Source organism: Nothobranchius furzeri, chromosome 15 (assembly GCF_043380555.1).
Source record: "Nothobranchius furzeri strain GRZ-AD chromosome 15, NfurGRZ-RIMD1, whole genome shotgun sequence".
Classification (NCBI taxonomy): Eukaryota; Metazoa; Chordata; class Actinopteri; order Cyprinodontiformes; family Nothobranchiidae; genus Nothobranchius; species Nothobranchius furzeri.
In genome coordinates this window covers 42,525,785-42,669,367 of record NC_091755.1, presented here as the reverse complement: position 1 = coordinate 42,669,367, position 143,583 = coordinate 42,525,785, and the positions used below count along the sequence as shown (strand labels likewise).

Below are 143,583 nucleotides of genomic sequence, written 5' to 3'. Positions count from 1 at the left end.
AAAAGTCTAGATCCACTTGGCCAAACTGGGATCAAATCCTAAAGTGTGCAAGGGTTTCCGTGCCAATATGTGTGGGTGGATCGTGTTAAAAGCTAATGAAAATCAATAAAAGCAAACCTAGCATGCGCTCTTTCCTTCCAGGTGTTTGAGTAGCAGGTTTAGCAGACACTGTAGCATCCTCAACCTCCTTGCACTCCTGATCTGCAAACTTCAGAGTGTCGATCCTATCACAAACCCTTTCAGCTATCATAGACCAAACCTGTCTCTCAAAACATTTCATAACAACTGGTGTTAAAGCAATCCGTCAGGTCAGTCATTTTTAGGGCTGAAACAGATCTTCAAATGGTTCGATTCATTTGATTTGAAGCTTCGTTGAGCGTGCGCACCATAGTCTGAACACAGTTTACTGGCGCACAGTGTGGTTTATCTAGGTGCTGTGGAGGAAACGGAGAAACTAACAAAGACACAAATCCTTGTAAAAAGGCAGAAACGGTTCTGGGTTTGGGATCACGAATGAAAAGCAGATTTACTAGTGCTAAGCTAGTGTGTAGCACGCTCACAATCAAGTGGGGTTCAGAAAAACATGATGGTTGTGAAAAACTGAACTCTACAAGCAGAAGAAAAATCCCCACCATCTTCATTTTATATAAACTCCTTCTCAACCTTCAAGTCTAAACTCAAAACTCACACGTTCCGCCTGGCTTACTCACTAACTGTCCTCCTTCCATCTACTCTTTTTAGTCTATTATCCATCGCACTGCTCCGACTCTACCTTTGGGAATTACTTTTAGCATTTATTTCTTGTTGTTTGTATTGCTTGCTCGTTATATTTTGTCCTGTACAGTGACCTTGAGAGCTTTGAAAGGCGCTTGAAATAAAATGTATTATTATTATTATTATTTTACTTGCAGTTATTCACTAGAGAAGAAAACATAACTTTCAAAAACCCATAAAACTCATTAAAGCAGGAGAAAATGTTGTTCCTGTTTTCAGTGGCGGCTGGTGAAAAATATTTTGGTGGGCAGGGTCCGAAATTAACACTCGCCACTCACCAAATGCGAGCAAATTGCTCCATTTGGCGAGTAAATTTTTGAGCTCTACCTGCCACCTGGCGAGTAAATGTTTGCACCAAATTAGTTATGTTTATCAGTCATCTTCCACGGATGTCTGATACTCCTCCCACCTGCATGCAACGTACACAAGCGTACGCGAAACGTGAACACCGCATCCAACGTCATTTCCACCTATCCCATTCAATCGGTTTATCAAGTTAGCGGTTAGCTTCATGTTAAAACTAGCTGTGAAATGTGGCGGTTTTTAACTGGAGTCAGCCAGCCTTCCAAAAGAAAACTCGTTGAACTGGAAGAAAAACCACCAGGACCAGTGGCAACCCGAAGATTTTGTGAAAAGTGGCGAACCGGAGACGGCGGTGTCGTGAGACAACGGCTACATTATGATGGCCACGTAGCGTTGCTGCCTTTCACAGACAACTGTCCCTCAGCATTCTTCAAATATCCACAAAATGCCCGTACTTCCCACTTTGTCTTCTTTGAGGGATAATAAATGTCCTCCTGAGTGCTGCCGTCTCCTCCTGCCATTATTTCAGCTTTAGCTTAAAGAAAGTTTTGGTCGTAAACAACAAAGCGTGCATGTGCCGCCGGCAACTTCCAGCAGATGATACGGTGGCTGGTAAGGGTCACCGCGCCTACACCGCAGCCACGGTAATCCACCGAGATAATATATATATATTTTAAAAACAAGACGGTTATTATTATTATTGTCAACTTTTTTACCGGGGTTTACTGCTACACCGGTTACCGTGACAACCCTAGCCCTGACACTTTCAGATATTCTCATGGTGCAGCTGTGTTCTCCAGAGATCAAGGACTAGGACCCAAATGAGGCTGTAATGCTTTGGCACAAAGACGGTGTCAGAAGCAGGAGGCCAGACTTCATGGACAGAGAAAACAAGGAGTCTGACTAGATTTCAATGAAAGAGTTCATAAAAACATCTCTAAAAATAAATAAATAGTAAAAATGACAAAAGAGTTGTTTTCCTTATTAACTGATGTTTTAATTATTTTGTCACTCTGTTTGGAATCAACATAATATAGAATTACATGCTTTAGGTAGATCTAAATCATTTAGAAATTTGGCTGGTAGATTTTCATCATCTACCAGCCAACTTGGCCGGTGAGTAAAAATTTTAATTTCGGACCCTGTTGGTGGGGCTGTGCTATTTTTTATTTTTAAACAAACTTGTGCTTTCTGAGCTTTGTGCACAACTTCACTATTTCCTGAATCAAGCACAGCTCTTTTATTTCCTGTCTTACATCATTGGACAAACTGATTAATCCAGGTGTGTCTGACTATTGGCACGCTGCCTTGCAGACCAAGGTTGAAAAATACTGCATTAAATTGCACATAAAATAACATGACCATATATGGTAAATAGGCAATGCAAGAGGCAAGTAACAAAAACATTTTGTTTAATTTCAACATTTGAGTGAACACCAAAAATTATGAGCAGGTCACTGTTACAGTAATGGTAGTAAACACCACTTAGACAAAATGCCAGAAATTTACACTGTTAAATATTTCTGGAGTGTTGTGCCAAGGTCAACTTTATACAAAGATCAAGTGTGTGTGTGTGTGTGTGTGTGTGTGTGTGTGTGTGTGTGTGTGTGTGTGTGTGTGTGATACCTCATTTGTACAGAAATGTTGCCCTTCTGTCCTTCTGAGTGGCAAAGCTCTCGATGAGTTTTATATTGAAGTCAGGAATGTTTGTGACAAGCTTTTTTCCATGGAGAGCATGGCAAGAGCATTCAGCCCATCCTGTGTCATGGTGTTCCTCAAGGAAAGTCTTAATCCTCTTTAAAGTAGATAAATAAAAAAAACAACAGATAAGTACATAGGAAACACTTTCATAGGAAATAACGTCATCAGTATCCTCTTACAAATGTCATATTTCCCAGTTTTTAGGACAATAAAACATTTCTGATTCTCAGATGTTTTTACATTTGAGGTTAAAACATCTAATTGAGAATCAGAAATGTTTAATTGTCCCAAAAGCTGGGAAATTTGTTTGCTGCAGCAGAAGTGTAACAAGTAAAATGGAATCAGATTGATGTATGTACAAATTTACATGAAATACACATTTACGTGATTGAATATGTATAATATGTATGCGTGTTGAAATTAGTTTTTACAGTTATTGCACATTAAACATGTAATTAAACAAATGTCCCGGTTTGTGGGACAACCAAGGATTTCTGATTCTGATCGTCTTGTTCACAGAAATGTAATGTACAGCTTACCTCTGCACCCAGCTGCTGTTCTCCCTGCATGGCAACGTTAGCTCTGCTGCCTAGCATGGCTAGCTTCACCATGTTGTTGTCCATGTGTGCCCGGGATGACTCGTGTTTCTTCACCTTCTCAGAAAAATGTTTCATGTCTGTAACTCCTGACTCATCCATGCCTTATCTGTCCCAGCCGTTTTGAATAACAAACACGGAAAGCAAAATAACGCATTAGCGTGATTGCATCCAGCTAGCCAAGCCTTCCTGGTGTACCAATTTCGGGAGAAGCCTAGTGTGTACAGTTTACCTCTCTCCTTCTCCTGCTGGCTTATCTTTACGTCGGGCTGATCTGGTCCAAGCTCTTTGACATTAAATTTTTCCACCATAGTTCTCCTCTGAACGGATACTGGAGATGAGACCGAACTGAATTCAGTGGCTGCTGAGATCCGGTATCCATGCTGGTTGTAGTCACCGGCAGCGTTCATGTTACATCTGCGTCAGGACCAAAAACGACTCTTCCGAGTTCTACCGAGTTCTACCGAACACCAACGAAAGCCTTTGGCGGTAGCTCCATCGCCCATCATGCTTCTGAATCAACGTCGACGCTGATTGGATACATTCCCATTCCTACCCTTTGATTTTCTTGTCAGCAATTGGTCGGCTGGTGCCGTGCAGTTTGGGTGATTCAAAAACAGCCAACAGCCTCACCGCTTGGCAGAGATCTATATATATATATATATATATATATATATATAAAACAAATTAAAAACACTGGGGAAAACTGGGAGGGCGGCGCCCTATCGCCCTCTACTGGCCTGCCGCCACTGCCTGTTTTATATCTTTTACTTCAGTTCAAACTATTCAGATTTTTGTGTTTTCATCACATTTAGCTTGAATATCTTCAGTTTTATTCATTTCATGAGAATTTTTGTGTTGCATGTTTGGAAACATAATCATAACTTATCAGTTACTTGAAAGGTTTTGTATTAAATGCCATTTAAAGAACATTAAATGCTCTTTAAATGGCATTCTGTAGTTTTTGGAAGTATTTGTTCGTTTATGACAAAAACGCTGAACACTATGAAAAACTGACATTGCTGCTTAGGTCCTGTGCAGGGCGCAGGGTCAGGGCCTGAACAGGAACAGGTTAGCTGCTCCTATGTGCTCAGAAAGTCATGTTACTGATCCATTCTAAAGAAATCGTCAAATCATTCACACAAAGAAGATTTATATTTCATTATCTGAAAGTATCTGATTAGTAAAAAACAAAAATGTTTGGTTTAGTTTGATTTTCTAATGTTACTATCTTCCTTGTACTTTTTATACTATTGATGTTTTGAATTACAGAGAAATCAACTAGTGAATAAAATACATGTTAATATAGTAAGTATACCATATTTAACATAGTAAGCATGTTCGCACATGCTGGAGGAGCAGTGGATCCATTCCGAGCCCTTCCTGGATGATCAACCCTCTCATTTTATCTCTGAAGCCCTGATCATATTGTGAGATTTTTGGCCATTGCATTATTTAGTCTGGCTTGCCAGGCTACAGGATTGTTCATGTCACTCTGTGAGAACTCCAGAAAGGTGTCACACTGTACACAATTTTTCAGTGAGTCAGACTGCACAAAGTCTCGCTCCAACAGGACATGCTGCGCCATGAGCGCACCTCCCGAAAGCATACGACCGCTAACCAAAAGACTGCTGAAGATAAAATAAAGCGCTGCTGTTAACACTTCTTTTTAGTGTCAGCTCATAACCCAGCTCCTCTTCTTCAAAGAGGAAGGATGATTTAAAAAAAACTTTGACCCTTGCCGAGACACTTGTGCCTGGTCTCAGCACCGATTCAGAAGGTGTCTGCTAGAGAAGATCTCAGCTCATGTTTATGCAACGTTGGAGAAATACAGATTGGAGAATGCTGTTTTCAGCAGCTCCATCACAGACGCTCCAGATGTTCTGACGGAGTGTTTCTGATTCTAACAGGTGATAGCAGCCATGTCTCTGTCATCAGACCTGAGCTTCCTGCAGAGAAGTCATGGAGCAGAACGAGAAGCTGAGCTCACAAAGCTGGAAAAACAGCTGATCTGTCCACTCTGTCAAGATATCTTCAACAAGCCTGTGGTCATCCTGCCATGCCAACACAACCTCTGCAGGAAGTGTGCTAACGAGCTGTACCAGGTGCACTCAGTTCACACCAGAACGGTTCACACATACAGACCTGTGTGTGTGTGTGTGTGTGTGTGTGTGTGTGTGTGTGTGTGTGTGTGTGTGTGTGTGTGTGTGTGTGTGTGTGTGTGGTAATCCAGTATTGTAACACAGTCACACATTTTAACAAGGATATACTGTTTATACATAAAACCAAGACTTAATGAAATGTCTAAACTTATTTGTTTGAATTTGATTTGTAAACTTTAGCCTTTAAAACCTCTACTCCAGCATCTCAGCGTGGATGAGAACCAGAAACGTAATGCAGCCGCCGGGCTGGTTCCTTCTTACAGATGGATGTAGGCTGGGTAACCTCTGAGAGAGAAACGTAGTCAGGACTCTACTTACTGTCAGCTCTTAACAGGCAAACTAAGTTAGAATTCAATTCAAGTTTATTTATAAAGCGCCAAATCTCGACGAGTCATCTCAAGGACCTTCACACAGTAAACACTCTAATACAGGTCAGGTCATTAAGCCAATCAGTAACAAGTTTCCTATATAAGGAACCCAGCAGGCTGCATCGAATCACTGACTAGTGTCAGAGTCTTTACAGCAATCCTCATACTAAGCAAGCATGCAGCGACAGTGGAGAGGAAAACTCCCTTTTAACAGGAAGAAACCTCCAGAGAATCCTGGTTCAGTATAAGCAGCCATCCTCCACGACTCACTGGGGATCGAGAAGACAGAGCGCGCGCACGCACGCACGCACGCACACACACACACACACACACCAAGTAGTGTTTCTATGGTTACATTGTGATTTCTTAGTAAATATTCTATTAGGTGAGAGATTAACTTTATTGTATTTATCCTAGTGAATCTATAATTAAACGGATAAACTAGTAGTAGCACATTCAACGTCAAAGAGAGTAAAATGTTATTATCAGGAGAGAGAGAATGTTTAAGTGGTTAGCAGCAGTGTGCTAGTCGATGGCCCCCTCCATGAGGCCACCACAGCTCAGCAGAACATCGTTATAGCTTCTTCTGGGGAGAAAAACACTTAGAGAGAAAATAAAGTTAACAGCTGAAATAGCAGGAAATAATACAGTTAAAGAGCAGACTGTAGAAGAAAGACCGACTGTACACTCCACCTCCCTCCACTCCCCCACTTGTCCCAATCTAGGCTAACATCAGATTTTAACCATAGGCCCTATCAAATAAAAATGTTTTAAGCCCATTCTTAAAAGTAGACAAAGTGTCTGCCTCACGGACTAAAGCTGGGAGCTGGTTCCACATGAGAGGAGCCTGATAACTTAAAGATCTGCCTCCCATCCTAATTTTAGATATTCTGGGAACCACCAGTAAACTCTTTGTCCTGCTCTTCCTCTTCCTCCTCCTCTTTCTCTTTCTTGCCCTCCTCCTCATCCCCCACCTCGCATACGCACCTGTCTTCTCACATGAGTTCTTCTATCCATTGTCACACTTTCTCATTCCCACCTTCAACAACCTGTTTGCTCTCTGAACTTGCTTACATTGGTTGTCACATCATTTGAAACAAGTGAAATCTATTTTGACTAATTGTGTTCAACCAATGACATTTGTGCTCTTGTGGGTAAATGTGCCGCTTGTGTTTACCGTTATGGACGACACGTACATTAGAGTGCAGAATGCGTTTAGAGTTCTACTAAACCGTGTGAACGGTTTAAGGTTTTGGCAACAGGCTCAACAGTTAGCTCAATGAGTTCAAGCAACTGAGAACTTTCTTCAGTCAACGGATTTTAGTGTTTTAGCATCTGAGAGAAACTGTAAGCATGTTAACCATCCATCATGGTAGCATCTTTGTATTCTCTTTTGAATGCAGCCATCTTTGTTTCATGCTCGAACCACCATGCTGGTGAACAGCGGGCACTTCCGATGTCCATCCTGCAGACGTGAAGTGCTGCTGGATCGCCATGGGGTCTATGGCCTGCAGAGGAACCTGCTGGTAGAGAGCATCATTGATGTCTACAAACAGGAAATCAACAATGCACCAAGGTGGAGGGAGACGACACACGTTGATATGTCTACCATTAAAAAAGAAGACTAATGCATCCTCGTGTCTTCCCTTCCAGCCTACTCCCCCCTCCGCCCCTCTCCCTGCCTCATGTCACATGTTCTCACCATGAAGGAGAAAAGCTGAACATCTACTGTCTGACCTGTCAGATTCCTACATGTTCTCTCTGCAAAGTGTTTGGTACTCATGAGTCGTGCCACGTGGCTCCTCTGGCAGAGGTCTACCAGCAGCAGAAGGTGTGAATGATGAGCACATGGTCACAGAATGATCTTACAGGGTTTTCTATGCTCTGGTGTCTAAAGTCCAGGAAGGTTCCAACTTCCAGTGGAACCAAAGCCGATCAGAAGACAAGCGGATGAAGCAGGGGTGGAAATGATCAGCATCATCAACCTAAACTCCAAAGAAACTCCTAAAACCAGTTTCTTTTTGTTTTTCAGGAGGTGCTCAGTGAAGGCGTCACGTCCTTGATGGGATTCAGTGACAGAGTCCAGATGCTCATCAGTGAGCTGGAGGAGAGCTGCAGAAACATCCAGGTGTTCTTTAGGTGGTCAGTCGGGAGGAGGAACCTGCTACCTGTGCTGTCGTCAGAATGAGTTTTAGTATCACGGAGTTGTTACAGATGGCTCTGATCCAGATCACAGACTTGGTTTTGGCCTCACAGGCTGGAAGTGTGGATCCCAGCTGGGTCAGGTGTTAGCTAACCCTAACCTGACCTCTGCCGGATCCTGGAATAACATGATGTGTCTTTATTCCATAAGGGAGCTGTGCTCAAGTCAGATTTCAGACAAACCATGTCTCTGAACACGGTGAGTCAGAGCTGTTGTTGGTCTTGGGTGCTGACCTTCCTTCTGCCCTCCACAGGAGAACTATAAGACTCAGAAACAGAAGGTGTGTGACACATTTGACCACATGGTCTCCATCCTGGAGGAAAAACAGAAGGTAGGAGTTTCATTCTGTATGACTTGTAGCTACAGAGCCAACAGGAAGCAGCAGCAGCAGCACTTCCTGTGACCTTATTACACTCTGATGTGAGGTCTACCTGAGCGGATGGGCGGGGCTTGCTCACGTGTTTGTATTTGATAGTTTTGTCTATGAAGTTCCACAGGAGCACTCCCGCTGATGTAAACATCAACCGTTTCTGTTTTCAGAGCTGAGGCGTGTGAAAACTGATGAATCAGAACTCACACCTGGTGCTTCTGATAGGCTGGATGATGCTCTTTAATAAAGAGTGACATCATGACCATGCTTAGACACCAGCTCTAATGCTCTTTTTACCTGAAGGTAATGACACAAAAAATCAGCTCTGAAGAGGAACAGAAAATAGGTCAAACACAGATGTTGGTCCGTTGCTATGGCAACAGCATGGAGGCAAACGGCAAGCTAGTGGAGAGTGCATTGAGCAGCATGGTGGAGCTGGACATGGCTGCGTTTGTTCAGGTGGGTTGATGCGAGCAAGTCACATGATGTTTCTGGCTTCATGTCGCTTTCTCACTTGTCTTTGCTCAACCTTCAGGATTCAGGAGCTCTGATCACAAAGTGAGTTTTTATTTTGAAACATACAAATTTGGAAGTCATCGCTCCTCTGGTTTGTTTACCTCTTCCTGTCCTCCATCTTCCCTCTCAGAATGACAGCGGCAACCTGCTCCTGTCCATCAGAGACACCCAAACCAACCCACGAGACTTTGAGCAGATACAGTTTTGATTTCAGCAACCAAGAGCGAGCTCTGAAGAGCCTCAGCTTCATCAAAGGCGAGTAAAGAAACCATGGTCTTGTTCTAGTTCATCCGTTTGTCTATCCAGCATCAGTCCAGAGTCCTCCCACAGCTGGAAGCAGCAGCTAGTCTACCTGTCCCTAGTCTTAACGGACAGGTAGACTAGCATCACTTTCATTACTGACACCGCTCAGTGTGAACAACACCCGCATCAGAACTCCATCCTAAAGAACAAGACCAGTGATAATAAAGTCTTAGTCGTGGTTGGACTGGACTCCAAATAAACCGTCCATTTGGACCTCTGACTTCAGAGACAATCAGGCATGAGTCAGGAGCCATCAGGTCTTTCATTTGGCTGTCGCAGGTTCTGGTAGTGCCTGCTTTAACTCCACTTAAACCTGGTGAGCTGTAAAGCAGAACCCTGTAGCTGTTGGTCCCAAGGTGCGAGAGGTCCAACTAAAACCAACCCTGAACCTGTGGTACCCATGAGCATGAGTTGCAGGTTCACGCCCCATCAGTCGCAGTGCTTGTGTCCTAAACCTGGACACCCTGCTGAGGCCTGTCAGTGAGCCTCAGGGCAGCTGTGGCTAGACGTGTAGCTCCTCATCACCAGTGTGTGAGTGACCAGTAGTAAAGCACCTTGGGGGGTTACAGAACCAAGCCATTTAGAACCCATTGGTGGTATTTCTTATTTTGGTCTTTCCTTTAGTTGTGGAGAAAAATCCTGAAGATCTAGAAGTTCATTCAGACCAGGAGGAACCCAAAGAACCTTTAAAGCAGAGCACAGAACTGGACCAGCAGCAGCAGGAACCTTCAGAGCACAACCTGTTGGCTGTTCTGGAACCAGCTCCAGAGAAAATTCCAGAACAAAGATCTCCCCCTGAGGAACCAGTAGAGCTGATGGATCAGGAAGAAGCTCCAGTCCTCCTGGATCCAGCACCGGACAGAGACTCTTGGGAACTGGACACTCCAGAGCCCGTCTCAAATGAGCTAGAACCAGATCCGATTAGAGCAGAAAGGAAGGAGAGAGAGAAGACACACCAGGAGCTGGAGGCACCTCCACCTGTAGAGGAGGAAACCATCAGGGAGCAGGAGGGACTGAGCACACAGCAGGTATGGATCCTCCCGTCTCAGACTGGGGACAAAACCAGTCCATTCAATGGTGAATGCAGACACATGGAGGTTAGACATGTCCACATGTGGATATGTGTTGTCTCACAGCTTTACTTAAAGAGAACCATCAAAATCGGTAGAACTTAAGCTTAAACACCAACGTAGAGAGAGACGTCTCCATTACTATGAGCTGGAGGAGGGGCCAGGTGCACCTCGTCTTAGTCCATCAGTAAGGGAGCATGTCCTCCACACAGCTGGAGGACAGTCCTCCTCTCAGAGACGAGCTCTGACAGGGAGGACGAAATGAAAGGAAAATGATATTTTAGGAATCAAAGACGCTTCAACTCTCAAAGACGTGTTTGTCTCTGTTGTCTCTTCTCATTTCTACCCTTGTCCTCTCCTTTCCATGAACGTCTCCGCCGTCCACCCAGGCTGTTACTCTGATATTCTACTTGTTGGCCTTCCTGATCATCCTGCAGCGGGTTTGGGCTCATGTCGGCTGCTTCATCTGCACATAAGTCACCAGGAAACACACGGTCGTGCCACACACACACGCACGCACACACACACACACACACTGGAAGCCCAGCTGAAGTCTTTCCTCCACAAACATGAAGACCCAAGAGACACTTGGGATATCAGAGTGGTTTATTATGAACTTAAACTTAAAACGTTGCATCAGTCACCTTCGGCACCTCCATCTTTGTAAAACGCTGCAGTTACTCATAAACCAGGAGTTACATCATCACACAGAATAAACTCGGATCTGATGACAGAAGAGTTTCATTTCTTTATGAACAGCGTTTAGTCAGATCTGTTTTTCTGTAACTGTGCTAAAACATCAGTGGTGCATATAAACTGTAACCAAACCCTAAATACTCCAAACAAGAACCCGGCTACCACGTCTTCACATGCTCCTTCAGCTCATGTTCTGTGGAGGAATCGGTTACAGCTGGCTGCACCCATGGGAGTTGTAGTCCTGGCTCCATCGTGGGTGTTTGTGGGTCTACATCTGGTGGTAAGTCTGGAATGGTTTCAATAATTCATGAAAACAAACCCATCATTTAAACAATGTTTTTATTCGTTTCCAACAAACGTAACAGAAACGAGCTGCGTTTTCCACATCAGAGAAAGTCTTTTGTTTGGGTTTGTGGACAAAAGAGAAAGATAAAACACAAACAATAAAAATGATGAAATAATCAGCTAAAGAAGGACAACTACACCGGATCAGGAAGCATCAGGACAGGAATATGATCTCGGTAGCTACATTCATTACCAAACCTTTTCCAGGAGAACCTTTCAGAATCAGAATCAGAACAGGTTTATTGCCATTGTCAGTGAACAAACAATTCACAAACTAGGAACTTGCTTCGGTACTAACGTGCTACATATAACATGAATAATACGATTAAAAATAGAATAAAATAGAATAAAATATAAAAAAAAAAACTAGAATAAAACTTTCAGCTATAAAAATGGCAGGTAGTGGTAACATGGCCGATAATGTGACATTGTGTCGAGTACAGAAGACCAGCATGGTTGTGTGTTTATAATCTGTTCACAAGTCTAACGGCAGATGGAAAGAAGCTGTTCTTATGGCGGGAGGTTCTGGTCCGGATGGACCGTAACCTCCTGCCTGAGGGAAGCAGCTCAAAAAGTCTGTGACCCGGGTGAGAAGGGTCAGCTGCTATCCGACCTGCATGCCCCCGAGTTCTGGAGACGTACAGGTCCTGGAGAGATGGAAGGCTGCAGCCAATCACCTTCTCAGCAGAGCGCACAATGCGCTGCAGTCTATGTTTGTCCCTCACTGTGGCTCCAGCGTACCACACAGCGATGAAGGAGGTGAGGATGGACTCAATGATGGCCGTGTAAAACTGCACCATCATCTGGGCCGGCAGCTTGGCCTTTTTCAACTGCTGCAGAAAGTACATCCTCTGCTGGGCCTTTCTGATCAGGGAGCTGATGGATGGCTCCCACCTAAGGTCCTGTGTGATGGTGGTTCTGAGGAAGCGGAAGGAGTCCACAGTGGTGACGGGGGTGTCCGTCAGGACGAGGGGGAGAGATGGGGCTGTGACTTTCCTGAAGTCCACAATCATCTCCACTGTCTTCTGAGCATTGAGCTCCAGGTTGTTGCTGCTGCATCAGTACACCAGCCGTTCCACCTCCCTCCTGTAGGCGGACTCATCACCGTCAGAGATGAGCCTGATGAGGGTGGTGTCGTCCGCAAACTTTATCAGTTTAACTGAGTCATGGCTCGAGGTGCAGCAGTTTGTATACAGGGAGAAGAGCAGAGGAGAAAGTACACAGCCCTGTGGAGATCCTGTGCTTATTGTCTTATTGGTGGAAACATTCTTCCCCAGCTGCACGCACTGCCTTCTGTCCGTCAGGAAGTCAGTGATCCACCTGCAGGTTGAATTGGGTACGTTAAGCATGGAGAGCTTGTCCTGGAGCAGAGCAGGGAGGATGGTATTGAACGCAGAACTGAAGTCCACAAACAGGATCCTAGCGTAGGTTCCCGGGGAGTCCAGGTGCTGCAGGATGAAGTGGAGGGCCAGGTTGATGGCATCGTCTACAGACCTGTTGGCTCTGTATGCGAACTGCAGAGGGTCCAGGAGGGGGGAGGTGAAGGACTTGAGATGAGGGAGGACCAGGCGCTCAAAAGGCTTCATGACTACAGACGTCAGCGCCACAGGCCTGTAATCATTCAGTCCAGTGATACGGGGTTTCTTAGGGACAGGGACAATGGTGGACAGCTTAAAGCAGGCTGGAACATGGCAGGTCTCCAAGGAGATGTTAAAGATGTCCGTGAAGATTGGGCACAGTACCTCTGTGCAGTGTCTCAGGGTAGCGGGGGAGACACCGTCCGGGCCTGGGGATTTCCGTGGGTTTTGCTTACGGAAAACCCTGAGCACACCCTCTTCTGTCACTGAGAAGGCAGTGGAGGGGGAGGGGTGGTCAGCGGGGGACTGTACTATTCACAGTGGTGAAGGTGGTGGGGGAGGCATGTGACACCAGAGTGGCTGAAGAAACCTGTGCAGTAGGGGGTGTGGGGGATGGGTGTTGCACTCCGGATCGAAAGGAGCCAGTTGAGGTGGTTTGGGCATCTGGTCAGGATGCCTCCTGGACGCCTCCCCGGGGAGGTGTTTCGGGCATGTCCTGCCGGCAGAAGGCCCCCGGGTCGACCCAGGACACGTTGGAGAGGTTACATCTCCAATCTGGTCCGGGAACGCCTTGGGGTCCTGCCGGAGGAGCTGGTGGAGGTGGCTGGGGAGAGGACGGCCTGGAGCTCCCTAATTGGGATGCTGCCCCCGCGACCCGGACCCGGATAAGCGGAGGAAGACGAAGACGAAGACTTCAAACCTTGCATAAAAGGAGTTGAGTTGTTCAGCCAGTTGTAGGTCGTCAGCAGCATGTTGGGCCCTAGGCTTGTAGTTGGTGATTTGCTTTAGCCCTCTCCAGACAGAGGTGGTGTCATTGTCAGAGAACTGCTCCTTTAGACGCTTATTGTACCAGGATCTCGCTTTCTTCAACTCTTTTGAGAACTGGTACTTAGCGTCCTTATAGCTTTCTCTGTCCTTGGCTCTGTGGGCTGCTTCTTTCTCCCTCCTCAGCTGTCTCAGTCTGGGTGTGAACCAGGGCTTATCGTTGTTAAAAGTGACCCTGGTTTTTGTTGGAATAATGCTGTCCTCACAGAATTTTATGTATGACGTCACAGTGTCTGTATAGTCATCCAAGTTGTCTGTGGCAGATCCAAACACGTTCCAGTCTGTTGTGTCCAGACACATGCGAAGCTCCTCCACAGCCTCGCAGGTCCACTTCTTAGAAGCTCTCACTGCAGGTTTGGAGAGCTTCAGCATCTGCCTATATGAGGGGATGAGGTGAATCATGGCGTAGTCTGAGAAGCCGAGAGCAGCTCGCTGCACGGCTCGATAAGCTCCACTGACTGTGGTGTAGCAGTGGTCCAGCGTGTTCTGCTCTCTTGTCGGGCATTTAACAAACGGTCTGTACTTAGGTAATTCCTGGCTCGAGCATCACAGCAGAATGCTTACATTTGTGGATTAAATATTCTGAGAACATCAGCAGTGTAACATGTAACATCAAACATCTGGATAACTAAAACACCCACAACTGGAATGACTTTGATAACAGAAATTCTTCATCATGTTCGTCTCCAAACAGCATTAAAAGGTGTGCTCTCCTTACAGTTTGACCACCATCATGTAATCAGGATGAGCGGGTCCTGCAGTTACGGACTCCAACAGAAGGGAACCCACCTCATAACAATGCTGTTTGCTCCTGTTTTAGACATTTGGTATTCCAACAGATGAACCTGGGTCAGAGAATCAGACGGTAGAAGACCCAGCACCCCAGGACAGCCCAGTGGCTTGCCCAGTTTAGTTCAGACCACCTCTGAATGGTGTGGATGGCTGCATAGCCCTTCAAACAAAAACAAGGGATACAGTCTTAGATCAACATGACGCATCTTTCTGCTAATTTGTAAATAAATGGACATTTACAACATTGGGAACAAAGATGATTAACTTTGAAACAGGTCCTGCATTTAGTTAAATATGTCAAATCTAGAAATATTTGTAACATCTGTTGGGTTGTAATCTCAAGTTCAACCTTTTGTCTGCTGTCATTTTGGTGTTTAAATATTGACTGATATCTGAGAATTGGGTCGAGCCTGGACGAGTTACTGAGAGGGGCTAGAGTGGCTCCAGGTAAGAGGTGTAGGGCGGGGGTGGGCTTCTGTATACTGGTGTACACCCTGCACCTACGAGTAGGGGAGTGGGTTATGACTGTTCTTCAGTTCATTATTTCAATTAGTTAAACGTTTCCTACTTAAGAAAACCCAGCAGGTTGCATCGAGTCACTGACTAGTGTCAGAGTCTTTACAGCAATCCTCACACTAAGCAAGCATGCAGTGACAGTGGAGCGGAAAACTCCCTTTTAACAGGAAAAAATCTCCAGAGGATCCTGGCTCTCTGGGGATTGAGAAAACAGAGCAGACGCACACACACACACACACACACACACACACCAACAACCACGCACACACCAACAACCACACACCCACACATCCCCCAACACTCCAACCCACCCACACACCCACACCCACACCCACACACACACACACACACACACACACACACACAACCCCCAACACTCCAACCCACCCACACACACACTTGTACACACACACACAAAATACAAGTTGACGGTTTGGATGAAGCTAATATTTTTGACAACTGAAAGCTCAACTGGATCAAAATGGTTCAAACACAGATGAGGTTCTACAGTTACCTCTGATGCTGCCTAACTTACTGAGGAAGAAGAAATCGCATTAGCTAATGATTTTGTCCATCCATCCATTCTCATCCGCATATCCGGAGTCGGGTCGCGGGGCAGTAGCCTAAAGCCGGGCGTACACTGTGCGACTTTTTCACCTTTTTGAGCCGATTTTCCACTCGTGCGAGAATCCACAAGATCGGGGCGAGTTTTGCGCTGAGCGTCGTGTAGTGTACAGGGGGTTACGAGAAGCGATTAACACTACGTGTCCAGCAATCGAGAGCTCGCACGGACTTCTGGAGTTTTTGATATTTTGCTCGTTCCTAGTGAGGGTTGAAGCGGTGCAGCGAGCGGCTGCGACCCAAAAAGTACCAGAACCACTCGCGGCGCATGTGCAATCATGCATCAACAACGCTTGCCTGCTATTTCCCTAATAACGCATGTTGTTCGTTTTTACTTCTGCACATCTTTTACACACAGTGACAAGGATTGTCAAGAAAGCGTGTTTGTCGTGTTCATGTCAAATTAAACTGATCAAAAAACACAGATTTACTTTCTTTATTTCGTTTTCCGCATCCAACCCCCATAAATCCCTGTGTGTCCTCCTGCAGCACTCCCGAAGGACAAACGGCAAGACAAAAAAGTCTGACGTGTTGTGTAAAAACTGCTATTTTAGCATATATTTTAGGTCCGACCTGTTGCTACCAGACGTACAGTGTGAGCAGTCAGGTCGCGTCCGAGAACTGGGTCGTACAGTGTGAGCACATGACTCGTGAGATCTGCTCTGCGAGGAAGTCGTACAGTTTGAGCTGAAGCTGAGTGCTACGTGTGAAAAAGTTGCACAGTGTCCGCCCAGCTTAAGGCAAGAGGCCCAGACTTCCCTCTCCCCAGCCACTTGGGCCAGCTCCTCCGCGGAAATCCCAAGGTGTTCCCTGGCCAGGTGAGAGACAAAGTCCCTCCACCGTGTCCTGGGTCTACCTTTAGGTCTCCTCCCGGTTGGACGTGCCGGAAAACCTCACCAGGGAGGCATCCAGACCAGATGCCCGAGCCACCTCAACTGGCTCCTCTCGATGTGGAAGTGCAGCGGGTCTACTCCGAGCCCCTCCCGAATGACCCGAGCTTCTCACCCTATCTCTAAGGGAGAGCCCAGCTACTCTTCGGAGAAAAATCTTTTCGGTCGCTTGTATCCGCGATCTCGTTCTTTCGGTCACTACCCAAAGCTCATGACCATAGGTGAGGGTAGGAACGTAGATCGACCGGTAAATCGAGAGCTTTGCCTTCTGACTCAGCTCTCTCTTCACCACGACAGACCTGTACAACGCCCGCATCACTGCAGATGCAGCATCAATCCCCCTACCGATCTCACACTCCAGTTTTCCCTCACTCGTGAACAAGACCCCGAGATACTTAAACTCCTCCACTTGGGGCAGGACCTCATCCCTGACCCGGAGAAGGCATTCTACCCTTTTCCGAATCAAGACCATGGTCTCAGGTTTAGAGGAGCTGATTCTCATCCCAGCTGCTTCACACTCGGCTGTGAACTGCTCCAGCGAAAGCTGAAGATCACGTTCTGATGAAGCCAACAGGACCACATCATCTGCAAAAAGCAGAGACCTGATCCTCAGGCCACCAAAACAGATGCCCCCCATACCTTGGCTGCGCCTGGAAATTCTGGTCATTAAGGTTATGAACAGAATCGGTGACAAAGGGCAGCCTTGGTGGAGTCCAACTCTCACTGGGAACGAGCCCGACTTTCTGCCAGCAATGCGGACCAAGCTCTGACACCGGTCATACAGGGACCTAACGGCCCGTATCAGAGGGCCTGGTACCCCATACTCCCGGAGTACCCCCCACAGGGCCCCCCGAGGGACGCGGTCAAACGCCTTCTCCAAATCCACAAAACACATGTAGACTGGTTGGGCAAATTCCCACGCACCCTCCAGTATCCCCCTAAGGGTATAGAGCTGGTCCAGTGTTCCACGGCCAGGACGAAAACACATTGCTCCTCCTGAATCTGAGGTTCAACAATCTGATGGACCCTCCTCTCCAGAACCCCTGAATAGACCTTACCTGGAAGGCTCAGGAGTGTGATCCCCCTGTAGTTGGAACACACCCTGCGGTCCCCCTTTTTAAATAAGGGGACCACCACCCCGGTCTGCCAGTCCAGTGGGACTGCCCCTGATGTCCACACGATATTGCAGAGCTGTGTCAGCCAACACAGTCCTACAGCATCCAGAGCCTTAAGGAACTCCGGGCGGATCTCATCCACCCCTGGAGCCTTGCCACAGAGGAGCTTTTAAACCACCTCAGTGACCTCAGCACCAGAGATTTGAGAGGTCAACCCAAAGTCCCCAGACTCTGCTTCCTCACTGGAAGACGTGTCGGTGGGATTGAGGAGGTCTTCGAAGTATTCTGCCCACCGATCCACAACGTCCTGAGTAGAGGTCAGCAGCACACCGTCCCCGCTATAGATAGTGTTGGTAGTGCACTGCTCACCCCCCACCCCCCCCACCCCCACCCCACCCCCGAATCTGCCAGGCTTAACTCATTTTCTGGGGAAACCCTGAGTCAGTGATAATAAAAATAAAATATATTAAGAGTAAATGACCAGGTTTTAAACAGGACAAATTCAAATGTTAAAAATCCTTAGTGATGACTGTTTATATATAACCATCACTAAAATACCATACCAAGCCTAAAACTGCACAAATTCTTCAATAAATACCAACATTTACCTCTTCTGCTTCCTGTTCATCGGCTCCAGGATCAAACATGGACCCCAAGTAGGTGAGATGAAAAATGACCAGAAAGCTGAAACTCAGGTTCAGCAACTTTACCCAAATGTTCTGCAGACCAAAGAAAAATCATAATTAGCTTTTGATACCTCCCAACCCTAACCCCGATGAAGTCTCGTTTATGCTGATATGATCAGAAACAAGTCCATACTGCAAACGTTCATGACAGAGAAAGCACCATTTGTACCTCTGAGGATATAATAAAAACTATCTGGTCTTTCCCAGGGTCTTGGGCTGTTTTAACTACATCTGCTGCTCCACTTTGCTTGTGCCTTAATATCCACATGGGTGCATAACAGATTCATCTGCATCCCTGGTGAAAACAAATATTACTGAGGAGCAAATAAGTTATAAAAATGTGACTTCCTGTATTTTGTTAGTTCCATCTCTCACAGTTGATGAAAACTATTTACCTCTAATCTCTGAAACTGCAATAGCAAATTTGGGAAAGAAAATAGGTTAAAAAGTTTTTTTCATGCCTCTTAACATTGTTCTAACATAACAAAGACATAAATACAGTACAGGCCAAAGGTTTGGGCACACCTTCTCATTCAATGTGTTGTATTTATCTTCATGACCACTTACATTGGTAGATTCTCACTGAAGGCATCACAGGTGAAATAACTGAAAACATGTTTTATTTTCTATTTCCTTCAAAAAAAAAAGCCACCTTTTGCTCTGATTACTGCTTTCCACACTCTTGGCATTCTCCTGATGAGCTTCAAGAGGTCATCACCTGGAATGGTTTTCCAACAGTCTTGAAGGAGTTCCCAGGGGTGTTTAGCACTTGGCCCCTTTGTAAATGGTCATGACAATAATGGAAACACATTGAATGAGAAGGTGCGTCCAAACCATTGGCCTGTACTGTGGCAGAAAAAAAATACAGTGGTTCTTTAGCATTTGCCTAAAAACCTCCACCAATAACACGTTTCGGTCTAAAAGCAACTATTGGACCATCAAGTTGTTGGTCTCGCTGAACCTCTGCATTCCCCTGGGTCCTCCACTCATTACACACTCACGTATTCAGCAACAGAAAACCACTGGTGGGAGAGGTTCTCCACTCAATAATATCAGAGAAGGGGAAACAGCCAGCTGCTACCACTTCAACTTTTGGACAAACTACCAGTCCTAAAAAGAAAGACACCATCTGAAGTCACTGACAACAAAAGACGTTTAGACCTAGAAAAAGGCGACTGGTGTTTAGCGCTATCTCGTATCTTCTGGCAATGAACGTTCAGGTATCGGGGGGCGTGGCCCAGGGGTGATAGCAGACAGGAGAGATGAGAGTCCCTAACAGTTTCCCAGGATGCCCTTGAATGTCTCCAAACAGACCAGTAACTAGAACAGTGCGTACGACAAACAGGAAGTTGGTTTGGGGAAAAGAAAATAAACACTGACTCCATTGTTGCTTTATCTGTCGTGGATATTGTGAAGAGGCAGCTAGAAGACTGGTTTGTATTTTGAGCAATAAGTGAAACAGGCACCAACCAAATGAAACACCTGACTTACAGTCGAGTTACTTCACTGAACCGAATGTCTTCAAAACTTAAGTGTGGTGTAATGGAGTAATACAAGGGGTGGCCGGGGGGGGCGGAGCTAGAGCAGGGAGGAGAACCAGGGGTGAGCATGTTGGAAGCTAATAAAAGGAGTTGAACTCGGCAACAAGGTGTTCTCATTCTGCACCCTACAACAACAACATACACGACACTTAGCTGCTTTCTTTGATGTCTGACAAACGTGAGAAAGGTGGAGACAGTACCTTCTTGTGTGGATGGCTGCAGCCAGAGTTACAGGGTCTGGACTGGATGCAGGCACCCAGGATAGAAGCAAGCCTCTTCCTCAGAACTGACAACAAACAAACAAACAACTATTTTAGGACCAAAGAGCATTTGTGTTTTCTTCTGAAACCTCTGTCCTTGAAGTGGTGTGTAGAAAGAGGCAGGTGATGCAGGTCTCAGCAGCTGTGTTTCATGTTACTGGAAGCTTACGGAGAGCGTCCTGACAGTCTGCTACGGGAACATAGTTAAAGAACATCAAGATCCAGCTCAGACGGATCTAGTGCAGATGAACTGTAGAATTACTCCAATCCTTTTTGGCATCTTGTATTAATTTCAGTTCAGTTTATTTATGTAGCACTGTAGGGGAATACATTTGTTAATTATGACCAATAAGATGTGATGATTCAATATAAATATGAAATGTCAACCTGATTGATCTTTGAAGTTTAATCAGAAGATTATAGTTACTTTTACATGTTCAGGGACCATAAACACACTCGTATTAATTCAGACAGGGTCAGTATTTAGTTAAAGGAATGTTATTCTGTTTCCTAAACTAATGGTTTATACATGACAAGATATGAATAATAAGATGTGATGTAGTGGATATGAGGTGATGTAATGTGATGTGTGAGGTGGTGTGGTGGAAGCTAGATGTTTAGCAGAGCCTTCTTTGTATCTGAAAGAAATTGTGAAATCTGAGTGTAAAATAATTTGTTGTCTGCTATAAACTAGAGAGTTGATAATTAAAAACGGCATCAGACGCAATCTGGACTGTGGCAGTCAGGTGGACCACGACCTCACGATACCTGGAGCCCGTAGATTAGCTCCGGTACGACCCGTCCAGTCTTGAGATGTCATCCGGGTCACAGCAGTAGCTGGAACGCTTTTTCACGTCCAGGTGGGTGTGGGCTCTTAGGGAGCCGTCTGGCTGTGTCAGCTCGCAGGGTGCAAAGAGGCTTTTTGTAGGTCAAAAAAGATGTCTCAAAGATGCTTGTCCCGAATTGGCCGGCTCAAGAATCAGCTAGAAACTGAATTGATCAGGAAGTAATTCTTGTTTTATTAAACTACCATGTTATGACTTTTGGTCGAGTTTTGGCAAATCAGAATTTGACACGTTTGGAGTTTTACCAACATCCCTCAGAAAGCCACGCCCTCCTCAGACACAAAGCACTGTTAATAAGAATGTTCAAAACTCTTATGTGAGGTTAACTTTAACCTTAATACGTATCTTATTGTGATGTGTACGAGTGTAAACAATGATTAACTTGTTAAATCAAACACATAGTGTTTTGTGAAATAAATGTATAGCTGTAAGAACAATATTAATTTCAAATTCATTGATTTAAGCACAGGTTATTCAAACATTTCATTTAAACATCTTGTTCATTCATCACCTATGATTATTTAATGTATACTTTAAAATCCTGTCGGAGCTTTCAGGAGATAGTGAGGAATTCAGCAGTCTGGCTCCTGCGTCAGACCTTGGGACAGATTATTTATGTCTGCGTTGAGAAAATATAAGTGGGCAGAGGTCGGTTTGTGCGTCTGGATCCTCCAGCTGGTGCAGCCTTGACTTTGCAGTTTCTGACGTGTATGAAAGGTTATGCTGTGTCAGTTAGGTGGTGAAAAATGGACCCCTTTGATACGAAACAGCACCAAATCACAACAGCCCTTCTTCTCAAGGCGCTTTACAAATTAAACATTCCAACTGAACCTACTTATCAGTGTTCAGTTCACTATTCTATAATTCATTGGGTCATCTGGATCCAGAGAAGGCTTCTTAAGTGAGGGTTTGATTACAGCAACCTTAAAATCTTGTGGTACATATCCATTTACTAAGGATAGATTGATTATATCTAGAATGGGGGCAGTAACCAAAGGAAATGCATCTTTAAATAATTTGGTTGGGATTGGATCCAAAATGCAAGTTGAAGGTTTAGATGAAGCTAATATTTTTGATAACTCTGAAAGCTCAACTGGATCAAACCGGTTCAAGCACAGATGAGGTTCTACAGTTACCTCTGATGCTGCCTCACTTACTGAGGAAGAAGAAATCTCATTAAGTCATCGCTGCTGAAGGCTAAGGGGATAGATGGTTCAGATCGACAGTGCCATTGATATTGATAAAAGCGTACCAATTCCCACCCCAACTTAGGCTACTGCCCCCCATGACCTGACTTGACCCCAGATAAGGGGCTGAAAATGGATGGATGGATGATTTTATTGATTATGTTCTGCAAAATATTTTGTGTGTCCAAACATCTTTGAAGTTGATCATTTCCAAGCAGCGTTTTAGTGGACTGACTCTGCTCACCTTATATGGACTCACACTGGCTAAATAAACAATGAAAGTAAAAATAAATAAATAAATAAATGATTAGTCCTAATATTTTAAGCAGATTACAAAGATTTAAATATGTAATACTGGCAATCGTAGCTAATAAAGAAAAAATGTACTGTCGAGCTGAACCCACAGAAAACAACATGCCAGTCCGTCACTGGCCTACCGAGCAGAGATGGGGATTGTGGCATCAACAAGTCATCTCCATGGTGTGTTTTTGTTCTGCTCAGCAACTGAACCAGGTTCATTCACTGGGCTGATTGAAATCGCCTGGTTTAGTTGTTGTCGAGCTGAACAAAAACATCACATGGAGATGACTTGGTGACGCCACAATTTCCCATCTCTACTACCGACGTCCGTTACAAAACATCAGTCACCTAACACACATATCGGCTGGCCGTTACATGCATATCTATGAACAGAGCGCATGGTTTTTATGGCGGTGTTTTGTCTACAATGCAGAAGGAATGTCAAAATATCCACTCTGGTACTGGTGGAGGTTTAAGCAGTCATCTGTAACATGAAGGTCACATTCTCAACTGTAGCATGAAATCAGCCGCCCTATGCCCGCAACTCTGACAAGGTGGGCATTAGTGACCTTTTTCCCAGGAGAGGTGGATTTCATATCTGAGACTAGCTTCAGGGGGAAGAGCAGGGCCTTAAGACGCACTTAGTTTCTATTGATGCCTTTCAGGATTTTCAAAATAAGACCCAAAATTTGGAGGTGAGGCAGGAAAATGCATGAAGGCATCTAAAAGCGGGACTGGGGACATTTATCATGAGGAAATAGCAATATCCCATGGTAAAAAGCTCCATCACCTTGTTTCACTATTTATAGCATTAACAAAATAAACGTTGCCATTACTATAAATACAAGATTGACTTGACTATGTCAGTATGGAGCATTGCTGAAACCTGATGCTATTGAATGAAATCAAAAACATCTGAGATACAGCAGCTTCAAATGCAGACATAAATGATAGCATACCATGCTCGACGTACGTGATGAGTCCAAGTGACAGCAGGACGGCTCCTAGATGAAAACTCAGACCCTGAAGACCAATAGGAAGAATCAGTCAGACAATCCCTCTGAGTCTGATTAGTGATCCGTTACATGTCCCCCCCATGGCTGAGCTTGGGTTAGGCTGTAAGGAAACATCACTCATGATGCAGAGGGGATCAGACTTTACTTACATGTAGGAGGGCACTGGCTGTGTACGTCACCAAGATGGAGGGAAACGTTCCCAGTTTGACTGCATTTTTAAACACATCTGTGGAAGATGGGAGACAAGTACAGCAGCGTGGTCATCGTGATAAATGAGGCGTAACAAACACATTCCTGTAGCAGCTTACAGGTTTTCAGCCAAACAGACACCGGGATGTTCCAGGATGTCACCACCAGCACCATGGAGCGCGGCATCTCCACACTGAGAGGCTTCACCACGCTCATATCCCTGGATGTGACAGAAGCACCCATACTCTGACTTCTTATCATGCTCATAAGGTATGATAGCTATAGACTCCACAGACATTGTCGTATCACAGCAAATCAATACAGAACTCATGAGCAGAAAGTTGTTTGTTTCCCAGTTTCAATAAAAGGTAAAAAACTGATCAAAGTTACTGTAATGATGTCAAATTACTACAAGAAACAGTAGAGCTTAAACTTGCATCCACTGGCAAAAAACACACCGTATTATCTAATTTAGGGATGTTTTAATGAATGAAAGAACACATTCTTATAAGATAGGACCGCAATGATCCTAGCAGAGAAACTCTCCTGCGGCGGCTGCACCGTGCGTCTCTCGTGTCGGTGTCCCTGAGTCACGTGTCATTTACCATCTGACTTTATCCTTCTCTTCTGTGAAGCATGATCCAGCCAACATAGAGGTGGCTTCACTGAGATGGCCCACAAAGTAGTTACTGAAGTGGAAGGACACAGCATTCTCATAAGCATGGAGCCACCTGCAGTCACACACACACAACAGTTCTAAGTTACATCCTTAACCAGTAATCAGGTTACTTCCTGTAATAGACTCATTGCTAATGTTTTAGGTTGACCACTGCTAAAGCGTCTAGTCCGTTTGCTGAGACTGTGCTCCAGAAAGCAGGATGTGTGTCCTGCCTTGTTGTTCTGGCCAGGATCCCAAAGAAAAGCTTTATCACCGCCTTGTTTTCCTACAGAGTGTGATGCTTGTGTTAAGTCAGAGGCAGACTGAACACGTTGATAAACCATATTCTGGTCAATTCTGTCACTACGGCTCGGTAGGATTACTATTACACCACATTCGGCAGAAATGACTCTACCTGACGAAGGAATCCGAGTAAAGCAAAGAAGGTAAAGTACATGTGTGCTTGATTATTTCTTTATTTTAACTACGCTGTGTTGGAAATGTTATTTTGTAAAGTCAGATGATTGACCTCCCCTAGCAGTAAGAACGTCCATCTTTGGAATGAGGAACAAAGCTAAAAGTGGACCCTAGCCCTAAATGAACCCAAATCCCAGTAATCATGTGTTGGATTAGGGTTAACTTTTATGTTATGGTGTAAAAGTATTAAAAGGCATACTATGCAACTGTGTCATATTTGTAAATCATTTTCTTGTTCTTGTTCTTCTTCTCAGAGAAAAGTGTTTTTAATACAAAAAAGTCAACCTTCAAATAATTATGTTCAGTTATGCACTCAGTACTTGGTGCTGCTACTATGAGCAAGCTACCTAAGAGCTGGTACAACAACTTACTTTTGTGAGACAGAATTTCCATAAACTGGGATGAACAAAGGGAAAAGGTACGGAGCGATGCACGTTGACACCAGGAGACAAATCTGACTTTTCATGAGGCAGAGGAAGGAACTACCCAGCCACGACCAGCTCTGAGGGAGACGGAAGAAAGGAGAATTTGGTTTTGCTCAAGTCCTGAATTACAAACAGCAACAGGAATTTCACAACAGTTTCTAAGCAGACACTAATACTGGTGTGATTTTAGAAAGGTTAAAGCAAGCTTTCAAAAAAGAATAACATGTTGTACACTACACAGGAAAATGCACTGAAAAGATGTGTGTGTGTGTGTGTGTGTGTGTGTGTGTGTTGTTCTTAAACTTTTTATGGACAACCTCGGATCACACTAATCATTAAACACTCACAGAGGAATTGCACACATGGGCAAAACTACATTTATGCACAGATCAGAGTTTACAATCACACAGGTGGGTTTGAGACTTCACTCCTGACAAATTGGTGTACACGGTATGTCTCAATGTCGGGTGAGATCTGACATTTTTCTGAACTTATTTCCCTCGAAATTTGTGCTGAAATTGAAAATGTCTAGACCTCTTAGAAATAAGAGCCAACATTTACTTTTTAATATTTTAAAATAATTGGGACCTCCATGCATTTCCAAAGAAAAATCACATTTCCCTAGCCTGGCAAGCAATCCTATACGTTAATATAGAGTCTGGCCACAACACATTGACAGATCTCAGTTGTGGGAGATCTGTGGTTGTCTTTCAAACTGTCTCTGCATGCTACTGGACAACAACCAACATGACAACACTATGGATGTCAGTCACTAGGGCAGTCCGCCATTCACTATTCAAGAAGATGCAAATAAGTTATTTTTCTAAAGAAAGGATAAAGTACCTCTATCTGCTGTTGACTCAGAGAAAAGCTCGTCTAAATAGTTCAAAGTGGATGCCAAAGCCATTTCAAACGAGCCTTCACCACCTTAGTTTTGCTCAGTCCTATCATCCCACCCACCAAACCGATAAGAGTGCTGTGATTGGCCAGTCCCCAGTGTAACAGTGGCTGAAGAGGTTCCAATGGAGCGTGGCTAAACTGACATACAAAGCAAAATCGTTTCACTTTAGCAACTGGTCTAGATATCTAGGCTAAGATTTCCCAGCTTTCATCCAGGATTTAATGGTCTCATTAACTTGTTATTTTATGAAATATAAATAACACAAATTTGAAGGAGTTTTGCCATGTGGTGTAGTTGCTAATGCTAATGGTTAGCTTCTACTAGCCAAGACATGTTCTGCTCTCTTCTGGACGCTCAACCAACAGTCTTCCTCATCGTGAGCCAAGCTCGGTGAGTCCATACATGTTAGTTTACAGCGTGGCGTAGGTCTGAGTGGCTTTTCTAATCTGAGAATATCCCTGCCAATTTTCCTTCTGTGGCAAATGCAGGAGATGGGGCCAGCCTGCATGTGCAGAGTCATCAATCTTATTCTCTTCAAGTTCGTCAAGAGTCGTCTCAAGGTACTTCACAAAGTAAACATTCCAATACAGTCCAGTTCATTATGCCAATCAGTAAAAAGTGTCCCCACAGGTTGCATCGAGTCACTGACTAGTGTCAGAGTCTTTACAGCAATCCTCATACTAAGCAAGCATGCAGCGACAGTGGAGAGGAAAACTGCCTTTTAACAGGAAGAAACCTCCAGAGAATCCTGGCTCAGTATAAGCAGCCATCCTCCACGACTCACTGGGGATGGAGAGGACAGAGCACACACACACGCACGCACGCACGCACGCGCACACACACACACACACACACACACACACACACACACACACACACACGCACGCACGCACGCATGCACGCACGCACGCACGCACGCACGCACACACACACACACACACACACACACACGTCTTCATCAGAAGTGCTATATTATTATACACACACACACAACATATTTACCAAGTAGTGTTTCTATGGTTACATTGTGAGTTCTTAGTAAATTGTGTCTTTATCTCAGTGAATCTATAATCAATTAACCGGGTAAACTAGTAGTAGCACATTCAACGTCAAAGAGAGTAAAAAGTTATTATCAGGAGAGAGAGAATGTTTAAGTGGTTAGCAGCAGTGTGCTAGACGATGGCCCCCTCCATGAGGCCACCACAGCTCAGCAGAACATCGTTGTAGCTTCTTCTGGGGAGAAAAACACTTAGAGAGAAAATAAAGTTAACAGCTGAAATAGCAGGAAATAATACAGTTAAAGAGCAGATAGTAGAAGAAAGTGGTCGAGTGTGAAAAGTGGTCAGTGTGTCCTCCAGCAGTCTAAGCCTATAGCAGCATAACTACAGAGATAACTCTGGATAACCTAGCCTTTTAGATGGAGGCATATCTCAAAAAGAACAAGTATTACGGGTTTCTCAGTGAACCACACCTTTAAACAAAGGATGTAGGCACAAATATGTCCAGTCTGAAAAGAGGGTTAAAACCATTTGTGAGTAGATCTGTGCATAATTATAGTTTTGTGGAACTTCTGATTGGTCTACTGCATGAGGAGCTCCCAAAAGAATCAGGGAGATTAATTACTGTTCAAACAGTGCAAAACATCCACTGGAAGTAAAGTAAGAAGCGGGGAAGAGAAGTGCATACATCTGGACCCAATACTAGAGTGAATTGTGAACGTTCCTAAAACAGAAATCTAGCCTAGCAGCAAAATTAGTTTTGGTTTAGCTAAACAAGCTGATATGTGAAATAGACACTGTAAAACTGTGGCCATTTGGCCAACTGAGAGACTTTAGACAAGAAAACAAAGAACAAATGGATGACAAGGTAAAAATGACCAACGTGGATAACAGAATGGACAAAACCGAGAAGTGGATTCTGTGGGTCTGATTTCCTCATTATTGTTGCTCTACAGACCCCTCATCTACCCGTTCTGAGGAGAGTCTGAGGACGAGCCATTTTTGGGCACGGTTTCTTTAAATCTGGAGAAGGAGCTGCAAACTCCGCCCCCTCCACAGAGCAGACCTATTCTCCTCCCCCAGTCAAACTTTGTAGTTCTATAAAGAAATCATTATTTAGTGTAGCAGAAATGTTACATTAGCATTTTTTAAAAATAGGAGTTATCCATCAAGCTGTTTCAGGTCAGAGACACGCAGTTGTCTGTGTTCACACACTGTCACCCCCCTGCAAGCTGTCATGGCCGACGGAGGGACAACAAGCGAGCAAGCACACACGCACGCACGCACACAGATTCAATAAGCGCACACGCCGCGCAACCTCCGGCGCTGTGCCGTCAGACTGAAGGCAGAAATGAGCGCTGCCTCCTACGTGATAAAAACTTTTAAGAGGTTTAATAACATTTTTCATTCAAGGTCAAATTAAGATATTAGCTTCTATTATGGGATGACGTATTAAAGTCGGGTCCGCTCCAGCCAGTGACTCCTCATGAACCTGACTACAACTCATGTTACTGCAGCATTTGTTGTTCCAGTCCAGCAGATCGCAGATTCAGCCACACCATAAAACAGCAATAAGTCGGTCTGAGGCAAAAGTGAACCTCATGGCTATAGCTTTTCCATCTTTTCCCCTATAGACATTTGATTACGCACAAGTAGGTGATCAGTTCAGGTTTACGCAGAGCAGAAGGAAGGAGAGCGCTCTGGTCGCACAGGTTAAACGTTCCTACTTTAAGAAAACTGTTAAATTGCATTGTTTATGTTCTACCTGGGCACTCTAAATATTTATTTAAAATGAAATCAAAGGAAATTGTAATGCTATCGAATGTTTATTAATTACCATTTAAAAAATGAAAGTGATGGGGAAAAAGGTCGATCATATTTTTTTTAACCCTGTCTGTTTAGCTTGATGTCTGATATATATATATATATATATATATATATATATATATATATATATATATATATATATATAGCCATGCCCTGATGTGGGGGCTGGGGGGTGCGTCGACATGGTCGGGACTTAGAAGGGGGTGTGCGGCTAAATAAGTTTGGGAACCACTGGCTTATAGCAACACAGATAATAAACAAATGTTGGCGGGAGTGAAGCAGACAATGTTAAAACAGGATCTGCACAATGGCTGAAAGAATGTACAACAACAACGCCACAGCACAGCTTATTTGGTACGCACTGTACTGTTTGATGGTGTTACTTTGTGGCAATGATGTTATCAGAAGATCGGTCTTCCATAAGATACCAGTATCAACTCAACTGAGCTGTTTCCAAGCAGATGAAGTGGTTTCCTACCATATTATCTGGGAACTTCAGCACAAACCAGTCCACCTTCAACCAGACTAGCGCGTTTACATGTACTTTAAATAATGATGTCCGCCTATTAAGGGCAATGCTTCAGTTTTCTGAGGCACATGTAAACACACTGAATCACAAATCTAACAGTCTTATTTTTCTCTCCATAAAACACATTTTTGCTAACTGAAGTGATTTATTTCATCCACAATGACACAGATTGGCTCGTACAAAAAAGTAACTACTTCATGATTTGTTGCTAGAGGAGGTCCTAAGATCTGTTGGATCATGGGGGCTGCACAGCGTTTCCATGCAGTCTTCATTGTACATAGATAAAGAACATCATGGTGGAATCTGTTAAATGTTTTTTTTACATTACATTCTAAGTAACACTCACCAGCTTTGTACCATCTACTGCCCTCTTATAACACGAGAAGCTGATCCACGGGCCAAAGACGACAGAGCCAATGAAGAACACGTAGCCCAGGAACTCAGCCAAGGATGGAAGGCTGCTCACTGTTCTCCTGTCTAGGTCAAAGGCCAGAGAGATGGCCTTCATAGCCACCACCATCTGAGAACCTGACACACTCACACACACACACACACACACACGCGCACAAGCACACACACACACACACACACACACACACACACACACAGAGTTAATGTTTTTAGTTTTTAAAGACATTTGATTTTGTGTTTTTCTCCAAATGCTGAATGCATTTTATGGTTTATATCTACACGGTGCTTTAGTGGGCTGGTACTCATCGATAGGCAGTACAGGCACTTCTTTTTTTTATAACTGAAGTTTTTAATTGATTTTCAAAACGTTTTTGATGTACAAATAAACATAACAAAAAAATTCATAAACAAACCAAATGATAACACTCGGAAGCAAGTACTAGATATCTCATTGGTCTTACGAACCACTTTTCAACTCGTCCCAAAAACTGTTCCAGTGTCTCTGTCCCCTCTTAAGTTGATAAGGATGGCCTCATCAGAGGCTGGGTCTAGCATTGACTGAATCGATTCATTTATCCAAGGGCACACTGTGGTCTTCCAGTGCCTTAATATAATTCAGAACGCTGTCACCAGACAGACTATAGAAACTGAAAAAAATCCATTAGAGATATTCAGCATTTGAGATCGATCTCTCAATCACAGTGATGCAGGGGACTGTTCTGTTCTGGTCCTGCTGGACCTGACTGCAGCCTTTGACACTGTTGACCATCACCTGCTACTGGAGAGGCTGAGAGACTGGGTAGGCCTATCAGGAACTGCTCTGGAGTGGTTCTCCTCTTATCTTTCTGAGCGCTCTTTTTCTGTGGCCGTCTACAAGTTTAGGTCCTCCACCACCTCTCTTACCCATGGTGTCCCACAAGGCTTTGTGCTGGGGCCCCAGCTCTTCCTCCTCTATCTGCTTCCTCTTCAGCACATCCTGAGCTCCTTCAAATAAATCTCCTACCATCTTTATGCAGATGACATCCAACTGTACATCTCCTTTAAGCCCCATGAGATGTCTAAGCTGCAGCTGTTACACACCTGCTTAGACTCTATCAAAACCTGGATGGTGGGAGCTTTCTTCAGCTGAATGAAGATAAGACTGAGATCCTCATCTGTGCCCCAGACAAGCTGGTTCCCAAAGTCAGAGACACTCTTGGTCAGCTCCAAGAGGAGCTTCTATTTGCGCAAGTGGACACGTTCTCCTCCAAGGACGCACTTCTTCTATTGTCTTAGGTGCGGTCCATGTTATCAACCTATTACTATTATTGCAATATGTATATGAAAATATCTTTACATACTGGCCTATAGGACCATCTGTCTGTCGGTCTATTTAGTAAGAGTGTGTGTGTGTGAGGCATTTTCGTATTATATTATAATCATAACATAAGTTGTATTAATATTTACACCAAATTTAAGGTGTAATTTTCCATTTAAACCAAAACAAATCTCAATCAGCTTGAATGATGGATTTCTGGTCATAACAGGGTCAAGTTAGAGGTCAGCTCTACCTCTTCTTGTTACGGCTGCTTCTGTTGAGTGAAGCTTCTCAAACTGAGACTCATCAATGGCACAACACTTGAGTGGCCTAGCTATCATAAGTTCAGCTTAGCTCAAAAGTAGCATAAGATGATCCCAATGATGACTTTGCATCCAGAAAATATGGCTGGGATCGAATCCAGGGATAGGATGTTTGTGAGGATGCATACTCGCCAGTCCACCTAGGCTGGGTCCTTGCTCAACCACTAAGACTGGTTGTCAGCGGCTGTGAAGTCAGATGGTCTAGGCTTTGTCTCTACAGCAGCCTGTAGGTCCAGTCACTTAGCAACCATGAAGGAAGCTAACAGGCAAAGGAAAAGCGCTAAAGCTAGCAAAAATTAAGCCGGGATTTTATGTTTTTCTGAGCTACAGCAGCTTTACCTCCGTCCCCAGCGTTTGTTATTAAGGCTGACAGATAACCATTTCCATGTAAAGTAATTTTGTTTACTCTACAAGTTACATAGACTGGTAAAGGAGGCAGTCTGAAGTGCCCGGTCCTGGAGGAGATACCACAAACCCACGACTACTTTTAACAGGCAAGTCGTTTATGTAGGTATCTCTATTCAAAGACATACAAGAGTCACAACCATTTTACCAGTGAATCCATTAAGCACCTCATTGCATATTTCTGAATATGTCGTACAGACGTAACAGTTTTCGATTGAGCCAGCCCAGCAGTCCCTGTAGATGGACTGGAAAGTGAGAGGAAGCATCCCAAAGCTCTCTCAGCAGACCGTCCATTATGAGTTTCCACCCGTTGCCCAGAAACGTCCAGCCACGGGTCTCCGTTCCAGTAAGAGAATCATACCACAACCCAAGGAGACTGCAGAACCCGACATTTGAAACCACAGACGCTCATCCAGTGTGATAAATATGCTGCAATCTTGGCATTTTTGTACTCCGTAGACCATTTCTTGGTTTCTTAAAGACCCACTCTAATAAACTTTTTTGGATGTTTTAAAATAGTTCACAGAGGTCTTTAAACTATGATTATGCTGTGTTTAGCCAAAATTACAAAGCCTGTGCCGTTTTCTAGTACTTAGCTTCTATACAGTGGTAGTAGCTCATTAATGATTCGCCTCTGGGTTGTGGGCGGAGCCAAGGACAGGGACACTGGTAAGGCCACCGACTCACACGCAGACGACCTGGGTTCGATTCCAGGCTGGGCCAGATTTCTCTTTCTTAGGATTAATTTAAAAAGTAATGTTTGTTGTTTTAAATGGTTAAATACTATTTTTACCACAGATTCCAATTTCCTGAAAATGTCGTGATCGGACCCGATTTCCAATCACGGTATTGGAGCATACCTAATAGTCGTGTCCCCTGTATATCCTCTCATTTTCTGTTCATGTAATATGTTCTAAAACAACTGTAAATAATTAAATGAATGATCTGATGAGCCATTCATTTGTATTTGTTTTAATGAATGTATTCAAATAGCAAACCACTAGATAACAGCATTAACATGGTAATAACAGTGGAAGGCCTCTCTCCCAGGAGGACAACCAGGGTGATGCTCCTGACCCTGGGCACCTGTGGTCCTAAACAGAGAACATCAGAAATCACAGGTGATGAGAAGGCAACAGACACGTTTTCACATTTATCCTCATGAGAAGATAAATATTATATTCTTCACACAAACTATTATTGTTCTTTAAAACATTTCAACTGTATTAATTTCTTAATGTAAGCTACTTTCCGCCCCAGAGCACAAGATGAAGTCCTGTGGTCATGTGTAATTAGGTTCACGCTTCATAAAAAGGCTTATTTTCTACATTTTCCATAAAACAAATGACAAGAAGCTTAATGAACTGCCTCTGTGTAAGAAATGTGCTATATAAATAAAGCTGCCTTGCCTAATTCACTGAAGAAACACATAAGCAGGAAAAACTACAGGACCCGCCATACAAGCTCGTTTTGGGCGATTTCTGCCTAAAATGTCAACTAAAAACCCAAATATACAAATAAAAGATGCCTACGACTATTTTTAACAAACTTACGTTTAAACTTTGCTGCTCTTCTGTTTCTCCTTCCTGTTGAAAATCCAGTGGCCGGTATGCAAAGCATGCTGGGACAGCCGTAGCCTGTGAGGATACACCAGACCCATTCTCGTAACTCGGGTGGAACGAGGACGCGTTTGAGGATGCGAGGACGAGTAAACTTCAAATTCGGACAGCACTCGTCGCTTGGCTGTGACGTCATCAACCTAAAGATGCATTCTCACACGCGTCCCACCCCTGGAGCCGGACACTTCTACTGCTGAAGGAGGCAGTTCGAACGGCCTGTGCCTACCACGTTGTAAATCTAAACGGCTCTTTATGATAGTCATCTAGCAGCGGGGAGGGTACTGGCACTTCAAGCACTGGCGGTGACTATTTTAAACTTGCACAGTTAACAATGGGTCTAGCATGTGCATGTTAGTAAGAAATCTGATAAAAATGACTTATGTCCATGAGCAACTTATGAAAGAGACCAATAACTTCAAGAGTGTTTTTTGTATGGAACAAAACCACCCAGAGGGCCACAAATGGCTCTTGAGCTGCATTTTGGACATTCCTGCTTTAAGCAACGTGGGGGGGGGGGGGGGGGGGGGGGGGGGGGGGCATTCAAATAAAAAACCTAAAATATATAAAACTCACCCCTTATTTTATGCCAGGTAACCACATCTACTAAATGCAACTCTCTGAAATGAAGAAGCACGAAAATAATATGTTAAAAAACTTAACACTGCAATGAGAAGTCTACGCTAGCTTAGCACATAGATGTCATGCCTCTTAACAACATTCAAACGTAGTATAGCAGTAAATATAGTGGGGAGGTAAAAAAAACAACAGGTGCTTATATTGCATTTGCCTAAAAACCAATAACACCACTTGGACCAAAACCATGGATTGGACCATCTGGTGGTCGATCTCGCTGAACCACCACACTTCCCCGGGTGTCACATTTAGGAGGGTAGGACCCAAATTGCAGAACCCAGGATGACACGAGGCAGGAGTGGATTCAAAGTAAAAATCCTTTTATTTTGGGAAAAAGAACAAAAAGTAATCTGAGGCAGCGAGCCAAAGTCCAAAAAGTCCTGGGGAACAGGAACACTCAAAGCTCTTCTTAGAGCACAAAAACCTGGACACAAAAAGCTCAACAAAGAGCACGATATCAGCTACAGAAGGCTGCTGCAGACCAGGGGTCAACCCGGTCTCTCTACTTTATAGGTAGATAGTGAACTTCATTTTTTACCCAATCAGAAGGTAGATGAGCACAACAGCTGAGAGGAAGAGGCCTTTGCTGCTGGAGTGTCTGCAGAGCAGGAGGATGAAATAACAGAGGAGGCTGAGCAGAGCCACCCACAGGATGTGCAGCTCAAAGAACACGAAGAGCCCGTACATCCCGACCAGTGTCGACACCACGTGCTTCACCACCGGCACGAAGCCTGAAACCAGAAACAAATGACAGCTCCACATTGAGTCAGCTGAACTAAGCTGGATGGGAAAGATTGTAAAACAACGCACACTGGTGTGTGGTGTAACAAGGAACCACAGACATCTACTGAGACGTCTCTGGTTCCAGCCCACATGACAGTTTCCTGATGCTCACCAACACTGAAGCAAAGTCTGCAGGTGAGGCAGAGGAGCAGCAGCACCCACACCTGTTGGAGGCTCTGCTGTAGAGTGGTGAGACCACAGCTCTCAGCCAGCTGCTGCCACACCGCCAGCTTGCTGGTCAGCTCCATCCTACACACACACACGGAGACAGACACACACACACACACACACACACACACGGAGACAGACAGACAGACACACACACACACACACACACACACACACACACACACACACACACACACACACACACACACACACACACACACACACACACACACACACACACTACTTCAGAAGTGAGACCCAGCTGCTACAGCTAACCCACTCGGGTATCTGAGCTACGTGTGCTAGACCCTCACGCGCTCATCACTAATGAATGGGTTATTAGACCGAACTAAAGACTTTCTGCATCGTGTGTCTTCAGTATAAAACACAGAAACAGTTAAATCAGCGCTTTCCTTTCTTCACTCGGAACCATAACTGCTACAGACCGAACCGGGCCCGTCTGCTGACGCCAGTTTGATAAACTCTGCTTGTTGGAAGCCAGCAGGCTGCTCTTAAACTACCAAATCTGATTGTTTAGAAACTTTAAACACGAACCTGCAGATCGCCCCTCCTCCTCCTTCTTCTTCTCCTCCTCCCGCCTTCCAGCTGATGGTGAGGGAGTCGCCATACCGCCCCCTGCTGGACCGAAAGTTACAACCGGAAACAGAAAACCTTATTTATATACATCCATCCATCATCTGAACCCGCTTGTCCATGTAGGGTCGATCAAAAATATGTTAAATCAAATAAAAATTGTGATAAAATAAGTAACACAAGGAAAGGGAGAGAGAACATGAATAGGCTGGAAAAGTAGAAAGAGAAGACGAGGAAAAGGTGGTGAAAGGTCTCAAGTTCAGAGTCACATGTACAAAAAATATAGAATAATTATAACATGCATGTAAATATCTAATGTGGGACTGCAACACTAATTATAACCTAATATATTTTTTAAGAAAACATCATTTTATAAACAAAGGAAAGTTCCGTTATTGATGAAAATGTTTACAACAATCAGGAACACACCCAATATGGAATGAATGTTGCCGTTAATATGAGCAGAAGTCACTCACCTGAACAAGCAGGTGCAGCAGATAGTGGCAGGAGGAGCAGATGTCTCCTCTGGTGGCTCTAGGTCCATAAACATAATGAGAAAACCAGAGGAAATATATTAACTCAGTGTCATGGCACAAAACAATGTTATTTTCACACAAGTCTGACTATTCTAATCATTACAAGTGTTTAGCGACACGATAGAGAAGCTGAGGAGAACGGCTGCTCCTGGACAGAAGATCCTGCTGCAGGGTGCCCCACGTTCTTTAGGAGTGAGTCTAAAACGATGTAACAAACATGTTCACTAATGTTCAAATCAGCTTTGGTTCTCACATTTAATTATTAAAATGGTAAATGGCCTGTATTTGATATAGCGCCTTCTAGAGTCCTGGAACCCCCCAAGGCGCTTTACAACACAATCAGTCATTCACCCATTCATGCTGGTGGGGATGAGCTACGATGTAGCCACAGCTGCCCTGGGGCACACTGACAGAGGCGAGACTGCTGAGCACTGGCGCCACCGGTCCCCCCGACCACCACCAGCAGGCAACGTGGGTTAAGTGTCTTGCCCAAGGACACAACGACAGCAACAGACTGAGCGGGGCTCGAACCTGCAACCTTCCGATTATGGGGCGAGCTCTTAACTCCTGTGCCACTGTCGCTTCTAAACATTTCGATTTGGGCTTTTTCGCTTCATGTTATTTATAAATTCCTGTCAGCTCACAGCTCTGTGTGCAGACCTCTGTAGAAACACAAACACAACTGTAGTACACTATTATGTAAGCGTGTGACCGCTCATCACTGTCACTGTACTTGGGGCCTCTTTTGCTTTTAATGAAATAAACAAACTTTTGCACCATCTTGTAATTTTCTGAGTTTCACCTGAGCTGACCTCAGTGCAGGTGCGGATATCAGCATGCGGACTCACCAGTGGTGCAACAGCTGAACAAGATGCATGATTATACTTCTCAGGTGTCCAACATTTCTCTATTAAAAATCCATGTTTTATTGATTTCATGTAATATTCTAATTGACGGAGAGTTTGAATTTGGGGTTTTCATCAGCTGTAAACCAAAATCATCACAATTATGAGAAATCAAGTCTGAAGAGTGCTGAAGATAGTTCTACCTTCTTCTCAGTCTCCTGCAGGCTGACCAGCAGCTCTTTATGTGTGGTAGGAGAACGTGTTTCATCCAGACAGCACGACCATGAACCAGCTGCTGGCCCAATCTCAATGCTCGCCCTGCGGTCTTCAGCAAAGTGCGCTTGGAGAAAGTGCGCAGAAGGGTTTGAGTGAGTACTACACAAGTACTACACAAGTACTATACAAGTGTGCAAATAATAGCAGAACTGAGAATGGGAGCATTGCGTCATCGATCGCAACACATGCCGGGACGCTGGTCGCTATGAAACTTTTTTCAAAAACCTTTATTAAAACTTTTAAACGTACGACCAAACAGTTATTTGAAATAAATTTACATTTGCGATGGACTGGCTCTCTGTCCAGGGTGCACCCCACCAGATTGCCCATTGACTGCTGCAGATAGGTACCAGCCCCTCCGCGACCCTACGCAGACAAGAGGGTTCAGACAATGGATGGATGGATGGATGGATGCTGCTTTGTCTAAAAGTTTTAGAGCATCAACTATTCATCCTAAAATTAACTAATTTCATTAGAACTTTTTTTTTCAGAAAATGAACTTGAGCCTTTTCTCCTGCAGCAATGACTTGTGGGTAATTCCCTTCCCTTCCAGGCATTGCTGCGGACTTGGGTGAAGTGCAGATTAATGGGTGCAATGGGGGCGTGGTCAACTTCTGGACTTGAGAACCGGGACACGTCATTTGGAATTCTAGGATGTCCAAGGAAGGTCCCGCCTTTCTCACCTCTGATTGGCTAGAAGGGCTCTTCCACGATTGGCTATTTCACGTAAGAGGAAACTGCAGGTTTTTATGCTTACAGCCAGATCTTGAGGAGTTTTTTTGAAGAAAATGAAGACACATTGCTATAAAAAGAACATCTTTTCCTGGTTTACAACAAACCAGTTTCAGGGTAACCTTGGGGGGGGGGGGGGGGGGGGCTACGCACATTGTGCCCAGGGGCCCCTGCAATTATAAACCGTCCCTGACTCGCACCCCTGGTTGGGAATTCGCAATTGAAGGGTGCAAGAGTGGACATGTGAATATTGGGATGAGGCTATTATATGCCTGTGTTTTTTGAACCACAGACATCATACAATTGTGTGATCCCGACCAGGGACACGAGTAAGTGCGGTAACCAGATCAATACATATGTCTGCATGGTGGCGCAGTTGTTAGCACTGTTGCCTCACAGCAAGAAGGTTGCAGGTTCAAAACTCGGCTGTGGCCTTTCTGCGTGCATCGGTTTCCTCCGCGTACTCCGGTTTCCTCCACAGATCACAACATGCCCTACGAGTTCAAAACAATTGTACGTCGCTTTGGATAAAAAGCGTCTGCCAAACAAATATAAACACAAACATGTCTGTGGTCCCAATTCTCAAGTGCAGAAGTTGATCACGCCCCTTTTGCACACTTAACCCACACTTCACCAGGATCATTAGGAATCGTAGGATGTCCAAGGAAGGCCCTGCCTTTCTTGCCTCTGATTGGCTAGAAGGGTTGTCCCACTGGCTATTTCATTTAGCAGCAAACTGTCTTCCCTCGCTATGTGCAGACTTTCCTCCTGCCAGCAGCAGAACAGCTGGTTTGGAGCGTTTTGTAAAGAAAATAAATTTTGCACTATATTAACCATTTTCTCCTGTTTTGCAAAATAGTTTTTTTTTGTTTATTTTAGTTGAAGAAATATAAAATGTGATTTTATAATAAATCCTGTAGCATTTTTCTCACTGTTGCACTTATTTTACATATTTTGGCTCTCAAGCATTGAGGTTATCTTAATAAAGCAGAGTACATAAGATAAACATATGTGCCTTACCTGGGTATGAAATATAATAATGTGCCCAGCTGTGTGCAGAAGGTCTGTTTCTCTTCTAGAATAATGAAAACTGGTGAAAGTAGGTCTAAATCATAATCAGCTTTGAATTAAATCTCAGTTAAATGATAGACATTGAATCTGATGAAGACATGACTCAAACCGTAGTACATGTATGTCTGCAGGTCAGCTGTCCAATTAGATGGTTATTTTAAAACATAGCTTCAACACATTTCAGAGGTGTTATTTGTTAATCAGATTATCTTTGGGACAACAACAGCACCAAAAATATAATAGTAATAACATTAATGAGGATGATGATAGAAAAACATGAACTTTTCATACGTGTGGATATTTTCTCCTGCGTCTGAGCTGCGCTGGCGCCACCCCACAGAACTGGACACTGTCTCTGGTGTTGTTTTGCACCGTGTTCGTCCTTCCAGCTGCTGAACACCAGGCGGAGAACGGAGGGGTGAGTGGGTCAATCAGCTGGAAGAGATCCACTCCTCCTGTTCGCCTGCAGGGGGCGCTGCAGCGGGTCTCTGTCTATGGTGCTGAATCTCTGGCTCTGTCCGCGGTGCTGAAGAGCTAAGGAGTTCGGGCCGTGTCTGGGGAGCTGTCACACGGATCCAGCCCTTTGTGCTGTAGCCTGGAAGTCCTTTGTGATGGTGGTGATCGGGGTGCGTCACCGTGAGCGCGTATCTGCCTACCTGGAGATGCTGGAGCGAAGGGGGAGGGGAGGACAGTAGTCTGAGGTAAGGCTTAATGTCTGACAAAGAGCTGTTTCATTCCTGAGGCCCGGGCAGCTGCTTTCATGTCAATCTTCCTCTGACCAGGGTCAGGAAAGGGGGACGGGGATGTCTGATTCGTGTTCAGATCTATTAAAGTTCGATCCAAATGTGCGAACCGCCGCCTCGTCCTGTTCAAATCGATGATTATTATCCGGCCTTCCGTCCACTCCACGCGCCGGTATTTCGCTCCGAGTCGTAAGTTATTTAGAATAAAAACGCCTCTGGCTTTTGTTCCGTTTCTGTTTAGTGGGCGAGCAACGGGGCCGCGGAGGCGGCCGGAGGCCGGTTGAGGCCTAGCTCCGCCGGCCTGGCCTACATTCCTGCCACCGCAGCTTTCTGTCCTCAGAGCGGAGCGAAGGCCGAACCTGGTTCTGGTGCCGAGAGCAGAGTAGAGCTGCTCCTTTCTTCAGGAGACACGTTCCGTTAGTGTGATGGATAAATCACATAACCGTGTTTTCATGTTTGATAGGACGCATTGGTTTGAAGGCATCGTGGAGGATTCTGCCAACCTTCAAATGAATGTTTGAGATCAGGTAGCAGGTAGAGTGGAGGTAGAGCTGAAATGATGCAGAAGGTACATTCACCTTTAAATATGAGGTTATTTTCATTAAAACACGAAATCTACATTCATACAACCAGATGTTTTATTGTATTTAAACAATAAAGTGTTTTAAAACACAACCAGGTATGACTGACTTTAATCCCAGGTAAGTAAGTAAAAGTTTATTTATGTAGCGCCTTTCACAGATATAAATCACAAAGTGCTGTACGGTGGATACGGAGGAAACCAGAATTCCCCCAGAGATAAGGTATCCATCCATCCATCCATCCATCCATCCATCCATCATCCATCCATCCATCCATCCATCCATCCATCCATCCATCCATCCATCCATCCATCCATCTATCCACCCAATCTTGATCCAAAATCCTTCCACCCATCCATCCATCCATCTGTCCATCCATCCGTCTGTCCGTCCCTCCCTCCCTCCCTCCATCCATCCATCCATCCATCCATAATTCATCCTTCCTTCCATACATCCATTCATCTATTCATCCATCTACCCATCCATCCATAATTCATCCTTCCTTCCTTCCTTCCACCCACCCATCCATCCATCCATCCATCCATCCATCCATCTACCCATCCATCCATAATTCATCCTTCCTTCCTTCCTTCCACCCACCCATCCATCCATCCATCCGTCCATCCATCCATCACTCTATCTATCTATCCATCTAGCCATCCATCCATAATCCATTAATCTATCCTTCTATCCATTCAGTCACCCATCCATCCACAATCCATCCATTCATTCATCCATCCATAAACCATTCATCCATCTCACATCTATTAAATGACCATCCATAATCCATCCTTTACATCTATCCATCTACCATTCAATTAAATTCAATTCAAAATTACTTTATTAATCCCAGAGGGACCATCCATCCACCCATCCCTCCATCCATCCAGCCTTAATCCATCCACCCAGCCATCCAACCATCCATCCATCCATCCATCCATCCATCCATCCATCCATCCATCCACCCATCCCTCCATCCATCCAGCCTTAATCCATCCATCCAGCCATCCAACCATCCATCCATCCATCCATCCATCCATCCATCCATCCATCTATCCATCCACCCATCCATCCAGCCTTAATCCAGCCATCCAGCCATCCAACCATCCATCCATCCATCCATCCACCCATCCCTCCATCCATCCACCATCTTATCCATCCATCTATCATGTTTTATCTCATTGAATACTTTTTCTTTCTGTGTTTTATTTAGATGAGTCAAGACACAGAGACACGAACACGAGCCCGCTCTAAAGCAATCCGAAGTGAGGGCACACACACACACACACACACACACACACACACACACACACACACATCCAGAAATTCCTCAGGATTTGTGGTTTTCCTTCCTCTGGCTAACTCCTTTAACACATTAGTTAAATACTGTGTTTTATTTTACAAGTTAATCATCATCTACACTCATACACATCACACCAAGATACAACTTAAGGTTAAAGTTCACCTCACATAACATTTAAACATTCTTATTCACAGTGTATATATTCTGTCAGTAAGTTCCACCAATGCCATATAAGTTGAAAAGTATTTTCTAAATCCGTATTGATGTTGATAAATTATATTATTTGTGTTCAAACGTTAGCTTTTCAAATACTTTTGAAAATACTGGTAAAATACATATGGTATGGTAATTAGAAAGCATGGTTGGATCACCAGCTTTATATAAAGATAATAATTTTGCCACTTTTAAGTCTGTAGAGACAATATTAGTGTTCATTGATAAAGTAAATACACAAGTCAATAGTTCACTTAGAGTCAGAACTTCCTTAATAAGAGAATCACTGAGTCCATCATGCCCCGGGGCAGACTTTTCAATTGCAAAATGATATCAATAAACTTCTTTTATATCTGGGGGATCAAAGCAGACCATATCTGTCCATCTTCAAACACCAGCCACAGTTACCCCACCCCCAGTGCCACCCCTCCCGATACATTGGACTCGCATTCCACAAGGGGCCGCATTTTGCGCATAAAGGCGCACCACTGGCTTGAGGTGCGCTACGCATACGTCACCTTCAGCCGAGGCAGAGGAGAGAAAGAAAGAGAGGAGTTATCTGACACCCCGCACATTCCCGCAATGATTGACAGAAGCAACATATGACCAACCAGCCATTAAATGCGTCGACAGGTGGGTTCATGAAGCTGGATGGATGGCATCCAAATGGAAATAATTAGTAAACACAAGAAAGAAAAGGTCAAAACAAGAGGAGTGTGCTTCATTTGAAAGTGGGCAATTTTACTTTTACTAAACTTTCACAAATCACAAAAATTTGGTCTAGAATAATCTAGTTCCAGTTTGAAAAGTCTAAGTGTTTAATTTTATAATAGGAGCAGGTTAAAGTTGTTTTTTCTAGAGGGAGTAACACCACCTATCTATTTGTACTTTAAAGGTGCAGTATGTAAGAATACATTGAGAATTTTAGTGAGAAAATCCCAAAAGAGTCTAGTGTTTCAGTTGTAGTGAAACATATTTCATAACCAACTGGATGTGGGGCTTGTCAGTTTTCTCCTTTCAAAATAAAGGAAGCAGAGATGTAACTACTGTTTACCATCAGTGGGTGTGGGAGTGCCGAGTCTCCTGCGAGTTTATACCGCCGACAATTGGAAGTGGTATGGACCCCATTTCTACATTCCTGCCCCCCAATTTTATTTGCACCTTAAACACTTCCACCACCGACATTTCACGCAAACACACACTTAGGGCCTTGGGAGGGAGCACACTTAACGGCATTTGGCAGGGGGATTTCTCAGCCTCCTCCCGAGTGCCGGTGCCCACTTATAATTTTAAACTGCACTTAGACACAGAGGGCTGTGGGTGCAAGTGGGGTGGTGTGGTGGCATCAGCTGGCATAGGCCAGATGATGCCTGCACTGCCCGCTCACCACAGCCATGGAATACACCTCATCAACACGCATTAACACTGTATTGGAGCAGGCGGAGGGAGACTAGGGGTCTTAGCACCCCTCTGTTCCTGCGCTCTGGGGCAGCTCCTGGATCTCTGGGACTTGGAGCTCCCCCCGTCTCCTGCACATCTTTGGGGGACAGATCTGTGGTCCCTCACACTCTCTATTGGACGCTCCTATAGAGAAACCTTACATAAACAAGCACGTGTACACACACAGGTGCTCACATGGTGCTCTCATAAGTATGGACTTGGGCACGTTCAACACAGGTCTTAAGGCTGTGGTCGGCACTAAATGCACTGTGATTTATTATCGTGATTGTTCAGTAAAACAATGTTGATTTTGTATTTCCTCATCAAGATGACGCAGTGATACTTTGCTCTAGTCGTATTATTGTGTGTTCCTTTTCTGCAGGTCTAGACGCAGACCCCTGTTCATCATTGATTGTTTATCTTTGTGGATCTTGAAATTAACCCTGGCAGCCAGTGAAGCTGGAGGAGAAGCGGGGTGATGTGGGTGTGTTTGGAGGACTTGGTCAGAAGCCGAGCACAGGCGTTCTGAACCACCTGTAGACGGTTCAGGGAGGTTCTGCTCAGACACATGAAAAGAGAGGTGCAGTAGTCTATCCGCGGTTTCACACTGGAAGCATCAGTGGTGTGAAACAGCAGTGCAATGGTTTACTTGCAAACTTCAAAGTGGTCCTTTTCACACCGGGAGAGTCTTGGTAGAGGCATGGCTTCCTTGCTGTGGTCTTCGATGGACTCTCGATATCACACAATCCCTTGAGACTTCAGGTCACGGTTCGTTTATGCAATCTGCCATTAAACCAAAAAGATGGAAATCAGTTTGATGTGGCTGTTTTATGTCATACATGATGTTGTTCCTCTCCACTGCCAGGATATAAGCCATGAAAAATACACTGCTGCACTTCTGGAATGATGTGAGTAAATAAGTTGTTAGGTCACACGTAAGCTTTATTTATATGAAATTGCATTGCTGCAGTACTTTTATTTGGAAAATTACAAGGTATTTTACACTGAAACAGTGTGTGATTTCCAGTCTAGTTCTATGTTAGCTGTGGAAATTGACGCATCACTGCTGGTTTGAAACAGTCCATAGACTATAATGGATTATATTTGAAGCAGTGACATTCTGCTGCTGTTCTGCGCCACTGATGCTTTCAGTGTGAAATTGGGGTAAGCGTGAGAAGATGAAGGTGTGGAGAACTGTCTCAAGTTCAGAGCGGGACAGAATGGGACTCAGCTTAGCAACGTTCCTGAGATGGAAGAAGGAAGAGAGAACAGGGGAGCTGACATGAGAATCCAGAGTGAGAGCTGGGTCAAAGGTCACACAAACAGCTTGTCTGGGGCACAGATGAGGATCTCAGTCTCATCTTCATTCAGCTGAAGAAAGATCCCACCATCCAGGCTTTGATAGAGTCTAAGCAGGTGTGTAACAGCTGCAGCTTAGGCATCTCATGGGGCTTAAGATGAGCATCTACTCTGGTACTAGTGGAGGTTTAAAACAGTCATCTGTAACATTCAAGTTTATTTTCGATTCAATTTTATTCATAAAGAACCAAATCTCAACAAGTTGTCTCAAGGACCTTCACACAGTAAACATTCCAATACAGGTCAGTTCATTAAGCCAATCAGTAAAACGTTTCTTATATAAGGAAACCAGCAAATTGCATCAAGTTTTCAAAATGAACGTCACATTCTCAACGCAGCATGAAATCAACAGCTCTATGTTTGCAAGTGAGCATTGGTGACTTACTTCCAGGGGTGGTGGGTTCTAGATCAGATACACAGCTGAGTGGCTAAACAACTCACAGCTGCTCTTGATGAACATAACATCTATGATAGCTTTCAGTCAGGTTTTCGTAGAGCTCATTCTACTGAAACAGCTCTTCTTAGGGTCTCTAATGACCTTCTGACTCACAGTGATGCAGGGGACTGTTCTGTTCTGGTCCTGCTGGACCTGACTGCAGGCTTTGACACTGTTGACCATCACCTGCTACTGGAGAGGCTGAGAGACTGGGTAGGCCTATCAGGATCTGCTCTGGAGTGGTTCTCCTCTTATCTCTCAGAGCGCTCCTTTTCTGTGGCCGTCTCCAAGTTAGGTCCTCCACCACCTCCCTTACCCATGGTGTCCCACAAGGTTCTGTGCTGGGGCCTCTGCTCTTCCTCCTCTATCTGCTTCCTCTTCAGCACATCCTGAGCTCCTTCAAAGGAATCTCCTACCATCTTTATGCAGATGACATCCAACTGTACATCTCCTTTAAGCCCCATGAGATGTCTAAGCTGCAGCTGTTACACACCTGCTTAGACTCTATCAAAACCTGGATGGTGGGAGCTTTCTTCAGCTGAATGAAGATAAGACTGAGATCCTCATCTGTGCTCCAGACAAGCTGGTTCCCAAAGTCAGAGACTCTCTTGGTCAGCTTGCTTCTCACACCAAACCTTCCGTCAGGAATCTTGGCGTGACCTTTGACCCAGCTCTCACCCTGGATTCTCATGTCAGTTCTCTTGTTGGCTCTTCCTTCTTCCATCTCAGGAACGTTGCTAAGCTGAGTCCCATTCTGTCCCGCTCTGAACTTGAGACAGTTCTCCACACCTTCATCTCCTCACGCTTAGACTACTGTAACTCTCTTTTCACGTGTCTGAGCAGAACCTCCCTGAACCGTCTACAGGTGGTTCAGAATGCCTGTGCTCGGCTTCTGACCAAGTCCTCCAAACACACCCACATCACCCCGCTTCTCCTCCAGCTTCACTGGCTGCCAGTCAACTTCAGGGTTCATTTCAAGATCCTGGTTCTGGTCTATAGGGCCTTACATGGACAAGCACCATCTTACATTGGTGATCTTCTTAGTCCCTACACCCCCAGCAGGTCCCTGAGGTCCAGTGATCAAAGCCTACTGGTTGTGCAGCACCAGGCTAAAGGCCAAAGGTGACAGATCATCTGCTGCTGTGGCCCCCAGACTCTGGACCTCTCTCCCCCTGAGCCTGAGATCAGTGGACTCAGTGGTCTCCTTTAAAAAGCAGCTGAAGACTCACTTGTTCAAGCTGGCTTTTGTATGACCTTCTTCACCTCTCTTTATTCTGCTCTCCCCACCTATTCCACCTTCCTCAGGATCCACTGATTTCCTTCTTTCCTGTTCACTCTCTCTCTTTCGTAACATTTTTCTTTTAAATCTTAATTGCTTATTCTTGCTCATTTAAAATATATTTTTAAACATTTTCAAAATGCTTTTTTTCTATTTTTACAATTTTTATACTTTTTGTTTTGGTTTTTGTGAAGCGCCTCGTGATTTTTAACTTGAGAGGTGCTATAGAAATGATATTTTCTTCTTCTTCTTCAAGGGGAAGAGCAGGGCCTGATGATGCACTTGGGCGACTTTCTCCTGAATGCAGGCTTCGGAAAATATTTTGATGCTGAGGCACGAAAATGCATGAATGTAGCCATAAAGATGTTTCAGGGTATTTCTCATAAGAAAATGACAATATCACATAGTAAAAAACTCTGAAGTCGATTTTTCATGATATGGTACCTTTAACCAGTAAAACAGAGGGCATGCTAGGTGTTTAACCCTAACCCTGTTGCACCAACCTGTTAATGAATTGTAAAAGATTCCCTTAGGTTTGAAACACTAATAAATAAAATGAAATCAATTATTCAAGTGAATCTAACAGGGTGACTCTTTGGTATGTTTTTCTACACCTACTGTTAAATCTGAACAACTCAAAGACCTGATGAAGGCTAGGTGAGTTTATTATGTCCTTTGGGGTAAACCCTTAAACTGGGAGAGGGAGCACCTTGTGAACCACAACTACTCTTCTAATAAAGTCACGATATGAGAGAACATAAGTTTTTACCAGATATATGATCACATGGTGGTTTATTATAAAGATGCTAGTTTAGGTCACAGGCGCTACATTACACAAACAGAAAAAATAAACCAGGTTTGAATTTGTGGTGAGAGGAGTGTGAAAAACTAAAAATCTCTTTTTATGTCCTCTGTCGTGTTAAAAGAACAAGTTGGACCAGACATGAAGCTGGAGTTAAGGTAAATAAGCTTTTTATAGTCTGCTATAGCAGCTGGAGCTCATCACATGTAAATTAAACTTGTTTCTACCGTGTCCCAACAGCAGCTGTCCCACCCCTGGATGTGATGGGAAAGGTCATGTCAGTGGCAGATACTCAAGACACAGAAGGTAGGATTCAGGTTCTGCACACCTGCAGAACCATCCAAGGTTCTTCAGGTTAACTAAAGAAACATGCAGGAAAAAAACTACTTCACTTGTCTGGTTTTATATTTTTATTATATTGGCTATCTGTTATATTTCTAAAGCTCATCAGAGGAGACACGGGCCTGAGTAGTGTGTGTAACCTCTGGATGATCAACATTCTGTGAATTAATGACATGAAATTCCTTAGACAGCACTTGAAGTGTAGCTTATCCCAATTGGCCTGGGAAATGGAGGCCATGACCTGGATCCAGGCAGCCTTGGCCCGACGGACTAAATGGTGGACCCCGGTACATCCATTTCAGGCGCCTGATGAGCGAAAATGGGTGGTTGGTACCCAAAACAAACCTCGAAAGGCGAGAGGCCCGTGGCAGAGGAGGTCTGGAGGTTAATGGAGAGTTCGGCCCAGAGGAGGGCTCATGGCCATGAGGTGGACTACGTGGAGACGAAACAGCGTAGATACTTTCCCACCATTTGGTTGGCGACTTGGTCTGGCCATTGGTTTCTGGATGGTAGCCGAAGGACAGGCAAGCAGAGGCTCCCACAAGGCGGCAGAAAGCCGTCCAGAACTTGGCGGTGAACTGTGGACCACTGTCTGAGACGACGTCCTGGGGACACCCATGGATCCATACGACGTTCTTCAACAAGAGTTTGGGCATTCCATTTGGCCGCAGGGAGACTGAGGAGGGCCACCAGAAGGGCAGCTTTGGAAAAACGGTCGACAAAGGTGGCGATGGTGGTCCTCCCGTCAGAGGCAGTGAGGCTAGTCATGAAGTCCACTCCTATGTGGTACCAGGGCCGGAAGGGAACTGGCAGAGGTTGGAGGAGTCCGGCCTGTTGCTGGGTGGAAGCCTTGGCATGAGAGCAGGTGGGACAGGCCTCCACAAAGCTTTTCATGTCTTGCGCCATGGTAGGCCACCAGAGAGCGAGATGGATGAAGCAGAGTGTCCAGGAAACCCTGGATACTCCGCTTTATCCGTGATACATCCCAGACCCGTGTTCTACCAAGGGGGATGAGCGATCCCAGACCAGGGCTTCTTGTCGGCAGGAGAGTCTACTGGGAAGAGTCTCCTGCGGAGCGGGTTCTGCTCCTTGGGCCGCATGGATGGCATCTTCCACGGGCCACTTCAGACAGGCCAAGATCCGGTAGGGGTTAATGACAGTCTCAGGGTTGATTGGGGCTTTGAGTTGTGTGAATTGACGTAGAGAGCATTGGCCTTGCCGTTCTTGGAACCTGTTCGATAGATGTGGAAGTTATAATGTTTGAAAAAGATGGCCCATCTGGCTTGCCGGGGGTTGAGTTGTTTTGTGTTCTTCATGGGGATCAGGCTCTGGTGGTCTGTCCATATCAGGAAGGGCTCTGGGGGTTCTCATGAGCCAGTGACGCCACTCTTCCAAAGCCAATTTCACCACCAATAGTTCACAGTCACCTACCCCATAGTGCTACTCAGTTGGGGTGAAATCCTGGAGAAGAAACAGCAGGGGTGGAGCTTCTGGTCTGGGCATATCTGAGAAAGTCGGGTGAAGATGGTGGCCTGGGAGAGGGAGTCTAGCACCATGTTCAGCAGGGGGAGCGGGTGCCGATCCTTGATGGTGACTTGATTCAGACCTCTGTAGTCAATGCAGGGGTGAAGTGTTCCCTCCTTCCTCACGAAGAAGAACCCTGCTGAGGCAGGTGAGGTGGAAGGCCTGATGAAACCCTGGCCCTAGGCTTCAGCGATATAGAGGTCCATTTGCTTAGTTTCGGCCGGTGAGAGGGAAAACCATCGTCCATGTGGTGGGGTCGCGCCTGGAAGAAGGTTGACTGCCATGTTGTAGGGTCTATGTGATGGGGAGTTTGGTGGCTCTGGATATACTGAAACCCCCACCATCTCTCAATATTCAGATGGCACCTTTTCAAAGGAGATGGAAAGAGTGATGCAGTCTGGTTGTGGAACTCGAGATCTAGGGAGGAGGCACCCGGTCTGGCACTTGAGCCGCCATTGAAGAATCCGACGTGATGACCAGGAAACATGGGGGTCATGAGTCTGGAACCAAGGGTAGCCCAGGAAGAGGGGCGTGGTCATTGAGGAGACAACAAGGAACTGGATGACATCGATATGCTCTCCGACCCTCATCTGGATTGTTCTGGTGTGATGGCGAATGGGGTAGGGTTGCAGTAGATGCCCATCCACAGAGGCAACCGAGATGGGGTGGTTCTGGTCCTCCAGAGTGATCTATAGGGTTTGGACCAGCTTTTGGGAAATTAAGTTTTCGGCCGCCCCAGTGTCTAGAAGGGCCTGGGCATTTGATCAGACTTGTGGCAGGATGAGTTGGACTGCCAGCAAAAATCGGTTGAACTTGGATGAGCCAGGTGAGACACCCCATCCATCCCTCCCAGTACCGTCGGTCTCTCTTCACCTGAGGGAAGTGACCCAGCTGCATGGGTTCCTCCTCATCTGGTGTGCGAGTGGGGACCAAGCTGGGACCAGAAGGAGCAGGCTGGGCAGTTGGGAGCCAGCTTGAGGATCTGGGGCGGTCCAAGACTCTGCGATCAATCTCCAGAGCCAGCCACTGTAATGTCAGAGGTCACCAGACATTGATTTGTCAACAGACTGCTTCATCAGTGCGCCAAGGGTTATACTGTGTGCTTTCCACTGCTAAGTGACCTTGCTACCAAGAAGGAAAGCCACAGTAAAATTCCTTCTCCTGACTTATTTTCTGCCACTATTTACAAGAAGCTGCAACTCAAAGGTCTAATAAAGAAAACGAGACTCGTACTCCATTTAATAACATCAGGGCAGTTTCTAGCATTGTGGGGCCCTCTGCAAGATTTTGTTCTGGGGCCCCCCTATTTTGACAAACTGCAATTGAATGATAGCTTACCTTAGATAATCTATAAACACACCATAAATTGTCACAAATTACAAGCAAAACATGGTAGAGTAATACAATTAAACTCTCACTCCCGAAAGATTAACTAGAAAGCAGTCAGAGCGTAGACCTCCACCCTGGGAGGAGTGTTCACATCACACATCCCATAATAAAGGGGCTACATGTAAACAAGTACAACAATAGATTAAAAATTCCTGCACCAAGACAGTAATCAAGATCACGATTTTTCTGGTCTGAGATTTAATTATTTTAAGGATAACTCTGGTTTTATTGGGCTGTTAACATTTAAAGCTGATGTGTAGTTTATAATGGGAATTTTAAACCAAAACAGGATGTAATAACAGAAAAAACAAACAGATTTGATTTTTTTTTTCAGAAATGTATGAATAGAAAATGTAAATGTAGATGAACAAAAAATCTGAAATAGCAAAAATTAAAACCTAATATGTATTACAACCTTGTATTGAAACTCAGCGTTTCAGGTGAATGTTCAGGAGCTTTTAGCTGCTGTGATCTTCTGCAGAGCAGTTCTCGTCCTGCTGCAGACAAAACTCCTTCTTGTACTCAGCACATCCAGGGAGTGTTTTCTTTTCACAGAGTGGACCTGTTTCACCCCTGACCTGCCCTCTGTGCTTTGTCCATTCCTTCTCCACTAGTCCAGAGGACAGGGATGTGTATGGAGCTAGGATTGGAACAATATTCAATGTAACTTGTACCAAGTTTTGTAACTTGGAACATGTTTCATGACATGCAACTCTGGATTTGTAACTTGTAACTTTAGTTTTCTAACTTGTAATTCTCTATTTGTACTTGTATTTCTTGTTTTGTAACAGGAAATTTTCACAAACAATGCTTTTGTATTAATTTCAGCAACAAAAATTAAAATAAACATTGATTCTCTCCCTGCCATTTTACCTTTAACACTCATAACAGAGGTGCAAACAAAGCACCGTCTGTTGTTGTACATTGAATAACATTTGAGGTGGCACTGACCATCTGAGTCAAAATAATCATTTGATAGGTTGTTGGGCCTTTGGAGTGAAAGAGTGAACTATATAGATGGTGCAGAAGTGGACTGGCAATCTGTGAGTTCTGGAGATTCCAGGAATGACCAGTGCTCTAGGACTGGTGGATGTACTCCAAGCCGGTGGATGCAAGCACCCCCGCGGGCGTTGAAAATCCCCTTCGGAGATCAAGTAGACAGCAGCAAGAATCAGACTTCTTCAACCAGCTTAGAGTAGTCTGTTCATGATGAGTATTTCTGTGTGAATACTAGATCTCCAGCTCCATTCTCCTGCCTTTCAGAGCATTTAACCATTTAACCACTGGTTGGTCAGATGCATGCTGTTGTAATTGCAAAAACATGCACAGTCCAATTGGACTTGTCTCTGTTTTTCCTCTCCTCTCTTTGGGCCAACGAGTCTGTATGCTCGGTGCACCTTCACAGCAGTGATGCTCCAGTTGCACAAAATGCAGCCCTTCATGGAGTCCAACGTATCGGAGGGGGGTGGGGGTGGGGGTGGACTGTGAATGGCTGATGTTTAAGGCCAAAGGGCTATTATTTTTTCAGAACTCAGAGAATTTGACCAATAAATGACCGTAAAAACTACCAGTACTCACCTAGCAAAAAGTCCCGGAACGCTAAAGGACAGAGAGGTAGAAGTGGAGGTGCGTACCGCCGCACACCGACCTCCTTGAAGCACTGCTTTCATTCAGAATATTCAGACTTCAGTAAAAATATTCAGACTTCAGTCCATACATTCGGGCTATGGTGGCCATCTTTGATTAGGTCAACTGTACTGTAAAAAAGGTACCTACAGAAATTACCCAATAAAATTGAGGTAACATTTTGCTTAGGTAATTTATATCCCTGTTACGTTTGTAAATACCGTAAATCCTCTAACACAGGCCGGTATTCAATTAAAGGCCGGGTCTCCAATTTTGGCCGGCATCGGAGTTGGCGGAGGTGAATAATGGCCGGTCTCTCATTGTGGCCGGGTGGAATGTGGTAACAAGCAAGTACGGGGGCGATCGTTCATGTCATTTCATTTCCTTTAATGTTTTCTGTCTTTTATTTGCACCTGATGTGTTTCGCTGCTGTGGAGCGGGGCACATCACCTTGTCCTCCGACGCACTGATCACTGATGCGGCTGGCAAGCAGCAAGCACTCCGCTGTTTTTGCGGTCGGTAATCTGCCTCCTGAGCACGGCCACAGTAACAATCAGGTGTTACCAAATTATTTAACACGCGATCGTTCATGTCGGTTCATTTCCTTTGATGTTTTCTGTCTTTTATTTGCGCCTGATGCGTTTCGCTGTGGAGCGGGGCGCATCAACTTGTCATCCGGTGACGCACCGATCACTGATGCGGTCGGCGCGCACTCCGCTGTTTTAGCGGTCGGTAGATCTTTTAGAACTGCAGTTCAAAGGTAACTCATGAGGTGAATATATATGAACCCAGGTAGCAGTTTCTCTTCAGGATTGAGAGGAGATGCAGGAAGATAATAAACAGGCAGGACAGAAAAATAGTCAAATAAAAACAAGTTAGGTTTTGTACCTGCTGGTTGCAACAAACAGACACCATTGAAGGTAATCAGAAGTGAGGAACAGAAAATGAAATAATTATTTTAATGTTTAGAGCAGCAGGAACTCCGAGAGGCTGCAGGTGCATCAGTGAGTTTGCGGCGCTGCGCATGGGGAGGGGGGAGAGGGCTGAAGCAGGGGGAGGGGGGAGGGGGCTGAAGCAGGGGGAGGGGGGAGAGGACTGAAGCAGAAACTACCGTTGTTAAAAGAAATGTGTTTAACTTTGAAAACGTGGGCGCAATTTTAATCGTCAAAAACTCCAGTGAACCATTAGTTCATTTTGCTCAAATAGAAATAGAGGCCTGCCTCTAATACTGGCCCTCCTTCCAATAAAGGCCTGGAGCTTGATGGGCTTGAGTCAAATACAGGCCCGGGCCTGTATTAGAGGATTTACGGTAGTACCTTGTATTCAAAGTTAATGAATACCTAAAATACTTGGGTAAAATCTAACTGACACTTATCAGTAAATCTTACCCAATTTTCTAAGCTAGAAAATAAGCATGTAAATTGGACACAGATGTTGCAGCTGGGATCAATCCTGCAATCTTGCGCTTACTGGGCCACCTGCTCCACCTTGTGACATACACTGCTGCACAGTGCAATACTAGCATAAATAAGAATTTATTCAACCAAAAGCAACACAAAAATACCTATTTCTGTTTCACTAATGTTGAACTGAACTTGTGTTCACTTTTGCTCAAGATTTTTTAAGACATGCTGAAAATGTAAATGTGTCTCTAACTGTAACTACTTGAACTGGAAAGCCATTACAGTAAACAGATACTCTGGCCAACATGTACAATAGTTCTACATTTGTTAATTAAATCAAATAGGTAATCCAGAAGTGCTGAACTAATAGTTTTGGGTAAGTGCTACTCATTATAATTAGATTTAATTTGTTAATTAAACTGAATAGGTAGAATTACCCCTTTTTCCTTTATTTCGGTCTTTAACTAAAATATCGACACATTTGAGATGATTTTATTGAAATTTATTATTCCAAAACAATCAGTTTTCTCAGTGTGAGTGGAGTCAGGTTCAATGTTTAGCTTCATCAAAACCTGTCCACACACACACACACACACACACACACACACACACACACACACACACACACACACACACACACACACACACACACACACACACACACACCGTAAAAGAGACTTGACTGTTCTCTTCCACCTGTCTCACTCCTCAGTGCTCTGGGTTGTCCCATTGTGAAGAAGAGGAAACTGGAGAAGGCTGAAGCTGAGGAGAACCAGACAGCACCCAAAAGGAGGAACCAGGCAACCAGGCAGGCGGAGGAAGACAGTGACATCGTGGAAGAGGAGGAACAGAAAGAGGATGGAGGGGAAGACAAAGACCTTGTCAAAGAAAAGACAACGGACGAGAAGACAGATGGGACAGAGTTAATGAAAGGCGAGTGAAACCAAAGCAGCACGTTTCTATCTAAAGGAAACATTTGATCATTTGTGCTTTGAGATCAGTTTAGTGTTTCATGCTGTTTGACTCAGAATTAGAATAAACCATGGAAGGTTTAGCATAGGAACTGCAGTGCTCCCAGTCCCAGCCCAGTCAGATACTGGTTTAAGGGTTCAAGCATTACATTTTTAAAATGGTTTTTATAATGTTCAAACCAGGAGTGAGTGTAGCGTCAGAGGTTTAGGGGTGCTGAACTCCCAGAGAGCTGCCTGTCGAGGTGATTAGTTTCAGTTTTGTACATTTACACAATTTCATTGCTACATTTGTAGAATAAAAGCAAAACACTCTTTTCCATAAATAAAAAAGGTCTCACAAATCACAAACGATGATTCTGCTATTACAAAGATCTAATCCAAGTTTAAAGGCTCTAGGCCAGTGATATCCAACTCCCTCCTCAAGGTCCAGTATCCCGCATGTTTTCCTGCTTCAACACACCAGATTTTAATAAGCAGCGGCCGCATTTATCAAGCTAGCTTACGCACAGAACGGGGTCGGAAAACTGCGTTAGCAACTTTTCACACCAACTTTGGGATTTATGAAAGAAAACTTAGTGAAAAAATGTGCACAACTTTAAGTTGACTAAGGACCTGGCTTACACACATGCTGGGCGTGGAGAGCACCTGCAGTGCTGCTGCTGAGAAGATACAATTATGAGATCCTGCAGCGTTATCACTTGTACCGCTTCGTTTTCACACAGAACAACCCCCCCCCCACACACACACACGTGTGCGCACGCGCACACACACACACACACACACACACGCGTGTGCACGCACATACACACACACACACGCGCGTGTGCACGCACACACACACACACACACACACACACACAGCCTGAAGCGCAGAATACAGAATGCAGAATATCAGCAGGGGGGCAGAGTGAGACAGAACATCATGCGTCTCTGACAGTGTGTGTGTCCTTTCACTGTGACCTGATTGATCATGCACCCTGGCTACTTGTACAAGGGAGATCTCCGTTTGGGTGACTGGTTAGCATGCGTGACTTTCACCCGGGAGTCTGGGGATTGAATCCCGATTGGACCTTTTTTTTTAATATCCGACACGACACAACATGATCAAACAACATTAATGACTTGTAAATCAAAATTAAGTTGTTGTTAAACTAAAAACAACTAAAACATGCTGGATACTGGCCCCCAGGGAAGGGAGTTTACTGGTCTAGGTGTTCCTGTGTGTCTCAGATGGAAAACTAATAGGCCTAAATAAATAAATAAATAAGATGCTGAAATCAGTGTTTTAACTTTCACAAATCAGATACAAACTTCATAAATCTTAAACTATGTTTTAAGGACTCTGCCATTAATGGGAAATGAGCTAGTCCAAGTAAGACGTATCCAGGTTGTTGTAGTTTTATGAGAAGACCAGACTACACATGATCAGGGAGGGAAACATTGACTATAATCTCTGAAATAATTCAGCTCTAATCTTGAAGTTCTGATATTATTCTCAGAATTCTAAAAAGAAAAAGAAATTAAGCATTCAATTAAATTATAACAGTTCTTTAGCATCCTTTAAAAGGGTTTGGTTTGCATGTATCTGAAACAACAACCCTAGCACCTAACCTGTTACTTGGGCTTTAGCATGATGATTGGTCTAGCCTGGCCTGCCAGACTCGTCCTCCGTTTAGTTCTGCACAGAGAGAGAGTCTGGTAACTCACAGCAAGAGAGGCACATGAGGGGCGGGACTAGACAGCTCAAAAATAACCAATCAGAAAACAGACTGAAATGCCGACTGTACCGCGAGGCTGTAGATTTCTAGCTGTAGTAAAAAAAAAAAAGATGTCTGGCGACGGCGCAAACATCTTTTATTCTTTTAGAAGAAATGCTTTTAGCGCTTCTACCTGTTGTGGTTTTAAAGACATTTAAGTCATTTAGAACAGAGGAAAGAGCCACCGCGAACTCCGCCGCTGTCCTCGTTGTTTATGAGAAACTGAGCATCGCTGTGTGACGTCTGCGACGCTGTAGTTTTAGAGCTGTAGTCAAAAATGGCGTCTTTCTTTAGAATAAAGGCTTTTAGCGCTTCTACTTGTTGTTTTAAAGACGTGTCCAAATAATTTAGACCAGAGGAAAGAGCCGCAGCGAACTCCGCTTCAGCCGCCATGTTTATGACAAACTCGGCGTTGAGGTGTGTGACGTACGCTGCTCAGCCCTGATTGGCTCGGTTAGAATTCTCAGGGGGCGGGGCTATTTGAAAAGGAGAGTTCCCAGAGCCTTTCTCTGTGCAGAGTTAACCAGAGGAGGAGTCTGGCAGGCCAGGCTAGATTATGTCACCTAATTACTGGGAAACCTGCTGTGGATCAGCATATTTTACCCTGAGACTGGGAACAGTGACTGAGAAAGATCACACAGACTGTCAGACTCGCCCTGAAAGGCTTTAACACACAAGTAAAGTCCTTCAGACTCTTCTCTACCACTCTCGCTGTCTTTCCTTTCACTTTGGTGATTCGTGTGCAGGGCACGCTCCAAACCTGCGTCAAGTCCCGCCTCCTTGCTGGATTGACAGCCACTGCTTTCTTCTCACAGTTTATGTAAGATTTAAACATGAAACTGAAAACTGTCAGCAATGCGGGACAGCCATTCAGGTGCAGGGGTGCCTCCAGAAAATTTTGATACAGGTGGCCGGATGAGGCCAAAGAAAATTTTGGGGTGGCACATGTAGTTGGTCCTTGTGGTAGCGGGAGAGTTGAGGCCGTGGCGATGCACTGCATTGCTCCTTTATTATTAAAAAGCAACATGCATCTGAAACATGTAACTAAAACTTGTGAAACGCAAACATTTCAGAAAAATACATTCCAGTTAGTTGAAAAGTTATTTCAAAATGTATTTTAGTATTTTAATTTTTTAGATGAATTTACCTATCGTCATCACAAAAAACTATAGAGATGTAAACATTTTTTAAATGGTGAGCAGCAGAAACATAATATTTTTTCTGATTATTTGTTAAATCACTAATTGTATAATTATGTTTGTGTTTTAATTGAATGGAATTCAATTCAAGTTTATTTATATAGCGCCAGATCACGACAAGAGTCGTCTCAAGGCACTTCACGTGCATTTGTCTTGAAGTTTTGAAGATAAATTTATGGTTTGAGTGAACATTAATATAATTTAATAACACTGGTCTTTCTGGGAGGGCAGCAATTTTGGGGGGGGGGGGGGGGGGGCATGGCCACCCCTGGCCACTCCTTGGGGATGCCACTGCACAGGAAAGTGGCGCACAGAAGCTCAGAGCCCAATTCTGGGAAAGGTGAATAGGATCAATCCACATTTGAGGCGGGGGAGGTTTGCTGCATTTCTGTTGTAGTTTAACATTTAGGGGTGCTGCGACCCCCAAATGGGCTTCAACTTAAATTCATTTATGGCTGTTTGTGATGGTTTATGAAGTTATCAGCAGTAACCTGCTGAGATGAGCTGATTTCATTATTTTATGCAGAGCAGAGAGAGAGAGAGAGAGATTAAAGAGCAGATTCTAAAGGCTGGTTAATGTGAAAGGAAAGAGTTTCTAACGGCATTCTGAATCCACAGTGATGACCTCATCGGAGGAGGCAGAACAACAGTGTTCTCTGGGTGATCCGACCAAGAGCAGAAACATCTCAGAGATGGAGAAGAAAGAGGAGAAAGAAGAGATGAGGGAAGAGATGAATGCATCAGCTGTTACTGGTGATGATCAGCAGGAAGAAACAGAGACAAAAGACCAGGATGACCAGCTGCTGGCTGAGGACCAACCACCACAGCTACCAGCAGAAGAACCTGCCGCCGCTACCGCTCGCCGCGAAGAGACACAAAACCAGAGGGAAGAGGAAGAAGACGGAGAGAAAGAGGCAGAGCAACAGGAAAAGAAGGAGAATATGGAAGCACAGAGGACAATAAAAATGCACGTGATGAGACAAGAAAACTCTGATCACCAGTACTCAAGTGGAGATTACAACCTTCAGGTCAAAGAATCACTTCAGAGGAAGCATATGGAGGAGGAGGAGGAGGAAGAGGAGGAGGAGGGGGAGCAAGAGGAGGAGCAAGAGGAGGAGGAGGAGGAGGAGGAGGAAGAGGAGGAGGAGGAAGAACAGGAAGACGAAGAGAAAGAAGTAGAAAGAGAGATTGACACATCATTCAATTTAAGTCCAACCACTCAGGAATTTGAAGCCACTGTGTCACTCAGGGAAGAGAAGTTCAGCACCATCGTGACTGAGGAAGAGGAGGATGAAGATCCAGAGAAACAGAAAGAAACTGAAGATGATGATGGTCAAGAGAAGGAAGTAAGTGAGATAGCAGAAGAGGACCAAGACTCAAGCAAAACATCTCCGAGTACTGTAGTCATTGAAGTTCGCTCGGAGGAGGAGGAGGAGGAAGAGGAGGATGAAGTAGAGGAGGAAGAAGTGGAGGATGAGGAGGAAGAAGACGATGATGAAGAAGAGGAAGGAGAGGAGTTAGATCATGTTTCTGAGGGTTCAGAAGTAACTGATGACTCTGAGAACTGGGACATGGCTCGAGGAAACCTGGGCTTGCTGGAGCAGGCCATCGCCCTGAAGGCAGAGGAGGTGAAAGGTCAGGAGAGCCGCAGCTCCTCAGACTACCAACTGTTCAGCCCCTCCATCAAGAGTTCAGAGGCCCGCCGCGCGGCTCACTGCAGCAGAGGTACAGTCAGTTTATCGTCATCATCATGTTTGCTTTAGTCTGAATCAGACTTTCACACATCAAACTGTTTCTGCTGCTGAGAAAATAAAGTTCAGATACAAGCCAACCCAAAAGTAACGAGAACCAGAGAGGAGCCTGGAAAGGTTCAACAGAGGCAGAGCAGCCAGAGGGTTGGTGGTTCAAACCCCACTCCATCAGAGGGCCTTGGACACTGTCTCTGTGCTGCATGTGTCTGGTCAGACAGCCATAGCTTGTTTCTGTCAGAGGAGGACTAGAGAATACAGCGGGCATCGTAAAGAATCACCATCTTTCATTCGATTACATTCAACTCAGTTTATTTATAAAGCGCCAAATCACGACAAGCGTCGTCTCAAAGCACTTCACACAGTAAACACTCCAACACAGGTCAGGTCATTAGGCCAATCAGTAACAAGGTTCCCGTATAAAGAACCCATCAAGTCACTGACTAGAGTCAGAGTCTTTACAGCAATCCTCATTAGAGCCCTGCACTGAAGCCCTAGGCCCTCGGGCCGGGCTTCGGGCCAACGACTGTGTAATAACCTCGGACACGGGCCGGGCCGAGCGCCTTTATTTTTAATCAAATTCATTTTAAAAAATTGAAACACAAACGCAGCAGTAGAGCCCTGCGCGGGACTGTTTTCTTCATCCCGCTGAATTTCTGACCATTACCGCCTGCAACCGCAACGTGTGTGCTACACTCCCGCCCGCACCTGCAGCGTGCATGTCTACTCCCGCCCGCAACCGCAAAACTCGGAGAAATTATTACCTCACAATAAAAGAGATGTATTGAGTTTGCGTTATCTCTGGTCCTGGAGAAAACATGTCATAACCCGCGGCTCTTCCATCCATCTGATGCGGCTCTCTGTGCTTGTAAAATAATGAATGGATATTTAAATAAAATGCTTTATATTTTACTGAATTAATTTTATATCTGTAAGGCAATTCTATGTATAGATTGTCTGCGTAAACCTGAACAGGTCCAACCCGGTCTTACTGTGAGACCGGGTTGACGCGTCACGCTTGTGCGTAATCATATAGGCGCTTTATGAGCTGAAGAGATTCTGGGCTTCTCCTCAGACGGCTCCTGGATGTGTCGCCACATTGGAGACAGGAACAAGCGCTATTCAGCCAAAGTTTCATAATCAGGGAACATGTTCTAAGTGACAAGTCTCTCTGAGAGACCGGGTTTGGAAAACACTCGCTTCAGTGGGAGGAACCTTCCTGCATGCGCTCTGGTTCTGCGACGCGCTCCAAGCCCCTCTCCACATCTTCAGCTCGCTGTGCACATCTGCGCTGACAGCGAGCTGCGCTGAGCAGCTCAGATGTTCAGATGGGAATCTTTTCTTGGGTGATTTAGCTACATCTGCGATGTGTGTAGAATAAAATGTCAGTTCGTCTGCATGCGTCGGGGTAATTCTTTCTATTCTTTCTCCGTCAAAATAAACGGTCAAATACGGGAACTGTCCGGTCAACACAAGCCCTGCTTTTAACTGTTCTGTTTTCTTGTGAAAATTGTTGGAAAGAGATAAAATTTAACTTGATTACCACCAGAGCCAGTGCGCCGTTATCTCCGTGACGGTAAATGAGGGAAAAACAAATTGATCGGATCCTGCACGTCTTTTAACACATTGGTCAGGATTGACGTACTTTGTTTTCATTTAGTTGGTTAAAAAAAAAAAGTCGGGCTCGGGCTGGGCCAGAGAATCCTGAAAACCTTTTCGGACCGGGTCGGGCTGGGGCTCCACCCCCTGGGGCCGGGCTGGACACGGGCTCAGATTTTAGGCCCGTGCAGGGCTCTAATCCTCATACTAAGCAAGCATGCAGCGACTGTGAAGAGGAAAACTCCCTTTTAACAGGAAGAAACCTCCAGAGGATCCTGGCTCAGTATAAGCAGCTTTACTTATCCTACATAACTGAAACATATCACAGTTAAAGGTTTTCAAAAATAAAAAGCTAGAAATACTGAGATCTACCCCCCCCCCACCCCACCCCACCCCCATTACAGTATCTTGTTGAACCACCTTTAACTTTAGTAACAGACTTGAGTGTGTTGGGATACTTCTCTGTAAACGTCACACAGATGGAGCGACTTGGGTCAGATTGGATGGGTGTTGGTGGACTGCAATCTTCTAATCTCTCCACGGATTTTCTTCCTTTTTTAACAAGTCTTTTTATTAATTTCACCAACAATTATTAACATTTAACAGTTTGTTTACATTTTTAACAGAGCAAACAAAAAAAAGAACATAGAATAAAGCCACTCTCCACCACTCGCCCCACTACACTGGATCAAACTGAAGAAAAGAATATATACATAAAATAGGTGAGAACACGGCACTAAATCAGTCGACAAATACGACTCTGGAAGGGAAATAAAATTTAAAAAATCACAAATGTTTCTGAAAGGCTTTAAACAAAAACACCATCACAAATACAATACAAACAACAAACATATATTATTAAAGTATTAGTATGTTGATCAAAGTCAGTGAGGGGTGATTGGCTGACATCCACATCTAAAGTCTTCATCTCCTCCATCGATGATTTCAGCCGCTCATCTCTCTTCCGTCTCATGTTCTCACAGTATTCGAGATAAGCCTTCAAGACTCCCAGACAGTAGAAAACAGCATTCCCAGGATTTGGTTGATCTCTATAAAAACGTTAAATTTCAGTGTTCATAAATATGACAAAGCTTTCATCCGAAAGACTCAAATAATTCAACTGCCAAGAGCGGTTCATCGGTCACTTGCTCTGGATAATACTGAGAGTACTACGATCTAAAACAACAATGGCACCACAGTCACATTCTGTCACCATTTTTTAAATTATGCATCCACAAAAAATAACCAATTAGGGAGCAGGTTTTATGAACAGAGGAAGAAAACAAGTACGCCCTTGAAGTACGATTCCGAAAACGCCACACATCAACCGTTCCACAAGAGTCCAGGCAGCTTTGTATAGACTGAGCTGATTTAGTAAGAGTCAGCCATCCAGTTGCACTCCAGTCCCTGAAGATAGTCCACAGTTAGTGTCTCCACCCAATGTGAGGTAGTGTCCTGAGTCGTAACTGTAACAGGTCGACTAGCGTGATGACATGGGCCGTGTTCGAGATGAGCCAGTTCTGCGCAGCTACAAACAGGTAAACAAAACTGTTTCTGTGTTTAAAAAAAGAACGAAAGCATGGATTTAGAAAGACACAGCAAGAACACACCTAAGATGTAGGAAAATCTGTCCGAATTAAACGCCGCTTTCAGCCACGCCCCCTGCTGCGTCCGTCTGCTCTCGTCTGTTTTCCAGGCGAGGCGCTGCTCAACTCGAACACGGCCATGGTTGAGGCAAACAGGAGATCGGACCAAGGGTGGATGGGAAATGGAGTTCTATCGCTGTGCCAGCTGGAGGCCGGTCTGGATGCGAGAGTTGCGACATCTACCAGTGGCTCTTTTTACAGCTGCAAAATCTTCTTCAACATTAACCCGGAAATTCTTCACCGGCCACTTTTTCAAACTTTTCTTCACAAACCTCCTTTTTCGCATTGTTCCTGTCTGTGATCCCCCTCGGTAGTGTCCTGGCTACAATCTCCTATGATTGCCAGACTGTTTTGTCTTTCCATTCGTCCACGATTGCCCAAGATGCACCGAGGATTTACCTCCCTGTTTGTTTACGTGAGCTGTACGCTGGCCTGGAGCCAAACACTGATTCCTACCCGAACGCCTCCAGCGATGTTTATCCGATCCCAGGAAAATGTCGGCGGCAAAGAGGTAAACGAGCAAGAATCCAGGGGAGAATGAGACTTTTCTTAAACCGTGGTTTATCTCGTAAACATCGGCGTAATCTATTAGCTTCTTGTCCTTTGTTTGGCGACCTGAGCGCCACTTCCGCACTCCCGCCAGGTCGCGATGTGGCGTGGTTTCTCCGTCCAAGTTTTTTAAGGTCTGCTTATCCTCATTCCTCAGTGGCTTCTCTTTCTGTTCCCTCCATAAGTGGTTTTTATGAACACCGTGGATTGAACCCTGCTAATTTACGTCCACTAACTCCAGCTGTTTCTGTAGTTTCTGATTCCTCCACCTCACTCCGCATGGCTCTATTAAATACCCGCTATGTTAACAATAAGTCCTTCCTTCTCAATCATCTAATTGCCTCTAAAAACCTGGGTCTCATTTATAAAACATTGCGTAGAATCCTTACTAAAACTCAGCAAAAAAAAAAAATAATAAAGTACTTACGCCAAGTAGGTTTGTGACCTATAAAACATGGAGTATGCACATTTTCATACACCTCCACCATTAATGATGGCAAACGTAGATCAAGGACGCATAACATCACCGAAGCAGAAATTGAGGTACTTGTTGAGGCAGAAAAACAAAAGGAAGTGCTTTTGCAAAACAATTAACCCTCCCACTGTCTTTATGGGTGACCCCGTGAGGAAAGTTGACCATTGAGCAGGATTGATGGTTTATCCCTTGAGGTCCACGTGGCAGGGGTGAGGTGGTGCTCCCTTCTCACTCCTGCCACATGGACCCAAGGGATAAACCATCAACCCTGCTCAATGGTCAGCTTTCCTTGCGGGGTCACATCCATTAGGACACTGGGAGGGATAAGAGAAAATCCACAGTGGCACAGCGTTGCTGAAGCCGGCAATGCTGTGAGTTATTCAGAGAGATCTGTGGCGGATATAAAAAAAATAGTCCGATCTGAAGTGTGCGCACGAAGCAGTACAAGTGATAATGCTGCAGGATTTCATAATTTTACCCTTCTCAGCAGCAGCACTACAGGTGCTCTCCATGTCCAACATGTGCGTAAGCCAGGTCCTTAGTCCACTTAAAGTTGCACGCATTTTTCTGCTACATTTTCTTTTATAAATCCCAAACTTTGCGTGGAAAGTTGCTTACGCAGTTTTCCGACCCCATTTTGTGCGTAAGCAAACTTTTATAAATGAGACCCCTGGACTTTCTGTTTCTGACTGAAGTTTGGCAGCAAACATCTGATTATTCTGGTCTGATTGAGCTCTGACCGAGTGGTTATTCTTTTCTTAGCCAGCCCCGGGGTTCTGGTCATAGTGGAGGCATAGCTGTTGACCATCTTCCATGCAGCTCTACAACCTCTGGTTGCTTTACAATGTTGATGATGCCTCAGACCACTTGGCCATGAGCTTCTCTAGCCTCATGGACTCCTTCAGCTTAACCCAGCATGTTTCTGGCCCCCCACACATCAGGGGGCACACTCTGAACCTTGTTTTTACCCTGGGCCTAAATGCTGACAGTGTTTGTCCTGAGGACGTTTGTATTTCAGATCACCATTGCATTTTCTTTAACTTGTCAGTTTCTGCATCCCTACCTCCTGCTCGCCTTATGGTTAGTTCTCATTTTCTTAATGAGAGCACAGCTAGCAAATTTCCTGCTACTTTTAATCCACCCGGTTCTTCTCATTATGATCCAGATTTATTAACTTCTCAGTTTAACGAGCACTGCCTCTCCATTCTGGACAACTTCTAACCAGCACCCGTCCCCCCTCTCTACCATCCACACCTTTGTTCCCTCCTCTCCATGATTGATGTCAAGTTGTTGTTATTGTTGTTGTTAGCCTCAAGGGCAACATGCCGATTATCACTTGTAAGTCGCTTTGGACAAAAGCATCTGCTAAATACATAAACAACATAAACAACACTGAGAACTTTCTGTCTTTCTTTGTGGACAAAGTCAATAAGGTTAGATCTAGCATCTCTCCTTCAGCCTTATCGCCGCCTCTCCCGACTCCAACCAGGCCCATCATCCTAGATAGCTTTGCTCCTGTTTCTTTGCCTGAGTTAACCAAACTAGTTAACTCTATGAAGACCTCTGCATGCCCCCTCCACATCTTACCCTCATCTTTGTTTAAAAGTGCTTTTCAGTCCATCGGTCCCAGCGTGCTCTCTATAATTAATGCTTCTCTGGTCTCTGGTCAGGTCCCTGCTTACTTTAAGAACGCTGTAATCCACCCGCTTCTTAAAAAACCGAGTCTCGACCCCTCTCTCCATAGCAGCTTCAGACCCATCTCTAAACTTCCGTTCATCTCCAAGATCTTGGAAAAGGTTGTGGCTAAACAACTCACAGCTGCTCTTGATGAACATAACATCTATGATAGCTTCCAGTCAGGTTTCCGTAGAGCTCATTCTACTGAAACAGCTCTTCTTAGGGTCTCTAATGACCTTATGACTCACAGTGATGCAGGGGACTGTTCTGTTCTGGTCCTGCTGGACCTGACTGCAGCCTTTGACACTGTTGACCATCACCTGCTACTGGAGAGGCTGAGAGACTGGGTAGGCCTATCAGGATCTGCTCTGGAGTGGTTCTCCTCTTATCTCTCTGAGTGCTCCTTTTCTGTGGCCGTCTCCAAGTTTAGGTCCTCCACCACCTCCCTTACCCATGGTGTCCCACAAGGTTCTGTGCTGGTGCCTCTGCTCTTCCTCCTCTATCTGCTTCCTCTTCAGCACATCCTGAGCTCCTTCAAAGGAATCTCCTACCATCTTTATGCAGATGACATCCAACTGTACATCTCCTTTAAGCCCCATGAGATGTCTAAGCTGCAGCTGTTACACACCTGCTTAGACTATCAAAACCTGGATGGTGGGAGCTTTCTTCAGCTGAATGGAGATAAGACTGAGATCCTCATCTGTGCTCCAGACAAGCTGGTTCCCAAAGTCAGAGACTCTCTTGGTCAGCTTGCTTCTCACACCAAACCTTCTGTCAGGAATCTTGGTGTGACCTTTGACCCAGCTCTCACCCTGGATTCTCAAGTCAGTTCTCTTGTTGGCTCTTCCTTCTTCCATCTCAGGAACGTTGCTAAGCTGAGTCCCATTCTGTCCCGCTCTGAACTTGAGACAGTTCTCCACACCTTCATCTCCTCACGCTTAGACTACTGTAACTCTCTTTTCACGTGTCTGAGCAGAACCTCCCTGAACCGTCTACAGGTGGTTCAGAACGCCTGTGCTCGGCTTCTGACCAAGTCCTCCAAACACACCCACATCACCCCGCTTCTCCTCCAGCTTCACTGGCTGCCAGTCAACTTCAGGGTTCATTTCAAGATCCTGGTTCTGGTCTATAGGGCCTTACATGGACAAGCACCATCTTTCATTGGTGATCTTCCCAGTCCCTACACCCCCAGCAGGTCCCTGAGGTCCAGTGATCAAAGCCAACTGGTTGTGCAGCACCAGGCTAAAGGTCAAAGGTGACAGATCATCTGCTGCTGTGGCCCCCAGACTCTGGAACTCTCTCCCCCTGAGCCTGAGATCAGTGGACTCAGTGGTCTCCTTTAAAAAGCAGCTGAAGACTCACTTGTTCAGGCTGGCTTTTGTATGACCTTCTTCACCTCTCTCTCTTTATTCTGCTCTCCCCACCTATTCCGCCTACCCCAGAATCTACTGATTTCCCTCTTTCCTATTCACTCTCTCTCTTTCTTTGCATTTACAATCACAATTGTCTATTTTTGCTTATTTTAAAGATATTTGAAATCATTTTCTAAATTCTTTTTTATATTTTAAATTATCTGTTTTTGTGAAGCGCCTCGTGATTTTTGTCTTGAGAGGCGCTATAGAAATGTTGTTTTATTTCATTCTTTCTTTCCAACATTTTAGCAACGGTTGAGTTCGTGCTTGACTCCCTCAGGTCCCTCAGGTACTCCAGTAATCCAAACATTACATCTCCCTGAGTGGCCCTCAAAATCTTCATATTGTAATGGCCTTTTAAAATCAATAGGTCATCAGTTTGAACCCCTGTAGTTCGGAGAGTTCCTTCCTTATCTCTCTTACTGTGTTCCATAGAGAGAGACAACCTCGTCCGACAGAGTGGGCAAACCATCTTCCATCTCGTAACTCATTTTTGCACAACATTCGAGCGGTGTGCCTCTGTAATTCGGCCTTCATCGCCCTCAGATCTCTTTTAATTAAGTCAAAATCCTACGCCCGTGTTTCCTTCATTTCTGATCAAAACACCACCAGGAAGTCAGATATCAGTGCATGAAGCATTTCAGTCCTCACCTCTAACATGTCTGCGTCACTCTGGCCAGGCCTTGGCTTGGCCCAGGCCACAGCTCTAGCTGGAACCAAACTGTTCCAGCTCAAAAACGCTCCAGGCTCTTTCCGCTTTCCTTGGAATTTGCTACCATTTCTCAAAACGCTCAAATTCAATAAAAATTGCTGGTTCCACAAGAATGTGCCAGGCATTGAGTTTCGCTGCGAAAATTTACCTGAAACAAACAAACAAAAAAACACTTTTAAACGAATAAGACGCTGATAGCCCACCACATGTCCTACTCCTCCACCATCTTGGCTCCTCCTAAACCTCTCCAGAGATTCTCTATCTTCTAGGAATAAGGTCTTGGCTCTGACTGGGCCACATGAGGACATATTTGTTGTTTTGTGTTTTTATTTAAGGACACTGTCGTCGGTCAAAGGGGTGATTATTTTCTATGGTAAATGGCATGCATTTATATAACAATAATAATAATAACAATAGATTAGATTGATATAGCGCCTTTCTAGGCACTCAAAGCACTTTCCACTATTTACACACTGGCAGTGATGGTAGCCACAGCCGCCCTGGGTCGGTCTGACAGAGGCGAAGCTGCCATGTTGTGCCTTTGTCCCCTCTGACCACCACCAACAATACAGTGACTTTTAGGGTTATGTGGCCTCCTCTAGGCACTTTACAACACAATCAGTCATTCATTCATTCATTCATTCACACACATACATTCACACACTGGGGATGATCAGCTAAAATGTAGCCACAGCTGCCCAGGGGCGCATGGAGGCAAGACTGCTATAAGCAGGCATCGCCGGTCCCTCTGACCACCACCAGCAGGTAAGAAGAGACCCACGTGTTTCACTGAGTCTTTTCACCATGACTGACACCTGCTTATACAAGTAACAGGTACGGGGGTTGCCAGCGGTCATAATCCTTCAGAAACTAGCACGCATCTGTCCCTGTTCTGATATGAGTGAATGCTGTGAGATTCCAGTGGATTTGTTAAAATTATGATGTTAGCTTATATATATATTTTTTTCTTATCATGAATGATATGATAGTTACCACCTGTGGATTTTAAATGATCTCACATGAATTATAAATGTATTCCAAATAAACTCATCTGTGTAACTTCTGAGATATGTACTCAGAGATCTGATTTTAAGACTTACTTGAAGAAAAATACAGAGATAAAAGTTTTGGTCCATATAGCCCAGCCGTGGAGCGGTAGCCAAAGTAGCTTCTATACAACAACCATGCTTGTAACTTCATTCCTGCTCTTCACATTCTTTGCTGCTCAGACAAGAAAGAAGTGAAGTGTCCAACCCCGGGCTGTGATGGAACAGGCCATGTGACCGGGTTATACCCTCACCACCGCAGTTTGTCCGGATGTCCTCACAAAGACCGGATCCCTCCAGAGAGTGAGCACACACAACCAAGCACGTTCCTCCCATCACTAATATTAACATGATTTATCAGAGAAACTGCTGCTAGTCCTAATGCTGCTCATACTGACACTAACCCGACTACACGCCACTAAACGTACTGACCTGTGTGTTCACCTTTTTGTGTGTCTGTAGTTCTGGCCATGCATGAGAATGTCTTGAAGTGTCCTACTCCTGGCTGCACAGGCCAAGGCCATGTCAACAGTAACCGCAACACACACCGCAGGTTAATGCAATAATCAACACACACACACACACACACACACAAACACACACTAGATTTAGTCTCTGTTTGCCACACCGACACGTTCTCACACCCTAAGCGTGAGAACGTGTCGGCCACACACATCACCAACGTGCTTTACAAAATCTAAAATTGACGTATCCTTGAAATCTTACCTTCTTAATACCACTAATGCATGAATCAGTTGGACGAACACGTGTTTTTTTTCTACTGACATCATGTCACGGGATGGGAGCGTGTTGTAGGACTCAGGTGCAGGAAATCCCGGAGGCAGCCAGGTAGGTTAAAAATCCAAACATTTATTAAAGTCTGTGGTGAGGAGCAGGATCAGGATCAGGCGGACAAATACACGAGGAGCAAACAAAAACACAAGCACAAGGGTGACATGGAAGGGAGACAGGACGTGACACGTCAGTGTTTTAATTGGCTGTTTTTGTTTATATTTAAATGCCTGGATGTCAGCCTCTCTGGCTGCCCTATAGCAGCAGCAGCCAAGCTGAACAAGAACCAGGACAAACAGGTTCATTTGCAAGCTCCAACCAATGAGCCCCCTTCTAATTCTGACAGAGTGCTCAGGTAAGTGCCACCTGTAGTTTTCCTACCAGTTACAGCTTTAATGAGGCGCAGACTGTACATGAGAACAGTCCCTGTTTCAGGAGTTGTAACATGTGACTAACGGTCTCTCCTACAGGCCAATGTGTTTCGTGAAACAGCTGGAAATCCCCCAGTATGGCAGTTACCGTCCCAACACAGTAACCACCACACCTCGAGCCAACCTGGCCAAGGAGCTGGAAAAATACTCCAAGGTGTCTTTTGACTATGCAAGTTTTGATGTCCAGGTGTTTGGAAAGCGAATGATCGTTCCAAAGACACCCAGCAGCACCAACACATCACCCAAAGCCTTCAAATGTAAGACCTGGTCCTACTTCAAAGGTCTTGGAATGGTTCCGGCCCTTGTCTGTGACAGAAAGCTAAATTTTCCATTTATTATATGGAGCTACCTATACTAGAGCCGTCCTTTAGAACAGTGTTTCCCACCCCTGGTCCCCAGGGCACACTGAGCTGCATGTTTTCCGTGTCTCTGCTTCAGCACACCTGTCCTCAGGAGGACATCGAGTGCTGCCTGTTAATCCCTCACTCATTTAAGTCAGGTGTGCGGCAGCAGGAAAACACTGGTGTTTAGAAGAGCAACAGTTCAAACGGCAACACATGGTTGGGTGGAAGCTTTGTTTGCGTGACAGTTTCAAAAGGGGAACCGCTGTAACCCCTGCACCGCTCCTGATTTCACCATTCTGATGCACCAAGGCTTCCTAACACATGCCACCTGTAGGCTGGTCTGAGAAGGAATATTTGTTTCAATTGCCGAGGCTTACAACTTGACTTGGAAGAGAAAAAATGAGTCATGAACATACAGTTGTGGTCAGAAGTTTACATACACTTGTAAAAAATATAATATAATGGCTCTACTGAGTGTCCCGTTATTTCTAAAACTCTGATTTATCTCTGATAGAGTGATTGGAACAGATACTTCTTTGTCACAAAAAACATTCATGAAGTTTGGTTCTTTAATGTCTTTATTATGGGTTAACAGAGAAAAGTGATCACATTTGCTGGGTCACAAATATACATACAGCAGTGCTAATATTTGGTTACATGTCCCTTAGCCATTTTCACTTCAATTAGGTGCTTTTGGTAGCCATCCACAAGCTTCTGGCAAGCTTCTGGTTGATTCTTTGACCACTCCTCTTGACAGAATTGGTGAAGTTCAGTTAAATTTGATGGCTTTCTGACATGGACTTGTTTCTTCAGCACTGTCCACATGTTTTCAATGGGGTTTAAGTCAGGACTTTGGGAAGGCCATTCTAAAACCCTTATTCTAGCCTGATTTAGCCATTCCTTTACCACTTTTTCTCCTCCTTGAACCGTCACCTTATCGTGGTGGAGGAGTTTGAGTGCCCTAATGATCCTAGGAGCTATGTTGTCTGGGGCACTTAGTGCCCCTGGTAGGGTCTCCCATGACAAATTGGTCTTAGGTGAAGGGTGAGACAAAGAACGGTTCAAAGGATCTTTCATGGCGGTTAAAATGAAGAGTCGGAGTACCCGGCCCGGAGGGTTACCGGGGTCCCACCCTGGAGCCAGGCCTGGGGTTGGGGCCCGTGAGCGAGCGCCTGGTGGCCGGGCTTTCGCCCATGGGGCCCGGCCGGGCCCAGCCCGAACCGGATACATGGGCTCGTCCAACTGTGGACCCACCACCCGCAGGAGGAACATGAAGGGTCCGGTGCAATGCGAATCGGGTGGCAGACCAAGGCGGGAGCCTTGGCGGTCCAATCCCCGGACAAGAAAACTAGTTTTTGGGACATGGAACGTCACCTCGCTGGCGGGGAAGGAGCCGGAGCTTGTGGCAGAGGTTGAGCGGTACCGGCTAGATATAGTCGGACTCACCTCGACACATTGCATTGGCTCTGGAACCCGAGACCTGGAGAGGGGTTGGACACTCTACTTTGCTGGAGTTGCTCCGGGTGAGAGGCGGAGGGCTGGGGTTGGCTTTTTGTTAGCTCCAAGACTCTCTGCCTGTGTGTTGGGGTTTACCCCGGGGGACAAGAGGGTAGCTTCCTTGCGCCTTCGGGTCGGGGAACGGGTCCTGACTGTTGTTTGTGCTTATGGGCCAAATATCAGTTCAGAGTACCCACCCTTTTTGGAGTCCCTGGGACGAGTGCTAGATAGTGCTCCATCAGGGGACTCCATTGTCCTGCTGGGGGACTTCAATGCTCACGTGGGCAATGACAGCTTGACCTGGAGGGGTGTGATTGGGAGGAACGGCCCACCTAATCTGAACTCGAGCGGTGTTTTGTTATTGGACTTCTGTGCAAGCCGCAGTTTGGCCATAACGAACACCATGTTCGAACATAAGGATGCCCACCGGTACACTTGGTACCAGGGCAGCCTAGGTCACAGGTCGATGATAGATTTTGTAGTCGTATCATCTGACCTGCGGCCGTATGTTTTGGACACCCGAGTGAAGAGAGGGGCGGAGCTGTCAACTGATCACCACCTGGTGGTGAGTTGGATCAGATGGCAAGGGAACATGCCGCGTAGACCTGGCAGACCCAAACGCATAGTGAGGGTCTGCTGGGAACGCCTGGCAGAAGAACCTGTCAAGACGGTCTTCAACTCCCACCTCCGGCAGAGCTTTGACCACGTCCCGAGAGCAGTGGGGGACATTGAGTCCGAGTGGGCCTTGTTCCACTCTGCGATTGTCGAGGCGGCTGTTGCTAGCTGTGGCCGTAAGGTGGCCGGTGCCAGTCGTGGTGGCAACCCCCGTACCCGCTGGTGGACACCAGAGGTTCGGGGAGCCGTCAGGCTGAAGAAGGAGGCCTACAGGGCGTGGCTGGTCTGTGGGTCTCCGGAGGCAGCAGACAGGTACCGGACAGCCAAGCGGGGTGCAGCAGTGGCAGTTGCCGAGGCAAAATCTCGGGCGTGGGAGGAGTTTGGTGAGGCCATGGAGAAAGACTATCGATCGGCTCCAAAGAGGTTCTGGCAAACTGTCCGGCGCCTCAGGAGAGGAAGGCAGCAACTCGCTCACACTGTTTACAGTGGGGATGGGGAGCTGCTGACGTCAACTGAGGCTATAGTCGGACGGTGGAAGGAATACTTTGAGGAGCTCCTCAATCCCACCAATGCGCATTCCGAGGAGGAACCAGAGCTGGGAGGCCTGGGGATGGACTGTCCGATCTCGGGGGCAGAAGTTGCTGAGGTAGTCAAACAACTACACAGCGGCGGAGCCCCGGGGGCGGATGAGGTTCGTCCTGGGTATCTCAAGGCTATGGATGTTGTAGGGCTGTCATGGTTGACACGTCTCTACAACATTGCGTGGTCATCGGGGGCAGTTCCTAGGGAGTGGCAGACCGGGGTGGTGGTCCCCATCTTTAAGAAGGGTGACCTGAGGGTGTGTTCCAACTATAGGGGGATCACACTCCTCAGCCTCCCTGGAAAGGTCTACGCCAAGGTACTGGAGAGGAGGGTCCGATCGATAGTTGAATCTCAGATAGAGGAGGAGCAATGTGGTTTTCGTTCTGGCCGTGGAACTGTGGACCAGCTCTATACCCTTGCAAGGGTGATGGAGGGGGCATGGGAGTTTGCCCAACCAATCCACATGTGTTTTGTGGATTTGGAGAAGGCTTATGACCGTGTCCCCAGGGGCACCCTGTGGGGGACACTCCAGGAGTATGGGGTGGGTGGCTTTCTGTTAAGGGCCATTCAGTCCCTTTACCAGAGGAGCGTGAGTTTGGTCCGCATAGCCGGTAGTAAGTCGGACCTGTTCCCAGTGAGGGTTGGACTCCGCCAGGGCTGCTCTTTGTCACCGGTTCTGTTCATCACTTTTATGGACAGAATTTCTAGACGCAGCCGTGGTGTGGAGTGTGTCGAGTTTGGTGGCAGGAGAATCTCTTCTCTGCTTTTTGCGGATGATGTGGTCCTCCTAGCTTCATCCAGCTCTGACCTTCAGCTCTTGCTGGGTAGGTTCGCGGCCGAATGTGAAGCGGCTGGGATGAGGATCAGCACCTCCAAATCTGAGACCATGGTTCTCGACCGGAAAAGGGTGGCTTGCCACCTCCGGGTCGGGGGAGAGGTCCTACCTCAAGTGGAGGAGTTTAAGTATCTCGGGGTCTTGTTCACGAGTGAGGGTAGGAGGGATCGGGAGATCGACAGGCGGATTGGTTCGGCGTCTGCAGTGATGCGGACGCTGAGCCGATCTGTCGTGGGGAAGAGGGAGCTGAGCCAGAAAGCCAGGCTCTCGATTTACCGGTCGATCTACGTCCCAATCCTCACCTATGGTCATGAGCTTTGGGTAATGACCGAAAGAACGAGATCGCGGATACAAGCGGCCGAAATGAGTTTCCTCCGTAGGGTGGCCGGGCTCAGCCTTAGAGATAGGGTGAGGAGCTCGGACATTCGGGAGGGACTCGGAGTAGAACCGCTGCTCCTCCGGATCGAAAGGAGCCAGTTGAGGTGGTTTGGGCATCTGGTCAGGATGCCTCCTGGACGCCTCCCCGGGGAGGTGTTTCGGGCATGTCCTGCCGGCAGAAGGCCCCCGGGTCGACCCAGGACACGTTGGAGAGGTTACATCTCCAATCTGGTCCGGGAACGCCTTGGGGTCCTGCCGGAGGAGCTGGTGGACAAGGCCGGGGAGAGGACGGCCTGGAGCTCCCTAGTTGGGATGCTGCCCCCGCGACCCGGACCCGGATAAGCGGAGGAAGACGAGACGAGACGAGACGAGACTTTACCACTTTTGATGTGTGTTTGGGGTCATTGTCCTGTTGGAACACCCAACTGCGCCCAAGACCCAACCTTCGTGCTGATGATTTGAGGTTATGTTGAAGAATGTGAAGGTAATCCTCCTTCTTCATTATCCCATTTACTCTCTGTAAAGCACCAGTTCCATTGGCAGCAAAACAGCCCCACAGCATAATATTCCACCACCATGCTTGACTGTAGGCATGGTGTTCTTGGGGTTAAAGGCCTCACCTTTTCTCCTCCAAACATATTGCTGGGCATTGTGGCCAAAAAGCTCGATTTATGTTTCGTCTGACCACAGAACTTTCCTCCAGAAGGTCTTATCTTTGTCCATGTGATCAGCAGCAACCTTCAGTCGAGCCTTAAGGTGCCGCTTTTGGAGCAAGGGCTTCCTTCTTGCACGGCAGCCTCTCAGTCCATGGAGATGCAAAACACGTTTGACTGTGGACAATGACACCTGTGTTCCAGCAGCTTCTAATTCTTGGCAGATCTGCTTTTTGGTGATTCTTGGTTCCCTCTTTACCCTCCTGACCAATTTTCTCTCAGCAGCAGGTGATAGCTTGCGTTTTCTTCCTGATCTTGGCAGTGATGAAACAGTGCCATGCACCTTATACTTACAAACAATTGTTTGCACTGTTGCTCTTGGGACCTGCAGCTGCTTTGAAATGGCCCCAAGTGACTTTCCTGACTTGTTCAAGTCAATAATTCGCTTTTTCAGATCCATGCTGAGCTCCTTTGACTTTCCCATTGTAGCGTTTGTGGGCGTTTGTATCCAATGAGCCCTATTTACCTGGCCTAAGAGAAGTCACCAGCTGTAGTCACTCATAATCACTCACAAGAAGTTAAGAGGCCATGCTACGAAGCTCAGTTCACTGACACGTTTCTAAGTCACCAAAATTGCTAGTTCATGTTGCTGTATGTATATTTGTGACCCAGCAAATGTGATCACTTTTCTCTGTTAACCCATAATAAAGACATTAAAGAACCAAACTTCATGAATGTTTTTGTGACAAAGAAGTATCTGTTCCAATCACTCTATCAGAGAAAAATCAGAGTTTTAGAAATAACGGGACACTCAGTAGAGCCATTATATTATATTTTTTACAAGTTTATGTAAACTTCTGACCACAACTGTATTTGGTTTGGTTCTTATGTTGATGATTTGAATGAGTTTCTCACCAGTCCACTAACGCCTTTTGTCCCTTTTGCACACAGCTAAACCATTCCCCAAGGCCTCATCCCCCAGTCACTGTGCATCAGGAAGCTTTTCCAAGAGCACTCTGTCTTCCAGTGGTTATGACTACAGCCAAGATGCCGAGGCAGCCCACATGGCAGCAACAGCAATTCTCAACCTGTCCACTCGTTGCTGGGAGAGACCGGAGACTCTCAGCAACAAGCCGGTGGTGCCCTGCTCCAAGGTACGCGGATACGTGTACTCATATACGAACTTTAGAACTTTAGTCACAGAATGACTGTCTAAACCCCACAGGAGTCGGATATCGAGGTGGATGAGAATGGCACTTTGGACCTCAGCATGAAGAAGACTAAGAGAGAGGATGTACAGTCTCCAGAGCCTTCGCCCTCTTCATCTTCTTCCTCTCAACATGCCGGACCCACTTTGTCTCAGGGACACACTCAGGCAGATTGGGAGTGTCCACAAGATTTTACCAAATCAACTGAAGTCAACGATCATGAAGTCAAGGATGATGAAGAGGTACTGAAAAGACCTGCAGCTGTGTTTTTCATCTCAGTAAGCCGATACTAAGTGAAACTGTGCTGCTCCTGGTCTGTTTTTAAATGTTAAGGCTCCTACACACTAGCGTCGGCTCCACCCCGCTGGGACTGGGTTTGGAGTGCTCTCATTTAGGTAGCCTTAGAGTTTCCTGTGCCCAACCGGTCGTTCTTTCAGCCCTCTTCCCAAGGTGGTCTGATTCCGGCTGAACCGGTCCGACACACCCACTGCCCACTGATTGGCTTGCTCAAATTCCTACCTACCATTAGAGGGAACCCCTGATTGGTGGACAGAATCAGCCTGGGGCTTCCTGCATGCGTGGTTGATTTTTATGCTGGACACCAAGGAGGAGAGAAGCCTCTGACTGAAGCCGTCTGCACGACGAGTGCATGCCCACACGCTTCAGCTTCAGCTGTGCTGGGACAGAAACAGCAGTCTGGATGCAATATCAAATCACTTCACACTGTCACAAGTAAAGATGCCCCTGTCTGACTAAAAACCACAAAACTGAGCTAAATGTCTAGCAACACCAGGGCCGTTTCTAGCATTGTGGGGGCCCTCTGCAAGATGTTGTTCTGGGGCCCCCTTATTTTGACAAACTGCAACTGAATGATAGCCTACCTTAGATAATCTATAAACACCATAAATTGTCACAAATTACAAGCTAAAATGGTAGAGTAATAAAATTAAACACTCACTCTAGAAAGATAACTAACTAGAAAGCAGTCAGAGCGCAGACCTCCACCCTGGGAGGGGTGTTCACATCACACATCCCATAATAAAGGGGCTACATGTAAACAAGTGCGACAACAATTGATTAAAGATTCCTGCACCAAGACAGTAATCAAGATCACGATTTTTCTGATGGTCTGAGATTTAATTATTTTAAGTATAACTGGTTTTATAGGGGGCTGTGCAGAGGTGCAGTGGTTAGAGCTGTTGCCTTGCAGCAAGAAGGTCCTGGGTTTGATTCCCGGCCTGGGATCTTTCTGCATGGAGTTTGCATGTTCTCCCTGTGCATGCATGGGTTCTCTCCGGGTTCTCCGGCTTCCTCCCACAGTCCAAAAACATGACTGTTGATTGGTCTGTCTAAATTGTCCTTAGGTGTGTGTGTGTGCATGCGTGCATGTGTGTGTGCGTGTGTGTGTGTGTGTGTGTGTGTGTGTGCATGCTTGTTTGTCCTGTGTGTCTCTGTGTTGCCCTGCGATGGACTGGCTCTCTGTCCAGGGTGTACCCCGCCTGATATCCCATTGACCACTGGAGATAGGCACCAGCCCCCCCGCGACCCTGCATGGACAATCGGGTTCAGACGATAGATGGATGGATGGATGGATGGATGGATGGATGGTTTTATTGGGCTCGGTGTTTCCCCTACACAGGCTCAGGTATGGCACAGCGCCACGGCTATGCGATCATGCCCCCGGACCCCCCTAGAGTAGTTTAATACTCATCATCTGTTTCATGTCTGCTGTTTGGTGCTGGTGCACACCCTGTGGTGGAATAAGAACTGGACAGATATAGATCAGAGAAATTTCAACACCCACACTTCACGAAAGCTTGCTACGTCCCTGCACGCACGCATTCTCCTCCTCCTCCACCCCCTGCTCTCACGCGGCAGCGAAACAGTCCCGAGCGCGTGCTTTTTCATTGATTTCTTTACATGTACAACTTTCAGTGTCTGACTTTCAGGTGATATGGTCTTTTAATGTTCAGGTGCTTTTAGCGGCTGTGGCCGTCTGCAGAGCAGCTCTCGTCCTGCTGCAGACAAAACTTCTTGCACTCTGAGCACATCCAGGGAGTGTTTTCTTTTCACAGAGTGTACCTGTTTCACCCCTCACCTGCCCTCTGTGCTTTGTCCATTCTTTCTCCACTGGTCCAGAGGACAGGGATGTGACCTTGAGCGGAGGTCACTGGAGGGTTTTCATCCTCACTAAGCAGCTGTGCACACTGCTGCTCCTGAAATGGTTGATGCTTCATGGCCTCCATCTGATACTTGTTGCTGATTTGTTTGTGGAGCTGGAGGTGAGAGGAAGCTGATAGCCAGGGGATCTTCTGGGGATAAATCTGGGTGTCGTGGGTGGGCGGTACCTGAGTCCAGAAGATGTGGAGCAAGCCCACGTGCTCGGAGATGCGCTCGTGACCTCATTGGTATCTTTGCGCCAGTTTTGTAGACCTCCCATATGCTCAGTCAGGTAATCAACCCGGCCAGGGTGGGGCAGGCTGGGCGGAGTGGAGTCGATGTTAGTGTGGAAGTGCTCTTATTTACTCAGGAGACACATTTCATGAGATTATGTCTCATTCTTTGTGTTTAGATGGAGTACATGCCTCCTTCTTACACATCATCAGAAGGTGACGAAGAGGATCAGGAGAACCCTGAGGATCGAAAATACCCCGGTGAAGTTACCACCAGCAGCTTTAAGGTCAAGTTTCAGCCAAAAGACAGCAAAAAGGACATTCTAGTGTAAGTATAACAAAATACGTTGTTTTTTTAGTACTGCCGTGTGATGAATGCCCTTTCTTTGTCCTTTTAGCATGAATATGGTAAAACTCAGAGTTTGGCGTTTGCGATGTGTTTCACTGTAGAGTCATTGTTGAAAAGCACGACAAACCAGCTAGAAATCTCCTAAGGAGACAAAAATGTTTGTAGATATTTTACGTTGAAGTTCTGTAATAAAAGCCAGGATCTCACTAGGATGGTACTGTTGGTGACCCGTTGTACTTGGATGTAACTGACTTTCATCATACCTGCTAGGGATGCACCGAAAAATTGGCCACAGAAATTATTTGGCCAAAAATGACTCGTCAATTTTTGGTTTTCAGCCACAAGACCTGAATCACCAAAACAACACGGCCGACGTCGGCAGTCAGGTGAACCGTCTTCGTTTCAGCCCGCTCTGCCCTTGTGGCTACTTGCTCTTTGCTTCATAAAAATAGTACATTCGTACTGATTTCAGAAGTCAAGCTTTTCCCTTTTAGTAGGGCAGCAGTTGCTCAGGAGGTTGAGCAGATTGTCTAGTAACCAGTAGGTTGCAGGTTCGATCCCGGCTCCGGACGGTGAATTCTACTGATGTGTCCTTGGGCAAGCCCCTTAACACACCTTACCTGCCGGTGGTTGGAGGGACTGGCGGCGCCTGTGGTCGGCAGCCTCGCCTCTGTCAGTGCGTCCCAGGGCAGCTCTGGCTACATCGTAGCTCATCACCATCAGTGTGTGAATGGATGAAAGATACACTAGCGTGAAGCGCTTTGGAGTCCTCTGACTCTGAAAGGCGCTACACATTTATCCTTTAATGCTGTTTTATTACGAATGTCGTTTTAATTCAGGACTAGTTTGTTTTGAGCGTAATGAGAAAGAAGTGAGCCGGCTCTCACGTGATTGGTTTAGACGAGTGTGGTGCACGCATTTAGTAAACAGAAATCCAACATCGCGGTGTACTCGAAGTCTGAAAAAGCAGCGATTCTGATTTTAAAATCTTAGAAACTTCTCAATTTGTGAACAAAAAATAACTTTTATGGAAATGTGGAGCTGCAACATGAGCAAAGTCCGTACTTTGTCCTTGCTGCTGCTATCCGAACCCATGTTGTCCGCGCGAGCACTGACAGTCGTAGACTTCAGCGCTGCAGCTCATGTTCTCCGTGAGAAGAGGAATGGACTTGTGTGGCAAAGCAGTAGTAGTCCTACACAGAAGAATTTAAAAGTTGTTTGACACTTGGTGTTTTTATTAGAGAATATATTTAATTTTACAGTATTTTCTTTCTCATAAGCCTGGGCATCTTTCATTTATTATTTTTATTTATTTTATTATTATTTAATGTAGATGAGTTTGGTCAAGTGAAACATTTTATTTTGAGTTTTAATTTATGTTGGTCATTCCAAAGGGTTCAAATTAAGGCAACTGGACTTCTTTGGTTTCTTGAAGGCGTTTTGCTCATCAGCTGAGGAGCTTTGTCCATTCCAACTGGAATATGGGAGAGTCAACATTAACACACCTGGGCTATTCAATTCCAGGCCTCAAAGGCCAGCATCCAGCACGTTTTAGTTGTTTCTCTGGTCCAACACACCTGACTCAGTGGTTGAATCACCTATGCAGCAGTTCATCAGGCCCTGTTGATCACCTGCTGATTAAAATCAGTGTGTTGAAGCCGAGTAAAACCAAAATGTGCTGGATACCGGCCCTGGAGGCCCTGTTAGGAGCTGTAGCTGTCCCGCCTCTCCGTCTGCTGCTGAGTCCTTGGCCTCTATTGAGAGGGAGTCGTTGAGTTGATTAGATGCAGGAAGGTGACCTAGACTGAAACTGCTTAGGAATGAAGATACTGGAAAGATTTTATCCAAGCCCCTCCCCTATTTAAAGTGTGTTTTTCACTCTCGACATAGATAGCTTCTTTTTTTTCTCTCCTTTCTCAAACCATCTATCTTCTCTGTCCAGAATGTGTACTTTGTCATCTTCAAAGGTGTGTTCCTTGTCCATCAGGTGTAGGTGGACTGCAGACTCTTGACCTGAAAAGGTGGCTCTCCTGTGCTGTGCAATGCTCTTGTGTACTTGCTGGCTGGTACCTATCTCCAGCGGGCAATGGGCAATCAGGCGGGGTACACCCTGGACAGACAGCCAGTCCATCGCAGAATACAGAATACAGAATATCAGCAGGGGGACAGATTGAGACAGAACGTCATATGCGTCTGTGACAGTGTGTATCCTGTCACTGTGACCCAATTGATCATGCGCCCTGGCTACTTGGACAAGGGAGTTCTCTGTTTGGGTGACTGGTTAGCATGCGTGACTTTCACCTGGGAGTCTCGGGATCTAATTCTGATTGGACCAGTTTTTACATCCACCACAGATCTCTCAGATGAACTCACAACATTGACGGCTTCAGCAACGCTGTGCCACTCCGTGGATTTTCTCTTATTTGTTTTGCAAAAGTACTTCCTTTCATTTCTCCACCTCACCCACAAGTACCTCAACTTCTGCTTCTGTGAAATTGCACTTCCTTGATCTGCCTTGATCTACGGTCGCCATCGTCATTGGTGGAGCGCTGCAACACCCGGCTTATGTATATGCATGAGATCCACAAGACACTTTGCATTGACCATTTATGGCAGAAAGTGGGCGTGTTGAGGGCGGGATGTGATCCAGAAACACCTGAGCACATTTCTAGATAGTCTTTGATTTATAAAGCGGAGTTTGCGTGCAGCTCTGCGTACTCCATGTTTCATAGATCACAAACCTACCTGGTGTAAGTACACTTTTTGCTGAGCTTAAGTACGGTTTTAGTAAGGATTCTACGCAATGTTTGATAATGAGACCCCTGGACAGTCCTCACTACATTAGACTGCATAAACGACGCTACTGAGCTTCTGTTTGGGTGTTTGGTCTTTTGGATGGACCAGTTTCTGTCTGAGGGTGTTGTTGGGTTTGAAGTTTACCAGGATGTTGTGTTAGGAGAAGATTCTTCTAAGTTTCTCTGAGACTCCCTCCATGTATGGGATGATGGTGCCATTGTGCCTGTTGTCCTTTTCTTTGCTGGTTACTGCTTTGGATGCATCCAACGCAGAGGCGGGGTTCCCAGAGTAGTTTCAGCTCATTAAATAACAACAGACAGCTACAGCTTATAAACTTGACTCTCCCATATTCCAGTTAGAATTAACAAAGCTCCTCGGATGAGAAGAAAAACATCTTCAAGAAACCAAAGAAGTCCAGTTGTCTTCATTTGAACCCTTTGAACCATGACCTGGATGACTGAGAACCTTCCCCGGCATATATTGTGTATTATTGCTATGTCAGCGCTAAAATAAATATTTTCATGGTTTTGTGATGGAGTTGTTGCAATGCCTTGATTTCAGTGGTTTTAATTATTGACTATTTCTTTCAGTGTTTTGGTTTTCAGCCTTGGTTTCATCATTTTTGGTTTTTGGTTTCAGCCAAGAACTTTCATTTCGGTGCATCCCTATTAACTGCAGTTTGCCTGTGTGATCCTAAGATACTTGTGACATTTCTGAACATCTGCAATGTTGTGATCAGGTGTTTCTACCTCTTCAGTTGTGATTTTTCTTTTCTCTCTTAGACATCATTTGACCATGTTATTTTTTTAGTCCAAATGACATTCCAATGTCTCTGTCGTATATCCTAGTGAGTCAGTGCTTCATCACATCTGCCTCTGTTGCGCCAGGGCGCATACGACAGACCATTACCGCAACATTACTACCAAGCGAGGCGGAACGAATGCCGCAAAATTCGTGCAACGCCACGCCGGCATTTATAGACATACCATTGTGGTAATATTACGCCAATTTGCCGGCATGGTGTGTCTTGTAAAAAGGGCTATTGATGTATGTCACACCTGATGCTAACCTGTGCTAGTGGCTTTGAAATTTCCTCCAGGATATTCTTTCACATTCTCATTGATGAAAGCTCTTGGTGTGCTGTTGGCATTGTTGAAATCCACGCCCTGGGGTATGGAGTGAGTTTAGGTTAGGGTATCTCAGTGGTCTGACAGCTGGTACAAGACTTCTCTGGGGTTTCTTCCACCTTCCTTTTGTGCCTTCCTCATCTATTGATCTATATTCTATACATCCTAGTTGATATGATGCCTGACAGATGTGTCCATATTGTGCAGAGACATGCACGTCGTGAGTAGTTAGATGATACTGGGTCATCCATTCTCAGTGGGTCCTGGTTTCATCTGTACTGCCAGGTATTCATGGAGAGCAGTCAGTTGGTGTGGATCATATCAGGATCTGGTGCAGTCCTCGTTCTTGGACGTCTTGAACTGTGACTTGTCCTGGTTTTAGTTTTGGGAGATTTCTGTGATTGAATCTTAGATCTTCCTGCCATGGCACATTGGTGTGGTGGGATATCTCCTTCTCCAGGTGCTCTTCAAGAATTGTTCAGTCTCAGCTCCTGGTGGGTCTGTCCTCATGTTATCACTGAGAGGATACTTTGGATTGTGGAGAACATCTTGTTGATTCTCCTTGCCTCCACTTGTCCAGTTTATCTCTTAAAGCAGGCAGCCAGGGCTGTGAGACATGCTTTGATATTTTCAGCATTCTCAGGTAAGGACAAGTTGGGGATTTTTTGTCATGATCCAGCTCCAGCTATGCCTCATCTCTACAGCAACCACAGCCTTCTCCCAATCAGCCTCACTCATCACACCTGCTTCCATCTCATCAAGCTCATGTAACTCAGCTGCTTCTCCTGCTATATAAGATCCATCCTGTTTGCCAGGCAGGGCCAGATTATCGAATGCTCATATCAGTAATTATTCAGCCTTGTTTCCCAGACTTGTACCCACAGATCGCAACCCTGCCTCATCCATGGACCTCCTCCTGGTCTTATCCCTTTTGGATTTGTCTCTTGCCTTCGGAAATCATGGACTCCGACCTTGTATCTGCCCCCGATCTTGATCTTGGATTTCCCCTTCTGGACCTTCCTGCTCTCTTGGTAACGTTCCTGTGTGCCTCCTGAACAAGTTACATGCCTGCTCCCTTCCGTCACAGAATATTACATAAATACAGAATAATCTGGCCATTCTGGACCCAACCCCAACACACGAGCAGCGTTTAGGAGTAGAACCCGCCATTAACAAAGTTGAAGAAATCCTAGCATTGCTACGAGCTAACCATGGACAGGCTCAAGCTTTCTCTTCCAGGTGAACACCTGCCCCTGCTACGAATTTTCCGGTCTCTCCAGTTCACAAGCCATGATTTGTTCCTCCAGAGGTTTTCAAAGGTGAGCCAAAAAGCTGTTGTTCCTTCCTCACTAAATGTGAAATACATTTTGAGCTCCAACCCTCATCCTTTCCCACGAAGCAGTCACAAGACCTGTGGCTTATATCATGTTATTATTATCAGGACAAGCCAAGATCCGGGGAATGGGAGAATGGGCCAGAGACTCTTTGTTTGTTACAATATTTCTTATGAACTTATTAGAATTTTTGATTCAGTGTTACCTGGTAGAGGAGCAACTCGCAGACTACTTACACTAAAGCAACGCAATAGAAAAGTCACAGAGTATATCACTGATTTTCATGCCATCACTGCTGATAGTGACTGGAATGACCCTGCTCTAATGAACATGTATCAAAGTTTGTCTGAAGGCGTCAAGGATGAAATCACTACCCGCAAGTTTCCCAGGACCCTGGAGGGTTTAGAAGATCTCGCCACTCAGGTCGATCTGAGAGTCATGGGAAATAAAATAAATAGGAACAATATTCAGTCTCCTCTTACTTACAACTCTACATGCCAGTTGCCACCCCCTGCAAGTCAACATCATGCAAGTCCTTCCACAATTCTAAGTACCAAGTCCGATGAACCCATGTAGATAAGCAGAACCTGTTTCTGTTGTGGGATTGCAGATCTCATAGCTCGTAATTGTCTGGTAAAAGGCCAGGCCCAGTAGATGATCAGAGGCATCTGTTGGGTCGATTAATTCCTAAAGCCTCTACCAAACCACATTTTTCTGCAAATTTCTTCCACTCCACCAATGAATGCAAACTCCTAGTATTCATCGACTCTGGAGCTGACACCAAGTTTATGGATCTCAACTGCTCCAAATCTATGGATTTGAAACTGCATCCTGTCCCCAAGTCCAGGCTATTGACGGTCACATCATTTATCATACCACCCACAAGACGTATCCCATCACCATGAGATTGGAAGGTAATCATGTTCAAGGTCAAGGTCAATGTCAATGAAAGTTTATTTGTAAAGCACTTTCCAGGGAAATGTTCCAAACTCCGTGCAGTCCTTAGTTGTAAGGGAAGGCTGATCCATAGTTTCAGACCTGCCACTGAAAAATGCTCTATCTCCTCAAGTTTTCAAACTGCTCTTTTTCATTTCTAAGAGGAATTGAGAGCTAGACCTCATATTTCTTCCCAGTGTGTATGGGCTTACCAGTTCATCAATATAGGGAATAATCAATATAGCAGAATTTTAAAATGGATTCTGTACAGTATGGGGTGCCAATGAAGAGAGACCAATAGGTAATATGGTCCCACTTGTATCAAAGTTGTTGTTGTTGAGACTGTTTTATTGTCATTAACTTTCCAGAAATTCCAACAATCCTAGGCAATTCCTGGTTACAGACCCATATTCCTAAAATAAATGGGTGCAAAGGAGAGATTCTTCCTTGGTCCAATTACTGTTATTTAAACTGTTTGAACTATGCTTCTCCCTCAACCCAATCTGCCCAGGAAAACTACTCTGACCTATCCAAGGTTCTTAAGGAGTATCATGATCTTAAATAGGTCTTTAATAAGCACTGCACTTCTTCACCCCCTCCTCACCTGTCATACAACTGTCCTCAACCCCCTCCCAGGTACTTTTCCCTTTAGGGATTGCCTGTTTTCCCTCTCAGTCCCTGACGTTGCCATAACCAAATATATTGAAGAATCTCCGCAAATAGGCATCTTTCTGCCCTTGTCATCTCCAGCAGGAGCAGATTTCTTTCTTTGTGGGGGAAAAAAATGGATCACTCAGACCCTGCATTGATTATCGCTCCTTCAATGATATTAGCATCAAAAACTGCTACCCACTATCTCTTATCAACACTGCTTTTGCCTCACTTCGGAGAGCACAGATCTTCACTAAGCTGGATCTTTGCAACGCTTATCATTTGGTCCATATTTGTGAAGGAAACAGCCTTTAACACACCCACAGGACATTATAAATATATCTTGTCATACCTTTCGGTCTAACCAAAAGAGGGACTAAAGATGGAAATTAGCCTTGGCTATAATCTTGCTTGTTTACATATGTATAATCATATATATGTCCATTAATATGTACTGTCCCTTTACAAATAAACGTAATCTAATCTAATCTAACCAATGTCCCAGCTGTTTACTCATCAATGACGTGTTATGGGACATGATGGGACAATTTGTGTTTGTCTATCTAGATGATGTCCTGGTCTTCTCTCCAGATCCAGAGACTCAGAGGAAACATAGCCACGCAGTCAATCTGAGACTTATTCAAAATAGCCTGCTTGTCAAAGCAAAGAAATGTGTTTCATTGCACATCCATCTTTTTCTTTGGCTTTACCATCTCTCCCAGTCAGATCACTATGGATCCTGCCTAGACCTCAGCTGTCACCAGTTGGCCCGGGTTAGACATTGTGGAAGTTGATGCCTTGGCCATCGGTGTTAGGCTGTCAGAGGTTTCAGGATGATAAAATTCACCCCTGTGCTTTCTTCTCCAAACCAAGAGAATTGAGAGCTCTTGGCCATCAAACTTGCTCTGGAGGAATGGAGGCATTGGCTGGAGGGCGCTTTTGCTCTATTCGTAGTTTGGACGGTTGATAACAACCTGAAATATATTAAAATGACTAAAAGACCAAATTTTCAACAAGCCAGGTGGGCTTTGTTCTTTAGTCCTTTTTATTTTGTCTTGTCCTATTGACCAGGAGACAAAAACACATAACCCGATGCCCTGTCCAGGACCATGGACTCTTCTACACCTGAACCAGTCTAGGATCCTGGGTCACTTATCCTGTCCTCATGCGCTCTGTTGTGGATTTCTAAACTAGTACTGGAAAATCAGCTCAGGGAGACCCACCAACGACACCCTGTTCCTCCCTAGTGCTTTACCAGTTGCCTGTTTGTTTCAGATTCCCATCAGACCCAGGTACTCCATTTTTGCCACAGTTCACGCTTCTACTGTCACCCAGGTACCCCCAGAACCCTCGCTATCATTCAAAACATCAAATAACTTATTTCAACTTGTCAGGGCTGTGCCTAAGTCAAAGCACCACACAGACCACCTTCTGGGTTGTAAAGACCTCTGCCCATACCCCATCGTGCTTGGTCCCACATGGATTTTATTACCAGCCTTTCTGCTTCTGACAACCGCTGGTAATATTGTGGACTGTTTTTCCCCAAATGACCCATCTGATTCCCCTCAGCAAACTTCCCTCTGCCAATGACATGGCCGACATCCTTACTCACGAGGTTTCCCACCTTCATGGACTGCCCTCAGACAAAGTATGACCATGGACCACAGTTTGTCTCTGGTTTCTGGAGAGAGTTCTGCTCTCAACTGGGCATTCAGGTGAGCCTCTCGTCCACCTGGAGGTGCAAACCAAGCTCCGCCTGCTCTGCAAGGATGATGCCACCTCATGGGCCCTTAACCTGCCTTGGGTGGAACATCGCCTCAACTGTCTTCCATCAAGCACCACAGATGTGTCCCCATACTACGCCGCCTTCGGTTTTCAGCCTCCCATCTTCTCCCTCCAGGACCTTGAATCCAGGGTCCTCTCTTCCCATGTGGCCACGCTCAGTTCCCCTTGTGTGTGTGGAGAGCTGCATGGCAGAGCCTATGGCACACTTGCCTTGGATTTCCCTTTCTCGACTTTCCTGCTCTCTGCTCTCCTGGCAAAGTTCCTTCCTGCGTCCTGACCAGGTTACATGCCTGCTATCTTGCACTACCCTCTCCATGTTAATAAACCTTTTTATAAATAAATATTCTGTGTTGGGAATCTTTACAGGTCCGCCAGTACTCTCGTTACAGAATCTCTTTTTTCAGCACACCTGTCCGGTGTTGTGCCAGCTGGTTGTTTTATTTCCATGTGTTCTTTTATTTTTATTTATTTATTTATTTTTTTGGTCTCAGCTTTTCACATTTAAGGAAGAATATAAAAAGGAGTAGAAGCAATACAAAACAACAAAAAAGAAAACAACGAACTGGAGGAGCATCATTACATCATAAGATCCCGCAAACAGAGTTTATAAGTATTTACAAGATCTGGGTTATACAAAGTCGCTTCTTACAGGTTTCACGTACTCAGTCCATTTTGACCAGATTTCGAAGAGTGTCCCTTTGGTTTATAATGGTGGATGTGAGTTTTTCCATTGTGTAAATTTCTTGAACCACATCAACCCATTCAGTAATTGTTGGGAGGTTCCGGTTTCAGCCACTTCCGAGTTATGGCCTTTTTACTTGCTGCCAAGAGCATAGAAATCAATTGTCCATCTGGTTTTGTCCAGGTTGTAGCATCCACATTGGCTAAATACAGGTTCTCAAAATTGCACCTTATATTACTGTCAAAAACATTATTAATATGTTCACATATTTGAAGCTAGTAATCTTTTATAACTGGACAGCTCCAAAATATATGGAAATGGTTTACCTGTAGAGCTACAGAGTCTCCACCATGTGACACTTTTTCCCTGAAATTTCTGCTGGATTGGTGTAATGAAGAACCTGATCATATTCTTCCAACAAAATTCCCTCCATGTGATGGAGTTTATGGATTTCCACTGTATTTTACAAATTTTCTTCCAGTTTTCTTTTGAGATTTGGATTAGTGCTGAAAATACTTCAATGGTATTGGGGTGGAAGCTGAATGCAGACATGGTTTTATATAGAAATTCCCATCGTACTGAGTCGAACGCCTTTTCAGCGTCAAAGCTTAATAGTATGGTTTCTGATTTAAGATGCCTGATCTGTTTTATAATTAGCAGTGGTTTCCTTGATATTGTCTTGTGTTTGCCTTTTTCTAATAAATCCTGTTTGATCGTTGTGTCTAATCTCGGGTAAAATTAGTTCTAAACGTCTGCTTAAGATAGTTGTGGACATCTTGTAGTCAACATTGAGTACACTTACAGGGTGATAGTTCCCCCAGTCCAGCCTATCTTTGTTTTCTTTGGGGATAACGGAAATTATTGCTTCATTCCAAGAGGGAGGAATCACTTTCTTTTCAATCAACCAGTTAAATGTATCTAATAATCTTGGGATCAGCTGGCCTGGCATCTTCTAATACCATTCAGAATTAAACCCGTCGGCCCCTGGGGCCTTTCCGTTTTTTAGTAGCTTAATTGCCTGTGAAATTTCTTCAGTTATTTTTTTATCTCAATCTTCTGTCTTGTTCTATTTGAATTTTAGGTAAATTTAGTGTATTTAACCCTCTGATGCATGAATTATGAAATCTTCAACCATGATTTTTTAAACAATTTTTTTCATTAATCTTTAGGTGTGAATGAAACAAATTTCAACAAATATTTTTTGTAACATTTTGTTAATTTACAAATAATTTATTACATGTCCATCTCAGTGGACAGCGTGCATTCTGAACATGAAATATGTTGGCTTGACTTGCTGAAGCTCAAATGGAGGGGCTCACATGCAATAAAGTCTTCAACAGCTGTGCTTAATAGCAAAAATAAAGAAATAACAATTTTGAGTACCTGTCCACTGTAGTGACCATTATGCATCAAAGGGTTAAGAAAGAGTCGACTTCATTAACATTTCGTAATTGGGGCTGGGAGTACAATTTCCCGTAGTATTCTTCAAAGCATTGCTGCATTTTCCTCTGCTCCGTTTCAACTTGGTTTGTGGTAGGGTGTTTAATTTTAGAGATTATTCTCTCCACCTGCTGTTTCCTCAATCTGTATGACAAAAGTTTTAAGGCTTTACCTCCTGATTCGTAGCACTGCTGTTTTGTAAAAAGGTTTTTTGAATGTCCTGTGTGAGTATGGCATCGATCTCTTTCTTTATTTCACTTATCTTTAATTTATCACTCTCTTGTTGGGAAGTGAAGTGTTTTTTTCTGTAATTGTCAAGTTTCGAGGATGTTTAGGACCCAAATATGCAGATACCCAGGAGGACACGGGGCAGGAGTAGATGTAAAGAAAAAAAATCCTTTTATTTGAGGATGAACAAAAAATAAATCCAAAGGCGGCAAGCCTAAAGTCCAAAACTCCAAAGCAGGATAAACAAAGCTCAACAAGAGCACGAACAAACGCTGACAGAAAACAAACATACAATGGACCGACAACAACACAGAGACAAGACAGGGCTTAAATAGACTGGGAAGATGAGAGGGAGATAATTGCAGGTGTGTGGGGAGAGGGACCAGGTGAACACAATTACTAAATCAGGGAGGAGGAAGAAAACACTGGTGGGAAAAACACACTAAATACTGAAAGGCTGTAACAAAGGAAAATGACCTAAGAGAAAAACAAAAGACCAAAAAGCATGAACCATGACTAATATACTAAGGGGAAGCTTACACTAAAGGAAAAACACTATAGAAAGAAACAACAGGGGCGTGGCTAAGAGGGGGCCAAGAGAGCACAGGACCTGGGAAAGGGATGTCTGAGGGGGAAACCTAAAGGGCAAATGGGGAACACCAGGAGACACATGAGGAAGATGCAGACATGACACATGAGGGCGCTAGAAGACACAAAAGGAGCACCTAGAGAGGATGGAGAAACACCAGGAGGCACATGCAGGAAAGGGCAGACGCAGACCATGACAGTAATTCCCTAAGTGTACTTTCAAGGTCTGCAAGTCTTTGATTCCTTTGTTTCTTTAATTACTGCTTTTAAAGCATCCCACAACATCCCAGGAGAGACCTCACCATTGTCATTTAATTTTAGGTAAGATTCAATTCCAAACTTCAATTTGTCTCTAATCCCCTTGTCATTTAGAATGTTTGTATTTATTTTCCAAAGAGTAGATTTAATTCTGTCTTTTAGTTCTACTGATAAATATACTAGGTTATGATCCGACATAATGCATGTTCCGATGTCACATTTTATGACTTGAAAAACATCCGTTTTAAACTTAAGAAATAGATCTATTCTAGAATATCCATTGTGTGCCCGGAGTAGTACGTGTATTCACGGCCTGTCGGATTCGCCTCCCCCCATATATCGATAATACCCATTTCTTTCATGTATTTACTTTTTTCCTCAGATGGTTGGAGTCTGGCTTGCCCTTTTAAGCCGGGCGTACACTGTGCGACTTTTTCACTCGCAGCGTTCAGCTTCAGCTCAAACTGTACGACTTCCTCGCAGAGCAGATCTCACGAGTCATGTGCTCACACTGCACGACCCAGTTCTCGCATGCGACCTGACTGCTCACACTGTACGTCTGGTAGCAACACGTCGGCCCTAAAAATGTGCTAAAAATAGCAGTTTTTACTCAACACGTCAGACTTTTTTGTCTTGCCTGTTGTCCTTCGGGAGTGCTGCAGGAGGACACACAGGGATTTATGGGGGTTGGATGAGGAAAACGAAATAAAGAAAGTGAATCTGTGTTTTGTGATCAGTTTAATTTGACATGAACACGACAAACACGCTTTCTTGACAATCTTTGTGAGTAAAAAAACGTTTAGAAACAAAAACGAACAGCGTGTGTTATTAGGGAAATAGCGAGCGACCGGCCGGCGTTGATGCAGGATTGCGCGCGCATGCGCCGTGAGCGGTTCTGATACTTTTTGGATCGTAGCTGCTCGCAGCGCCGCTTCAACAGTGCGATACCCTCACGAGGGACGAGCGAAATATTAAACACACCAGAAGTCCCTGCGACCTCACGACTGCTGATCGGCAGCTGGTCATGTGGTGTTAATCGCCTCTCGTAACCCCCTGTACACTACACGACCGCTCGGCGCAAAACTCGCCCCGATGTCGTGGCTTCTCGCACGACTGGAAAATCGGCTCAAAAAAGTGAAAAAGTCGCACAGTGTACGCCCGGCTTTAGTTATCAATTTTTGGATTTAAGCGAATATTAAAATCACCCCCACTTATCAATACCTTGACTTTTTGTTGAGATTATTTTTAGCATGTGTTTATAAGTTGTCCAATTACTGTTCGGTGGAACATAAGCATTAAACAAACTGACGAGAATCCCATCAATTTTGCCTATTACCACAATATATCTTCCTTCACTTTCCTTATATTCAGATATGTATTTGAAGTTTTTCTTTTTATGTATCAATGTTGCTACACCTCTACATTTACCTGAACTATGTGAGGAAAAATAAACTTTTGAATACGGTAACCCATTCTACTTAATTTAGCATGTTCCGCATCATTCAGATGGGACTCTTGTATGTACGCTATCTGAACATTTTCCATTTTCAACTGTGTAAACATTTTAGATCTCTTGATTGGGTTGAGTATGCCATTTATATTTAGCGAAACGAACTTTAGCGAAGTGCCAGACATCTTAAGGTACATTGAATAACAAAAGAACCCATGGTGCTCCTCCATCTCCTGCCCAGAACAGCAGAACAACTTCCAAAACAAGAAAACTATTTAAACAAATTGTGAACATGTAAACCTGAAATAGTAAAAAGGGGGGAAAAAACGAAAAGTAAAAAGGGACTTCCTATGTGGGGGCTTCTGCTATGTAGCCCTGTCTAGCCCCAGAGGGGTCCAAAGAAAAATCCCTTCACTTGGGACCAGTGAAGGGTGTCTTTGCTGGAAATAGCATTTTAAGAGCATTCCTTTGAAACCCACAGTTGTTTTACTGTTGAATCACCCCATAGCTATTTTTTTTCTCAAATGCCCTAAACCATCCGGAGGTAAAAAAAAAAGAAGTTATTAATATTTAATCCATTACCCCACCGGGAGCAGTCCTAAATGTGCGGAGCTTCTCCTTGTAGCTGGCGGACCGGACCGGGCCGCCGTCCCCTCGGATCGGACGGCGAGTGGCGTGGCTCCAGGTGAGCTGCTGGATTCTCTCCTTCACTGAGGTCGGGGTTGGCGTGGGCGGTGTCCTGATCGCGTAGCCTCTTTTGTTGAGATCCTCAGTTGCTTTGCTGGCTGACTCATAGATTGTATTGCCGTCACTATCATCACCCGTAGTCTGGCAAGGAATAGTGTCTGAAACTTCACCTGTTTCTCTTTCAGCACCTTGCGGATGTCTGCATATTCCCTCCTCTTAGCAATAATAGATGGCGGGTAGTCGTGGTCGAGATTGATATGATTATTTCTCCATCCCAATCCTTTTATCTGCCATGCCATCCAAAGCAGCGTCTCCTTTTTCCTGTAGCTCAGGAGTTTGTCAATTATGGAGCGGGGTGGTGCGTTCGCTGTCGACTTGGGTCCCAGAGAGCAGTGAGCTCTTTCAATTTGCACGTTTTGCATCTCCTCGGGTAACTGGAGGCATTCATGGAGAAACTTGTCAACAAATGAAATCATGCTTACAGAGTTTTTTTCGGCTTCCTCTGGGACTCCATAATTTCTAAGATTCTCACCTCTGCTACGGCTCTCCATCTCAGTTAGTTTCTCTTCTTGCCTCTCACATAGATTTAGTATTTCCAGGGCTACTTCTGCCGTCTGTAGTCGCTCCTCCGCCTTTCAAATCTGTTCCTCCGCCTCGTCCAATCTTCTAGCGATTCCCATTATCTCGACTCTCATTTCTTCATACTGCTGTTTGTTTGCTTGTAGAAATAGTTTCAACTCTCGTAAGATTTCGGAGTTCGCCATCTTTAGCTATGTTAGCTGCTAGTGTTAGCCGCTAATATTCACCGCTTCCTGTAAGTGTGCGAGTGTAGTGTAGCTCGTCTTTGGGGCGGATAGTCAGTGGTGGTGTTTTACCTCCTTCTTGAAGTTGCACTCAAGTTTAGTAATCAGGGCAGCAGTAGCTCAACAGGTTGAGCGGGTTGTCCAGTAATCGGAAGGTTGCAGGTTCGATCCTGGCTCCGGACAGAGAATTCTGCTGTTGTGTCCTTGGGCAAGACATTTAAACCAGCTTGCCTGCTAGTGGTGGTCGGAGGGACCAGTGGCGCCTGTGCTCGGCAGCCTCGCCTTTGTCAGTGTGCCCCAGGGCAGCTGTGGCTACATTGTAGCTCATCACCATCAGTGTGTGTGTGTGTGTGTGTGTGTGTGTGTGTGTGTGTGTGTGTGTGTGTGTGTGTGTGTGTGTGTGTGTGTGTGTGTGTGTGTGTGTGTGTGTGTGTGAATGGATGAATGATACACTGTAGTGTAAAGCGCTTTGGAGTCCTTACTCTGAGAGGCGCTACACAAGTGCGGGTCATTCACCATTTATCAACCTGAGTTGGGGTTCTTGACAACATTTCTCGGGTTCATCCGGGAGCTCTTTATTGTGCTGCCATGCTGGTGGGTGTTCCAACCGGAGGTCCTATTTCCATGTGTTCTTGATTGTAGCTTCAAGCCTCTGTCTCTGTCATGGGGGACAATGCTTTTTGTGGCCTGTGTTCTTTATCTCATAGAGGATCAATTTAAGAATCCCTTCTGCATTCACATTTGACTTCCACATGGTGCTTTATTATTCAGCTTTGGTCAGGACTGCAGGCTAGTCATTAGCTTAATTCCCAGTGTGTTTGGTTCATCAGAGCATATCAACAGGGTGTGGTACCCATATTTACATTGTAACAATTTGTAGGTTTGTTACTTTTAAGTTGTCTATAGAATATAAAGGTATTCAATAAAATTTTATATTCCATATAAATATGGATTATCAATATCATTGAACCTATAATATTCAATTGATAATGAAAGTAGGTACTTTGGGTGTTGCCAGGGAAATTACGCTTGATAATAATTTGACACAGACAAAAATATAGTTTTTAAAAATAAATGTATTACTAAATTAATTATGATGATGATGATGAATGGTGATTCAAAGTGATATCAAATGAGACAATGAACGAACTCTGATTAAACATGGCCTGGTATGTTTAACCCCCCACTGTCCTAATGAGTGTGACCCTGTGAGGAAAGTTGACCATTGAGCAGGGTTGATGGTTTATCCCTTGAGGTCCACGTGGCAGGGGTGAGGAGTGAGCACCACCTCACCCCTGCCACGTGGACCTCAAGGGATAAACCATCAACCCTGCTCAATGGTCAATTTTCCTCGCGGGGTCACCCATAAAGACACTGGGAGGGTTAAGAGTTTCTCTAAGTGATTCAGAAAGGTGTTATATCTGGGTTTACAAAATAAATTTGGCTTTTTGTTGGATGTAATTTAACAAGTTATCAAAGGTATATCAACCACTCTTACACCATTGTTTAGTCTACACACCTGGATCGTGGAAGCTTCCAGAGATCCGGTTTGCAGGCTAAGCCATCTCTCAGAGTGAGTGAGTGAACTTTTGATGTATCTAAAGGTCGTAGACACCCTCACCATACGCATGACTGGTCAAGAGATACACCCAGGCGACTTCTAGTGGACAGTTTCATGTCTGATGAGTGGGTGGTGGATTGAGCAAATAATAATTGTTGATTCAAAAGGACGGTTCAAATGCTGCTAAAATTATTCCACTGAAAAGTGTGGATTGATTCCCCATAGGATGGTCAGTTAGCATGAGCTGTGAGCTTTTGCTGAACTCTGAGCTTTGGCTGGAACTCGGGAAAATAGGAAGTGAGTTCACTTTTAATGAAATGGTTATTTATAAACTTTGACCAACCAGATGTCGTTTACCAAGACCCTCAGGCACTCCCCTTTCTGTGACACTTAGAAAGCTTATTTCACTTAATATATATAGAAATTATAGTAATTATAACCAACTTGTGAAGGATCAGTTAATGAGATAAAATAAGATTTATTTTATTAAAAAAGGAAAAGTCTCGTCTTCTGCATTAGACCTTGGAGTTGCAGCAGGATGTCAAAAGTGGCAGAAGAGAAGTCAGGCGATGGAATTGTTTTGACTATCTTCTGGTACTCCAAGGTAAGAATCAGTGTGTTTTCTTCTTTGGAGACCAGACAGTTGCGATGTGGCACAATGTCTGTTGACCTCTGACATTGCTTCAGACAAATACATTTGTTAGCCTTTTACAATGTTACAACATGATGGGGTTGATGACATGTCCTTTCTTATCTGTCCTACTGGCACCTTTCTTGGACCTCATCATTCTCTACGTGTGATGACAGATTGCTTACTTTTTGACTGTTGCATGGTCTGGAGTTGCTTCTTAGTCAAACTGGATGTTGAATGTTGAAGTTTCCACAGATCCTACATTATTCCTGAATAGCCTCACTCATTGAGCTTGCTCATAGCAGCACAACAACAATTAATTCAACAGTCAATTACTGTCAGTCACCACCAAGGGCTGATCAACTTTGAACCAATTCAAAACAAGGAGTTGTCATCTGATAGCGCTGTCAGCCACTTTGCAGTCCCTTCATATTACAAATGGAGACAGCCAAGAGTGACATCTCCGCTTTCGGCAGCTTTGTTTTCTGCATCACATTTCTAGCAATATATACAGTCTATGGATGAGAAGGGACAAGGGGGACTGATGTGGATGGGTATGGGGAGAGGAGCTGGGAGCTTTTAGAGGTGGGCTGTTCGTTATGAAAGTGGAGGAGTAGAGGAAGGGGGGTATTTTCAGGCATTTCTGGGAGATGCAACCTTTTTTCCTCTGTCCCTGCAATTGTCTTTCATAAATGCTTCTTTTGGCTTACTACTAATTGTTGGGATGACACTGTCCTACTTTCTTCCTATAGGATAATCAAAGCGGGTTTTGAAGCATTGGGCTTTGTTCATTGGAACTCTACATGTTTATGTTTATGTTTATTTATTTAGCAGACGCTTTTATCCAAAGCGACTTACAATTTATAACTCATAGGGCATGTTGTGATCTGTGGGGGAAACCGGAGTACCCGGAGGAAGGGGAGAACACGTAACTCCACGCAGAAAGGCCGCAGCCGAGTTTCGAACCTGTGACCTTCGTGCTGCGAGGCAACAGTGCTAACAACTGCGCCACCATGCAGCCCATGGTGCTACATTTATTTTTAACTGGTTAGCTAAGAATTTGCCTGATTTATTACCATGTTCAAAGTTTTCTATTTGTAGTCTTTGTGCTAAAATGGTGTTTTTTGTCAATAATTCCATGAAGTTATTGTTTAGCATTTCATATTTTTCTCTGTATTTCGTCTTCTGAGGAGGCCCAAAAATGTAATAATTTCTTCTAATTCCTGAATACGTATGTTTTAAGTTCATTTCTTATGATGTGAAAGAGATTTTTTTTACCTCTCATCAGTATCTTTGTGCTTCTTCAGTCACAGTTGTGTTAACATTTCTCCTACCTGCTACCTCACAGCACAAAGGTCACAGGTTCTCCCACCACTGCTATGCAGACGACACCCAGCTCTATCTGTCATTTCCACCGGACGACCACACTGTCTCTGCACGAATATCAAACTGTCTCTCTGACATATCAAAATGGATGAAATCCCACCATCTCCAACTCAACCTCTCTAAAACTGAACTACTTGTCATCCCAGCAAAACCATCCATACAGCACAGTATCTCAATCCAAAATGACTTCCTATCTCTGGCTCCTTCAAAGGCAGTTCGAAATCTGGGTGTTGTGATTGATGAACACCTGACCTTTAAAGATCATGTTGCCTCTGTTGCTCGTTCATGCCGCTTTGCACTGTATAACATACGAAATATCAGACCATACCTAACACAACATGCCACCCAGCTCCTGGTGCAATCTACTGTCATCTCCCGCCTCGATTACTGCAACGCCCTTCTAACTGGTCTTCCAGGCTGTACTGTGAGACCTCTTCAAATGGTCCAGAACGCAGCGGCGCGTCTGGTCTTCAATCAGCCAAAAAGAGCACACGTCACCCCTCTGTTCATTGAGCTCCACTGGCTACCGCTAGCAGCACGCATCAAATTCTAATTGCTAACACTAGCATACAAAGTCCGAGATGGTACGGCTCCCATCTCTAGCAAAGGCCTACGTCTCGGCCTGGCCGCTCCGGTCATCACAGGATCGTCGGCTAGCATTGCCTACACCACGCTCAGGACAATCCAGAGTCTTCTCATGCATCATTCCACAAATGTGGAATGACCTTCCAAGCACTACCCGAACAGGGGCTTCCTTTTCAATTTTCAAGAAACTCCTGAAGACCCTGCTCTTCAGAGAGCATCTTCTAAACTAGCACCTTCCTGCACCCGTCCCCCCTCTCTATACTGTCCACTCCTTGTTCCCTACTCTCCATGACTGATGTCAATGTTGTTGTTATTGTTGTTGTTAGCCTCAAGGGCAACATGCCGATTATCACTTGTAAGTCGCTTTGGACAAAAGCGTCTGCTAAATACATAAACATAAACATTTATATTGTCAGAATTTTTCCACATGGCGTTCTACAATCTGCTCTGTGTCTCTGCTGCTAGACATCTTTTTTTTGTGTGGATGGCAGAGCTGCTGATCAAGTCAATGGAAACGGCATTAAGTACAGGGTAGATTGGATGAGGTTTTTCCAGGATTCTACATTTCGGAGATGAATGAAATTATTCACTTTTTTTTTCATTACTTACTTCATTCATGAAAAAAATAGCATAAACATAACATTTCAGTCCGTTGGAAGAGTAAAGGGGAGCAGAAGAGAAGTTCTTAAAAAATCACTTTCCCTTTCTCTAAGGTGAGAAGTAAAATTAAAAACTCTTGACCAAAGTAAAAAAACAACATCAAGTATATATCTGTAAAAATTTTCAAAAATCAAGTTTTCTAAGCATGCTCAACGACCCTGCAGCTTTAGTTTCCCTGTCTAAGTTACTCTACTGTGTGCATCTGTAGACTAAAATAATTTAATTCTAATTCTAAACTTAGGTTTCTTAAAGACTTTGGTACTTTCAAGTTTCTCTTCTTACAAACAAAATCAAAACATTGGTCAGTAATATGCTGATGCAGGTCTTTTACACAATTTGAAATACCTTCCAGTTAGGTAACTCATAAAATGTAAGTACTCTATGTTTTAAGAAGAGGATTAGAGGGGACATCCAAATGAATATTGTCATACTGTAAATTTTGTAAGTCGATCCCCAGATTTCAGTACAGTTAAACTGGGAGTGATCAGTGCTTGGACAGTATTCCAAAACTATTCAATAGATTTTTAACCCTATGAAGTACAGCAACGACTGATATTTTAATTTTTACATATTCAATATGGTCCCTCTATTAAAAAAAAGGGGGGGGGGTGCTCCAACTACAGGGGGATCACACTCCAGAGCTTCCCTGATAATGCGTATACCTTGGATTCAGAAGAAGCAATGTGGCTTTCGTCCTGGCCGTGGAACACTAGACCAGCTCTATACCCTTAGGGGGATACTGGAGGGTGTGTGGGAATTTGCCCAACCAGTCTACATGTGTTTTGTGGATTTGGAGAAGGTGTTTGACCGCGTCCCTCGGGGGCCCTGTGGGGGGTACTCCGGGAGAATGGGGTACCAGGCCCTCTGATACGGGCTGTTAGGTCCCTGTATGCCCGGTGTCAGAGCTTGGTCCGCATTGCCGGCAGTAAGTCGGGCTCGTTCCCAGTGAGAGTTGGACTCCGCCAAGGCTGCCCTTTGTCACCGACTCTGTTCATAACCTTTATGGACAGGATTTCTAGGCGCAGCCAAGGTGTGGAGGGCATCTGTTTTGGTGGCCTGAGGATCAGGTCTCTGCTTTTTGCAGATGATGTGGTCCTGTTGGCTTCATCAGAACGTGATCTTCAGCTTTGGCTGGAGCGGTTCACAGCCAAGTTTGAAACAACTGGGATGAGAATCAGCTCCTCTAAATCTGAGACCATGGTCTTGAGTCAGAAAAGGGTAGAATGCCTTCTCCGGGTCAGGGATGAGGTCCTGCCCCAAGTGGAGGAGTTTAAGTATCTCGGGGTCTTGTTCACGAGTGAGGAGAAACTGGAGCGTGAGATCGGTAGGCAGGTTGGTGCTGCATCTGCAGTGATGCGCGCGTTGTATCGATTTGTCGTGGTGAAGAGAGAGCTGAGCCAGAAGGCGAAGCTCTCGATTTACCGGCCGATCTACGTTCCTACCCTCACCTATGGTCATGAGCACTGAAAGAACGAGATCGCAGATAATAATGGCTGAAATGAGTTGTCTCCGCAGGGTGGCTGGGCTCTCCCTCAGAGATAGGGTGATAAGCTTGGTGATCCAGGAGGAGCTCGGAGTAGATTCACTGCTTCTCCGCATCAAGAGGAGCCAGTTGAAGTGGCTCAGGCATCTGATTAGAATGCCTCCTTGACACCTCCCTGGTGAAGTTTCCCAGGCACGTTCAACTAGGAGGAGACCTTAAGACAGACCCAGGACACGTTGGAGGGGCTATGTCTCACGGCTGGCCAGGAAACGCCTTAGGATTCCTTCGGAGGAGCTGGTCCAGATGACTGAGGAGAGGGAAGTCTGTGCCTCCCTGCTTAGGCTACTGCCCCCGTGACCCAACCCCGCATAAGCAGCCTAAAATAGATGGATGGATATAGAACAGCTCGTGTCATTCAATAATTACTTCCTCAATTAGTAGGTGATTGAGTCAGGTCTCGGTAATTGCCATCACCCTAAACTTGTATTTAAATCTTCATGAAGTTTATCTCTTACTAAATAGAATATTTACTAAGAAATCACAATGTAGCCACAGAAACACTACTTGTTATATATGTTGTGTGTGTGTGTGTGTGTGTGTGTGTGTGTGTGTGTGTGTGTGTGTGTGTGTGTGTGTGTGTGTGTGTGTGTGTGTGTGTGTGGACAAGAGAGAAAGGAAGGTCGATTCTCACATGTTTAAGGGTAGCACTTTCTTCTCACCAGCTCCACAGACAGAAGTGAGTAAAGAAAATGAATGAGATATATTATTCAGGGCTGAATCATCTAAGTCAGCACCAGAAAAAAAATATCTGAGCTAGATTTTTCCCTTTTTTTCAAACAAGAGATCCACTTGTAGAAAACTGATGAATCAAGACTCTAAAGTTATGTTTTGGATTCAGCTTTTTGGTTGCGGCCAGAATGTCTCCTATCTCTTTTTATTGATGGGTTTGGGGGGTAAAAAGGACGTCATGAAGACAAATGCTCATTAAAGACAGATCATTTGGGGATTGATTTATATTATAACAACATTTAAGTATAATCTGGTAACATACACACATATATCTATACATTTATATTTTTTTTGTCTCAGATGTCCCACACCAGGCTGCGATGGCAGTGGACACATCACTGGCAATTACGCATCACATCGAAGGTAAGAGCTGTAGCCTGAAGCAGATTCTGTTGGTAACCAAGTTATCGTGAAGTTCATGAACATGTCTCACTCCCTCTAGAAAACTTTGTCTTCAGAAACGTTAAAGATCAGCTCTGTAGGAGCGCAAAGAGCTAAACAGTGAGAATAGACAACTGTTTAATAAAAGGAAGGACCACTAAGATGTGTGCTAAGATGCTTAACAATGATTTAAAAGTTCTGCTTCCACTTTGACCTCATAAAACAGACAAACATGAGTAAAACAATACTTATGGTCAGTGGACACAAAAATACAAAACAGTCATTCAGCCATTTTAAAAGTTTTCTTCATGCTGGACTATTAGTCAGTGAACATACATGGGTCCATACTTTACTTGACCCTAAAATCAGACCAGGTTAGATTATTTTTTCATTCATTTTCTTTACCCATTGGATCATGTGGGGAGCTGGTTCCTACATTTATCTTCAGAGGTCATTGGAAAAGATAGTTTGGTCACCAGTTCATCACAGTGCTACACAGAGACAAACCATCTTTCACCAATCGACCAAACATGCATTCCTTTGGTCTGTAGCAAGAAACCAGAGTGCCCGAAATAAAATACACAAGTATGTGGTGAATATGCTAACTCCACACATCTATGGGGAGAACATGCTAACTCTAAGCATGTTTTGGGCAACACATGCTAACTCCATGCATCTATGGGGAGAACATGCTAACTCCATGCATCTATGGTGAGAACATGCTAACTCCATGCATCTATGAGAACATGCTAACTCCATGCATCTATGGGGAGAACATGCTAACTCTAAGCATGTTTTGAGGAGAACATGTTTACTCCATGCATCTATGGAGAGAACATGCTAACTCAATGCATCTATGGTGAGAACATGCTAACTCAAAGCATGTTTTGGGGAGAACATGCTAACTCCATGCATCTATAGGGAGAACATGCCAACTCTAAGTTTGGGTAGAACATGCTAACTCCATGCATTTATGGGGAGAACATGCTAACTCAAAGCATGTTTTGGGGAGAACATGCTAACTCTAAGCATGTTTCGAGGAGAACAGGCTAACTCAAAGCATGTTTCAAGAGAACATACTAACTCAATGCATCTATGGTGAGAACATGGTAACTCTAAGCATGTTTTGAGGAGAACATGCTAACTCAAAGCATGTTTCGGGGAGAACATACTAACTCAATGCATCTATGGTGAGAACATGCTAACTCAAAGCATGTTTTGAGGAGAACATACTAACTCAATGCATCTATGGTGAGAACATGGTAACTCTAAGCATGTTTTGAGGAGAACATGCTAACGCCACACACAAATGAGACAAAATTCTCAAATGTTCCATTTAAAGGTCCCAGGCAGCTGTGTGTTGAACCAGAAACCTTCTTACTGGGAGGTCACAGTGCTACCAGCTGCATAACTAGTGTAGGATTTAATTTCTAGTCTTTGCCAGACTCATTTTTCAATGAATGAATGAGTGAATGAATGCATACATAGATACATCGCTCATCTGTGATATAATAAGGTGTATATAAAAATATAAATTTAATTGGGGTAAATTTCTTGTTTTATTCTTTATTTACCTTTTTTCCCATCGAGGTCACACTATTACCTGATTATTTTGCATGTTTGCCTATTCTTCACACACATTTGTTATCAAAAGCAGATAACATTCATGACTAGATTTTTTATTTCTATTTCTTCATCACATGTTTCTGTGAAGGGAACAATTGGTGATCAGTTACAGAGATTTTCTTTTGTGGCGTAGAAAAATTCAGGTTTCAGGGTTTTAAAAGCAGCTTCGCTTGCTCTAAGCTCAGAGCATCTGATGGGTTAAAATTGTACCTTTTAAAGGAGAATTTTAAACAAACGTTTGACTTTTACCATAGGTCTTGTGGAAAATAAATCTATGACATGTTTGTAATGTGTTTTTGAGTCCTTAGTGGGTACAGACCATCTCCTTGTGTTGGATAAAAACGTTATTCGTGTTTGGTTCTAATGACGTGGTTATGATTCCATGGGCCAGGGTCAGATGCTGGATGTTAGCTGGATTCATGTCTTTAACATCAAACTGAAGGAATTTTGTCTTCTTATATTTTCCATTTAAGCAAGAATGTAAAAATGAAATTCTTATGCACAGACAGTGCTCCTTAACAGGTTTGAATATTCTGCAGATTCCTTACAGGTCATCTGTACTCCAACAGTTTCAATGCTGGCGGGTTCTTCTTAGCATCATTACTTTCCCGTGAAAACCAGACCTTATAAAGAAAAATTTAGCAGTTTTGGCTTGCTTTTAAAGTTAAAGTCCCATATTCATCATCACACACTGGTGAATTTCATCTCCTCATGTGACCCATCCCCATGGAGGGGTGCTGTGAGCTGCAGCGTTGGCTGTGTTTGGGAACTATTTGGTGGTTTATTCCCCCAATCCAACCACTTAAAGCTGAGTGTCAAGCAGGGAGGCACTGCGTTCCAGTTTTAAAGTCTTTGGTATGACCCAACCGGAAATCGAACCTCGATCTCCCAGTCCCAGGGCGGACACTTTACCACTAGGCCAGTGAGCCTAATTTAATTCACTGTCGTAAAAACGGAACAGAAGCTTTCCTCCTTGCTGTGCGCTCGTTTTTTTAACATCTTAATCTAACAGCTGAAGTGTCTCGTAAGCCTTCATTAATGTCTACAGGAGTGAATCATCACTAAATTAAAGAAATCAGCTGTGTTCACAACCTAAAACATGCAGGAATCGTGTTAATGAGCTCTCGTGATTCAGAAACCCCTGACGTTGACTCGTTTGACTATTGTGGTTGGACATTCTTTTTATTTATTTAGCTCCATAAGATAAACGTTTAGAAATAGAGTTTTTGACTAGATATAGTTGGACTCACCTTGATGCATGGCTCTAACGCCATAAGCAGTTTGTTTGAGTGTGGCTGGACACTCTACCACTCTGGAGATGCCCCACTGAGAGGCGCCGAGCAGAGGTGGGCATACTAATTGCCCCCCATCTATGTGCCTGTACGATAGGGTTCACCCCAGGGAACAAGAGGGTAGCCTCCCACCGTCTACGTGTGGGGGGACGGGTCCTGAACAAACTACAGTTCAGACTACCCACCATTTTTGGAGTCCTTGGAGGAGGTGCTGGAAAGTGCTCCTTCTGGTGACTCCCTCGTTCTGCTGGGGGAATTAAATGCTCACATGGGCAACAACAGTGTGACCTGGAGAGGTCCCCATATGACCAGTGCCAGTGCCTGAGCTTGGTCCGCATTGCCAGCAGTGAGTCGGTCTCGTTTCAGGAGAGAGTTGGACTCCGCCAAAGCTGGGGCTCGGAGTAGACCAGCTGCTCCTCCACATCGAGAGGAGCCAGTTGAGGTGGGTCAGGCATATACTTAGAATACCTCCTGGACACCTCCCTGGTGGGGTTTCCCAGGCACATCGAGCCAGGAGATGGCCTAAAGGAAGACCCAGGACACGGTGGAGAGTCTATGTCTCTTGGCTGGCCAGGGAACACCTTAGGATTCCACCGGAGGAGCTGGACCAAGTGGCTAGGGAGAGGGAAGTCCGGGCCTCCCTTCTTAGCCTGCTGCCCCCGTGACCAGACCCCAGATAAGCGGCCAAAATTGAATGGATGAATTCCTTAGAATGCCTTTAAAGATGTAGTTCACTGAAAATTAACTTTTAATGATTTTTTTCTGACTACAATAAGTCACTCAGAGTTTTTCATGCAGGCTGAACATGAAAATAGTCTCCTACACCCATCTCCTACATTAGCTTCTGATCAAAAATAGACGGTGAAACTCTAGGATTAGAAAGGCCTTAAAGATCTACGTCACTCTGTCACTTTACATTCATGGACTCACCCATCTTGGCTCACAATGGGGAAGGCTGTTGTTGATTTAGTGTCCAGGAAATAGCAGAGAACGTCTTGGCTAGAATAAGCTAACCATTAGCATTAGCATCTCCACCACACAGCAGAACTCCTTATGGTATTGCTTTGGACACGGTGGATCACAACGTGCTGATTGACCATCCTGGTCAATATGTGGGAATTTTAGGTTTGGCCCTGGATTGGTTTAAATTGTGCCTTGAAAATATAACAGTTAGCGTCAGGATGGGTGGTTTTTCGTCTGCCTCCTCACATCTTTTGTGTTAGGGCCGCTGCTGTTTCTGATCTACAATCTTCCGCTGGGGCGTATCTTCCGCAGCTTTGGTATTAGTTTTAATTTTTTTGCTGATGACTGCCAACTTTGTCTCCCCCTAAATGGTGAACATGCCACTTCCATGTATAACCTAGTGGACTGCCTGTCCAAACAGGGCAACTTTGGCAAGACAATAACTGGTGCAAAATGCAGCTGCCACATTTTTTGTGGGCAAGAAGAATTTTGACCGTGCTTCTCCAATGTTGGTGGCGTCCGTCCTTGCACTGGCTGCCTAGTGATTTCAGAATTTGGTTTAAAATCCTTTTATTGGTTTTAAATCATTTGGTGGGTTTGTGACTGAAGCTAGACGCACACAGCTGGATGGTTTCCATGACAAAACCTTGCTGTTTCCCTGTGTGTGCTACCCAGTCTTGTCTTTTTCAGGTCACTTTTGTTGGTTTTGTCGCTCTTTCCTTCTGTGATTTGCTGACATTCTGTTTTCTGAAATTCTGTCTAATTTTCCAGTCTGTCAGGCTGTCCTATTGCTGATAAAACACTTCGGACCCTTATGGCTGCCCACACAACTGAACTGAAGTATGTGTTCCTTTCTGACCTTTGACATGTTCACTACACTCTGTAGCTACAGCTCTTTCCATGCCTTCCTCCGCTGTAAACTTCTGCAAATATAGACAAACCTCAAATTCTTTACAGTTGACTTATATAAGAAAATAATTTAACCATGATGAAGAGTCTTTCTGATGACTTCTAATTACTGAGCCACTTTCTGCATGTGCTTCAGGTGTCCAACTCCAGGCTGCGATGGATCCGGCCATATAACTGGAAACTATGCCTCACACAGAAGGTGGGTCTCTTTTGAAACGTTTTACCTGCCGAAGCTTTTTTTTTTTTAAGTTTATTTTAGTCTGGTGTTTCATCAAAAAGGTGATGATATCCTCAATAGATGTTTGACAAAACTAGATTTAAATCATCCAGACTAAAAATAAAAATGTGGGCCTTCTCCTGGCAGAACACAAAGTCAGACTGAGGGAGTAAATACAGACTAGGACAACATTGTTGGTACCCTTCGGTTTATGAAAGAAAAACACTCAGTGGTCACAGAAATAACTTGACTCTGACAAAAGTAATAAGAAATAAAAATTCTATAATGCTGCTGCTAGAGTCTTAACAAGAACCAACAGAACCGAGCACATCACTCCTGTTCTTAAACATCTACACTGGTTACCAGTAAACTACAGAACCAATTTCAAAGTACTTCTACTACTTTATAAATCACTCCGTGGCACGGGGCCTGAACATATGTCGGATCACCTTCAGGTGTCTACGCCCAGCAGGACTCTGAGATCCTCAGGAAACAGTCAGCTGGTAGAACCGGGTCAGAACCAAACAGGGAGAAGCTGCTTTTAGCAACTATGCTGCTCCAACACATTCTCACACCCAAAGCGTCAAAATATGACGCGTGTGGCCAAGCCTCAATATATGACGATTCAGGACGCCCCAGCGTGTCAGGAGACGACGATCAGGGGCACGCTGGGACACGTGGCTCTGCTGGCGTCACTGTTTGACGCGCACGGTCACACGGACATTATTCGACTATTTAACCTTCCCCCACCCCAATCCTAACCTTAAGGTCCATAAACTGTGACCTTAAGGTTAGGATTGGGGTGAGGGGAAAGTTAAGTAGTTCACAAATCGTTCTAATGTCCGTCTCACCACCGGCGTCGGATACCGACGCTCTGGGACAGTGCGTCATCAATGTGTCCCTGATCGTCGTCTCTTGACGCGCTGGGGCATCCCGAATCGTCATATATTGAGGCTTGGTCACACGCGCCGTATTTTGACGCCTTGGGTGTAAGAAGGAATGTGTTGGCTGCTCACAGATGTAATCAGCATCCTCATGACCTCAGATGTGCCCCGACTCTAGAAACCTTTAAATCAAAACAGAAAATCTTCATGTTTTCATCAGCCTGTGAATGAATGATCTTATGCTGCACCATCTGCACTGTAGCTGCTCAGCCGTTAACTTTACTTTTTTGACATTGTATTTTCTGTCATGTTGATTTTAATGTCCTTGCTATTCTTACAAATGGAAAGCACATTGATGACAAATCAAAGAGACGAATAATCGGAATGGTAACAAAAGACATCCAAGGTGAACTTCAAGCTAAATCTGTGTCAGATCACAACATCCGTCGTCGTTCGAGCCAAAGTGAAAGACGACCAAGGAGGACACCATTGTTGAAAACAAATTATAAACCTCAATCTGACTGAGCATCTTTGGAAGGAGCTGAAAGATGCCGTCTGGAAAAGGTGTCCTTCAAACCTGAGACAACTGGAGCAGTTTGTTCATGAGGAGAGGGCCAAAATACCTGCAGAGAGGTGCAGAGGTGTCATTGATAGCCACAGGAATCGTTTGATTTAAAAAGATGTGCTGCAAAATATTAAGTTAGGGGTACCATAATTTTTGCCCAGGCCTATTCCATGAATTTATGTTTTTATAATTCTGTTGAAGCATGGTTGAAAAGCAATGTCTGACTTTCATTGGTTCATTTTTATAGAGTTTTTATTTAGTATTACTTATGTCAGATTCAAGTTATTTCTGTGACCAATGTGGGTTTTTCTTGTTTATGGAGAGTGTTTGTGCGGGACTCTTACAGTCAAGTTGGTTCTTCCTCATGAGGAACATTCTACTGTGGCTCCACTGATCTTGATATTAAGATCTTGAGGAATCAAAAAGAAAGAGGGGAGTCCTAGAAGTTCATTGTAATTTTAACAATGAACAACATTTGAAAAAATGTGGACAAACTTTAATAAACAAATGACTAAATATTACACGCCAAACCCTGTGAGCTGTGAGTTCATGGCTGATGGGTTTAAGGCCTAACAGTCAAGACCTTTCATTCAGATTTTAAAATCTTATTCCATGTAATTACTGTTCTATCCTGGTTTCTGAGGTTTTACCCTTTCAGAGTGCTCCTCCACTTCCTCTCTGTCTTGAAGGCTGGGTCTGTTTCTGCACCTAGTTAGGCAATTCAGAATAGACATCAGCTTTGCAACTGCCCCTAGAATCAAAACTCCTCCCACCACCAATATCTTAGCATATTGCCACAAACCAGAGAGTATAACAGAAGCTTCTCCAATTGTTCCATGCGTTACTACCTTTATCGTTTCTGTGACTCCTAAGGCCAAACCTTTTCCATCCAGGGTCAGCCCCATCTTCAGGAACTGCCAGTCTGACATCTTGGGCCGTTCACTCACCTAGCACTTCCCTGACATGTTTGTCTCCGTTCCATGTCTGCCGTTAAATATCTTTTCACTTTTTGATGCGGCAATGACGGTGCTGTTGACAAACTTAAAGGAAGCAGAGTCCTGACCAATCACAAGCTTGCGATCTCTTTCGACGAATGGTTATAAAGCTGGGCATGTCTACGTCAGCCTCTGTGGGTCTGTCAGAAAGCCCTTGCACTGACGCATAATGGCGTTGCATGTCTCCGTACCAACGCAGATGGAGAAGCATAAATCAGGCTTCAGTAAACCGGGCCCAGAGGATCCTGTAAACGAGTTCCCAGTTCTTCATTCTAGAATTGCTCTCAGACTGTAAAGCTAACAAAGTGTGGCCTTAAGAAAGTTACCGCAAGTAAATTTTGCTAGCAGAACAAGGACGCATGTTCATTGTCATTATTTTTATGTGGTAACACCTTCTCTGTTCTATTGCCAGTTTGTCCGGATGCCCTCGTGCAAAGAAAGGTGGAGTCAAGTCAATCCCAACCAAGGATGACAAGGAAGACGCGGAGCTGCTACGGTGAGCAGCTGTGGCTTTTCCTATTAGCCAAGGAATTGTTGCACAACTCATCTACATTGCTCTCTGCTTCTTGTAAGCATCAAATTCACCAAACAAGCAGTATTTGCTGGAGCCAACATGCTTCTATAGGTCAACAGGAGCGGGGACAGGGTCAGAGTGATCTGCAGGTCTGAATGGATGAACAATAAAGTCACTTCTAAAATGATAGGTCATCTGTTTACTGCTTTAACATGTAAGCACATTTGAATACCGAAAGTCTTCAGCTGGCAGTAGAAGGAGGTTTTATTAAGTGGAGAATAACTGTGGATGAGTCATAGTGATGTTGTTTATTGTCCATGTATGAGTGCATGGTCATTATGCTAGCTCCATGTTTTGTTTGATGCTAGTCTCATAACAAACCATTTCCAGTGATGCTTGATAGGACTTGTCTCCAGGTGTCCCGTCCCTGGCTGTGACAGTCTAGGCCACATCAGTGGGAAGTATGCAACCCATCGCAGTGCCTATGGCTGTCCACTGGCAGCAAAGCGTCAGCGGGAGGGTCTTCTTAATGGCACTCCTTTCTCTTGGAAGGCCTTCAAATCCGAAGGCCCAACCTGCCCAACGCCGGGCTGCGATGGCTCTGGTCACGCTAACGGAAGCTTCTTGACACATCGCAGGTATGCAGTGTTGGTCCAACTGATCGTGAAGAGCCCAGTGATCAAGCAACACTTAAGGTTTCTGTGGTACCCAGGAAAGCTTAAGCTAGGCTCTTCATCTCAGCGTGTGACCAAGCAATTTTTCTGATCTTATTTATGAGCCATTGGTAATACTAACATGTTGTGAGGTAAGTGTAACAGATATTACAATTAAATAATATGAAATAGGTATTGAACTATTGTCTTGACAACTTTGGACCAGTATCAGAAAGTTCTATGTAAAATTATGGAGCCTTGAAAGGATCAGCAGAGAAGGAACCACACAATGACAGATAAGATATGATTTAAATAGAAACTGTATTGAAAAGTTGTAAAGTTTACAAACCCTGCCTGTCTAAGCCGGCTTCCTACAGTGCACAAACGCACATTAAAGGACTCAAAATAAAACCAAAACCCTCTTTGAGGAAATTCTCCAAAGAGTTTCAATTAAAGAGCTTCCACTCCTGTTGCTCAGTCCACTTCTCTTTGGAAAGAGAAATTAGAGTTTTGTGTGTGTGTGTGTGTGTGTGTGTGTGTGTGTGTGTGTTTCTGTCCAGTGGTTCTAACACTACCCGGGTAGATTTTTTTAAAGTGTCAGTCTTATCTGTGTCAAGGGATGTAGTGATAGTCCTGGGGCTCGCTGAAGATGGATCCCATGGCTGGCCACACCGTACTCTGGTCCGTCTACAGTCACTCTCTTGGAATTGGCTTGCCACTGAACCCACATGGTTCAGATCTCAAATGATCCGGTCCTGATCAAAAAACCAATCTATGCACACAGGGCAGAGTGCATGCATTACTATTTTATCTATGCTCCTTCCATCACTCATCTTTAGTTACACAATGTCTCAAGCATCATGAAATAACTTGAGTTGCATCACACAAGGTTTTAGCGCAACAGAAACTATACCTTATATTTACCCTTTTAAGAATAAATAAATTTGTAAGATTCACTCTCTCACATTTCTTTTTTTCCCATATATTTCAACTGAATTATTTCTCAGAAAAATATATCAACTTCTTTAAACACTAATACATTCAACAGAGTAATGACATCCCTCACATTTTATGAACTTTTTGCATCTTTATCAAATGAATTAACTTTTAAATCAACAACTAAAAGGGTGCCTTTAAGCACTACATGACGATATTACTGTTTCTCCAACGTTTTGGAAAGCTAGCAAACTCAAATGAATCACAATATTAGAACACACAGAAATACACAGAAATCGCTAAGCAGTAGCTTAATACTAGCGGTTAGCTGGGCACATTTTAATATATTCTTTAACACTTAAAATTAAACGTCTGCACATCAGTGATGTTACAGTACTTTAAACATAAATATCACAAGTCCGACTGGTTGTTTTTAAACAGGAAATATATTAACAGCAGTCAACTACATGTCTTTATGGTGCTAACATTCATGTAGCATCCCTTACCGGAGCTCGTGGTGAGATAGCAGCTTCCCACGGCCGTATTTCACAGAATTCAGATCCTAATAAATAGCCATCTGTTAATAGCTAGTTGGTGAAGATAAATTGCGAGTTTAACTTTTATTTTAACTTTTCTTACCAGGATCTTTCAGCTAATCTGGCGGTTGCCTCGTGAGTAACGGCTTTCACAACAGGAAATATGACTAACAAGAAGTCATCTCAAGGCATATTTGCCTCCTAGTGGCGGAGAGGGAAACTACACCTCCAACCTTATGCCGCAGCGCAAACCACAATTCTGATGTGGGTTACATAAGTGTCTAACCCACGACATACAGAATCAGTTTGCAGACTACGGTGAAAGTTTTAAACAATAATTTATTAATGGAGAAACCAAGGGAGCAGTATAAATGTAGCTGAGATCTTCAACAGGAGTCGGGTGCAGGAATCTGCAGGCAGATGGAGGTTAGATCCAGCTCGAAAAGGGCAACAGGGGATTTTGGTGATCTATTTAGAACTTACAGTCTGAGAGAGGAAATAGCTCGAGGGGGGAAGTTGGTCCGGTCTGGGTCGGTGAAGCTTTCTAGGAGCAGGGATCCAGAGGTGGAGGTGGAGGGCGCTGAGCATGAAGATGGTGCAGATCTAGATGAGTATCAGTGGGCTACTGGAGGTGGAATTGGCCAGGGAGGGACTGAGAGACGAGCGGGTGTAGAGGTTCTCCAGAATTCTGCCAGTCAGAGATGAGAGTGGAGGGTTTGTCTGGAAACAGCAGGAGATTAAAAAATGCAAAAATCCAAAAGCTCAACAAATGGCTGTTAGAAGGTACCTAGGAAGAGTAATCATCTAGCGAAGTGATGGTGTCTCTCAGCTGCTTAAACACTCCCTGGCTGGCTGATGAGCTGATAATCTGCAGCTTGGCCACCTCCAGACACGCCCACCTGCAGAAGGAGACTCAAAACCACAAAGCAAATGGCAGGAGGAAAAAACCCAGACCGTGACAAATACTGTACCTGGAGCAGCTAAATGCTTTTCCGCTAGAATCTGGTTTAAGGTAGAGATGAAGAGAATTACTGCTTCATTGTTTGGGTTAATGTGTTTAACAATAGTGACTAATTAGGTTTATAAAGTGCATTTCAAGGCACTCAAAATATCCATCCGTTGTTCCCACTCTGCTGGTGAGGGCGAACTAAACTGTAGCCACAGCTGCTCTGGGCCAGCCTAACAGAGGTTAGTTGTGAGGCTGCCATTTGTGCCTTTGGCCCCTCTTAAATGATAAATGATAAATCACTAATGGAGATAAGCTACAATGTAGCCACAGCTACCCTGGGGCGCACTGACGAAGGCGAGGTTGTCGAGCACAGGTGCCACCGGTCCCTCTGACCACCACCAGTGTCATGCCCAAGGACACTACAGCAGAATTCTCTGTCGGGAGCTGGGATCAAACCTGCAACCTTCCAATTACTGGACAATCTGCTCTCACCTCACGAGCTACTGCTGTCCCCTCCTACCACTACCAACACAAGTAAGGTGTCTTACCCAAGGATACAACAGCAGAATTCCCAGGAAGGAGCTTGGATCTCTCCAGCAACTCACTGGTTTCTGGACAACTTAACGCTGTCCATTATTGTGTAGAAGGAGCTGAGCTAAAGGTGAAGTTTTCTTCGACATTACACAGAAGAGTTTAGTGCCCGACTGGATGACTGAAGGGCTGCAGGTTTATGAAATCCTTGTGAATGAACACTAATAAACGCCACACTCAGTCTGTTGCAGTCGATATGTCCTTGGGTAAGGCACGTCACTCTTCTTTCCTGCTAGTGGTGGTCGGAGATCAGGAACCTCAAGGGGAAGTTGGAGAATGCTGCTTGGAGAGATGGACGTCTGCATTTCCCTCCCTGCAGCCATTGATAACCAGACTGCTATATTGTTGGCAGTGGTCTACAGACCATCTATTCTGTATCCTGTTTTTGATGTTCTGTTTATATTAAGACCTTCTTGTTTCTTCTCCTTTTTATTAGCTTTGTCTGGATGGACTACCTAGTTATTGTTTGTGATAAGCTTATCTTGCAGTCTGTCAGGTTGTCCGCGAGCATCAGGGAACAAGAAAAAAGCAAAATTCCCCGGAGACGAATTCATAACTGCAAAGATCAGAGCCAGTGATGGTGAGAAAAGAGCACCATTTCAGTGTGTGTATGTGCGTGTGTGTGTGTGTGTGTGTGTGTGTGTGTGTGTGTGTGTGTGTTGGAACGCTGTCAGTAATTTGGTTTTTCTTCTTTCTGTTTTACAGTTCTGGATAATGATGAGGACATCAAGCAGCTGAACAAGGAGATCAGCGAACTTAACGAGTCCAACTCAGAGATGGAGGCGGACATCGTTGACCTTCACACTCAGGTGAGCTCAGGTTTCTGGACGAAAACGATCTCCTAACACATGGATGTTCTGCTTCGTGATCACCTGACGTGTGATGTATGCGGATGAAGATCAGCATTAGAGCTGAAATGTTTTTTCTCACGGTGCGGGGGCTCGTCCGACGCCCACGCAGTCATTGGCGGTGAACGGTTGGATTTAAAATAACAACTTTAGTTGTCAATGGCAGTGGATGAGTTAAGATTAAGTTGAGAGGGTGGCCCTGCTCGTGTGTTTGAGCATGGACATTTTTTTTAAGGTAAAACAACTCAAGCATATCAAGGACTTGTTCTGCAGATTTGTTGCTCTGATCGCTGATGTGTTCCAGACACCTGCGTCCTGAGCACGGCCACAGTAACATTATCAAATCAGGTGTCGCCACCTCAAAAACAAATTTAACACGCGATTGTTCATGTCGGCTCATTTCCTTTAATGTTTTTTGTTATTTGTTTGTGCCTGATGCATTTCGCTGCTGTGGAGCGGGGCGCATCACCTGTTTTGTCCTCCGGTGACGCACATAACCGGTGCAGCCGGCGCGCGGCGCGCACTCCGCTGTTTTAGCGGTCGGTAGATCTTTTAGAACTGCAGTTCAAAGGTAACTCATAAGGTGAATATATATGAAGCCAGGTAGCCGTTTTTCTTTAGGACTGAGAGGAGATGCAGGAAGATAATAAACAGGCAGGACAGAAAAATAGTCAAATAAAAACAAGTTAGTTTTTGTACCTGCTGGTTGCAACAAACAGACACCATTGAAGGTAATCAGAGGTGAGGAACAGAAAATGAAATAATTATTTTAATGTTTAGAGCAGCAGGAACTCCGAGAGGTTGCAGGCGCATCAGTGAGTTTGCGGCAAGCCCCCACAATGCGGGACAGAAATTGAAGCCAATGCGTAAATGAAATAATAAATGGAGCGGAGCAGTATAGATGCAGAAACTACTGTTGTTAAAAGAGATGTTTAACTTTGAAAATGTGGGCGCAGTTTGAATTGTCAAAAACTCCAGCAAACCAACCGACCCTTATAACCCCGCGCCGCTTCAGGTGTATGACGTCATCAACGACTGGTCAAAGTCGACTCGATTTTCATTACTTGACTGTCGACTTTAAAAAAAATGAAGCCATGCAGCTCCTAGTGATTCGTGAGAGTAGGAAGATGGTGCTTACTGCTGAATGCATGTCTCATGCCTTTTCTTGTTGGGGGAAGTAGAAACACGGGTTTGGGTTTGAGGTGAAAAGTTTAACTCCAGATTCATTCAAACGAATTCCATCAGGCTGAAAAAAGTGCTTGCGATCCCAGAAGCAGTTGAACTGGTCAAAACAGGGGATGCTCTCCTTATCACAAGTGGATAACAGCCATTCTTTGAAAGCGTAGATTCGTGAGAAAAGTTCAGCTCTTCTTCCGATAGGTGGAAGGGGGCCGCTGATAATACATGATACACACATTTAGAAATGTATATACCTTACATACTATACATATTATTACTTAGATTAGCCATTTTTATATTTTGCTTGTTTTTACGTTGTATTTTTGCATAACTCTGTTGCTGTGAAGCTCGCACACAAGAATTTCACTCGCATGTACTGTACCAGTGTACCTGCACATGTGACATGACAATTAAAGTGATTTGATTTGATTATTTCCAGGGAGCTGAGTCATGTCAGCAGAGCGGAAAAATCATGCTTAAGGATTTCTGACTCCCTTCTCCTGATATCTTTAACACCAATGTGAATACTGAGGTTTTTCATGGATGCATCAGCGGATTTCACTGTAGTCTGTGTTCATAATGGATTAAGAAAGGACAGGAAAACTCAAATATATCATTATAATGAACATGTATAGATACTTTATCATACATAGCTACCAGCCTGTAACTCTCCCCCCAAAATGTACCAGACTGATGCATTTAAATATAAAATGTCCAGTCATTTTTTTCTGGGGGGGCCATGCCCCCGACCCCCCTAGAGTACTTTAATACTTATCATCTTTTTTACCTCAGAGAAATCTCAACACCCACACTTTTAAACACTGTGCGTGTGAACGGGTTATTCCACATTTTTCAGAAACAAGAATATTGACCTTAAAACCAATCTAAACCCGACTAGCGGCTGCGTGTAAACAATGTGAATTTCGGTCGTAGGCGGGACTAAAGGACAGTTTTCGTGTGATAATTTTCCACCTAAACTTGTCTTTTTAAGGTGTTCCTTTTTGAAGTTTTCCCCTCCAACTCCAACCTTGTCATACTGGAGCACTGTCGCTTGTGTTTCTGTTGTCTAGATTTCCTCAATGGAGAAAAACCTGAAGAACATGGAGGAGGAGAATAAACAGATAGAGAAGAGGAATGAAACCTTGTTTCTGGAGCTTTCTGGTTTAAGCCAGGCTTTAATTCGCAGCTTGGCCAACATTCATCTGCCTGCCATGGTGAGTAAACCAAACACACACCTGTGCAACGCCCAGATGCACATTTGTATGTCTGTGTCCTTTATGCTGTTTTTCTTGGAAACTAAATCTTCTATTTTTAATTATTATTTAATTGCTGAAGGTTACAGTAATCGCCTACTGCCTTTGTGTATTAACCTGGATTATTATTTTCTCATTTCTATGTATGGGATCAATGAAGTCTATTCTATTCTATTCTATTCTATTCCATTCTACAGCACCTCTGGTTTACGTTAAAATAGAGTGGGTTGTTAGTGTTCCACAGGGAGGAAAAATCCAAGCAGCATGTTCTAAGAGTGTTGTTGTCCTAGCCTGAACACAGAGTGAGCGCTAAAGGTTCAGTCGCTGCTATTAATAAAGCACCAAATCACGACAAGAGTCGTCTCAAGGACCTTCACATAGTAAACATTCCAGTACAGGTTAGTTCATTAAGCCAGTCAGTAAAATGTTTCCTATATAAGGAACCCAGCAGGGTGGATAGAGTCACTGACTCGTGTCAGAACCAAACAGGGTGAAGCTGATTTTAGCTACTATGCTGCAAACAGATGGGATCAGCTTCCTCATGACCACAAATGTTCCCCAACTCTAGTAGCATTTAGATCAAAATTGAAAACCTTCATGTTTTCATCACCCTTTGAATGAATGTTCTTATGCCTCACCCTCTGCACAGTGTTTGCTCACACTTTAACTCTAAATTTGTTTCTCTTTCATTTTTAAAAAGTATTTTTTGTCATGTTGCTTTTAATGTTCTTGTTATTCTTACTGATGGACGCACATTGACTTGCTGCTGCGTATGAAACGTGCTGTTGAGCTGACTCGCCTTTCTGAGGGTTTCAGAGCATTGTCGTGTAACGACTGGCGGCTTGTTTGTGTTCAACAGGAGCCTGTGTCCGAACAGAGCTTTGACAGTTATGTGGACACGCTGACCCACATGTTCACCAACAAAGACTGCTACCAGAACCCAGAAAACCGGGCTCTGCTGGAGTCCATCAACAAGGCGGTGAAGGGCATTGAGGTATGAAGGGTGGAAGAAGATGACTTTGGTTCTTAGATATTGTGTGGTTATTTCCTCTGTTTGGAGTTTTGTCCTCTGTTATTTGCATTAGATTTGGGTTTGGTGTGTAAGTCTGTGTGACAGCAGTAGTGTGAACAGATGTGTGAATGTGTGAAAACTCACTGGAGTCAGATTTGTGAGGGGGTGTTGCTGTGTAGCCATCCACAGAGAGCAGGAAGTAGCCAGAGCGGACTCTCCCAGGAAACATATCTCACTTTTATGGAATAATGTTGATAGTATTCTTCATGAGCATAGTGGTGTTCCCCTCCCTAAACTGGTTTATAGGCGTGTAATTACTTATGTCTTCTTCAAATGTTGGTCTAATAACTAACTCATGTCTGCTGCAATATTTTATGTTAACAATTTCTTATTTATTATATTTTTAAATTTTTTCTATACCCTGTCGAAAAAGATTTTAAACAGTAATCAATGGAAGGGGAGCACTTTCACGGCGCCGCTGAACAAAGAGTAAATATTTTAAATATCAGCTATGAATTGTTTTATATGGTTTATTTATTTAAAGTACTGGGATTTTTTTTATGTGCAAATATTTTGTAACTAACGGTTTTAAAATCATTTTGTAAAGAGTTTCTCTGCTTTTGTTTATTTGACTTTGTTTTTTATTTCCCCGAAAGATTTTGACTACATTGCAAAAAAAAAAAAAAAAAAAAAAGTAAGGACACTGAGCTGCACACCTTTGGTATTTATTTAATGATGAGGAACAACGCGATGGGTGAATATTTATTTTTTATTGTCTATGTGATAGCTGTAAATGAATTCGTCTCTGAGGTGCTTTTGAAATAAAAGTGAAACCATGATGAGTGTGTGAGTGTGTGTTGATGGTTATTCTTCACCCATAAAAGCTAAATACCTGAATGTAAAGGACAGAAAAAAGGAAAAGCAACGCTGCGTGTGTTCTGTCATCATTCCACACCAAATGAATTTGTGTGGCACATTTATGAAACGGCATGCCAGCTGACCAAAGTGCTGCACAGAGAACATAAAAACAACAAAACCGAGGTTGACCCTGATGCACATACAGAACAGCTGCACTCACACGGACCAAAGCAGGAAATAAAACCCATCTTTACAGACGAATCATAAAAGAACGCTCACCGACCAGAAGCTAGATGAAAGAACCCAAGTTTGATGAAATGACTTCAAGCTGAGCTGACCTTCATACTCATCCTATTTGTCACAGTTCAACAGGCAACTGTCAGTCGGTATCTGAAAAAGAGTTTGATTTCATTTTTCTACCGTGTTCGGTCAGAATGATGCCGGTCTGAGGCAACACGGCATTCTGCTGTTGGTTCGAACCTGTCTGTAGAGGTTCACCGACACACACCAGGTGTGCTCTGGTTGGTTCACATCGCTGCTCAGTTACAGCCAGCCGCTGACAATAACAAGGCAACGATGTTTATAAAGGATGTTTCCAATAGGGATGCTCGATACTGGCGTTTTTAGTCTAATGAGCTTTGAAAGAAAAGCGTCTGGACTTCTTTGAGTTGCTTGAAGACGTTTCACCTCTCATCCGAGAGGCTTCTTCAGTTCTAAGGTCAAATGGTGGAGAGTCCCAGATTTAAACCCAGTGGGACTTTCCCCCGAAGAGGGAACAAAAGACCCCCTGATGATCTTCTACATAAACACATGAGCCAAGGTGTGAGGGTGGGTGTGGGCCCTATTCAGCCAGAGTTTCGGGTGAGCTCATTGTGAAGCCTGGGTGACTGAGAACCTTCACAGACATTGGTGTTTTTACAGAGACCCGATATTGTCTAACTCAATGTCCAATACTGATATATGCAGGGTCCCCCAATAAAATAACAGAAAAATTAAACATTTAGGTTGCTAACCTCACACACAGTGCTCACCCCCTTATACAAATTCAGTCGCCCACTTAACAAAAGAACAATCTCCAGAATTTAACATTGTGAAGTTACTTAAATAATTAGATCACAAAATCTTCTGTTTTAATAAATTTGGTTGAAGCAAAAATGAACACACCCCACAACAAAAAGCACTACATCTAGTATTCTGTGTGACACCGTGATTTTCAAGGACAGCACCAAGTCTTCTAGGCATGGAATGAACAAGATGGCGACATGCTGCAACATCCATCTTTCCCCTTTCTTCAAGAAGAACCTTTTTTAGAGCCTGGAGGCTGGATGGAGAGTGAAGCTCAACTTGCTGCTTCAGAATTCCCCACAGGTGTTGGACTGGGTTCAGATCAGAGATCAGAGACAAACTCGGTCATTCAGTCACCTGTTCTTCTTCAGAAATGCAACAGCAGCTTTAGACGTGTGTTTTGGATCATTGTCGTGTGGGAAAAGTGCACGACGGCCACGTGTATCGCGTGATGGCAGCATCTTCTCCTTCAGTATAGAGCAGTTCATTGTTGAGTTCATTTCATCAATGAAATGCAGCTCCCCAACACCTGCAGCACTCATGCAGCCCCACATAAGGACACTACCACCACCATGTTTCACTGTAGGCACCATGCATTTCTCTGTGAAATCCTCACCTTTACGACACCATACCGTTTTGAAACCATTAGTTCCAAAAACTGTGATCTGTCTCATCACTCCAGAGTATAGAGTCCGAGTAGTCTTCATCTCTTTCAGCATGGGCCCTAGCGAATCCTTGGTGTGTTGTTTAGTGCGTGGGCTTTAGGAGAGGCGCCCTTCATGGACGATACCCTTGCATGCCATTCGTCTACAGTGTGCACCGTACGGTCACTCCAGTTTGGCTCTCTACTGGTTTAGCCGCTGCAGTGACCTTGCACGGTGATTTTATTCAACCCTTCTCATCAGACGACGCTCCTGTCGAGATGATTTGATTAAGTTTATGAATAGCACAAGTGATTTAAATGGCCTGTCTTTGTATAGCGCCTTCTTAGGGTTCTGTAAGCCCCCAAGGTGCTGCGCAACACAATCAGTCATTTACACATTCACACGCTGGTGATGATGAGCTACATTGTAGCCACAGCTGCCGTGGGACACACCGTAAGAGGCAAGGCTCAAGAGAACAGGCACCACTGGTCCCTCAGACCACCACCAACAGGTAAGGTGGGTAAGGTGTCTTGCCCAAGGACAAAACAGCAGCATTCTCTGGTGAGAGTCAGGATCGAACCTGCAACCTTACGATTATTGGACAACCCGCTGTTTCTCCTGAGGTAGAGATGTCCTAAAGATTAAAAACTAAACGTCAGGTCTGTTGTATTATAATATGTTGTGAGAGGAGGCAAACGCACACACACACAAGCACGTGAACACAAATACGAGCACACACGCAAGCACATGCACACGCGCAAGGACATGCACATGGACACACAAGCACACACACACACACACACACGAGGACATGAACATGGACACACCAGCACACACACACACACACACACACACACACACACACACACACACGCACGAGGACATGAACATGGACACACCAGCGCACACACACACGCGCGAGGACATGCACATGGACACACCATCACACACACACACACACACACACACACACACACACACACACACACACACACACACACGAGGACATGAACATGGACACACCATCACACACACACACACACGAGGACATGAACATGGACACACCAGCACACACACACACACGAGGACATGAACATGGACACACCAGCACACACACACACACGAGGACATGAACATGGACACACCAGCACACACACACACACACACACACACGCGCGCGAGGACATGCACACAGACACACCAGCACACACACACACACACATAAGGACACACACAAAGTGAGGAAAATTAATTTAATTCCAAAAAAATATAAAAACTTCCTTTGTGTCTCTGAAGAATGGCTTGTATTTACATCTACAGGCCCCTCCCTCCGAGGCGCTTTACAACACACCAGTCATTCACACACTGACGGTGATGATCTCAGCTTCTCTCTGACAGGAGCAAGGCTGCTGAACAAGGGCGCCCCCGGTCCCTCTGACCACCAGCAGGCTTTGGGCTCACAGAAAAGTCCATCTAGAGCCGAGTTTCCTGGTGTGGATCAGTTTGTTTAGCTGACCGAGGTGCTCAGGTGGAGCACCTCGGTCAGGAATGTCAGTCCATCTGCAAACATTTGGAGGAAGACCTGCTGTTAAAAATGGCAGCATACAAGCCACCAGACCGTTTGGCTGAAGGTTCAGGTGTTGGACTGCTGAGGACTGGAGGAAAGTCATCGTATCTGATGGATCCTCTTGGGGTTCAGAAAGCAACCTCACTCTGAACACAGTCCAGACTAGTCAAGATGTCATTTCTCCGGTGTCTGTGGCAAGCCGTTTACATTTCTTCTAATGTTCTTTCTCTGCGTGTAAAGTGGCGTTGTTGATGACCTGTGATCATTAGATATTGATGGAACTTCGGCTGACTGCTGGCCTGGTTGGAACAATGACGTTCCCACTTCCCTCATTGGTCGGGTAGGAGGACGAAGGTGTTGCAGGCGTTGGGGAAGGCGTGGTAGGCTGCTTGTGAGGCTGTGGCCAGACCGCCCAGACCCTGGAAGGAGTTGGCTGTGCTGTCTGGACCTGGACATTGCCTTGTGGCTCTGTGGTGTCTGCAGGATCCTGAAACATCCAGTCCAGTACCACTGGTGAGATTTGAAAGGGAGACTGTCCTGTGGACTACTTTCTCGGTGGTGAAGTGTCACTGGAGGAGAATGAACCTGGGGAATCTGTGCCTGGTGAGTTGTGCTGGAGCAGCAGCCTCGCCACATATCTGGTTTGGTCTGGCAAACGCCAGGTCTGTAATGAACAACACTTTTATCTTGAATGATGTTCACTGAACATGGACTGAGTTCAATGAGCATCTGTGACAGCTGAATCCCCGTGGGTGACTCAAGTGCACTTTTGGAACTAGTACCTGTGGACTGTAACTGTTTTAATGAACTGAGGTCATCAGGTTGAAGAGGTGGCCTAGTCGTTGTTTAAATTTTGTTTTAACAGGAAGCACTCCATCCGTGTCACCTGCTACGTTATTCAGACTCTGACCACCTCCTCCCCTACTCAATGCAGCGATATATAACCCACTGATGTACAATCCTGACTTTTTGACGGACATTTTAGACTTTATGGTTGACCATACGTTGAAATACGATTATGTTTCATTTCTTCTTTACTTTATGTTACACGTGTGCTGATAAGCCACCAGCCAAAGGTTTTTGAAATCCGCTAAACAATATGTCACGACGAGCAGGAGTGTACTCTTGTAGGAAAAGTTTCAAAGTTGTTCAGTTTTACTTGTGTGGTTAATTTTCATGTTGACTTGTAGTGACATGACTCATTGATGACAAAGTTTAAATGAAAAAAGGTGTCAGGTTTATTACAATCCGGTCCATGTTAAAATACAAGCACCGGTGGAGAACCATGCAGCCCAAAGGTGGTTCTGTCTTTCTGGCAGCTGACCACTGCTTATACCTCTACAAAACAGCCTCCCTAAAACTCCTAAGTTGGTATGGCACATTCCTAAGTTTGCTCATAATAGCAAAATGCTACTGAGTCTGCACCAGTCGCCTTATAATTTACACCTTCTTGACAACAGTTTCAGCTGTCTCCACAGCCACTAAGGTAGAATTCTTTCTTTGGGGCTCCGAATGAATTAGGAGGACACATTCTTTTTAAATTGAACACTCCCATCAAAATGGTGGTGCGGTCCTGTTTTCTAACATGTGCCGATAAAGCTGGGCTACTCTGATGCTCATTAATTATACAGAATTTTAGGCTTTTAATACACTTAAACCGAAGAGTGAGAAAAAAATTCACCCCCCTCAGAGTTGTCATGAGTGTAAACTAGATCATTTAAACCAAAAACATGTTCTGGTACCAGGCTGTAAACATGTTTATTTCTGCTGTGAAATTGGCATTTTTAACATGGGAGTCAATGAGGATTTGCTCGCTTCTGACACCAGCCCCTAGTGGATGAGGGTGGAACTGCAATTTTTGGTACTTCCGGGTTGAGACCAATTTTAGAGCCACATTGTGGGGGCTTGCTTTAAACATGTGCTCTGGCTGAGCAATTTGTGTGCTCTTGTGACCAGGTTCACACTCCTGTTATGATCACCCATTCAAACACGTTCACAATCACAAGTTATGCACATATTGCATAGCTTTTATTTCTTTTTACAGACTCCAGACAGCAGTTCAAGCAGTGGTGGCAACCTCAAAGATGTCTCGCATGGCTGTGGACTCTGTCTTTCTGTTGGAGACAACCTCTGACAGAGAATTGTACTGGGCTCATGTGTCTGTAAAAGCCACTGAAAACCGTAACGACCAAGAAAAAACAAATGTGTCATCACAGAATAGTCCACGGATCGCTCCCATAAACATGACTCCACTAACACAGGTGTCGTGGTGTTTGGGGGCCTTAATTGAACAAATTAATATCAATATAAGTCAATAGCTGAAACATTCGCGCATTTTTGACATTTTGACCGACAGTTTAAAAAAGGTCATGATCGTTTCTTCCTGTCATTTTCATTTCTGAAATAATAATAAATAACATTTACTATTTAGTTTTCAGTCATTTGTCATTAATATTTAGTCTTAAAAAAGCTGACCGGCGTGTTCATCAACATATTAATGTTACAATTTAAACAATTTCACCTGCTGCATGCTGGTTCTGGTGCTGGCCGGGCCGTGACCCACAGACGCTCCAAGCTGCTCTCACAGCTTCTCAGCGCGCTGATAGTGAGCTGCTCTGATCACGATGTCCAAGTCTGAGATAGCCTAATGCTCAGATGTTCTGATGGGAATCTTTTCTTGATTGATTTTGTTACCTCCGCGATGTTCTCTGTGCGTTAAAATGTCTGCAGACCTGCATGCGTCAGAGTGATTGCAGTCTGTCAGAATGAACAACAGCCTTGAGATTTCTCCGTCTAATTATACGAAAAATATTCCTAGTGCACCCAATTTGAATGTTATCGTCCCATTGAATGGTCATTATCATCCTCTGTCATCCCATTCAATGTGTGTGATGACAACTTTCTGGCCTCCTAGGAAGTCAGAAGGGACAGCCTTAATGGTGTGATCTGGCTGAACCTGAGCTGACTGTGACTGCTGCAAAAGGTGTTCTGCTATTCAATACCGCTGTCAGTGTTGACTCAAGGCATTTAACGGCCACATCATTATGAATAAGGACAGTGGTTTTCAATGTTGCAACTGTGTTTGCATTTGAAATAGTAAATTAAAAATGTACTATTTACTACTATAAATTACCTTTTCTTTTCTGTGAGGCGAACCTTACTGAATTGACTGAATTTTCAATTAAGTTCATTTAATAAATGTAATGCTTTAATTCTAGTCAGACAAAAAGTCATTATTGTAAAAAAAAAGAGGAGAAAACAGATCTGTAGGACTGTCTTCCATGTGAAGTTTTCAGAAACATTTGGAATGTGACCTACGTTCATCTAATGCATATGATTGTGGAATAACAGGCTCCTTGCATACTAGTGTAACAAGCCTAAAACACGTGTTGGGACTATTATGGAAGTTGCTTTGGTAAAAAGAACCTGTAAAATACACAATTTATTATAAAACACACATTTGCATCCATTCATGGAACACATTTCATATCATCTTTAGACTGTAGTGCTGCCCAAATATAGCTGTCTCACACAGGGGCTCTCAGATACAAGATAAGAAGGTCTTCAACATGTGGAACCACACCAATAAACCAAACACGGCGAGGCGAGCTCTCACGCAGGGAAATGTTCAAAAGTTGGCAGCTCAGTGAAAAGCAACCAGTGGGCCGGCTCCTTCAAAGGAAATGCTTTGATGTTCTGGTCCATTTTACAACTATGTTCTATTCCCTCGTGCTCCTTCCTGTTCAGAATGGATTTAGTCCCGTCGTGTTTTGTTCTAATCTGAGGGGAACAAAGAGAACGTGCACACTGAGATAATCTGACGAGGTAGCAAAAATCGCCACAACACCCACAGAGCGGCGGGTTGTCTGTGCGCGCTCCCGAGACCGAGCAGGCAAATCTCAGCAGGCACGCATTTCTAGCAACCACCGGAAACCTCTCCTTGAAAATGGAGTTACACCGGAAATGAATAGACGAGTGAGCCGGAAGTTCTTTCATTTTAGCTGAGGCTCGAACACTGCTGCTTTTACTCTAAATAAGTGGTTTAAATGTTTAAGGTCCGCGGAACCAGAGGAGGTCTGCGACCGCTACCTGCTGCGTGTGTCCTTGGTTCGGGAGGGAGCTATGTGGACGTGAAGAAACTCTAAAGCTATGTTTTTAGCATTTATTGTGTACTTGAGCATAGAGGTTAAACGCAGCTAAATCCCTTTGTTTTCCTGCAAAAAGGTAAAACAATTTAGGTGATGAGAAGGTAGCTGAAGGATATCTATTGTGTCTGACGCCGATCAGGAAAACCCAGCCCGCCGAAGGTAAGATCAGCTCGTGTTTGGTTCCGTCTTCTGTCAGGTGAGGTTCATTTTAACGTGAAGAAGATCACATCCTCACGTGTGTGTGTGTGCATTCACGCGGTTCAGCTAACGCTATTATAATATGAATAAATACGTAATCCTTTATTTGAGTTAGGCCAGGATATAATCTGATCCCATTGGAAAACTAACTAAAGCTAAAAATGGGGCTGGCTTTAATAAAATGGGGACCTGCTTTATTATTTAAATCTGGACAGATTATATCAGCCGCTATGTTTCTGACCCAGACACACGGTCATCTAACCAGTTCATACCTGTCCCCACAAGAGTCGAACATGTGTCTGTGAACGATGCAGACAACACCTGGAGACCCCCCAGTGGATGCTTGCGCTGATTCTGATCTCGTCTCTCCTGCAGCTCTTCAGTAGTAGCTGTCTCTGGGCCCACATGATGACGTCTCAACAACCACAGCTCCAGAATGCTGAAATCCCATCCCGGCTAGCCCAGAACCCCTCCGCTCAGCAGTTCCAGCCCCATTTCCATCCTGTTGGGATGGAGTCCAGTCAGAGCGGAGCAAACCCGGGCCCGTTTGGATATCGAGCTTTAATCACCAGGCCTGGCTGCCCTAGTGTGTCAGCTATCAGTGGAGAGGTGGCCAGTAGGAAAACGTCTGACCAGTCTAACAACTCCAGCATATCCAGAAGAGAATGGCACTTTGATCCCTGGCCTGAGGAAGAAATTGAGAACTCCCACGGTCTATACTCACTGCATCGCATGTTTGACATAGTTGGCGCTCAGCTGACACACAGGGATGTCCGGGTACTGTCCTTCCTGTTTGTGGATGTGATTGATGAGTATGAGCGCGGTGGCATCAGGAGTGGTAGAGACTTCCTGCTTGCCCTGGAACGGCAGGGTCGCTGTGATGAAACCAATTTTCGGCATGTTCTCCAGCTTTTGAGGATAATCACCCGCCATGACCTGTTGCCTTATGTCACGCTGAAGAAACGGCAGACTGGTGAGTACACAGGGTCACCAGCAGAGTTTAGGTACAGGTGTATACTAGATCAGGTGGGCAACTTCTGTCCTCGAGAGCTTGCTATCCAGCATGTTTTGTTTTTTTCCCCTGCCACAGCACACCTGATTTTAATCAGCAGCTGATTAACAGGCTTCTGCAGAGCTGCTGAGCAGGTGAATCCAGAGTGCTAGAACAGGGAAACAACTAAAACATGCTTCAACAGCTGGCCACATGTCTCTGCAGAGCTGTTTTCAAAGTAAGGCCTGGGAAAATGAACTTTGCATCAAGCATTGTCTGCAGTTATTCCCACAGCTTTGGAGAAACTCGTAAAATATGTTCATATGAACAGCTCTACCAATGAGGGTAACTTTGGTGAGCATGCATTATTCAACATGGGCAATTTTATCCAAAAACCACTATTTCCACATGCTGTTGTGGCTAAATGAGTGAGAAATCTATCAGTGTTTGGGCTCTGTAGAGTAGAAAGTAACAAGATAGACATAAAACACTTCAGTGTTTCTCTGATGCCTCACAACCTCAGCGCTGTTTGGGTGGCAACACCTCATCATGTGTACTATCTAATGTTCCTGAGGAGGAACCCTCCAGTGGGGTTCAGGCCAGGCTGAAGGACCGTTCAGTTTATTTATGTTGCACAACAAGAGTCGTCTCAAGGAACTTCACAAAGTAAACATTTCAATTGAACCTTCTTATCAGTGCATAGAGCTCAGATCATTATTCCAGTTAGTTAAGGGTCAACAACTCTATTCATATTTTAATGTGTTTACTGTGGCCTCTAGTAGGAAGGAAATCCCTGTAAATCATAATCTGGGAGAAAATGCTCTGGTGCTCCAGTTTCTGCACAGACAATTCAGCCTGAGGAGAAAGTAGTGCAGGATTTGGTGTCTGAATCTCTGGTATTTGGACATCTCTCCTCTGATTGGCTAACAGCAACACGACTCTACCACTAATTCTGTTTGCTCTCCACCAATAACACAAGCTTGGGAGGAGTTCTGCTGTGTGGTGGAGTTTCTAATGCTAACACTTAGCTTCTACTAGCCGAGAGGTTCTCTGCTGTTTCCTGGACGCTAAAAGCCTTCTCCTCCGTCGTGAGTCGAGATGGGCGAGTCCATGAATGTTAGTGACGGTGTGACGTCGATCTGTTAGGATTTTCTAATCCTAGAGTTTTGCCGTCTATTTTCTATCAAAAGCTCGTGCAGGAGATAGGTGTAGGAGACTGTTTTCATGTTCAGCATGCATGAAAAACTAATCAGAAATAATCACTAAAAATGTTTTCAGTGAAGTTGACCTTTAAAAATTTCATACCTAAGAAAACCCAGCAGATTGCATCAAGTCACTGACTTGTTGTGTTAGTGTTTTTACAGCAATCCTCATACTAAGCAAGCATGTAGCGACAGTGGAGAGGACAACTCCCCTTTAACAGGAGAAACCTTCAACAGAACCTGGATCAGTATGAGCAGCCACAACTCTCTGGGGTTTGAGAAGACAGAACATCTGACTGACGACTCCACCACAAGATGGTGGAGCTTCCAGGAGGATTTTTGTTTTAAGGCAGGAACCCCCAGAGAATAATCCAGTAAAGTCCAGAATAATCCAGAACAGGAGGGAAACAGATGCCAGGAGATGGTAGTAATGTCATCTCTGGCAACAAGGACTTTCTGGTGGAACTCAGCACATCGTCGAAAACACACAGACAGCAGTGTTTCCCCTAGAAAATCTGCAGTGGCTATAAAAATAAAAGAAAAATTGAATTTGGATTAATCTGAACAGTTAGCAGTCTTAACCGCTCTTTGCTGTCATGAAACAAGTCGTCACCTCAGATCTTCAGAAACCCACAGCATGAACAGCCAGCCAAGTCTGTATATTATGATTAGACATGAAATTACACTGAAGAAAAATACAAACGCAACATTTTTTTTGCTCCCATTTCTCATGAGCTGAACTCAATCATCTGAAAATTTGTCTACATGTGTGTTAGTGAGTACTTTTTCTTTACCAAGATAATCCATCCCACCTCACAGGTGTGGTATATCAAGGGGCTGAGCATGAATAATGTACAGGTGTGCCTTGGACTGCCCACAATAAAAGGCCAGCTTGACATGTACACAGTTTTAGGGCTGCAGCTGTCGAATATTTTTGTAATCGAGTACCCTATCGAATCTTTTATCGATTAATAGAGTACTCTAATAAATTACCCTTTTATGTTTGTAAACCATTATATCAAATAGCATGTTATAAAATATGAAAGACCTCTTAAAATGAGCAAGCAGTTGCCAGTTATTCTTCAAGTTTTATTCAAAATTAGTTTTCAAAACTTCAGCACTTCAACTTTACTTCACTGTAAACAAATGCGAGCGGCTGCGGCCCAGATGGCACCAGAACCGCTCACGGCGCTTGTGCAAACATGGCTCGCCAGCTGTTTCCCTATTAACACACGTCCGTTTTAATTTCTACACTTTTTCTCACACTAACAAGGATTGTCGAGAAAGCACGTTTGCCATGGTTATGTCAAATTATACTGATCACAAAACATTTATTTACTTTCTTTTGTTTTCCTCTCATAAATCCTCCTGCAACGATCCAATAACAACACAGTAAAAAGTCTGATGTGTTTTAAAAACTGCTATTTTTAGCACATTTTAAGACCGAGGTGTTGCTACCAGATGTACGGTGTGAGCTGAAACTGAGTGCTACAAACGAAAAAGTCGCACAGTGTCCGCAGAATATATAGAAATACAGGCTAAAATGCATTATCTTGTAGAGGCTCCGAGTCCGCTTGCAGAAGTGACATTTACATGTGGATGTTTCCTGGTCAGGTGCTGCAGCATGGAGGATGAGGTGTTGTGGTAGGCTAAATCCATTTTACAGTATTTACACTGGACTACCTTTTCCGCCTTACGACGTGAAAAATGGTCCCACAACTTTGACATTTTCTGTCTTTTTCGCACTCCACCGGGGTCCACGTTGTCCGCCATGGCTTCAGAGAAAGTTAAGTTACATTCGCTTCTCGCGTGGGCATTCAGAGCAGTGTGTATGTGCGCCACTTATTTCGGTCCGGGTGAAACATGACCCCGGGCGATTGCAAAGCCATGAATTAATTAAACATGAATTAAACAAAGCCTCGAGGCAGAGAATTTGACTGGCAGGAACTGGAACACGCTGTCGTATACGCCGATCCAGAGCAACCCAAATAAGCTCAATGGGTCACATGTCTGGTGAGTATGCTAGTCATGCAAGAACTGGGATGTTTTCAGCTTCCAGGAATTGTGTACAGATCTTGCGATATGAGTCCGTGCGTTATCATGCTGCAACATGAGGTGATAGTCGTGGATGAATGGCACAACAATGGGCCTCAGGGTCTCGTCATGGTACCTCTGTGCATTCAAAATGTCCTCAATAAAATACACCTTTGTTTGTTGTCCATAACATATGCCTGCCCATACCAGTACCCTGCCGCCACCATTAGCCACTTGTTCCACAGCGTTGACATCAGCAAACCGCCCACCCACACAACACCACACACTCAGTCTGCCATCTGCTCTAAACACTTAAAACCAGGACTGTGAACAGAATGCCTCTCCAATGTGCCAAACGCCATCGTGTTTGCCCACTCCAGTCGGTGATGACGACGAACTGCAGTCAGGTCCAGACCCCGATGAGGAACAATATTGAGCTTCATGGGTGTTTGGTGCACGTAGAAAAAGTTTCAGATGTTTGAGTTCAGCTCATGAAAAATGGGAGCAAAAACAAAAGTGTCGTGTTTATATTTGGTTCATTGTACATGCATGCACACCAACATAGTCTCGATCATAGTAAATGTGGGCCTTATGTGAGTTAAGCCTGGCGGATTCGGCCGTCAGAGCGGGGGTGGGGGTGGGGTGGTTGCACATGTTCTGCTGCTCTTTCTCCCCAGTATCAGCTGATGGAGGGCTCTAGTTTTGTTGCGCCTTTCGTGTCAGTGGTCGGGGAGGGGGGCGGGGCATGACGCTTAGCCTGGCGGGTGGCCAAGCAAAGCCTGGTGGGCCGCCAGGCTTATAAAGCGCTGAGGGAAACCCTGATTTTGTGTCTTCAGAGGCGTCTTGGTGTCTTGTGATATGGATAATGCAGAAGTTGAGATATTCATAAATGACTCGTGGTGTCAGGGAGGCACGACCTGTACGTTAAAGAAAGTTAACCCACGGTCATTTGATGAAACACATGGTCTTGGCCATGCTACATTGCATGAGGTCAAAAATCTGAAATCCCTGCAACATGAGGGACAACCGGACAGCTTCATCATGTCAGATTGATGTCAGCACACCTGCTGCATTAATCACAACTAGCAGCACATGCACAACTTTAAACCAGATTACTGGGATTATGTGTAAACTCTGGGATTATTCCTAGTGAATGTGATGATCTTTCATTCTTTTGTCATTTTGATATGTTTTCAGTCTGTCCCGACCCTGTTGACCAGTTCCTTGAGGACACTTCAGTGAGTTACATTTCACCACGGGGGGCAGAGCAGTCCAAGGACCCTGTCACTCATAGAAGAACAGGTGTGTGTGTGTGTGTGTGTGTGTGTGTGTTTGTGTGTGTGTGTGTGTGTGTGTGTGCGCGCATGCATGTTCTTGTGCATCATAGCAGAAATGGTCTGTGAGTGTGTTTTCTCTTCATACCCCATCGGTGTGGAACAATCTACTTGAAGAGAGAGGTTAGATGCCAAGCTTTTTACCCAAACATGTGTCCTGATGTCCATTCTTAGATTTACTGTAGCTCATTTATGTTTTATTTGTTTATAAAATGCACTTTGTTTTGTTCTGTACTGTATTTATCTTTCTGCTTTTCAGTGCTTTGTTTGAAACTACTTTATAAATGAAGTTATTATTATTAGTAGGTGTAGACGATATATATTTTGGCTGATATATTGGGCCGATATTTGTCCTTAGTAAAGCTGATTTAAAGTCGGGCACGTCCTCGGGAAGCCCAGTGCTGTTGCAGAATTCAATTTAAATGTATTTTTAGGTTCACGAATAACATCTGCATAGTAAATACTCTAAATAAACTTTATTTAGGTGTCTGACTTTAACACTGAGCAGTGCACCAAGTTAGGATTTAACAGTTCGTTATGGTGCACGTGATTTGTCCTTGGAAAAATCAAACAAAACGCCCCACAAAGTCGGACCTCCAAGTCGGCTCTCCATATCAACAGCAGTAACTTTTGGGTGAAATGTGTTTATCTTACAAGACACGCTTATAAGAATGTGTTTTCAGTCAATGTTGCATGTAGTTCTTGCAACTCTTAAGTTGAACATAGTAAGAGTGTTGCTTGCATGTTAAACATACAGCTTAAAGTTATGTTATTAAGAAGAATCTACAAACAGTGGCTACTTGGGAAGTGGGCGTTGCCATATTGTAATCCTGACTTCTCAGACTACTCTTACTCCACCTGCACCCCTGCAGAGCCCTGTGACCTCCACCAGCTTCTCCAGAGAAGCTCCAGTCAGGTCTTTCAGCACCAGCAGTCCCTCCTGCTTAATAAAAAAACACAACCAGGGAGGATCAGGCCCAGATCTGCAGCCTCACAGCACAAAAGAGATTCTTCAGGAAGCTGGATGGTCAGCGTGTAGATGAGGGCGTTAATCGTGAGCTCTGCTCAGTCCAGAAAGAGCTGCTGACGGGTCGTGTAGCACACCGAGCCAGCTTGGTTACTCACTGTGTGGTGTTCCACATGTCTGGATGTCAGATGTGCACTCCTTATCGCTCTGAGAATCAAACGGTATAAAACTGAATAAATACTGTTTTTGTGTGAGAATATATAGATTTAAACAGAATAAAACGTTACCTTTTACCACGTACACAGGAAAGTCTGGCACCCCTCTCTGCCTGGCAGTTGAACAACTCTACACCAAGCTTTACTAAATTTCCCTCCAAGAGGCTCTCACAGCTGGTCCTCACCCGGGAAACCACCGGAAGACAACTGAAACTTGGAGAAAGACGTAACTGAAGTTGAGTTTAAAAAACATTAAAGAACACAAACCACCCCGTTCACCTTGTAATGACAGATGTCATGAGTTCCAGCTGCTCTGCTTCAGACAGAAGCTTCTCCTCTGCCATCATTGCCTCAAACTAAGCATCCTTAGGCCAGAGATGTGCTGGAGCAACAGGAGAAGGAGGAGGTGCTGCAGGAGAAGGTTGTGGGTTCCTCAGCCACTCAAACATCCCGCTGGCCAGACCACAGGCCAGCATGCAGAGGGTGAGCAGGAGGTGTGGGAGCTGGCAGCTCATGACTGGATCAGTACAAAAGAGAGAGGAGTAAATACTGACATGTCACTGGCTATAGAAGGCATTACTGTTGATGGAATGAGGGAAATTAAGGTTTTGGGGTCATAAACGTATTAATGGTATAAAAATAGCAAAAGTAGTTGCTATAGAGCTCCGGGAGTTGACGTCACTTCTCCCGGCATGCAACAGTTCAAATCGAAACGGCGCCATCTTGGCAGGCAGAAGCCGGCAGCTGGACTATTTGTTATTGTCAGAAAACTCAAACGGGAAAGATGGTAGATTCCTGTTGTGCCCCAGGATGCAGAACAGACACGGACGACATAAGGAATGAGCCGTCTACAGGATTCCCCAAGATCCGGAGCGCCGCAAACGTTGGATCATTGTAATAAAACGCGCTAGTGACCGGGCTAAAATGAAGCTGTGGGATCCCGAGAGTAAAGGTTTTCACTTATGCAGCGACCGCTTCATATCAGGTACTTAAACCAACGTTTCCTCAACTGTGTATGGTATTTATTTTAAATGATTTTATTATGATTCTTAGTGGGCTTCCTAAACTTATTTTGGCGTGGCTTTTTCTGTCTTATTACTCACAGCAACAAGTAAACATCACGTAAAACGTTGCCTCGTGAGTTCTGCGTGCTGCCGTTTACGTGTTTTATGATCACAGCAATTAACCGGCTAAGCTGTATTTAATTTTTAAGCAATGGTTGATCAATTGTCAGATCACACATAAAAAGCACTTTGGATTGCTATTATCTGTCTCACCGGGACAGATCTCAGACAGATCCTGAGACGCTCCTGTCTGACATATTTATTTTATTCACGGAAAAAAAATCAAACTAGTGATTTCTCTTGGTGTTCAGTTTATACATTCAAACAGCACAGCACTCTATTTAAACTTCTTACATGTAAATCTGTTATTTGTCCATCCATTTTCATCCGCTTATCCGGAGTCGGGTCGCGGGGGCAGTAGCCTAAGTCGAGAGACCCAGACTTCCCTCTCTCCAGCCACTTGGACCAGCTCCTCCGGGGGGTCCCAAGGCGTTCCCCGGCCAGGTCCGGTAAGAAGTCCGCTCCGACAGCTTCTGGCGTTTTTAAAAAGTATCCCAGGGGCACGGTAAGGGTCGGAGATGTTTAGTCTATTTTATTTCTGACTATATAAAACGATTTCTTCGGTTTTAAAGTGTGAAGTAAACTCCGACGAAGTAAAATCCAAGCCGACCCCGTTCGTTTTGTTTACCTTTGTTGCCTGCCAACATGGCGTCTACTCTTTGAGAGTCACGTGACGTCCGGAGCTCTATAGTAACCAGAGTAAATGAGTCTTTGAATTATAATGTCTTATATACCGTATTTTCTGGAGTATAAGTCACACCAGCCATAAAATGTATAATGAAGAAGAAAAAAACATATATAAGTCGCATTTTGGGGGGAAATTTTATTATTTTTCTTACAAAATCTGAGACCAAGCACTTCACATTGCAAGACAAGTACCGGTAACAATAACAGAATAACCAGCTGTTGCATCAGCGGTATGCGCAACAGCACGCCACGGTCTCCAGCAGGTGATGGCGGCGTTTCAAACCCAGCGGGAGGGGAGAGCTCATTCCTGGGCCGGAGCCGCCTGGCCCGCAGCAGCTCGCAGCAGTCTCCAGCAGGTGATGGTGGGGCAGAGGAGCTCATTCCTGAGTCGGAGCCGGCCGGCAACAGCGCAGTATACATAATTTGACATAGAAGTCGCAGGACCAGCCAGACTATGAAAAACAGTGGGGGGACGACCAGGTCCTTAGTCAGCTTCAAGTTGCGAACATTTTTCCACTAAGTTTTCTTTCATAAATCCCAAAGTTTGCGTGGAAAGTTGCTTACACAGTTTTCCGACCCTGTTTTGTGCGTAAGCAAGCTCGATAAATGCGGCCGCTGGTCCATTAAACCTGAACAATAAAGGTCACGATAACATGATTTTAGCAGTGGCGGCCCATGTATTTGGGAACTGCTGCAGTACTTGGTGCAAGAAAATAAGTAACAAGCAAAACTTAGATTTAAGAAATAAACACAATGAAATGCCTCCTATAGGGAGACAATAGTTAGAGAAGCAGCTATATACAAGTCAGTGTAGGTGCTGGTCAGAGCGGATCAGTTCAGGTGCAAACACAACACTAGGGTCATGGGAACAAAGCAGCTGGACTGGGCAGTTCTACGATTGACATTCATGAGTTCATGAGAACGCAGACGGGAAGAGACTGTTTTTGTGGCTTAAGGTTCTGGTCTGAATGGATAGAAGTCTCCTGCCAGATGGCTAAAAATGTATTTATTAATTAATGGTTTTATGTGTAAATAAAATTAATAACACCAACGTTGCTGATTATTTATAGGCAAAAACCATCCTCCTCTCTGCGCAGGAAGACTTCAATAACTTTGTCATAGAGCTGTTTAGTTCCATCAGTAAGTCCCTTTATGGCCATGGAGGCCAAGGCTGAGAGTCGCCTCTGGCTGAGATAAACTAGTAACGGTGTAACAGCCCATGTCTGTCACCTGGTGCCTATCGGCTTTGGTTGAACTTGTTAAATTACTTATATGTGTGACATACAGTTTGGAGGTTATTGTCTTTATTTTTGTTGCTGATTTCTGTGACCTAAGAGAAGGACAGCATCACGTTGAGTATTGTTTTATTGATCGTTTTGTCTGCCTGACTTCTATAAGAGGTGAGTTAGGAGACACGCCCCGCCCCCGAGAGTGGTACTCCCTCACCTGTCTGGAGGACGCTGGAAACAGGAGGAAGTGAGTTTTGATCGGACGCTGCCAAGCGGTGTTATGGACTAAGGATTATCGCACCTACGACTAGGGAGAGGCTAGCTGACCTATGTGACTTATCTGATGTGCTGGAGGAGTAGGCTGGGAGCGTTTGTTCTGGTGAACCGCCGAAGCAGCGGCCTGTCGGGACCTCAGCGGTACCGTGAGTAAACAGCTGATCGACGCAGCGGTTGCTGCAGCTGCTGTGTACTGAATCAGCGATAATCTTAGTTTTTTTTGCTGAGTATATTATGGACGCACATTTTTCTTTTCTGAACTGAACTGAATTTATCTGAACTGAACTGAATTTATCTGAACGGAACTGAATTTAATTGAACGGAACTGAATTTAGCTGAACGGGACTCTCGGACCTTTCCATTAATTTTTATATATGTTGTTGCAAAAGATCTGATTTAATACACCCCCGTTTTTGCCTTTTGCTTATGTGATTATTTGGGTTTGTTTGTTTCAGTCCAGGTTAGGGTGATAAACACTTCAAATTGTTTACATCCTTTGTGTTGTGAAGTGAGTGTGAGTTACAAGGGAAAGTTGTTAATAATTGTATTTATTTCTTATATGTCAGGAGAGAGACCTGGCTGGCACCCCGATTAAATCCCTTAGTTACACCTGCTTCCGTCACAACGGGTTACGCTGCCTCTCCTAATGACATCCAGTTTCTATGAAAAAGTCCGTCTTGAAGATGGAACTGAAATAATCCCTGAAACCAAATTAATTTCTTCTTCTCCGTTAGCCACAGTTTGCCATCTGTTGACAAGTGATGATAATGTTGGTGGGACGGCTGTTGTCGAGTTTTACTCATAATACACTTGCAGACAGTTGTGGAGATCCACTTGTTTTGCAGGTCATAAAGCTACATGTGAGAGTAAAAATAAAGCCAGTCATGCAGCTCAACATTTTATCCAATATTTAACAGCTGCTACATCACTAAAGTCAGTCGGTCTTGTAAAGTTTTGAGCAACCATGGCTCAATCCTGACCAGGGCAACCTACATAAACCCTAAATAACCCTCCCACTCTCCCATCGGGTGACCCCTTCAGGAAAGATGACCGTTGAGCAGGGTTGATGGTTTCCCCATGAGGTCCACTTGGCAGGGGTGAGATGGTGCTACTCCTCACCCCACCCATGTGGACCTCAAGGGAAAAACCATCAACCCTGCTCAACGCTCACCTTTTTCTGGGAGGGATAAGATATATTTTTTAAAATGGACCCCATTCTTTCTTCTTTGAACACAAGTTATGGAAGTGCTTGTCTTTTCTAGCATACTTGGTTTGTGTTAGAGCTGCTGTTCCCTCTCATCTGCCTCGTTGCAGGAGTGCAATAAAGAGGTGACGGGAAGATGCAGGTCCCATCGGCAAAGCAGAGAAAAGCTCTGGAGCTGAAATAACAGCCTGTTTGTAGCCTGTTATTCAACGAGACAACATGGTGGAAATGCTTCTAGTCTCTTCCCCAGAAGTCGTGACTGGCCTGTGTCTTTGCCTCAAGCTCACAATTAGAGTGGGTTTCCAGCAACCCAGGGAAAACTGTCGGTCCGTAACGTGCAATGTTGAAGCTGGAAAAATAATAGTGTTTTTTTTATTTATTTTCTAGGGAAAAATCTTTGTATTAAGCTGCATTTAAAAAAATAAAAGGTGTTTGTTTTATGTATTGTTGGTGTTGTATGTTATGTATGTATGTTTTTTCAGTAATAGTGTTTGGGATTCAATTTCTGAATGGTGAAGTTAATGTCACTTGAGGCTTACGCCATAATTTTTAATTAGTGACGGTAGTAACGTACAACGCGGTCAAATGTGGGGAAATTTTAAAGGGACTGAAATTTGGATACAACTCTAGCCTAGTTAACAGCTTGTTTCTTCATCTGAGAAACTCTTGAGAGCGGCGGTGGGGTGGACTACCACAGCACCGCGCTCTTGCTCTGCCAGGTAACGCCTCCTTTAGGTGCATTTATCAAACAGGATGTGTGGGTGGAGTAAGACTCTGATAGGGGTGACTTGCTCTTTAAACTCATCTGTGTTTAAAACTAAACATTAAAATGTTTTTTTTGTTTGTTTTCATCTCTAAACTGAAAACAGGCCTGGCTCATGGGGGAGGAGGGTTGCTGTTATCCCTCCCTAAACTGTGTTGTGCTTTATGAATTCTGTTGCGTCAAAGATTGATCTTGTTAATATTTGATGTTTCTCTTCAGGGCCTCACCCGGTCATGTGTTGCTCCTCAGCTGGACCGCCTGTTGGTCCTGCTCCTCGCACAAAGCCGGCTCCTCCTCCATCCCACCGCAAAGGCAAACGTAGTCACTCCTCAGTCGACTGCAAAGAGAAGCAAACTTGTGGTAAAAAGAAACAAAACGGAGAAGATCACAGCTTTTGTTGGGTTTACTTAAACGACACCAGAGGGCCAGGTTCACGCTCAAACCAGGTCATGTGAGAACCCGCAGACAGAGCAACTATTCAGTTCTGTGGGAAAAGATGAAAGGCCACAGAATATTAGAATTATTATAGTTTTTACAGAACATTATAACCATCCATCCATGAAAAAAACCAAACAAATTCACGAGCGATCGTTCAATGAACGCGTTCGGGCACAACACGGCATATGGAGACCTTAATGCCTGAACACGGTGTTCATTACGGACAATCCATGACGAGCACAGTCCAAGTCCATTAACGAGACACCACTCGGATTCAGACCACAGTCCTCCAGGTCTCACTGTTGTTGCCCACGTGAGCCTTGAATACCCCCAGGAGAATGAGTGCTCTCCAGCGCCCCCTCCAGGGACTCCAAAAAGGGTGGTGGTCTGGTGTGCAGTGTTGTGTGTAAGCACAAACCACAGTCAGGACCCGTCCCACCGCACATATTTGGAGGGAGGCCACCCTCTCGTTCACTTGGGGTAAACCCCAACGTACAGCCAAGGTCCCTGCCGTTGACCACCACCCATCACACAGTGTACTCGACCCCGTTGGCCCCTCCCATGGGTGGTGAGCCCATGGTGAGCGGGACCCACACTTAAGAGTCAATAATGAAAGACACTTGTCCACAGAGAGGTGCTGCTTAGAGTCAGGTGATATCAGAGACCAGTAGTTGCTGCCACAGGTGCATCAACACTCAGCAACTTCTCAGGTTTTTATTTCTTACATATGTCAAATAAACCTTTTACATGTAGACATTATTGGATGCTGTGTTTGAATTTAGAGGAAGAAAGAACAGAATCCATATTAGAATAACACTTGGAAGACGTGGTACTGTCTAGGTGGTGATCTGTCTGTGACCAGATCAAACCTGTCCTGTGTGGTTGTTCGAAATCAGACCAGCTGGTGTGTTTTAGTGTTGAGAACAGTCAAACCCAACAGATGTATTACTTCAAATTCCCGTCTTTGATCTTCTTTTTCAGACATCCGTCTTCGGGTTCGTGCGGAGTATTGCCAGCATGAGTCTGCTCTTCAGGGCAACGTCTTCTCCAACAAGCAGGAGCCAGTGGAGCAGCAGTTTGAGCGCTTTAACCAGGCTAACACCATCCTGAAGTCCAGAGACTTGGGCTCCATCATCTGTGACATCAAGTTCTCTGAGCTAACCTACCTGGATGCCTTCTGGAGGGACTATATCAACGGGTCGCTACTGGAGGCCCTCAAGGGGGTCTTCATCACAGATTCCCTCAAGCAGGCCGTGGGCCACGAAGCCATCAAGCTTCTGGTGAACGTTGATGAGGAGGACTATCTGGCTGGCCGTCGCAAGCTCCTTTGTAATCTGGTCACAAGTGGAGAGAATCCACAGCTTGGTAACAGAGACTCAGTATCTTAGATGAGTTGGACGGATGGGAGCAGCACCCCCCACCCTGGGCTAGGGCGAGACCTGCTGGAGAAGAACTGAAGAACTTTTAGCAGAACAGTTAGTTGTTTTTAAGCCTATCTGATAGGGCACCTGCGTGCATGGCGAGGTAGAGGTAACAGCCACACAGGTAACGTGCTGGGCGGAGCTAAACGTGTTTCTCCTGTGTTGTATGTTTTAAACTGTTGATGTCCTGCTTCCACGTCAAAAGGAAGCAGTTTTTAAATAAGAGTCGGATACTCTGCATTAACCACTTTCTCCCAGTGGGGAGTCATTTAACCAGTCCCACCAGTTCATTTGTTTTCCATTTTGATAATTAAATGGTTTGTTTTACTCAGACTGGGACTTTAGCGTCCTCATAAACAGACAGAGATGTCCTAACTTTTGTCTTGGCAGGTAATATTATTATTAATAATCGTATATTAACGTGGCTTTTAATTGGAACGTCATAAAGTTCCCTGAACCTTTTATAGATCAATCTGAAACGAGACAAACGGACAGCTCCGTAGATGAATGAACATCCAGAATTATCAGATGTTTGTGTGAATTACAACCGTAATCCAGCCACACGTTGGTGTCGTGTTTGGACAAATGTCTGATGCTTTTAGTCAAAAACGTCCCGGAAGGCTCTTGACAGGAAGTTCTAATCTGATGTTCAACTCGGATCAGAATGGTTTCAGTCTCACGCTTCATCACTTATTCCAAACCAAACTCTCCACCTTCATCAGTCACCTCCTCATGTGCTGAAAGTCTTAAAGTGTTCATTGCTAGTAGATGATGTCGTGGTGATGACGTCATCTTTGCATCAGTCATGATGGTTTTTGCGTTTTGTTTCCCTTCTGTTCTGTGTGCTCACATATAAAGTGTACTAATATGGGTCGACATGGCGTAATTCCCAATAAAGATGTTCTTCACATGTTTTTCTGTCTTATCTGTAAGGCAGATGCACGCATCTCTTCTGAGTTCCTGTTGGTGTTTGCTCTGAGACCCGGTGCAGGCTAATATCTGGACTCGACACAAACATTTGATCATTATTGGGTTCTCGTAAAAACAAGAGTACATAATGTGTTTCAGACCAGGGAAAGCATATAGAAACATGAACAAATGCAAAGCCCTGTTGTTGGGGTTGATGTATGAATAAACTAGACCAGGAGATGCAATACTCCACAACAATATTGAAGGCCATTAAGGCAATGTGATGGAATATTTCATGTGAATGAGATTAATAACAGTTGTTTGTGAATAGAACTAAGGATCTACTCTAGTACCTCCGAGTCATTTTTAGCAAACCTCTTTCCAGAAATTTCTCATCCAAGTCTGAAGCATTCAACAGAATAAAAACCAACGCTATTGTTTGTTTTTGCCCTTTCTGTACATCTTCTGATCTCATGTCTGAGATTTCTTCTATTATTATTCTGGAATCGGCCTAAACCTGGATTGGTGAACTTCTGAGGCTGATGAAATAAATCAGTCTGAAAGCAACACCTGCTCTGCAACACAATGTAAAAAAGACAAAACAACAATAGTAGAAATGAAAAGAGAAAATAAATAGAACAAGTCGCCATGACCAGCGGGGGTGTAGATGTCCATCAGGATTGCTGCCACTCTAGAGCCTCTGCCATGGTGCAGTTACCATACCATACTGTGGTACTGCATGTCAGCAAGCTTTCAATGGACGAGTGGTAGAAGATCATAAGTAGATTTAAGTCCAGATTTAGTTTCTATAGAACCCCCAAATGAAGCCACTGCTGAGCCTGGTTAATGAACCAGGATATTCAATTCATCCATCCATCCATTTTCTGAGCCCACTTGTCCACGTAGGGTTGCACGGGGGGTGGTGTGTGTGTGTGTGTGTGTGTGTGGGGGGGGGGGGCTATCTCCAGCGGTCAATGGGCAATCAGGCAGGGTACACCCTGGACAGAGAGCCAGTCCATCGCAGGGCAACTCAATTCAAGTTTATTTATAAAGCGCCAAATCACGACAAGAGTCGTCTCAGGTCAGTTCATTAAGGCAATCAGAAAAAAATTCCTGTACAAGGAACCCAGCAGGTTGCATCGAGTCACTGACTAGTGTCAAGAGTCTTTACAGCAATCCTCATACTAAGCAAGCATATAGCGACAGTGGAGAGGAAAACTCCCTTTTAACAGGAAGAAACCTCCAGAGGATCCTGGCTCAGTATAAGCAGCCATCCTCCACGACTCACTGGGGATGGAGAAGACAGAGCAGACACACACACACACACACACTGATTCAACAAGCACATGCTGAGCAAACTCCGGCGCGCCGTCAGACTGAAGGCAGAAATGAGCGCTGCCTCCTCCGTGATAAAAAAACTTTTAAGAGGTTTTATAACATTTTTCATTCAAGGTCAAATTAAGATATTAGCTTCTATTTTGGGATGACGTATTAAAGTCAGGTCCGCTCCAGCCAGTGACTCCTCATGAACCTGACCACAACTCATGTTACTGCAGCATTTGTTATTCCAGTTCGCATGACAGCGGATCGCAGATTCAGCCACACCATAAAACAGCAATAAGTGGGTCTGAGGCAAAAGTGAACCTCATGGCTTTTCCATATTTTCCCCTATAGACATTTGATTACGCACAAGTAGGTGATCAGCTCAGGTTTACGCACAGGTTAAACGTTCCTACTTTAAGAAAACCGTTAAATTGCATTGTTTATGTTCTACCTGGGCACTCTAAACATTTATTTAAAATTAAATCAAAGGAAATTGTAATGGTATCGAATGTTTAATTACTATTTAAAAGATGAAAGTGATGGGGAAAAAGGTCGATCATATTTTTTTAACCCTGTCTGTCGAGTGACTGTTTAGCTTGACGTCTGATATATACATATATATTGCCATGCCCTGATGTGGGGCTGGGGGGTGCGTCGACATGGTCGTGACATAGAAGGGGGTGCGCGGCTAACCGCTGTTTTATGACCATAATCTACCTAATACAAAGCAGACATTCCCAAGAGCAAATGTATGATAATTTATGACTCTTTCGAAGCCTTTCTCCCTTTCTCCAAGTGCACTTTGCTGATGACTGCAGGGCGAGTATTGGGACTGGGCCTTTTTCTGCAGACATTGTACTAGTGATGTGTTGTTCACGATTGAAACGGCTCTTCAAGTCGGCTCTTTTAAATCTGAAGAGCCTGCTCCGTCTCGGACAAGCCGAATCAGAGATTTTTGTTTTTACTTGAAGACTATAGATAACCCATGCATGCGCGGGAAGAACATGCTAACTCCAGGCATGCATGAGAACAAACAAACTTCAAGTTAAAGAAGAAAAGCACAGGTGGGATTCGAACCTGCATCCTTCTCACTGCAAAGCAGCAGAGTTGTACCAATACAAATCTCATGTTTAATAACTTACAAAGTACCTTACTTAGTTCATTCATTCATTCATTCCTTTGAAATGTTGAATGTGGGTGTGTGAAAATAAAGGTTTCAAAAATCCTGAGCTTTTGGTGAGTACTTGAAGGCACCGCGGACTCTGATTGGCTGCCATGTGATGCCAAACAGAGTCCCCTTGTCTTTATGGCCAGTGTCAGCCGTATGTTAATGTCGATGGTGTCAGCACGGGGACAGCAACACCACACCAGAGGGCAACGACGTAATTGTGTTGGATGAAGGCACGTTTTGTTTAGATAACCAACCTGTGTCTGGGGTCTAATGAGCTAAAACTAGTTATCTTTGAACGCACTACCCCAGTTCGTCTGTTTTTTCCCCTCATGTTTTGTAGTGAGCTAGGTTAGCCTGTTAGCTTAGCTATACACTTCCGTTCGTACAGGACTTTTGACTGAAGCAACGAGACGCCCTCGAGCCCAATTTAAACGTGCGTCTACTTTGCAAGCTCCACTGTTCAAAGTGGATCTATTGTTCCTATTGCACGATAAGTTTGGGTGTAAAAAGGGTGGAAAAACATCAGCCTGCAAAACAAGGAAGTCTGAATGAAATGAACCACTAGCTTTCTGCTATAAACAAGCGCATATTTGCTATTCGCGCGAGATTTGACAGGACGTCAGATGAAGTGTTTAACCCGCGTGTTCCCGGGTAATAGCTCAGCTCAGCAACACCATCCGTCTCTGCTTAATTATTAGTGGAAACATTTGGGCAGACTTTGATCTGAGGAAGTGTCCTTGTCAGAGCGGCGTGCCCTCCTCCTCCTCCCACAGAGTCTCCTGTCAGTGATCCTGGAGAGATTGAAGCCAGCATGATTCCCGACAAAGCCCCGAAGGAGGACGTTTTCCACGGGTCGGAGGACCTGAGGAGGAACGCGCACGTCCCCAGCTTTGAGAAGTACAAGGAGCTGTACGTCCAGTCTGTGGAGAATCCAGCCGGTAGGTCGCTGTGATCGCATCACATCCTTCGGATGGGTCCAGGCTTCCTGCTGGTGACAAGTTTAGAGGAGACACGTCTTAAAGCACCAAGAGGAGCCTAGCTTGGACCTTTTCACTCTTTAGGGTTAAAG

At 44.6% G+C, this 143,583-nt stretch overlaps 6 protein-coding genes across 13 annotated transcripts in view; 4 read left to right on the top strand and 2 right to left on the bottom strand.

The window, feature by feature from the left end:
- Positions 1 to 11,102, top strand: part of LOC107390545 (tripartite motif-containing protein 54) — a 13,627-nt gene extending 2,525 nt beyond the window's left edge. The window contains exons 2-11 of the mRNA XM_015967339.3: positions 5,285 to 5,479; positions 7,308 to 7,480; positions 7,558 to 7,735; positions 7,937 to 8,032; positions 8,361 to 8,438; positions 8,781 to 8,936; positions 9,013 to 9,035; positions 9,124 to 9,248; positions 9,921 to 10,324; positions 10,756 to 11,102. Coding sequence (XP_015822825.2) covers positions 5,297 to 5,479; positions 7,308 to 7,480; positions 7,558 to 7,735; positions 7,937 to 8,032; positions 8,361 to 8,438; positions 8,781 to 8,936; positions 9,013 to 9,035; positions 9,124 to 9,248; positions 9,921 to 10,324; positions 10,756 to 10,842 — 1,503 coding nt within the window. The 5' untranslated portion in view covers positions 5,285 to 5,296 and the 3' untranslated portion in view covers positions 10,843 to 11,102. The remainder of the gene's footprint in view (positions 1 to 5,284; positions 5,480 to 7,307; positions 7,481 to 7,557; positions 7,736 to 7,936; positions 8,033 to 8,360; positions 8,439 to 8,780; positions 8,937 to 9,012; positions 9,036 to 9,123; positions 9,249 to 9,920; positions 10,325 to 10,755) is intronic.
- A 2,512-nt stretch (positions 11,103 to 13,614) lies between these two features.
- On the bottom strand, positions 13,615 to 14,730 carry LOC139063317 (uncharacterized). The gene is made up of 2 exons (XM_070544871.1): positions 14,599 to 14,730; positions 13,615 to 14,185 (listed from the first exon to the last, which is right to left on the bottom strand). Exons 1-2 carry the CDS (start codon positions 14,631 to 14,633, stop codon positions 13,615 to 13,617), a joined length of 606 nt encoding a protein of 201 aa, XP_070400972.1. The 5' UTR covers positions 14,634 to 14,730.
- Positions 14,625 to 35,857, bottom strand: LOC107390546 (protein-serine O-palmitoleoyltransferase porcupine). Its single transcript, XM_054745625.2, has 13 exons — positions 35,777 to 35,857; positions 35,166 to 35,302; positions 34,809 to 35,001; positions 34,211 to 34,254; positions 29,929 to 30,110; positions 25,274 to 25,404; positions 24,373 to 24,498; positions 23,887 to 23,987; positions 23,728 to 23,804; positions 23,522 to 23,585; positions 20,171 to 20,256; positions 18,352 to 18,462; positions 14,625 to 14,761 (listed from the first exon to the last, which is right to left on the bottom strand). Exons 2-13 carry the CDS (start codon positions 35,299 to 35,301, stop codon positions 14,660 to 14,662), a joined length of 1,353 nt encoding a protein of 450 aa, XP_054601600.2. The 5' UTR covers position 35,302; positions 35,777 to 35,857; the 3' UTR covers positions 14,625 to 14,659.
- A 3,889-nt stretch (positions 35,858 to 39,746) lies between these two features.
- LOC107390541 (myelin transcription factor 1) lies at positions 39,747 to 117,585 on the top strand. Of its 5 annotated transcripts, none has more exons than XM_015967336.3 (22): positions 39,747 to 39,976; positions 41,813 to 41,864; positions 47,556 to 47,589; positions 47,675 to 47,737; positions 54,428 to 54,648; positions 58,261 to 59,367; positions 68,690 to 68,809; positions 68,969 to 69,059; positions 69,540 to 69,653; positions 69,769 to 69,986; positions 75,585 to 75,787; positions 75,859 to 76,083; positions 78,414 to 78,562; positions 100,744 to 100,806; positions 105,477 to 105,545; positions 105,751 to 105,813; positions 108,688 to 108,771; positions 109,206 to 109,427; positions 112,943 to 113,034; positions 113,160 to 113,263; positions 115,552 to 115,695; positions 116,594 to 117,585. In XM_015967336.3, the coding sequence occupies exons 2-22, from the start codon at positions 41,813 to 41,815 to the stop codon at positions 116,732 to 116,734; spliced, it is 3,579 nt and encodes a 1,192-aa protein (XP_015822822.1). In that variant the 5' UTR covers positions 39,747 to 39,976; the 3' UTR covers positions 116,735 to 117,585. The 5 variants fall into 5 exon arrangements, with proteins under 5 accessions (XP_015822822.1, XP_015822821.1, XP_015822824.1 ...); XM_015967335.3 differs by having other exon boundaries at positions 47,672 to 47,737; XM_015967338.3 differs by lacking the exon at positions 41,813 to 41,864.
- Positions 117,586 to 124,584: 6,999 nt separating this feature from the next.
- On the top strand, positions 124,585 to 140,025 carry dedd (death effector domain containing). The gene is made up of 5 exons (XM_015967334.3): positions 124,585 to 125,187; positions 125,602 to 126,199; positions 130,651 to 130,755; positions 137,472 to 137,612; positions 138,672 to 140,025. Exons 2-5 carry the CDS (start codon positions 125,632 to 125,634, stop codon positions 139,076 to 139,078), a joined length of 1,221 nt encoding a protein of 406 aa, XP_015822820.1. The 5' UTR covers positions 124,585 to 125,187; positions 125,602 to 125,631; the 3' UTR covers positions 139,079 to 140,025.
- A 2,593-nt stretch (positions 140,026 to 142,618) lies between these two features.
- acss2 (acyl-CoA synthetase short chain family member 2) overlaps positions 142,619 to 143,583 on the top strand; it is a 63,033-nt gene continuing 62,068 nt past the window's right edge. For 3 of the 4 annotated variants that reach the window (XM_054745630.2, XM_070544865.1, XM_070544863.1), the window contains exons 1-2: positions 142,619 to 142,744; positions 143,288 to 143,452. In XM_054745630.2, coding sequence (XP_054601605.1) covers positions 143,326 to 143,452 — 127 coding nt within the window. In that variant the 5' untranslated portion in view covers positions 142,619 to 142,744; positions 143,288 to 143,325. Of the gene's footprint in view, positions 142,745 to 143,108; positions 143,453 to 143,583 lie in introns of those variants that run through there. The other variant, XM_070544864.1, reaches the window with a different exon arrangement.

Excerpts from the sequence above, each read along its gene's own strand:
- LOC139063317 (XM_070544871.1), bottom strand. The coding sequence starts at position 14,633 with ATGTCTAAAACAGGAGCAAACAGCATTGTTATGAG. Across the intron at positions 14,186-14,598 it reads GCAAACAGCATTGTTATGAG|GCAGATGCTGAAGCTCTCCA; the intron begins GTGGGTTCCCTT and ends CCCCTCATATAG.
- LOC107390546 (XM_054745625.2), bottom strand. The coding sequence starts at position 35,301 with ATGGAGCTGACCAGCAAGCTGGCGGTGTGGCAGCAGCTGGCTGAGAGC. Across the intron at positions 23,988-24,372 it reads GAGAAGGATAAAGTCAGATG|GGATATGAGCGTGGTGAAGC; the intron begins GTAAATGACACG and ends TGTCACATCCAG. Across the intron at positions 20,257-23,521 it reads CATCACGTACGTCGAGCATG|TTCTGAGGAAGAGGCTTGCT; the intron begins GTATGCTATCAT and ends GTTTGTTGTCAG.
- LOC107390541 (XM_015967335.3), top strand. The coding sequence starts at position 41,813 with ATGAGTCAAGACACAGAGACACGAACACGAGCCCGCTCTAAAGCAATC. Across the intron at positions 59,368-68,689 it reads CGCGGCTCACTGCAGCAGAG|ACAAGAAAGAAGTGAAGTGT; the intron begins GTACAGTCAGTT and ends TTTGCTGCTCAG. Across the intron at positions 113,264-115,551 it reads TCGTTGACCTTCACACTCAG|ATTTCCTCAATGGAGAAAAA; the intron begins GTGAGCTCAGGT and ends TCTGTTGTCTAG.
- dedd (XM_015967334.3), top strand. The coding sequence starts at position 125,632 with ATGATGACGTCTCAACAACCACAGCTCCAGAATGCTGAAATCCCATCC. Across the intron at positions 130,756-137,471 it reads TGTCACTCATAGAAGAACAG|GGCCTCACCCGGTCATGTGT; the intron begins GTGTGTGTGTGT and ends GTTTCTCTTCAG. Across the intron at positions 137,613-138,671 it reads CAAAGAGAAGCAAACTTGTG|ACATCCGTCTTCGGGTTCGT; the intron begins GTAAAAAGAAAC and ends CTTCTTTTTCAG.